At 40.9% G+C, this 117,728-nt stretch overlaps 2 protein-coding genes across 6 annotated transcripts; both read left to right on the forward strand.

The window, feature by feature from the left end:
* Positions 1-5,454: 5,454 nt before the first annotated feature.
* On the forward strand, positions 5,455-36,123 carry LOC117433034 (casein kinase I). Of its 2 annotated transcripts, none has more exons than XM_059016124.1 (11): positions 5,455-5,688; positions 11,296-11,380; positions 18,121-18,231; positions 18,879-19,027; positions 21,244-21,472; positions 23,599-23,769; positions 24,227-24,375; positions 28,466-28,658; positions 30,470-30,609; positions 32,022-32,087; positions 32,486-36,123. In XM_059016124.1, the coding sequence occupies exons 2-10, from the start codon at positions 11,305-11,307 to the stop codon at positions 32,052-32,054; spliced, it is 1,251 nt and encodes a 416-aa protein (XP_058872107.1). In that variant the 5' UTR covers positions 5,455-5,688; positions 11,296-11,304; the 3' UTR covers positions 32,055-32,087; positions 32,486-36,123. The 2 variants fall into 2 exon arrangements, with proteins under 2 accessions (XP_058872107.1, XP_058872108.1); XM_059016125.1 differs by lacking the exon at positions 5,455-5,688 and adding an exon at positions 6,023-6,166.
* A 6,932-nt stretch (positions 36,124-43,055) lies between these two features.
* On the forward strand, positions 43,056-108,312 carry LOC117968496 (transmembrane protein 184B-like). 4 transcript variants are annotated; one of them, XM_059016126.1, is made up of 11 exons: positions 43,056-43,457; positions 78,692-78,919; positions 84,427-84,456; positions 84,701-84,866; positions 90,162-90,252; positions 91,871-91,946; positions 94,893-94,984; positions 95,334-95,503; positions 96,648-96,842; positions 101,289-101,315; positions 102,333-108,312. In XM_059016126.1, the coding sequence occupies exons 2-11, from the start codon at positions 78,692-78,694 to the stop codon at positions 102,572-102,574; spliced, it is 1,317 nt and encodes a 438-aa protein (XP_058872109.1). In that variant the 5' UTR covers positions 43,056-43,457; the 3' UTR covers positions 102,575-108,312. The 4 variants fall into 4 exon arrangements, with proteins under 4 accessions (XP_058872109.1, XP_058872110.1, XP_058872111.1 ...); XM_059016127.1 differs by lacking the exon at positions 101,289-101,315 and having other exon boundaries at positions 43,057-43,457; XM_059016128.1 differs by lacking the exon at positions 84,427-84,456 and having other exon boundaries at positions 43,057-43,457.
* Positions 108,313-117,728: the final 9,416 nt, after the last annotated feature.

Genomic DNA, 117,728 nt, shown 5'->3' on the forward strand with positions numbered 1-117,728 from the left:
GGTGTGTGTGTTTCTCTGTTTGGTTGTTTGTCTTTTCAGGGTGTGTGTGTTTCTCTGTTTGGTTGTTTGTCTTTTCAGGGTGTGTGTGTTTCTCTGTGTGGTTGTTTGTCTTTTCAGGGTGTGTGTGTTTCTCTGTGTGGTTGTTTGTCTTTTCAGGGTGAGTGTGTTTCTCTGTTTGGTTATTTGTCTTTTCAGGGTGTGTGTGTTTCTCTGTGTGATAGTTTGTCTTTTCAGGGTGTGTGTGTTTCTCTGTTTGGTTGTTTGTCTTTTCAGGGTGTGTGTGTTTCTCTGTTTCGTTGTTTGTCTTTTCAGGGTGTGTGTGTTTCTCTGGTTGTTTGTCTTTTCAGGGTGTGTGTGTTTCTCTGTTTGGTTGTTTGTCTTTTCAGGGTGTGTGTGTTTCTCTGTTTGGTTGTTTGTCTTTTCAGGGTGTGTGTGTTTCTCTGTTTGGTTGTTTGTCTTTTCAGGGTGTGTGTGTTTCTCTGTTTCGTTGTTTGTCTTTTCAGGGTGTGTGTGTTCCTCTGTTTCGTTGTTTGTCTTTTCAGGGTGTGTGTGTTTCTCTGTGTGGTTGTTTGTCTTTTCAGGGTGTGTGTGTTTCTCTGGTTGTTTGTCTTTTCAGGGTGTGTGTGTTCCTCTGTTTCGTTGTTTGTCTTTTCAGGGTGTGTGTGTTCCTCTGTTTCGTTGTTTGTCTTTTCAGGGTGTGTGTGTTTCTCTGTGTGGTTGTTTGTCTTTTCAGGGTGTGTGTTTCTCTGTTTCGTTGTTTGTCTTTTCAGGGTGTGTGTGTTCCTCTGTTTGGTTGTTTGTCTTTTCAGGGTGTGTGTGTTCCTCTGTTTGGTTGTTTGTCTTTTCAGGGTGTGTGTTTCTCTGTTTGGTTGTTTGTCTTTTCAGGGTGTGTGTGTTCCTCTGTTTGGTTGTTTGTCTTTTCAGGGTGTGTGTTTCTCTGTTTGGTTGTTTGTCTTTTCAGGGTGTGTGTGTTTCTCTGTTTCGTTGTTTGTCTTTTCAGGGTGTGTGTGTTCCTCTGTTTCGTTGTTTGTCTTTTCAGGGTGAGTGTGTTTCTCTGGTTGTTTGTCTTTTCAGGGTGTGTGTGTTCCTCTGTGTGGTAGTTTGTCTTTTCAGGGTGTGGGTGTTTCTCTGTTTGGTTGTTTGTCTTTTCAGGGTGTGTGTGTTCCTCTGTTTCATTGTTTGTCAGTGTGCGTGGAGGTGCTTTGTCTTTTCACAGTGTGCTCTTCAGTTCCAGTTCAGAGACACATGTAATGTAGGCCAGATCAGAGTCTTTATATTAGTAAGTACTTAAAAAAATTACATGTTGGAAAAAAGGGGGTTAACCCTTACCATAATAGATGTGTGGAATTTCACTGCTCAAATCGACCTCAACTTGTGTGGAGAAATGGTGCTAAATAAACATGATGTATGGTGCCGTGGTCACTGGCATGTTTGCTTATCCTGAATGAGCTTGTAAAGCATGGTGAGGCTGACAGATAGGGCAATACTGTATGAGCAGTACTGTAGTGCACTGCAGTCTCTACTGCAGTAAATATTTATTTACTATAGCATACAACACTATATATACATTCATTTGTTTATTCATTTTCCAAAGTGAAGATACATGTATACTGCTTTACATTCAATTACAATGTGTATCATATTAAATAGGTTTGCTTCCACCTGAAACAATCACTATTGTGTGCATTGAATGTTATTCCAACTGCAATTCCTTCTTTTACCACTGGGTGGCATTTTAAAGGTGTTTTAATACAGGGGTTAAACCATTGAAATGCTCTTTTTTAGGTATTTAGGTTAGATTGTCGACACAACTCTACTAGAATTCTTTTTCTGAAAAATACTTCACGTTGAAACGTTTGTCAGATAATTTATTAGGCCTGTTTCAGTGTTCATAAATTCAGCACAATTAAGTATTTAACACATTTTTCTGACACACAACGAAGCCCTATAAGGTACTTTGGAATGGTGATTTTCCAGTCAGACGCTGTTACGTCAAAAGCTTTTTGGTTTCAAGGGACATCTATCAGATTCTGTCATGAAGATCACAGTGCTGTGTTAACAGGATAATGCTAACCAATGCCTTGAACCAATATTTTTACCCCTTATCAATCTTTATTAACATTGCATTCATCTTCATTTCTGATATGCACATTTTTGGGATATGCATGCATTTTAAATACAACACTCGATAAATTGCTGCATCCTGTAGCTGTAGGTCACACAATCTGATTGAAGCCTGACCGTTGGAGTAAATTTGACCTACAAAGCAGCTTTTCATCTCTATGTGCAGATTCCAAATTGAAATACATACCAGGCACCAAAGGATCTTCCACAGAGGAAAAGGGGCACCGGGGTAATATTGCTAGTGTTTATAAGAGCATCTCTAACTATAGATCCCTCTCCACATTCAGCCACCGGAAGAAACATTAGTTAAACGCCTCATATAAAACAGTATTACAACGTAGACACTATACTGGAGTTTACTGTGGTGTCTGCAGTACTTTTGTAGTATATTCTAGGAGACATGTGTTTTTGGACAGTACTTTTGTAGTATATTCTAGGAGACGTGTGTTTTTGGACAGTACCTTTGTAGTATATTCTAGGAGACGTGTGTTTTTGGACAGTACTTTTGTAGTATATTCTAGGAGACGTGTTTTTTTGGACAGTACCTTTGTAGTATATTCTAGGAGACGTGTGTTTTTGGACAGTACCTTTGTAGTATATTCTAGGAGACGTGTGTTTTTGGACAGTACCTTTGTAGTTTAAAACCTCCTGTGTTTAATAACCTTGGCAGTTGCTTCCATATCAGAGACTCCAAATAACTAATAATTATTAACTGATAGTAATGTTTCACTAGGAAGTGAGGATTCTGGGTCAATATAGGGAACTGACAACATTGTTCTATGCATTGTGTTAATACTCCTTCTGAAACAAATAAGAATTTGTAAAATGGTCAATTGATTTGAATATGGTTCAAGCAGCAAACAGCATAAAAAGCCAGGCCTGGTCAGTACTGTGTGCATTGTCATCAGATCAGCTCTGTGAATCTAAACACAGCAGGCTGGTCAGTACTGTGTGCATTGTCATCAGATCAGCTCTGAATCTATACACAGCAGGCTGGTCAGTACTGTGTGCATTGTCATCAGATCAGCTCTGAATCTAAACACAGCAGGCTGGTCAGTACTGTGTGCATTGTCATCAGATCAGCTCTGAATCTAAACACAGCAGGCTGGTCAGTACTGTGTGCATTGTCATCAGATCAGCTCTGTGAATCTAAACACAGCAGGCTGGTCAGTACTGTGTGCACTGTCATCAGATCAGCTCTGTGAATCTAAACACAGCAGGCTGGTCAGTACTGTGTGCATTGTCATCAGATCAGCTCTGAATCTAAACACAGCAGGCTGGTCAGTACTGTGTGCATTGTCATCAGATCAGCTCTGTGAATCTAAACACAGCAGGCTGGTCAGTACTGTGTGCATTGTCATCAGATCAGCTCTGTGAATCTAAACACAGCAGGCTGGTCAGTACTGTGCGCATTGTCATCAGATCAGCTCTGAATCTAAACACAGCAGGCTGGTCAGTACTGTGTGCACTGTCATCAGATCTGCTCTGTGAATCTAAACACAGCAGGCTGGTCAGTACTGTGTGCATTGTCATCAGATCAGCTCTGTGAATCTAAACACAGCAGGCTGGTCAGTACTGTGTGCATTGTCATCAGATCAGCTCTGTGAATCTAAACACAGCAGGCTGGTCAGTACTGTGCGCATTGTCATCAGATCAGCTCTGAATCTAAACACAGCAGGCTGGTCAGTACTGTGTGCACTGTCATCAGATCTGCTCTGTGAATCTAAACACAGCAGGCTGGTCAGTACTGTGTGCATTGTCATCAGATCAGCTCTGTGAATCTAAACACAGCAGGCTGGTCAGTACTGTGTGCATTGTCATCAGATCAGCTCTGTGAATCTAAACACAGCAGGCTGGTCAGTACTGTGTGCACTGTCATCAGATCAGCTCTGTGAATCTAAACACAGCAGACTGGTCAGTACTGTGTGCATTGTCATCAGATCAGCTCTGTGAATCTAAACACAGCAGGCTGGTCAGTACTGTGTGCATTGTCATCAGATCAGCTCTGTGAATCTAAACACAGCAGGCTGGTCAGTACTGTGTGCACTGTCATCAGATCTGCTCTGAATCTAAACACAGCAGGCTAGTCAGTACTTCTTGGATTCCATCTGTGTCTCCATCCATTTGCGCTTCCTTCCATATGATGATGTAGATACCCTTCTGTCTGGTGTTAATGGCTGAAGTGTAATGCTGGCTCCAGGGATCAGCTTATTTTGCCTCCCTAGCACATCAGCACACACAACGGCTGCGATGCTGGCTCCAGGGATCAACCACAGTGCGGTCTCCCCAGCGCATCAGCATGACAACTGTCTGGATTGAGCTAAGTAGGGTACATCTCTGGGGTCTTCAAGTGGGCACCTTCCATCCTCTGTGTTTCGTCGACTAGCCAATGACACCTCAACAGGGCTCGACGGTGATTCTGGCGTCCCAGCATCACCCCCCTCCGTCCCCCACTCAACTCAGTCCAGCTTACTTACCCGTACATCAGCGTTTCTTTCTATTGTGCTTGAGATCCCCAACCAGAATCTTTCCATCTCAACCACAGCCAGTTACTGCTCCTCTCTGCTGCTTCAGATAAGTTCTTCACTGTGCGATGCAACTCATGGCCACTGAATCCGACGTCTCTGAGAAACCGGGTTGTAGAGTATGCCACAAATCCTCGACAACCCATCTCCATTGGGTAAACCCGGACTCTCCATCCTCGCTGTTCCGCTTCAGCAGCTAGTTGAGCATACCGCTCAACTAGCCGCTGGTCCATTTACATTCTTCAGTTTAATCTCAATCTCTACAAGTCTTCCGAGTTTTCTCATGTTTTCATGTACTTCGTTTACAACGAGAACAAGAACAAGATTGTTTCCACTTTTTGTCTGCCTCTCTCTCCTAATCTATCCATGAATATGTGCTGTTAGTGTTTGAATGGCGCTGAAGCCCCTGGGATAGCTGTGGCAGTACCCTGGATTTCCCTTACAGTCCTGGTAGTTTCCTTCCATCATTGCTTCTCACTTGGCTGGAGTGACTACCAAGACTAACTTCCTGTTGAAATTCTGCATGGTTTCCAAAGATGTAATAGTAAAATAACTCTACATTAATGGTGCTGTACATTTACTATATATATATATATATATATATATATATATATATATATATATATATATATAGAGAGAGAGAGAGAGAGAGAGAGAGAGAAAATGTATAGCACCATTAATGTAGAGTTATTTTACTATTACAGTAAAACATAAACAGATTATATGTCAAAACTAAAATCGTCCTGTATTTGGACTATACACCGAGTCTCTTGAAGTGTTACTGCAGCTTTAAGACAATCCGGGATGTTTGCTGCCGAAGTCTGACATCATCGCTGCTCCTCTCAATGGAAGCTCTGCGAGTGTCGAGAGCGAGAGAGACGCTATCATCACTCAGGGACTGAACGGACAGAGCCGGAGAGCTGGGGTATGAGAGCCGACATAATCTGGAGCCATCCGTCCCTCCCGAGTACCCGATCGGCTTGACAACCACCGGATCACAAAGTGCGGAGACTCAGCTTTAAAATAACCCAAATATCGGGTAGGTGGCGGACCGGGAAGTGCTTCAAATGTGAGGGGAAAGAGGCTGTCCTCTCTGTGTTGGGGGAGGGGGGACGGGACAGGGTCTGGTACAGCTGGCTATGGTGATACACTGTAAACCCAGCGTCTGGGCTGGGTAGGGGTGCGGCTTTTGTTGTGTATGTGCCACGGCTGTGGGATCAGTGTCTGGTATTTAAAAAGATACATTCATGTATTTTAAAAACAAAACGCTGCTTTAAAAAATGCAATCACTCTTGCAATGGAAATCACCGAGTAGTACTAATCTACGACAACTTCTAGAGAGATTAGAGCTCCTTTTGTTCCTAACGTGTAATAGCACATTTTAAAATTACGTTTTTTTTGTTTTAAACTCTTCACATTGTATGGTGGAAGTCTGTGATTTCTAACACGTAGCTCCCCCGATGCGTTCACTTTTCCTGGCTGTGTATCGTGTGTTTTTGCGTAACAGATCAACGCTAGTAAGTATCCGTTTATAATTTTCAGTTTACCTTTGTAATTTAAAAACAGCGCTTGCAGTGTGTACTCGTAACACAGGTAACGACTTGATAATTATTGTAATACAACAAACCAACGTATTTGCATGTTTGTCTCAAACCATTTAATCGTAACACATATGCAAACCTCTTTTTAAAGAGTCATTTTCAATCTTTCTCTGATTTCCACCTATCGATTTTTATTTTTTTAAACCTAATTGTTTTATTCAATGGCTTTTACTAGGTTTTGCTAATAAATTTACATGAACATTAGGTTTTTCCCGAATAGTTGGCTGATCACGCCTCGGTGGGTCACAGTCAGTGTACTACAAATTAGCAAATGACTGGGAAACAACGCGTAAAATAATGAAGTTTGAATTGTGTTGGATTATCATAACGCATTCTAAATTGCATTTTGTGTTTGGTCATTGTGTTTATCGTAAAACCATCCGATTAATTCAAATTAAACGATAGTAGACGCAGGTTTGAAAATAAGGGCATGTTCTGCACTGCTTCTAAATATGTACATTTGTGTGAAGTGGGTGGTCGTTTGATAACGGCGCAGGATTTAGGCCTCGTTTATTTTCATTTTATATTTAAAGGTAGAACGGTAGCGTAGTCGTTCTGTGTTTTGTCATTAGTAAAGCGGTTGTATTAAACCGTCTGTTTTGTACAGAAGCGTGACTTTTAGAAACCCGGGTTTTTAACTGGAAGCGTCTTTAATTCGCGGTGAAGGAGTGACAGCCGGACGTCACATTCCTTTGTGTTGATTTTGTGCGGCGCCTCAATGGTTAATGATAAGCTGTGTTTGAGTCTGAAGCAGCCGAAGAGCGGCCAGATAGCAGGGTGAGGTGAACATGAGCGACTTGCTATTAAATCCGGGGCTGTGGTCAACCTAAGCCACGTACATCAATTAACCGAATAAAGCCAATTCGTAAGCGTTTGATAACATTGCTGAATTACAGTTGTTGACGTTCGTTTCTGACGTGCTATGTGCATTTGGTCACAAGTATTGCGTACAGTGTTTTGAAAACTTTATACGGTTGTAATGCATATGTCGTGGGGACTATTTCACAAAAGCGATTCGCAATCGCAAGCACCTCGCAAAAAAAAAAAAAATAATAATAATTGGGTTGATAACTTTCTCAGGGCTGCGACATCGCCGATTTTCACCAGAAACCAGCCGCAAGTAGCAATTTTACTCAGATTCCCCCCTCCAAGTATACATATGGATATACCGGTATATACAAAAGGTTTAAATAATCACAGAGTTTATGTAATGACATGTAACCCAAAGTTATGTGAGTGAAAAACAGTAACAGAGGCAAGGTCAAGTTTTAAAAAGTTTATTAAATACAATCATATACCAAATGTACTGATGTATGATAATAACAGGGCACATTGCCTTGCTTTCAGCTGGTGACAATGCCGTGCAGCAATTATGAATTACAACAATGCAAAATTAAATGTGTACAATAAATAAGTTCAATAACACACAAACGTGATACACTAAATAAAATGGACCAAACTCAAGTGACAAAAATAGTGACAAGCGCCTCCTTCACAAGATAAAAACTATCTAAAAAATCCTGCCACTTTCCTCAGTTCATCTCAGCTACAGTTCACCACAGCAATAACAAAGCTTTGTGCAGCAGCCACCTGCATGTTCTTTCTTGCCCCACACATTTAAATAACTAGGCTAAACACAGCTTGATTATCAGTATGCTCCCTAATAAAGACTAATACAAGTGTCAAGGTAGCAGGTGTGCTCAGCTGGCTACATGTGTTTTGGACAATAGCCCCTTTTCAGCTGTGTAGAAAGAAAAGTCAACACAGATCAGTACACCTTTTCTATACGTTTGCTGCACAGCGTTGAGTTTTTTTTAACCCAGCTGAAGAAGGGCCTTCCTTATATATGTATATATGTATGTATGTATATGTATAGAACTTCTAAGTACAGCCTGTCGCTTCTACGTAGCTCCAGATCTCTGTCGACAGTGAGGTATTTTGGCTTTCCTCAATCATTTAAAGGTTTTTCATCTTCCTCCTTTTAATTTTGTTCTGCTAGCTAGATCTATCCATTTCTTATTTCAGCTACTGTTCTTTGCTTCTCCCCAACAACCTTTACTGCATCAGTGATCATCTGCAATATTTGTTTTCTTCAGAACATCCTATTTTGGTTTCCCACAGGCCCAGTGTTCCAGCCATGTTGCCTGAACATCCTGTTTGGTTTCCCACAGGCCCAGTGTTTCAGCCATGTTGCTGAGTTTCCATTGCAATGCTGTAGACAGGCATCTGGTTTTTGTTCTTCGGATGGTGCACTGTAAAACATCAATTGAACATGTATCTCCTAGAAATTATTTGTAAAGCCAGCGGTGGGTAAAATAAATAAATAAATAAATAAATAAAGGCTTAATGCTTAAAAGCTGAAGTCTGTGAGGGACTAGGGTTTGCAAACACTTAGCATACTTGAATCCCAACAATACACAGTGGCACTGGTCCTTTCTAGCTTTAACTGTCAGTAACGTGATTACTGACAGTATTAATACAATTAACTATACTTCAGTACAATAAAGCAGGGCAGCAGAATGCTCCCAATCTTCAGGGCACAGTCACCAAACCACCTGCAAATTGCAAACCTTTGGGTCCAAATAATTGTTAATTTATAATTAACAAAAGACAGAAGGTAAAGGTTAAACTTGGTATTTGTTTCACTTCAAATCTGATAAGAGATTGGATTAGCTCAGCAGCAGCTGGTGGCAAGTGCTCCAGAATACTACAGCTAGAAAAAAATCGTGTCCTGATCAAATCCTCCAGTCCAGGGCAGGCTTGAGGCATGGAGACTGAACTGCTCCCTCACTCTTTCCCCCTGATGTCACTGAATTCCCTGAATTCAGTGACTGACATCATTCATTTGAAGTGGGAGCAGACGACATGCGCAGTTAGGAGCCAGACAGCTACTGTAGTGAATTACACGGTGAGACTGAACACCGGACTCGCTCGATAATCCCACTAGATAGCAGTTAAAATCGTCTCGACCCAATCCTAAATGGACAATTGCTCGCTTACGGTATAAAAAATAAAGCGCGTCCCAGCTGGCATGAATACTGGACACTCTGCAGGGAGGTTGCTGACAGAGGTGAAGGACTGCTGTTGAGGCTGAACGTTGATCTCACTGTCTCTGAGGAGGGCAGGGTCTGCTAGGCTAGTGAAGGAGTTGATCTCAAGTGTAGGCTCACTTTTAAAATGGGCCCAGGGACCCCGGAATCGTTTGTGTAGTTTTGTTTCCACCGCGTGTGCTTGGATTTGTTGAAAGCCTTTGTGAACGCTGCAAACAATCTGCACTTTGTTTTAAACAGGATCGGTTCATTAAAGTGTACGGGATCCAGCAGTTCAAGTGGCCTCAGTTGCTTTGAACTGATTGTCATGTGAATTAAGTAGAAGATGCAACAATGAATAGATTGTTGATCGGCACGACTAATTTACCAGGTTCAGTTTTCATTCATTGAGCCACTAATCGCCCAGGTGCCCTCTCTCCTCACAGATACAATATTACTACAACTGCATGTTTCAGGGATGGAAATGAGACTATCATTGCACAGCAGTTTGAACCATGGTTTTACTGGGAGTTTAATAACTCCTGAGCTTGTTCCCTATACGCACTGTGGCTAATCAAGCATGTATTAAAACCTGGAATGGGTGAAACTGCTGTGCAGTAGGAGTCTTATTTCCATCCCTGAATATGAATGTGTTTGAAGGCTTTTGGGAAGTTGACAGGTTTTTTTTTTTTTTGTAGTTTCTTGGTCTTTGATAATTGAGTTATTTCAGTACATGTGTCATATTACTGTGGTGAATATGCACGTGCATGTGTCATATTACTGTGGTGAATATGCACGTGCATGTGTCATATTACTGTGGTGAATATGCACGTGCATGTTGAAGGTTGTTGTGGAGTTGACACCATGTTGCCTCCTCTTTGCTCCTGGACAGTAATGGGTTCTCAGTGCAGTGATGCAGTGCATTTTTCTTCTAACCGGGTTCCTTTGGAACCATATATGAAAAGTGCATGAGTGGGGAATTACAGGGATGGAAATAATTGTGTAGTAGTTTGATCCAGTCCTGGTTTTACTGTTAGTTTTAATAAGACACAACTGAACTTGTTTGTTACCTTTTAGGGCTGTCAGTTAAGCCTCCAAATAGCAATCGATTAATTGGACACACGAAATACAATTGTTCAATAAAATATTGATAATTCTACTCTGTGTCGCCCACAGAAATGTTCGCACCCTCCCCTCCCCCGGAGTCGTGATTATTTTATTATCATTGCTGTTCAGTAAAAGCTTGAACAGTGGAATGCAGGGGGAGATTTAGCTGTAATATAGCTTTGTGTGTTGTAGGAATACTGGCATTTTATGAGAAATGCATCGTACAAAACAAAAAAAGAAACGCAAAAAAAGTATTATTCCCAGGTTTAACACTTCATTTTTAAACTCCAGAGAAGCACAGACTGTATACAGTCAGTTTTGTTCAATGCACACACTTTCCATGTTTGCCAGGAATACAAGCCTGTCCACCTGCTCTGCATCCAAGGCGGTGGGCAGCGCGCTTTGTTTAGATTGCTTTGTGCTCTCTGTGTGTATTTGACATTCTCAAAACTGATTCACTGATAGTCAGGATGGGACCAGCAAATCAGATGACAGTTAACACTTGAGAAGGGGAAAAGAACACGGCCACTGGTTGTTTGGCAGAAATACTGTAAATAGGAAGGAGAGCGTTTCGGTGCAGCTTTGTTGATAAACTTAAATAATGTTCTGAACTGTACATTATAAAAATGTCATTGAATTGATTATCCTGTATTTCTGTCGATCGTAGCAGCCCTATTACCTGTACACAGTGAGGCTAATCATGCTTGTAGTGAAACTGCTATGCAGTAAGACCTGTCTTTCCATTCCAGAAATAATTAAGTGGCGGTTTTTGCACTAAACAGTTTGCACAGCTGTACATCTTATTTTCCACTGTAAAAATGAACCGAGTTGTGAAATGTGTATTAACTTTTTAGCTGACTTTCCTGTATTTTCCTTCAATTCATTTTTTTCCTCTTTTCTTTTTTTCAGTAACAGAAGATGGAGCTCCGAGTGGGGAACAAGTATCGGTTGGGAAGGAAAATCGGCAGCGGGTCTTTCGGGGACATTTACCTGGGTATGAGGAGACACCTGAGCTGCACGGAACGATGAATCCATATTCACATTGAGCCCTCCTCAGAAACCAGGGCCTGACCAGGTTTGGGTCATTGGGGTTGATTGGGCTAATTCACCATTCCACGTGAAGAAACAGCTGCTTGGGCTTGTGGTGACTGATGTTTTTAAGACTGTAGGACAGCGATCCACACAAACCCAAGCAGCTGTTTCTTCACTTGTTTCACTCTGAATGGAAATCAGCCCAATCGACACCAATGAACCATACCTGTGGAGAGCTCCATCCAAATAATCAAATAACCGGATTGTGCAGCTCCACATGATACATGGCGTGGTACTCTTGTTATTTTGATACCCACCTTGGTGTAATCTGATCCAATCTCAGGAGTTAAACAGGGTCAGGCCTGGTCAGCACTTCTTGGTTTGTGATCTGAGTAGAGCTTGTCAATAATGTAGGTCAGGGGTGTCAAACATACAGCCCCCAGACGATGTCATCCGACCCACAGAATATGATAGTATCATCTTTTTTATTCAGTAGAACGCAGGTAAAAAAAAATGTTACAAAGAAAATAACAAAATATAAATAGTGACTGCTACTGCTGCTTCAGATATCTGGCACCTCTTTGCTTGAACCAGCCCATCAACATCTGGAGCAAATGACTGGGCTGAGGATATCTGGAGTATCGAGTTAATTGCGAACTCCCCAGAAAATCGTCACTGAAATTCCTTTCTCAGGTCAGCAAATTTACCCACAAATCCTTTTGTGGCTTCATTACGTTGAGTCAAAACGGTGTCGCATAGTAATTTAAGGTGCGGAAATGTGCCAAGTTCTCCCACAGCTGAAGCTTGATCTCAAAAGCACGAAAGCTGTCATAGTATTCTGTTCCTGTTTGATTGCACCCCTGCATTGTGTTGAGCGAGTTCAGTTCTGTTCCTGTTTGATTGCACCCCTGCATTTTTTTTTTTTTTTTTTATTTTTATAAATGTAGTCGTTGCCAGTTATTTTTATTATTTTCTCCCAGTTTGGAATGGCCAATTATTTTATTTTGCTCAGCTCACCGCTACCACCCCTGCGCTGACTCGGGAGGGTGAAGACGAACACACACTGCCCTCCGAAGCGTGTGCCATCAGCCGACCGCTTTTTTTAACACTGCGGACTCGCCATGCAGCCATCCAAGAACTACAGCGTCGGAGGACAACACAGCTCTCGGGCAGCTTGCAGGCAAGCCCGCAGGTGCCCGGCCAGACTACAGGGGTCGCTGGTGCACGGTGAGCCGAGGACACCCTGGCCGACCTAACCCTCCCTCCCCCCAGGTGGCGCTCGGCCAATTGAGCACCACCCCCTGCAAGCTCCTGTCCTCGGTCGGCAAAGGAATAGCCTGGGCTCGTACTCGCGACGTCCAGGCTATAGAGCGCATCCTCCACGTGGAGCGCCTTCACTGGATGCGCCACTCGGGAGCCCCCACACCCCTGCATTCTTGTCTTGAGCGAGTTCTGTAACATCCACCAAGAAAGCAAGGTTGTGAAGCTGCCCATTGTCCTGTAATTCAGGCACATTTTTTCCCTTTCTGATCCATAAACATTGAATCTCAAGCGCAATTTAAAAAAAAAAAAAAAGTTTCAAAACAGCTCCCTGACTCTGCAACCGAACTTCAGTATAAACTGACTTCTTGCTTGAATAATATGTACAGTTTTAATAACCACATCCATCACACGATGTCCTTCAGTTTTGTCACAGCTCCAGCTTTCTTGCCCACCATTGAGGGTGCCCTGTCTGTAGCCACACTCACGGCTCTTATCCAGTCCACATCCAGTTTGTCCAGAGCTCACACCAAGTTGTTGGAAGATGTCGATTGCAGTTGATGTGTCTTTCATCGACACCAATTCTACAAGCTCTTCTGTTCTCATCAACTCCACGAATGAACGCTGCTAGTTGAGACACGTCACTCCGATCTGTGCTTTCATCAATTGCAATTGAAAAAGCACCAAAGGACTTTGCTGTGTCTTGGAGTTGAGTGCTAAATCATTGATTCTTTTGTTTTGCGAGGCTGATATTTGCAAAAGCTTGCCGCTTCTCCGGACACTTTCAGCATTTCTTCAAAAACTCAGAAAATTGTTTAGAAGAGTTATTTTTTGGGCAGTCACATAGCTTGCCTTAACAGCAGCATCACTTCTGCTACAACGATTGCTGCTTTTTCAATGACTGTGCAAATTCAGGATTTGTTTTCATGTAACTTTCCTGTATATTTATCATATTGCTTGCCATGGTTTGCTTCATAGTGTCTTTTTAATGTTGTTTTCTTTCACAACAGACACATGTTGCTTACAAGTTAAGCACATTTGGCTTTCCATTCAAGTCATCAAAGAAATACAAAACACCCCATTTCTCTGAAATACACCACTCTTGGTCCACCTTTTCTCTTCACAGATAGACATGACACTTATTACTACAGAACTTACAAATCCGAGCTAAAACCTTTTTTCTGTATCGCTGGTGTTGTAACTCGAGCCAGCTGTCGTCTCGCCCACGTGGTCATCGATTGACAGCAATCACAGCAACGTTACAGTTTGTGTTACTCATGCAAAGGAACTCGCTGGAGGCATGTTTGCACACGTAAGAGGGAGTGAAATGATCAGTATTTCATTCATTCATTCTCTTCATGCCAGGTGGCACAGAAGGCTCGCACGGTTTCCTGCCACCCTCTTCTCCGCTGCTCTGCATTCTTTAGGGAAATCAGTATTTAGGGAAATGTAAATATGCAATGTGTATATACTTTATGTGATAATTGAGGTTCTGGGTTCGTCTTTGTATTTTTAGAACTGTCACTTGGTCCGCGTCAGGGTATCGGATCAGGCCCGTCATACGAAATGAGTTTGACACCCCTGCTCTGGTGTTTTGATCTGATTTTGTGATCTTGGTGCTGGACGAACATGGGTTTCTCATATTGAAATATTCTTTCAAAACTGAAAGGAATACTTGAATATTCTTTTATTTTCAATTTTACAGTAGAAACCTAGTGTCACCCCTATTAAAGAACGGGGAGTTGAGCGCTCCTCTCTGCAGTAGAATGGATGCTATTAAAGAACGGAGAGTTGAGCACTCCTCTGTGCAGTAGAATGGATGCTATTAAAGAACGGAGAGTTGAGCACTCCTCTCTGCAGTAGAATGGATGCTATTAAAGAACGGAGAGTTGAGCACTCCTCTGTGCAGTAGAATGGATGCTATTAAAGAACGGAGAGTTGAGCACTCCTCTGTGCAGTAGAATGGATGTTATTAAAGAACGGAGAGTTGAGCACTCCTCTGTGCAGTAGAATGGATGCTATTAAAGAACGGAGAGTTGAGCACTCCTCTGTGCAGTAGAATGGATGCTATTAAAGAACGGAGAGTTGAGCACTCCTCTGTGCAGTAGAATGGATGCTATTAAAGAACGGAGAGTTGAGCACTCCTCTGTGCAGTAGAATGGATGCTATTAAAGAACGGAGAGTTGAGCGCTCCTCTGTGCAGTAGAATGTGTTCTTGATTCCAGACCTCATTCATGCTGTGGGTTCTTTTGCATCTTTTTGACTCAATCATTTATAAATTCATATGTTATATGAGAAGTTGCGCTAGCTTTTCTGTTCATGCATTCCTGAAATGCTCATGCCCAAAATTTTGCGTCCCATCCATCAAATATACATTTTAACACAAAGGCTAATAAACTCCAGGGATGTGCATTTTGGTACATTTTTATGAATGTTTAAACTCTCTTGCATGTAATAATTTAAATAGAATTCTGTGTATAGATATACATATAAACCAGTGTATTTTTTAGTTAACTAACGATAGCGAAAATGTCTTAACTAACATAAATCATATCCTTTAATAGTAACTATCACTAAATAATTATGTAAAACGACAACGAAATAGTAACTTAAAAAAACAAACATTTTGTTAGTTAGGCTTTCTACCTTTCGATTGGAATCGGTAAAGCTTGTTAAACATCGAATTCCCAAAAAATGAGTTCGACAAATTTATATAGGATACACGTGTGTAAAACCACTCGCTATTTTATATTCTTACCAAAAATAATCATTTAGAAATCATCTCTAGTTTTGTTTAGTTTTTATACTTGAGGTCTGTCCCGTCTCTGTTCCGCTCTGAATGGCTAGATTTCTTTCAGTCAACTCAGTGGTCCATTAATTGTTTACTGTAGTTTCGCTGTCAGTCATTTCACCCTGTTATGTAGAAATTAGCTGGTTAAGGTAGGTACGCTTTTGCTATAGGTATATGGTGCAAGAGGAAAACAGAGGCGTAGCGTACATTGAGGCACCAGGTACGTTAAAAAAAAAAAAAAAGTACAAAAATATCAAGAGATTATATATATATATATATATATTATATATATATATATATAATATATATATATATATATATATATATATATAAATAATGTGCCCACTTACATTTTTAAGACTGGCATATAATCGACATGTTTTCATATTAGTATTTATTTGCCATTTCTTCGTAACATTATTGTGATATTAGGCTGTATATAAATATGACAGCTGGGGTATTTTAAACTTTGTGCCAAACAGACATGTTCACTCTCGTTCTCATTGGTCAGTTTCCCTAGTTACGACGCGTGTAGCTCCAGAATTGGATCCAACATCTGTTTATGATCCGACTCCAGTCCCATTTTTTGTTCTCGTTGGTGCAACCAGACCCTGGAGCAGCGGGTAGTCCCGTATAGGGATGGGACTGTGTAAAATTTACACGGTATGATAACCGTTAAAAAAACACTGTGGTAACCTTAATATCACAGTATACAGTACATCATGCAAGTTATACAATGAAGGCTTAAAAAATGGAGAGACTAATGCAAATCACTTAAATTACTGTAATGCACAAAAATAAAACCAACAAATCACACTTCCTATCATGGAATGATTTAAACATTTGGTATTTAGTATTTTACTATGCCAAATAACGTGGTACGTTTCTTTTTTATAAAGAATCAGAAAAAAAAAATGGTACGCTCTTAATGTTATACTACAACAGTATTAAGATCTATTTTCTCAAAATGACGTGGTGCTCTATTTTGTTAAATCATTTTAACGTATACAATGAAATAAATAAATAAATACTTTGTTTAGCTGATGGTAAATAGAATTGGAAATGATCGGTCTTATTGCTTAAAACACAAACGTACCACAGGTTATTTAAGAGCAGAGATTAGATGTTTTTTATTTCAACTGGATAAATAAAATATGTATAGCAAAAAAGAATGTATTTTAATACTAAAACGTGTTATTGGATTTATAGCTACACGTCACGACATTGCACAAGTAAGCTTCAATGATTATTACACGGAGTTTGTAAAAAAAAAAAAAAAAAAAAAATTGGAATACTGTTATAACTTGTTTAAACAAAACTACATTGATAGTGAGTATGCTGTCCTGCTGCAGTCGCGGGTCTGTGCTCATTTTAATAGAGACATTGGTTGTGTGCTTAGATTTCCGCAGTTCTTTACAGTGCTGCACAGAATCGCGGAGATGCGCTGTAGACGTCACTCAACACAGATTCTGCATAGCGCAGCGCAGCTTTGAAATGTTACTGCGGGAGGCTGGAGAGATCATGAGTGACCTGTTCACCGTAATGCAAATAACCACTAAAACTACTGCTGCCACCTTGTTGGCAGAGGCGAACGACATTTTATCATTATACAGTGAAGCCGTGAACAGACTTGGCTAGTAAATGGTAATCTCTGATCAATACATGTTTGTGGTTGGCTATCCTAAGGAGTGTACTGTGAAGAGGTGTAGAGCCTGGCATTACACAAGTTATTTTTACCTCGAGAGATTAAGGTCATCACCACTCTGCTAACTGTAATAACTATAACTAAAATTAAACTAATAGCTATAATTAACTACAATACAAAACCATAACTGTAACTAAAAAAAACACATAACTAAACAGTGGTTTCAGTGTGAGTGTGAGTGCTGAGTGGATCACTGCAAACCGCTTGACATGAAAGACGTTGGGCTCAATTCTCAAAACTGTTTACTCCACTGCATTGGCACTTCTTTTTTTATTTATTTATTTTTTAATTAAAGGAGAACTGCACCCAATAGTTACCAAACTAGAAATAAACAACTAAGACTTTGTTCTTAAATTAAAACTTAATTTTAAAGTGATCATTTATTTTATTTGATTTGGATGTTAAGTGGGTTTTTTTTTGTAACCATTCAAAAAGAAATTGTGCCAAGAACACATTTGGAGTTAGTAGCTTTGAGAATCTCGTCTGTTGAGACTTCAGTGAAAATAACAGTATAGATTTAAAAATGCTTTATTTGATAATTGAGAGAGAGAGAGGAAAAAAACTTCTCTCTAGCCAAGGAGAATCAGGATACTGATCAGGATCATCACTAGAAAAACTTAATGAAGAACAAAATGAATAGATAAACTCTCTTTTAATAATAAATATTTATCATGCTATCTGAAGAAGGCGGAAATTGAAACACTGTAGCTCATTATTAAAATAGTACGTTTTTTAATAAAGTAGAATATAATTAAGGACATAGTCCTGGGCCATGTCCCTGGAAAATGTCCTACAGCCCCTTGTATTGAGTGGATTTGCTCCCCAGGCTCCTCCTGAGGGGAGTCTGTGCAAAGTCTTTAGAAACAGAAGACAGCTTCACTGTCAGAGTTGCCATGCGAGGTGTTCTGCTGTGAAGTTCACGGACACTGTTTTTTTTTTTCCCTAGGTGCCAATATTGCCACGGGAGAGGAGGTTGCCATAAAGCTGGAATGTGTGAAAACCAAACACCCCCAGCTACACATAGAGAGCAAGTTCTACAAGATGATGCAGGGCGGAGGTGAGAGTCTGCAGCGGCACAGCCAGGAGATCCTGCGCTACGTTCTTTACAGTTCACTTTAAAATGAGGAATGCAATGCACTGCTCTATTGTAATGGAATAGTTCTTTATTTTATTGAATGTTTCAACTGTTACTGCGATTGATATAATCTGGCTTCAAAACTGGGTAAGTCTTCTTGAGGAAATCTCGAGCTAAAAACACATTTTGTTTATATTCAACTTGGCACTGTAGACCTGCATACAGGTCTAGGAAAGACAACTGCACTCCAAACTGCAGACCAGTATTACATACGTACATAGCGCTGCCTCTATTTCACCATTCGATAATACACTAATCTGTTTCATTCGCTGTTAGGCCATGTTGTCGTCAAATTGAACTTATTCACTGTTTTAAATAAATAAATAAATAAATAAATAAATAAATAAACATATTTAAACAATTTTTTTTTTGAGAAATGTATACGAATGTCCTTAAGTAGTTTGACATAAAACTAACCTATGCTAAGGTAGTGTTCCTGCAGACTCACTTAATGCTACAAGCTCAACATCCCTTAACTGCACAAGACATGATAGAAATACATGAAGTGAATAAACTTCAGTCTAGCGTGTGCGCTTTCACATTGCCCTGACACACTCTCTCTGTTTCAGTGGGAATCCCCTCTATTAAGTGGTGTGGTGCGGAGGGGGATTACAATGTGATGGTAATGGAGCTGCTGGGTCCCAGTCTAGAGGACCTCTTCAACTTCTGCTCTCGCAAGTTCAGCCTGAAGACTGTCCTGCTCCTCGCTGACCAGATGGTAAAGCCTTTGCATACAATTATTCACAAAGAACAAGCAATGCACAAAGAACACCACAATTTAGGCAGGGGCTTGCCTCAGTGAAAAAATAATTCTGGGTCAAATATTTGAATATTCAAACGTTGAAACATTTCCAGGATGGAAATAAGACTTGTATTGCATGGCAGTTCCAGGTTTTATTAAGGCTACTATCTTTTCCTGCAGGGATTGGTGGAACCGGGCAGGGCAGTGAATGCCTGTTTTACAGCAGTGACGAGTTCCTTTACTTTTCCAAACGTTTTTCCAAACTATCGTGACTAGGTTGAGCAGCCGTGTCATATGCAAGTTGCATGCACTGATTCAGAAAGACTTCGCTCCCAGGGTTTAGTCATATATGCAGCATTGTCCATTCCAAAAGGAGTTCCATACTTCTGAACTGATTCCACCACTGCTTGACTCGCAGTTTTAAAGTTTATGTGCTCTAAACAAAAAGTCTATTAAGAGACTGAAGTTCCAAACTCCCCTCCCTGTGTCGGCTTGAACTTGAAGTGTCTCGGCATGATGTGAAGGTCAAGAAGGGCAAGGCAATGTTGCCTTCGTTGGGCGTGGAAATTCAGGGGCACCAAGGCAGTTATAGGGGCAGAAAGGCAAAACCTAAATCTAACACAAGAGAACGACACTGACAGTGAACACGTGTGATTGAAAAATTCCTGGAGGCACGGTCATATTGAGCTCGGTATAACAGCGTCCCTCCCTCTGTTTGCCCGTCATTAACCAATGATACAGTGCATCTTTCTCGGGGCTTAGTGCTGGGAGGTGCGCAGTAAAAGGAATGTCAACAATAATACATTTATTATGATGATGAGCAATTCTCGCAGGATGAGATTAGACTGAATTCAATTGAATTGTGACAGAACGGGCCAGTTGACGCTGAGCAAGTTTGTGAGTGGGTGTTAGATGGGATGTGCTGGTGCTGAGGGACACCGGCGGCAATGACAGGCAGGCATACAGGCAACTTTTGCCGTTTGTGTTTTTTTTTTTTTTTTTTTTCTTTTTAAGTTGGGAGGCATTGCAGCAAGCAGCTTGGGCACTGCGGTAATTGACGTGGGTTATTTCGCGCCCTGGTGTCTGCAAAAGAATCGCATGGTAGTCATTACATAGCGGCCTTCAGCATCTGTTTCATCTGCTACAAGACTAGTCCCAGACACTCATTTAATCGATCCTTCAGGTCATTTACATGACTTTGAAAAAGCTTTTGTAATTACATGTTTCTCAGTTGATCTGAACAAGGTATGACCGCAGTGTTTTTCGGAGAGCTTCCCAGATGGCTGTTTATCCCAGGACGTGAAGTGGAATATTAGCGGTGCAGAAAGCCTTCAAGTCTGTAGCTTCTTCTGTTCTCTGATGCATTTGTTCTTCTGTCTTTACAGAAAACAGCTCCCTCACCAGTTTTCATACTTATCGCTGTCTTTCCTTCTGCCGATTCAACGGCTTGTAGCTTCCGTTTATGCAAAGCGCTTTCAGCATGTAATCCACAGGAACATGTGTACAAAACATCCTGCCACCACTTTAATGAAATGTCCCCTTTGGATATTTTTCACTTTGCTCGCACTTTCTGTCACCATTTTTTTCACCTCATTTTCACTCCAAAAACGTCCTCTCCACTCATTTACACACTTGCTTGCTTTCTCAGCTGCAAATCTTATTGACTGACCTGCATAGCTGCACATAAATGTGAGATACCCGCAGATTTGTATTTTCAGTGCATGACACTGCGTTTTTGAAAGTAAATAAAGGAAGTGCCTAATCAAATGTATGTTTACATCCATTTCCAAAATGTCATAGACTTTATCCAAATTCACAATTTCCATGACAATCGTAGCATTATTTATGAGCTTGAGGAGCCCCAGTGTCTATAGGTAACAAACAAATGGCTGCGTTCATGGAACAGGATTTCTTAATGACTGGATCACAAAGATGCAAAGGAAACCAATGCATGAATGAGAAATAAACAAAGCACATTCTACTGTACAGAAGAGGATTGAACTCTTTTAAAATGTAATTTGATGGTGTGTCACTGGGTTTATTTTAACTGTAACTGATGGTATGTCAATGGGTTTATTTCAACTGTAAAAATGGCTTGTGCTAGCTAATTCAAATTGAAAGAATTTTGAGATATAGTTTTGACAGAATGAATGTCAGCTCCGTGTTCGTTTCTTGTGATTCTCTGTCTCCAGATCAGCCGGATCGAGTACATCCATTCCAAGAACTTCATTCACAGGGACGTGAAGCCGGACAACTTCCTGATGGGGCTGGGGAAGAAGGGCAACCTGGTTTACATCATCGACTTCGGCCTGGCCAAGAAATACCGGGACGCCCGGACACACCAGCACATCCCCTACCGCGAGAACAAGAACCTCACCGGCACCGCCAGATACGCCTCCATCAACACACACCTGGGCATCGGTAAGAGCTGCACACGAGCACGCACTGTACTGAAACAACACCGCTTCACATCCTGATGGGCTTTCGAGCTCAACTCTCTCAAACACACACACCTGGGCATCGGTAAGAGCTGCACACGAGCACGCACTGTACTGAAACAGCACCGCTTCACGTCCTGATGGGCTTTCGAGCTCAACTCTCTCAAACACACACACCTGGGCCTCGGTAAGAGCTGCACACGAGCACGCACTGTACTGAAACAACACCGCTTCACATCCTGATGGGCTTTCGAGCTCAACTCTCTCAAACACACACACCTGGGCATCGGTAAGAGCTGCACACGAGCACGCACTGTACTGAAACAGCGCCGCTTCACGTCCTGATGGGCTTCCGAGCTCAACTCTAACACACACACACCTGAGCCAGGTCTCAGCAAGGCAAGTGTACATTAGTGGTCACCAGTTACACACACGATGGATTTGATCAGTCTGTATCCTGCATTTTATCCAGATTGTATTGCCCCCTTTATTATGAGTGGTAATCCAGGGATGGAAATAAGATTCCTATAGCATAGCAGTTTCACCCATTCCAGATTAATACAGGCTTGATTAGCCAATGTACAGGTGTGTCTTCGTAAACTCATCGTAAAAACAGGCATGTGTCAAACAGCTATGCAACAGGAGTCTTATTTCCACCCCTGTAATCCCTGATGTGTGTAAACTCAAGACAGCGCTTTCCCTTGCTTTGTTAAAAAAAAAAAAAAAAAATCTGTTAACCGGTGTCAGAATCTGGGGCTATGTGGAGGTAGGTGCCTGTTTGTGCGTCCCTGTCTGTCACTGTAGATACAGTATGTGGAGGTGCCTGTCTGTGCGTCCCTGTCTCTCACTGTAGATACAGTATGTGGAGGTGCCTGTCTGTGCGTCCCTGTCTCTCACTGTAGATACAGTATGTGGAGGTGCCTGTCTGTGCGTCCCTGTCTCTCACTGTATAGTTGTACATGTACATATTGTGCTTGTGGTTGTCTAATCTTCCATAGTAGACACTAGAGCTGCACAGACAGAATATCCTGATCAAGCTCTCCACAGGTGAGTCATTGGGGTTGATTGAGCTAATTCACCATTTTGAGTTAAACAAGTGATAAAGGCTTGTGTGGATCGCTGTTCACCACAGAGTCTAATAACAGCAGTGATCCTCACAAACCCAAGCAGCTATTTCTTCACTCGTTTCACTTGGAATGGTGAATCCGCCCGATCAGCGCCTCCTATTGCATGTGTATTTGCGTGGCAGGAGAGGTTTGTTACTGGTTAGGTTGAGCAGGTTGATTTTTAGCTTTGTATAGCTTTTTAACCACCTTGTCTCCTATTCCAGTTGTGTTTGTTACTTCACTTAGGTTGTCTGTGTGTGTGCTGGGGTGGCAATAAGACTGCTTGGGGCTTCACCCATTCCAGGTTTGCTACCAGATTGATTAGCTACAATTTATAGGTAACAAGCTCAGGGGTGTCTTTCATGAAACTCTTCGCAAAACCAGTAATGGATCAAACTGCAATGCAACGGAAGTCTAATTTCCATCCCCTGTGTGTGTGTCTATCTTATATTAAGTGGTGACAGATATGGGACAAAGGCAAGGAAACACTTCACACAGTAGTGCGAGGATGGAATGGGCTGCCTCGTCATGTTGAATCACTGGAATCCTTTAGATGTGCCGAATGGCCTCCTCTCGTTTGTGCATTAATTCCTGTTGTATTGTGTAAAGCCAGCTCCTTGCTCTCTGTCTGTGTTGCAGAGCAGTGCATTCATTCATGTTGTGTGTAAAGCCAGCCCCTTGCTCTCTGTCTGTGTTGCAGAGCAGTGCATTCATTCATGTTGTGTGTAAAGCCAGCCCCTTGCTCTCTGTCTGTGTTGCAGAGCAGTGCATTCATTCATGTTGTGTGTAAAGCCAGCCCCTTGCTCTCTGTCTGTGTTGCAGAGCAGTGCATGCATTCATGTTGTGTGTAAAGCCAGCCCCTTGCTCTCTGTCTGTGTTGCAGAGCAGTGCATTCATTCATGTTGTGTGTAAAGCCAGCCCCTTGCTCTCTGTCTGTGTTGCAGAGCAGTGCATTCATTCATGTTGTGTGTAAAGCCAGCCCCTTGCTCTCTGTCTGTTGCAGAGCAGTCCAGGCGTGATGATCTGGAGTCCCTGGGATACGTCCTCATGTATTTCAACCTGGGCTCCCTGCCCTGGCAGGGCCTGAAGGCAGCTACCAAGAGACAGAAGTACGAGCGCATCAGTGAGAAGAAAATGTCCACCCCCATCGAGGTGCTCTGCAAGGGCTACTCCTGTGAGTACACGGTGCCCCCTACTGGGCGGGAGGGGCTGCGGGGGGATTAAACTTCATTACAATAAGAATGAGCTTCATGAATGTGAAAACAGATGGTCTGTCAGATAATGATACATTTATATCATTCCAGGGTAAAACCTGAACGACAATGCATTTTTTTGTATACAAGTCTTGTTTCCCATGTTTTAGACCGGGACTGTTCATTATGGCTCCTATTTAAGAGTTGAAATGGGTTTGAAAACACTGCAGGGACAGTCGGTAGTTGTACTGTAGGTAGAAAACACTGCTGAAACTCCTGGATCATTTTCAATATACTAATTTGGGGGTAGTTCTGAATCCCAGGGCAGGGTGCAGTACAAGTTTTTTGTTTTGTTTGTTTGTTTAAATAGTGAAATAAACTTTAGATGTCTCCTTGTGGGTGAAAGTTCCCTGAATGTTTTGCATGGTGTCTCTGCAGCGGAGTTCTCCACCTATCTGAATTTCTGCCGCTCGCTGCGCTTCGATGACAAGCCTGACTACTCGTACCTGCGCCAGCTCTTCAGGAATCTCTTTCACCGGCAGGGCTTCTCCTACGATTACGTGTTCGACTGGAACATGCTCAAATTCGTGAGTGTCTCCTCCCTCCACACATAAGAGCATAGTTTACAAACGAGAGGAGGCCATTCAGGCATCTTGCTCGTTTGGTCATTAGTAGCTTATTGTTCCCAGAATCTCATCAAGCAGCTTCTTGAAGGATCCCAGGGTGTCAGCTTCAACAACATTACTGGGGAGTTGGTTCCAGACCCTCACAATTCTCTGTGTAAAAAAGTGCCTCCTATTTTCTGTTTTCAATGCCCCTTTATCTAATCTCCATTTGTGACCCCTGGTCCTTGTTTCTTTTTTCAGGTTGAAAAAGTCCTCTGGGCCGACATTGTCAATACCTTTTAGAATTTTGAATGCTTGAATCAGATCACCGCGTAGTTGTCTTTGTTCAAGACTGAACAGATTCAATTCTTTTAGCCTGTCTGCATACGACATGCCTTTTAAACCCGGCATAATTCAGCACGAGATTCGCACACAGGGTTGGCAACAAGACTTGCATTGTCAGGGCTCTACGTTTTGATTTAACTACTGGCCTCTTGGGGGCCACTGAGCTAGTGTTTTTACTGGCCCGGACGCAATTTTATCTGGCCCAATCTATTAAAATATTTTTTCATGATGGTTTTTATTTTCAGTATGTTTCTAACTGTGTATGATAACCAATGAGAGCCCACGTCTCAAAAGAAAGTGGCTAAACAAAGCCTTTCAATATGTTGCTTCAGCCATTTAACATGCACACGTTTGTGGGGTTGTCAGAAAATACTGTATTCAAGATTTGAAAATGTATGTGTACAAATGATACTTTATTTTTTCACAAGCAAACCCACAACCAGGCTGTTACCATATGGACACAGCACTGCTAAAACTGAATTATAATAATCCTAATTAGGGATGGGTCAGTGTAGTCAAATACACGATTACACGAAAATAAAACAAGAAATATTTGAATAGCATATTACATTTGAGTACACAAAAAAAAAGTATACATTAGCTACTAAAAACCAAACGCGTCTTATTTTTTTAATGCTGATGCTTAACACGTGTTATGTCAGTCTTAAACCCATTGTTATTTGCATATTAAACGTAAGGACCCTAATTAATTATGCAATGCTTGTAATAGCAACATTCTACAGTAATCGTATTCTCTTTGAAAATGTTGCCAATTTTATTGCCTTGCTTTTAGCTAATGTTAACAGATCCCTGTTTTGAGTTCCTCTGTAATGGCTGTACACAGCAGCTTCTGCAGCTGTTACTAGCTAGTCGTGAAACAGCTTCTGGGAGCATGGCACCGGTGAACTTTGACTGTGTGAACTGAAATAAAATAATGTGTATAGCAAGTGCTAATAATCCAAACTTGGATAACATATAAATTTGAAAGGTAATTTAACATTATGATGAATATAAATACACACTAAATGTTAAGCAGAACAACGCAGAGTAAAAAAAGGCTAACAAGATGCTCGGATATATTGTGAGAAGTGTTGAATTTAAATCAAGGGAAGTAATGTTAAAACTCTACAATGCATTAGTAAGACCTCACCTAGAATATTGTTCAGTTCTGGTCACCTCGTTACAAAAAGGATATTGCTGCTCTAGAAAGAGTGCAAAGAAGAGCAACCAGAATTATTCCGGGTTTAAATGGCATGTCGTATGCAGACAGGCTAAAAGAATTGAATCTATTCAGTCTTGAACAAAGAAGACTACGTGGTGATCTGATTCAAACATTCAAAATTCTAAAAGGTATAGACAATGTCAACCCGGGGGACTTCTTTGACTTGAAAAAAGAAAAAAGGACCAGGGGTCATAAATGGAGATTAGATAAAGGGGCATTCAGAACAGAAAATAGGAGGCACTTTTTTACACAGAGAATTGAGGGTCTGGAACCAACTCCCCAGTAATGTTGTTGAAGCTGACACACCTGGATCCTTCAAGAAGCTACTTGATGAGATTCTGGGATCAATAAGCTACTAACAACCAAACGAGCAAGATGGGCTGAATGGCCTCCTCCTCGTTTGTAAACTTTCTTATGTTCTTAGTACAACCAGGTATCCTTGTTTTGAATTATTTACAGGTTATTGAATAAACAAAGTAACTTAGATTCATCTGATGTCAGTACTTGATGGCTAGTTGTAATTAGTGATGTTAAACTATTGTAATGTTGGAATGTATTTTCTATTGTTTGGCCAGGTTACAACATTTTCACTCTTAAGATTGTTATAAATATTATTTAATTAAACAGATGCAGAATATTTAGGTTGCTATATGATATGTTATTTTATTCTGAATACACTACAGCAATAATAATTTGGTGGTTTGTGCAATATTGTGCTACTGTTGCTTTAATTGAAGAGATATGCACTGCGACGTTGCTGCTCATAGAGTTCTGTATTTTAATTCAGTAAACAAAAGGAAAAACTTAAGGGAATAGGGTATTGAACGAAGAAATCTCGTCTTGGACATTGTTTGTACACTTTGTGAACCCGGCTAAACTTTACCGGCTTACACTGTTATGCTGTCTGTTTGTACACACGCATTTGCCTTTTATTCTTGGGAGTGTAAGGGACCAGAGCTCGGGTAATCGAATACACAGAAATGTTGCAGCCTGTGTATTCAAATAGGAAACTGTTCGAAATGTCCATCCCTAATCCTAATAATAAATGCTATTAAAACAATATTCATAATACAAAATAACAATCCTTCTCAGAGCGTCGTTGCTTGTGTAGCCTCTCCCAAGTCAGTGCCAATCTTGCTAAGTGATACCAATGAGTCCTGGAAAGATTGAGAATGGCATTTTTGATCTGAACACATGGGGTCCCAAATCAAAAAGTTAGACAATTCGATCACGTATCTGGGTATCCATCGGGACATCTTACTGTGAGACTGGATATGATGTCAATGAAATGTTGAATTCACAACAAATGAAGCTCCTGTTTTATCAAATTAGTTGTAGAAAAAGATTTGCCATGTCGCGGGAACGAGTACCAACCAACACAGCACTTCGGTACACCGTCTCCGATTCTGACTGTACAACAAATCTGATGTGCGGCGGGAAAGTTAGGATTAGTTTGTAGTTATGTTTTTAAAAAATGGTTTGTAAATTCGTTTTCAGCTTTTTGGCACACTGGCCCATTTTCCTGGATTCATGAAACGGAAGCCGTGTGCACTAGGTATGTTATACTAGTTAAATGTGACGGGCCAGTCGAGCCTGTGGGGCTTCATAACTACCAACCAAACTGCGATCTCTACCAGCCCCGGGCCGCCGGGCCATGGTTAATGTCGAACCCTGATTGTATTCACCTATTTCAAGTTTTACTTCCCGCTTGATTAGTGAAGAAAACAGGAATGGATCACAGTGCTGTGCAGTGTGGTCTTAATTCTATCCCTGTACACACAATGTATTATAGTGCAAGAGGTGTCATGAAATCTCCTAATAAGTGATGCTGATACAAACAGGTTTTTCATGTGCAAACATTTCAGAATTTCAATTATAATTTGTACCATACAGGGTGATAAATACCCTTGAAATGAAGGGCCTGATCCCTCTACCATCCCTATTGAATTGAATGGCATGATCCCCTCAACAATCCAGAACCTCTCTATTCTGGAATCCAGCATGATTTGTAAGCCTCGTCTGTTTAAAATCAATGGAAATGTGACACTGCAGTCCGGCACTAAATCATGAGATTTCTTTTCCGAGTTTATAATCAAGTCTGTTGTGTAAATATGCACGGGTCCCGTGGGTACGGCACAGTACAATCATTGTTTACTTCATGGAGAAAGAAATGTAAGTGAATGCAATCCTTGAATTACATGGTACTTTTACGCTTTGTACTGTGGGAGATTTTAAAGTGTTCAAATAGTTTGTCATTGATACTTTTTATTTCATGTTGGTACAGTATTCCATTTTACAGTACTTCTGTAAACCAGCGTTAATGTGGTGCTTCAGTGCACTGCTGTGTATCTCTTGGTGGTGTTTAATGTGGTGCTGCAGTGCACTGCTGTGTATCTCTTGGTGGTGTTTAATGTGGTGCTTCAGTGCACTGCTGTGTATCTCTTGATGGTGTTTTAATGTGGTGCTGCAGTAGCTCTTTGTCTAATTGTGTGTTTGTGTCTGTAGGGTGCTGGCCGCACTCCGGAGGAGGGGGACAGGGAGAGGAGAGAGCACGAAAGAGAGGAGCGCATTGTTCAGACACGGAGCTCTGCAGCCCGAGCGCTGCCCCCCGGCCCAGTCCCCGGGGCCGCAGGAAACCGGGTCCGCACCGGACCAGAACCAGTCATGTCGACACCGGCCTCCAGGATACAGCAGTCCGGTGAGTACAGTGCATGTGTCTGATGTTGTAGTCAGTGGAGTGCAGGGGTCTCTTAGTGTCTCCGCTTTTAAAGGCACAGCACTGTAGTGTGCAGGGGAGTGCAGGGGTCCCAGAGGGTCTCCCCTGGTAAAGGCACGTCGTATGGTGTGAGTCAGGGGAGTGTAGGAGTACAATACAATTCTTGGTTAAGTTATCAAGAGAATCCAAATCTCGGGGAATGTATAGTGGAAGGTAGTTCCTTCAGTCCGTCTGTCATGGTTATTAGGGCTGCAACGAAGGGTACATTTTGACCTTCGAAGGTTCGGAAAACACATTACCGAAGGAGGGTTCGAACCTTCAGTGGTACGAATTTTCATAATTTACTGGTGACGTCACCATAGCTACTTGTTTATGTTTGATTGAAAATCCTATTTTACATGCAAGGTTCCTGCAGAGTTTTTTTTTATAGATATATATAGATATATATATAGATATATAGATAATATACACACACATATATGTGTAATATATATGTGTGTGTGTATATCTATATATCTATATCTCTATATATATATATATATATATATATATATATATATATATATATATATATATAATATATATGTGTGTGTGTATATATATGTATATATATGTATGTGTGTGTGTGTGTGTGTGTATATATATATATATGTGTATATATATATATATATATATATATATATATATATATATATATAGTGTGTGTGTGTGTGTATATATATATATATATATATATATATATATATATATATATATATATAATGTATGTATTTGTTCCTTTTTAATTATTAATATGAGTTTGCGTTTGTGTGTTTTGGATCGGCAGGGAGAGGGTTAGAGAATGTGGCTGGAGACTTAATTGAGTAATTGTTAATTATTGATTTATTTGGGCTCCAGCCACAAACTATAAGTCAGGAGAGATCCTTTGTCAGGAGAGAGAGTTAAGAGTAGCAAGGTGAAACAATACTGGGAGTACAAGAAAGATGATTGCTACCAACTGTGAGACCTTGCTTTTATTTGCTTCATAATCTTTCAAACTGGTTAATAGACGAGCAAGCACTGGCAAAATCAGCTCAGGTTTATATGGTGCCGATCTAATTTATTTGAAGGTTTTTGTTTTGTTCCTGGACTTTACAATACCTGCACGATGCTAGCACTAATAGTCGTATCTACAACATATCGACAATAACAGACTTTCACAAGTCTGACACAAACCATTTTGGCTGTTACTTTAAACATAAATGTTTAACATAAAACAAAAAAATAGAGTCCTACTACAGTAGCAGGTGCAGTTTACAGTGCCTCTGGGTTTCTGATCGCATCATCAATTCCACATTTTTTTAAATCCATTGATGGAAATGTCCAGTCTACTTTTTTAGTGTTTCAAGCAAATCGACTTCATCACTTTGACATCTGACACATTATTTCCCTTGTCCAGCGCTTCTTTAACATGTTCTGTGTACTAGTCTGACAGAGGACGGGATCGCTCCTGACAAACCTTCGAAGGTTTAAAACTACCTTTGCATTCCTGGCTAGCGAAGGAATCTTCGAACACAGCCCTAATGTTTATCGAGCTCTAATTTCGGGAAAAGTGGAACTTACTGTGGACTCTCGTAGAAATTGCCTTTGTGAACAGTCCAATGACATTGAATGAACATGAAAACATATTTGAGGATCCTCTGTATGTGACTGCTTTGAATTTGTAGCTGTGTCTTGGGGTGAATGCTAGTAACCTGCTCTTGGAACCCACTCCATGTGCTTGCTGTGAAAGTCTCCTGTCTCGTCTCTCTCAGGTAACACCTCTCCCCGTGCTGTATCCCGTGCCGAGCGGGAGAGGAAGGTCAGCATGCGCTTGCACCGCGGCGCTCCGGCCAACGTCTCCTCTTCTGACCTGACGGCAAGACAAGAAGTGTCCCGGATCGCAGCCTCGCAGGTAACGTAACTGGGCCTCTGCTCTCACTGGTACAGTAGTGGGGTTTTTACTGCTGCTGGTTAAATAAAGGAGTTTATCTTGCCTCTTATTAGCACAAGCAATATTATCACGGCAGTGTGGTGTGCAGGAGGAGTCATACAGTCAGGGGAGCACAGTGTCTCCCCTGGTAAAGGCATGGCTGCGTGGTGTGTTGATCTTTTTGCTATTTTTGAGATATCTGCATATTCCAAATTTGAAGTATAAAAGCACAAGCAAAGACTACTCTTTCTGCTGCTGCGTCCTGGCACCTGATCACTGTGCTCTGGTTCACACGCTCCTCCTCCTCGTCCCTTCGCTGTGCTCTGGTTCACACGCTCCTCCTCGTCCCTTCGCTGTGCTCTGGTTCACACGCTCCTCCTCGTCCCTTCGCTGTGCTCTGGTTCACACGCTCCTCCTCGTCCCTTCGCTGTGCTCTGGTTCACACGCTCCTCCTCGTCCCTTCGCTCTGCTCTGGTTCACACGCTCCTCCTCGTCCCTTCGCTCTGCTCTGGTTCACACTCACTCTTGTTGCAATCAGACCCTATGAATCTACAGCAAAGGTACCAGGATGCAGTAGTTCATAAATCTCCTGCATTCACATGAAGAAAACCAAACTCAAAATCCCAAAGCTATCAAATAAAGTTTACTAGAAAAGTACTGATCATTTGTGTGTCCTTTTTTAAATGTGGTGATCTTACTAAAATCACCACTTCTAGAAGACTTGGCAGCACTTTCTATTACGTGAAAGACCCTCATCAACTTAATCCAGCACTGGAGATGGACTATAGACCATGTGGGCAACAGTGTGGAGTAGTGGTTAGGGATTTGGACTCTTGACCGGAGGGTTGTGGGTTAAATCCCAGGTGGAGGACACTGCTGCTGTACCCTTGAGCAAGGTACTTTACCTAGATTGCTCCAGTAAAAACCCAACTGTATAAATGGGTAATTTGTATGTAAAAATGATGCGATATCTTGTACCAATTGTAAGTCGCCCTGGATAAGGGTGTCTGCTAAGAAATAAATAAGACAGTATCGTGTCAATATTGCTAGGATTCCAGTGACAACCCATTTGATGAATGATCTGAATACAATTCAAATCACACTTAAGGGTCTCCTTCAAAATGTGGACTTCTGCACTGATCGTCTGTCACACTCTACACAGTGTAATAAATGCATCTCATCCTGTTGTGTTGAATGGAATGGCAAGGTGAACATTACTTACCTTGAATTTCCATGAATATTTTCCCACCTTTTGTAAACATTTGGGCATATTCCAATAAACCTGGATTTTCATACAATTTTTGTAATATTTAAACTACAGATTTATGTAGTCCAAGGTAATGGAGTGTTTGCGTGCACTGGTTCATTCATTCATTCTTTCTTTCTCTCCTCAGGCCAGTATGCCATTTGAGCACCTGGGAAAGTGAGGGAGGCACTGTGGCACCAGGGAAGGCGTTTAGGTGAGGAATCTTTTATGTATAAAAAAATATACATATAAAAAAAAATTTGCTTTATTCACTGTGCAGAAGTCCTGCACTCAGTCTTCTGTTTCCGAACTACCATCAATCAAGCATATTGAAATGATTCAGTAGGAACACATTGTAGCTGCATGAATAACAGTCAACCTCCCGACTCGCAGGGCAGACGGATTCAAGTGTGATCCGCTCAGAGCAGGTGTAGCAGGGGCCTGATTTGTTCAAACTCCTGCACCTGTTGACTTCAATAAACCTGCCAAGTCCATGTGGATCACAGCAGGAAATTAAAACTTATTTAAACTGTAGGTAAATTCGGCCTTTAAATTTGCACAAGGGTCCACAGTCATTTTTTTTTTCTCTCTCTCACTGTCTCTCTCTTGCAGCGTTGCGGCCATGATTAGTTTTTTGCCAGTTTTTTATTTTGCAAGTGGATAAACGACGAGGTCAAGTGTTTTTAATCCCAATAGAGGAGCAGCTTACTCACCTGAGCAGAGAACAAGATCCGGAAAGAAGAATGGAGAGCCCTCCTCCACAGTCGCGAGTGACACCACACGCAGTGGGAGGGGAGGGGGACAGCAGAGAAGCAGCTTATTTCACTTGTGCACATTTTTGAACTGAAGGAAGAGAACTTAGACGTGTTAGTTCAGTAGTTTAGGGGAGTACAGTAGGTGTTCTTGGAGGACAGTTATCACTCACTGCTACAAGAAGCCTGGGTGAATAGGAGAAGGGTTCTTTTTTTTGTTTTTTTTTAAATGGACATAAGTTTTTCTCTTGTGCGAGTGAGTAAGGAAAGCTTTTTGTGCAAGGTTTTATTTCCGTCAGTGCATGTCTTGTTTTTTTTTTTTTTTTCATTTTTATACAGTACAAGCATCAAAAAACGAATGTCGTGACTTATGACCAGTATTGGCCTACATCAACTGTTTAAAATTGTATGAAACGATGGGATTTCAAACAACTTCCATTGATGAATTCTGCAGTATTTAAACAAGACACATGTTTGGTCTGCAGTCACAACACACATGAAGATCCTGAGTGGTTGTGTGAATTCAGATTGACACACAGTCAATGTATCACCCAGAACTAGAAGGTGCTCCGTGGTAGAGTGTGTGTATATAGAGACTATACAGTTCTGGTAAATACTTTCACTCAAGTGAAAGACTTCAGTCCAAATTGCTGTAAAAAATGTTGTATCCAACAGCCATGTTTTTGAGCTCCCCGATGCATGAGTGCTTTCGTTGGTGTGCCTGTGTCTGTGTGGCTACCTGGCTCGTGATTGTTACATGCAAATTAAATGATGGAGGGTGGAAGGCAAATGGTTAAAGTAAGTCCCCATCCAGAAGTCCCGGCGCTGTGTGTTGTCGTGACCGTGCAGCACCCCTCCATGGGGAAGCAGCTGCAGTGTAGCATGAGCACAGCAGCATGGTATATCCTCACATTAACCATGCTGTCACCAGATTTGTAAGAGACACCACTCTCCAATAAACACTGCATTCAACAAGAAGCAAATAAGCAGGACGCATTGACCATAGTGGACATTGAAGGTCTTTGCTCTCCAACCGCAGTACTTCCAATACACGCTGCCCTTGAATAAACACTGCAGCTGTTTTAGGCAATTTAAAATACACAGCGGTGTTAATGTGAAGATATACGATACTAAAAAAAAGAAAATCAGATTCGTGTGACCTACAGTACAGGAACAATAGGACACATGACCTGAATGCATCTAGACCATTACAGGAAGCATCAGCAATGTTTTCATCTATGGTTTCAGGCTTGGTTAGTGATCCTTAATGGGCTGTGAAGTGCAAACTTAATTGTGTATGATTCAGATGATTGTCACTCACCAGAGCCCTGTAACAAAACCATTTGAACACCCCCTGAACCCGCATTTGAGAAGCTCTCCATTCTCACACAGCATTAACACAGCATTTGATGGCAAAAAAAGTCCCGCCCCTCCAAATTTTGCTGCTTTTAATGAAAATAAAGTATTTATATGGTTGTGGGTCCCATGCTCTTTGTGTTGCCCTTTTAAAGACATTTGCTGCATTATAGGAGGGCAAAATTCATGGTATTTAGACTACGACATTTTAACTAATATATTGGAAACTGTAAGTCAAGCTCTTTCAAATCCACTATTGTATATGCATATGCAGAAGTGTCATTCGTGTTTCTTGATTCACCTTGCACTGCATATCGTTTTATTTAAACTCAGGCTGCAATAATTGACACACTTTGAAATGACACCAGTAAGAAACAAACACAAAAAACTGACCTTTTTTGTTTGAATCATTTTAACCCTTTTTTTTTATTATTTGAATATTGTATTTTTTTTTTTTTAAATGTTGGTGCTAAACCCAAAGGAAATTTGGAGCTCAAACTTGGTCAAATGTGACACCCCAGTGTTGCACTTTTCAACGCCAAGAACCCATTTGTAAATGCAGCTGCACCTTCACCTTCTGTGCAATCCCATACTGATGCACGTGACATAACACCTGTGTGAATCAGCTGGTAGTTTAGTGGCTTGTATTTCAATGTAGCAAACGTCTTTGTTTTAAAGGCCTGAATCTCAGTGCAACAGGATTGTCAGTGATTGAGGGAGAGGGGGCAAAAAAACAAGAGACTGTTTTTAAATGGAAAACAGTGACCTTGAAATTTGCTGCACTGACTTTTTTTCTATTTAACCCACGGATTCTTATTTATTTACCCCGTCATGTTGTTGTTTATAATTCACTTTATAATTTGAATACTTTTTTGTGGGGGGGTTAAGGGTGAATTTTTTTACTTCAGTGTAAATACAAGCTTTTTTTTTTTCCTCTGTGTAGCCAAACGTGATGTTTTAAGATGTTACGGGGGGGTTAAAAAAAAGAGAAACATGAGAGAGTTTATTTGGGAAACGGGATGCTGTCATACTGTTGCTGGTATTGTTATTTTGAACTGCCTTGTTTTTTTCATGATTTAAGTGACCAGAAGAATGAGTAATACAACCACTCCAATTTGTATTTTACATATTTATAGATGTATAGGTATCTATCAAATTACTTCTGTTAAAACAGGTTTTTATTTAAATCATCAGTCTGCTGGTTTTATTTATCTGGGTATCTTCACAAGGTTTGGTGGGTATGAAGCATTATTTTATGTTACAGTACATGACTTGTTACAGAAATGATTTGATGCAGTGCAGTACTGCTGTGGTGTTCTGCGCTATGACTAGGCTATAGGGCTTCAACACATATCATATAGACTCTGATTGGCAGGTGTGACATTATGAACTCGGCACAATGGATATCCAACCCTGTTCCCATTTCATACACACCCAGGCAATTCAAACCGAGGACACACCAAAACGCACTTTTTTTTTTTTTTTTTTTTTTTTTGCTTTTTGCATTTATTTTATCAATCTTTAGATAAATTGAACACCACTGAAAATGAGTGGTTGTTTAGAAGTTGGTGCCTGGTTTCGCCGTCCTTGATTTACCATTGGAATACCTGCTGTTAAAGTTGGCTAAGATTAGTGCTGATCTGGAACAGTGAAACCTGCAGTAAATGAAAGAACCAACATTTAACAGCATTAACACTGGTTGAAATTTTGCAGGTGTTTTGGCACACTTGTTGACCCCATTTATTGTTAAATTGAAGAAAATTCAGCTCCACAATGATGAGGCGAGTAGCAAACATCAGAACTAAATGGACTCGTGCATTGCCTGCTGTATACAGGAAACGCGCCAAACCCTCTAGCCTGCAGAAAACAAAGAGATGAGTGGGGGTGGAGTATATTTATTCAATGTAGTCCATATTTTATAGGCAAAGTCAAATTCTGCAGGATTTACATTGTATTTGAACCTGAACAGGTTACTTTTAGCATCGTGTTTTTAATTATTTTTGTTTAATGATCCCGTTTGACTGAGTGACAACGTGTATTGCGTGGTGAATCTTGTACAGTTCTTTGTTTAACACTGTTTAACTTTATTTACAACAGTATTTGTGTATATTTTATGAAGTAATAAAAAAATATAAAAAACCACACCAATTCTGATTTTTGCTTTGAAACTCTGATTTGTTTTTTCTGTGTGTGTGTGTTTGTGTATATAGATTAGGGGTGTAAGAATTTGTTGTATATCGATGAATACTTTATTTACAAAGGTATAAGAACATAAGAAGAACATAAAGTTTACAACCGAGAGGAGGCCATTCAGCCCATCTTGCTTGTTTGGTTGTTAGTAGCTTATTGATCCCAGAATCTCATCAAGCAGCTTCTTGAAGGATCCCAGGGTGTCATCTTCAACATCATTACTGGGGAGTTGGTTCCAGACCCTCACGATTCTCTGTGTAAAAAAAAAAAAAAAAAAAAGTGCTTCCTATTTTCTGTTCTGAATGCCCCTTTATCTAATCTCCATTTGTGACCCACCCCTGGTCCTTGTTTCTTTTTTCAGGTTGAAAAAGTTCCCTGGGTCGACATTGTCAATACCTTTTAGAATTTTGAATGCTTGAATCAGATCACCGCGTAGTCTTCTTTATTCAAGACTGAACAGATTCAGTATTCTAGATGAGGTCTTACTAATGCATTGTAAAGTTTTAACATTGCTTCCCTTGATTTAAATTCAACACTTTTCACAATATATACAAGCATCTTGTTGGCCTTTTTTTTATAGCTTCCCCACATTGTCTAGATGAAGACATTTCTGAGTCAACATAAACTCCTAGGTCTTTTTCATAAATTCCTCCTTCAATTTCACTATCTCCCATATGATATTTATAATGCACATTTTTATTGCCTGCATGCAATACACTTTTCTCTATTAAATGCAATTTGCCATGTCTGCCTAGTTCTGAATGCTGTCTAGATCATTTTGAATGACCTTTGCTGCTGCAACAGTGTTTATTTTTGTGTCATCTGCAAATTTAACGAGTTTGCTTACTATACCAGAATCTAAATCATTAATGTAGATTAGGAATAGCAGAGGACCTAATACTGATCCCTGTGGTACACCACTGGTTACCTCGCTCCATTTTGAGGTTTCTCCTCTAATCAGTGCTTTCTGTTTTCTACATGTTAACCACTCCCTAATCCATGCGCATGCATTTCCTTGAATCCCTACTGCGTTCAGTATTTTGGATCTTATTATAGTTTCCATAAGTTTACATATAATAGAAGTCAGGCTTATTGGTCTATAGTTACCTGGTTCGGTTTTGTTTCCCTTTTTGTGGATCGGTATTACGTTTGCAATTCTCCAGTCTGTCAGTACAACCTCTGTGTCAAGAGACTGTTGCATGATCTTGGTTAGCGGTTTGTAAATAACTTCTTTCATTTCTTTGAGTACTATTGGGAGCATTTCATCCAGCCCAGGGGATTTGTTTATTTTAAGAGCTCCTAGTCCCTTTAACACTTCTGCCTCTGTTATGCTAAAGTTACTTAAAGTATGTATGATTTGTATCAAGATATAAGACTAAAAGCACAGTATGGTTCATTGTAGGTTCACCAAGTGGTTCTTGAATATGTGTGTTTTATGACTGGTCTGAATACATACTCTCCCTCACCCCTTTCATTTCTATCTTCCACAACTGTCCTTCATTAAATGGTCATCTGAACTTCTGTATCCATACAAGAAGCTCATCAGGGCCATCACATGTCTTGTGATGCGCAGCATATCACAGTGTTAGTGTATCCCTACACTGCTAATCCTACATGAATTAAATCGTTGCACTGCTAATCTACATGAATGCAATCCAAATTCAATACCGTCTTGTCAGGAATTGGCAAACTAGTCAAGGAAAACATTTCAATAAGTGGTCCACAACTATTTAAAATATAAGTTAAAAAACAGGTTAACAGTAATGTGTTTTTTTATTTATTTATTTTTATTTTTTTAAATTGGTCGTTGCCAATTATTTTTATTTTCTCCCAATTTGGAATGGCCAATTATTTATTACGGTCGGCTCACCGCTACCACCCCTGCGCTGACTCGGGAGGGCGAAGATGAACACACGCTGTTCTCCGAAGCGTGTGCCGTCAAGCCGACCGCTTTTTTTTTCACACTGCAGACTCACCATGCAGCCACTCAAGAGCTACAGCGTCGGAGGACAACGCAGCTCTCGGGCAGCAACAGGCAAGCCCGCAGGCGCCCGGCCAGACTACAGGGGTCGCTGGTGCGCGGTGAGCCGCGGACACCCTGACCGACCTAACCCTCCCTCCCCCCGGGCGACGCTCGGCCAATTGTGCGCCGCCCCTTGGGAGCTCCCGTCCTCGATCGGCAAAGGAACAGCCTGGATTCGAACTCGCGACTTGCAGGCTATAGAGCGCATCCTGCACTCACGTGGAGCGCCTTTACTGGATGCGCCACTCGGGAGCCCCTCAACAGTAATGTCTTTTAAATAGATAAGACTATTGTACATCGCATTCTCAAAGGAATGATTATGTATATTGTGATTTGCATTATTTCCAGTAAGTCGTGTACGTTGTGATTGCATTGTGTCAAGTATGTCTACCTGCTTTAGTATCTGGAAATACGAGAGAAACTTTAATTCAGTGACACATGTTTCAATTAGAAGTGTTTTACAGTGTCAAAATATTTTTCATTGAAGTACTTCACATCTCTGAACTCAGTCGTGTTTAGTAGTTCCGGATTATTTATGCGCCTCTTAAGTAAACTGGTCTCCGTCCTACCCTGAACACTGTCTAGCATTAAGTCTGAGCCTCGTGAGTGGTTTTGTAATCAGTTAAAACAAAGGGTTCAAAAGGGACACTCCGCAGGAAAAGAAGCATGTCCATTTCATTTCTATCAGCCCTTTATGTGAAGTGACGTAGACAAACGTTTCAGTCCCAATTACATAACCAGGAAACCCTTAAACTCAAGCTCCCTGTGTGTTGTACAGCAAATTGTTTTATAATAGTTATTCCAGTTTCCTGACTTTAAAGAGCTTTGTGTCTCGGTTAATCACCTGTTCAAAGGGGAATGACATTCAATGAATCTTCTGTGTCACCAACTCTATTACCGAATAAAAGTGTTGCATGACCAAAAATAAACCAATGGTCAAAGCACTGTGGCCCTCTGACATAATAAGATATTCAACATATGGAGGAAAACTGTTCTTCTGGGGTTGGGAATAAGAACTTCTGTGAGCAATAAAGACTGCCATTCACTTTCTTTTCCACTGCAGGGATGGAAATAAGATTATTTTTGCTTAGCAGGTTCACTCTATCCAGGTTTTAATATCAGCTTGATTAGTTCCACTGTGTTGTGTATAGGTACAAGCTCAGAGTTTCTCATTAAACTTATAGTAAAACCAGGAATTGATCAAACTGTTATGCGGTCTTATTTCCATCCCTGCACTATAAGCCTCAACATCCTCTAGTTGTAGACTGCCCATCTTATCTGACCAGGTCACCTGATGTTTGTCCCATAGAGCAATAAAACCTGATCAGACAGCAACAGCAGAGAACAATGTGGTTAGCATTACAGGATTGCCAATTCACAGGTTAGCCAATTCACCAGGGTCTTTATAACAGCTGCATTGCACTGCCAATTTTCCACAGCTGCAGATCCTTCACCATGCTCTGATTCTAGTCACACAACAAAGAGTCATCATTATTGAATATGGTACGTGTACACAGTGTTGTAGAACACTAAACCAATACAAAGACGTCCTGTGCTGTAGGTCACAGGGTCTGATTGCAGGGAGACCCTTTGAGTGAAAAAGGTACTGTACTTGTATCCTAAATAAAAAAAAAACATGCACAGAAACCAGAGATCTTTGCCGGACTCTCTCCTGTAATAATGTTGCTAGTGCTAATATAGTGCCTTGCATAAGTATTCACCCCCCTTGGACTTTTCCACATTTTGTAGTGATACAACCTGGAATTAAAATGGATTTAATTAGGATTTTTTGTCAATGATCTACACAAAATAGTCCATAATGTCGAAGTGGGGAAAAAAAATCTACATATTTTTCAAAATTATTTACAAATACAAAACTGAAAAGTCTTGATTGCATAAGTATTCACCCCCTTTGCTGTGACACCCCTAAATAAGCTCTGGTGCAACCAATTGCCTTCAGAAGTCACATAATTAGTTGAATGGAGTCTACATGTGTGCAATTAAAGTGTCACATGATATCAGATTAAATACACCTGTTTCTGGAAGGCCCCAGAGTTTGTTAGAGAGCATATCTAAACAAACATCATGTTATGGGGATGCTTTTTATCGGCAGGGACTGGGAAACTGGTCAGGATTGAGGGCAAGATGGATGGAGTCAAATACAGGGAAATTCTAGAGGAAAACCTGTTTCAGTCTGCAAGAGACCTGGGACTAGGGCGGAGGTTCACCTCCCAGCATGACAATGACCCTAAACACACAGCCAGAGCTACACTGGAGTCTTTTAAAAACAAGAACCTGAATGTCTTAGAATGGCCCAGTCAAAGCCCAGACCTCAATCCGATTGAGAATCTGTGGCAAGACTTGAAAATTGCTGTTCACCAACGGTCCCCATCCAACTTGACAGAGCTTGAGCAATTTTGCCAAGAAGAATGGGCAAAAATTGCAGATCCAGATGTGCAAAGCTGGTAGAGACTTACCCAAAAAGACTCACAGCTGTAATTGCTGCCAAAGGTACTTCTACCAAGTATTGACTCAGGGGGCTGAATACTTATGCAATCAACAAATGTCTTTTTTTGTGTTTAATTAACTTTTGTGTCACAATAAAAAATATTTTGCACCTTCAAAGTGTTAAGTATGTTGTGTAAATCAAATGGTAAAAATCCCAATTAAATCCATTTTAATTCCAGGTTGTAACACTACAAAAAGAGGAAAAGTCCAAGGGGGGTGAATACTTATGCAAGGCACTGTAAGAGGTAAGACATGGATATTTAAAAACCGTGTTTATGAAGGCATTAAAAAATCTTTGCATTAGCACACACTAGCAAACTCAGGGTCTTTAAACAGCGCCCTCTGTTTAAATTACTCTGCAGAAAAATACAGCAGGTTGCTATAAATGTGTCACCTTGCTAAACCCACACTCAAGTACTGGTTTTAAAGTTATTCATATGAGATAGATCAATGGGTACTCTCCTGGTTAAATAATAAACAAATACAATACTACTACTACTACTACTACTACAAATAATAATAATAATAATAATAATAATAATAATAATAATAATAATAATAATAATAATAATGGGTAAAATAACTTTTGCATGTACATTATGTTTATGTATGCATTTATGTAATTTAAATAAAGCTAAGAAGGAATCTATGAAAAAGACCTAGGAGTTTATGTTGACTCAGAAACGTCTTCATCTGGACAATGTGGGGAAGCTATAAAAAAAAGGCCAACAAGATGCTCGGATATATTGTGAAGTGTTGAATTTAAATCAAGGGAAGTAATGTTAAAACTTTACAATGCATAAGTAAGACCTCATGTAGAATATTGTGTTCAGTTTTGGTCACCTCGTTACAAAAAGGATATTGCTGCTCTAGAAAGAGTGCAAAGAAGAGTGACCAGAATTATCCTGGGTTTAAAAGGCATGTCGTATGCAGACAGGATCAAAGAATTGAATCTGTTCAGTCTTGAATAAAGAAGACTAATCTGATTCAAGCATTCAAAATTCTAAAAGGTATTGACAATGTCGACCCAGGGGACTTTTTCAACCTGAAAAAAGAAACAAGGACCAGGGGTGGGTCACAAATGGAGATTAGATAAAGGGGCATTCAGAACAAAAAATTGGAGGCACTTTTTTACACAGAGAATTGTGAGAGTCTTGAACCAACTCCCCAGTAATGTTGTTGAAGCTGACACCCTGGGATCCTTCAAGAAGCTGCTTGATGAGATTCCGGGATCAATAAGCTACTAACAACCAAACGAGCAAGATGGGCTGAATGGCCTCCTCTCGTTTGTAAACTTTCTTATGTTCTTAAAGCTAATTTCATATTGGTTGATATTGGTTCTCTGTCACTCTGTGAAGTGAATGTTATGATTTTAGACCCACATCTTGTTCTGTTTTGAGCCTCGCTGTGCTGCTCACTCACCCTCCCTGAGAATGCTTTACTGCCCGCCCTCGCAGTGGCAATGGAAACGTATAGTAACCAAGACTTAAAAACATTTCACCCCAGAATGCAACCGAAATCCACTTCTTGTAAAGGGATGGAAGAATATATCTGTAATTGTACAGATAAATGGAAGGCAAACATTCTGTTTTCAAACAAATTATACAAATGTTAACATAGATGTATTGAAGAAAATAATGATATGGTCATTATATCATCTGAGTAGCCTTCACTCAGGCTGCCCGGCCCTCCGGCTGCACACTGATAAGTCACACAGCTCCCACTCAATTACCACACCGTGCATTGCTTATTGCATTACTTCAGTATTATTTTCAGCATGACAAAGTAATCTAGGTGAAACAAGTCCGTTATATTGAGAGGAGTAGAGGGAGCAATGTGGGTGTGCAGGTCCGTCGAGCTTCATTCTGGGTAAACAGAGCTGCTTGTGCACTGAGCAGGGAAAACTGACTGGAAATGTGTTTCTTTAGGAGCAGCTGACAATGCTGTAATAAATCAACGGTATTCAAAGCCATTTAAAGTACCTCTGAGTAGAGGCCATGTTTTAGTCTGTGCAATGTCAGGCTGCTTTGTATATAATTAATTTTATATTTTCATATAAACCAATGTGTGTGTGTGTGTTTTACAGTAGTCGCATGAAACAAAATCGTAGTCTGGAAAACAATACGATGCAATATTGTCGGGTGGGTTGAATTCATACAAAAGATATGGAAATCTGTAGCAAATAGTAAACCTGTTACAAAACTTGAAAGACGCAGTTTAAAGAGTTTACAGTTAATCGTTTTAAATAATATTTAGAAATAAATAAAGTGCCAACTATGCGTTTAAATAAAAACAAATTTTCAGACTTCACTTAGGTCGAAACGTGGCATGCTGTCTCTTTAAAAACAAAAGCCTGTTACATCACCCGTTTGGAGAAAGGGAGTTGAAATTGCGCATGCGCATTGCTTTTCTTGTCTGAAATCGCAGCAGTTTGATACGAGGAGAACGCAGCCGTATATAGTTGCTGAGGGCCGAAACAAAAAGGGGGACAAAATCGTTAAAATTCGTGTTTCCAGGCTGCTGTACATACCTTCATTCTTCAACCGAGCGTCTAAACTGGGGAAATGGCGTCTAAAACCCGGCTTCTGAGTTGATTTGAGTGAGGTTTCGAGCCGTTGTTTTTAGGGAGGGTGATAGCAGTATTGAACGAGAGTATTTATCACCAGAAATAAGAGAGAGTTCTATCGCGCTGGCTTCTGTCTGGATCAAGTGAATGATTTGTAAGCGAGCAAAAGGTGTTCTGTAATTTGCCAAGGTAAGCTACTCGCTGTTTTTTTGTTGTTGTTTTTTTTTTTTCTAATGAAAGCTGACCTGAACAAACAGCAATGATTACACAGCAGGTACAGTGTGTGGTATTAGTTATACTGCGGGCGGGGTATCGCTGTTGTGGTTTGCACAGCGCGGATGGAGATCAGAGCTGTACATAAAATACTAGTTGCTGTTTTTAAATATATAAATCCAGTCAATCGTTGACATGTAAACACACTGTGATCGGCTTAGCAACGCTGCAGTTTTTGAAAATCCGAGTTTTAAAATAATACAAATCATGCAAGCGGTTTTAACAAAGCATCATTCTTACACAGACACCAGTAATTCCGCATGCCTGTTTATTTGAATGATATATTTACACCCACTGACCCTGTAGAACGGGCATTCACTCACACCCTGTAACGATAACAACAGCAATGTGCAATCTGGTGCAAATTCTTGATGTGATCATATGTTACCCGTAACGTTTGTTTTGAGACAAAGCTGCGCAGTGTGTAAGTATTGTTTTCTGTGAGTATTAGCGTCCAGCTATTTTTGAAGTTACTTTTTTTATTTTTTTTACCGTGTGTTTGAAAGTGGTGAGACCAGGCCCAGAGCTGTTGGTTTGTACAGCTGCATTTGAGCATTGCTTGTGTTTATTTCAATGAATCCGTGCACCTGTGTCCTGCAGTACTTGAGATGCGCAGACTGTACTCCTTTGAGAGCAGACCCACTTTTCTTGAATTCAGTGTTTTGCTTTCAGATATCAGTCATCCAGTTTGACTATTTACACGGACAATGTAAAAGGTAAAGGTTTGGTCTCCATCTACTATTTATTCTTTCATTTATTCATTATATGGCTCCCTGTGCATTTTAGAACTGATTTATAAAATGTTGCTTTTAACTTGGAAAGCCCTAAATGGATTGGCCCCCCGAGTTATTTCCAGGAGTTGCAGAGCCCTGACAATCCAAGTCGTACTCCAAGATAACAGGATGTGGGGCTGTTGATTTCCTGAGAGTGAATAAAGATGTGCGGGAGGGAGGGCCTTCTCTTCAAAGCCCCAACGTTGTGGAATGCTCCACCATCTTCAGTCAAAATAGCAGGGAATCTATGGAGTGAGATTACTGTCAAATACGAGAGCGCAGAATCACAATGTGTAACTGTGAAATGGAAAAAATACAACCTCTCAAAAAAATCGCTTTTGGTTTTATTTTACCCTTATGGTTCTGTTCCGCTTACAGATCTTTTCTCTGCTTGCTCTCAGATTTTGACAGTAGTTTGTCGCTCCAAAAAATCTGCAGATGTGTAGCTCAGGCAGCCTAGATGATTGTCGGCACGATCGATGAGCACTTCAACTCAAACATGGCAGAAAACCAAGTACCTGCTGCTTCACAGCCTGAGGTACAATTGGATTCGATCATTTTATATGGTTTATGTGTTCCGTAAGTGTGCATAACGGCATTCAGTTTTAGTTTTGACACTTGTACGTCCCTAGGTGCAAAAAGTATTGTTAAGTAATTACTGGTCAATTACCTGCATGCAGAAAGTGTGGTAAGGTCTGTGCTAGTGGTAGTTGGCTCCAAAAAAATTCTGGTATTTCAATGTAGTCGTAAACATTTTACTGAACCACATTTTTTAACATTGTCGGAAAGTCGAAGTGATACACAAACATAATCACCTGAAATAACAAAAATCGGGAGCACACATTCCCCCTTAAATCCTGGTACAATCAATCAATTCAGGATTCCATCAGTGAAAATAAAATGTCTAATAGACAGGGAGTAACAGGTAGGTGTGTTCCTCCCAGGAAACAAGATACAATATCAAGATACAATACAAAAACAATTACAATATCAACACAAGTGATGAACTATGATGTAACTGTTTCAAAAGAGTGCTTGTGACTGGTATAGTCCTTGTTTTTACTGAAAATAAGCTATTTTTTAGCATGTCAGGCTCTGGGGTAACATTTATTTAAAAAGTGAAGTTGTATCTTTGTATTCTAACCATTAATCTTGTATAAATATATTTCTAAAATATGCTATCATTCCCGCCATTCTCTGTTATTCATTGCACACCTTTCCCCCCATCCCCACTAGTGCAATGAATCACAAAATCTGTAAGTCAGTCGAGGAAGAGTTGTTATAGGTATGCTATAGACCGCCAAATTCAGGCACCAAATAAAATAATCTGTTATACAGTGACCTTAGAAATGCGTGTAGCAAAAGAGAAGCCATATTAATGGGGGATTTCAACTTCCCCCATATAAAATGGGAAAACCCGGTGGGGAGCACGACAGACAAAATTGAAATGGTGGAAAAGACAAATGACTGCTTCCTAACGCAATTTGTCAAGGCACCGACTAGAGGGGAGGCATACCTTGATTTATTCTTTTCAAATAACAAAGACAGAATAACTAAAACAGAGGTCAGGTTTACAATTTTATTAAGGCAAACTATGAAGGGATGAAACAGACTAACAGAAGTAGATTGGAGTAAAATAGAGAAAACATCAATGGGAAAAAGGGTGACTGTTTTTTAAAAATGTAGTACTAGAGGCACATCCCAAAAATAGACAAATCTAAATCTAAAACAAAATGGCCAAAATGGTTAAATAGATCGATATTGAGAGAAAAAAGGCACTTTACAGAGTGAGGCTGTGTGGTCCGGTGGTTAAAGACAAGGGTTTGTAACCAGGAGGTCCCCTGGTTACAAATGCTAACTTTTTTTAGGCACATAAAATTTAGGGGCACTCAAAAATATACAATTTTGCTCAAATGTGTTATTGAAGATTCCTTCCTTTCTTACATAGCATTTGTGCAGTTCAATACTTGGCTGACGTTTCTAGATGTATGCCTCTCTGGACATTGCGTACCATGTTGAAGCACTATGTTTAATATATTTTCATGTTTGAACTTCTGGCTCCCTGTTAAGAATATAGCCTTGCCTGCCATCAGTTCCCCTGCATTCTGACAAAATGTGCAAAACATGGATTTTTTTTAGGATTGTCAAACTTAAGCCAGGGACAATCTTTTCGCCACTGTTGGTTGAACTTGTATGTTCTTTTGCTACTTACAACTGTGAACACGCTGTAACTAACATAGCCCTTCTCCAAGTTCCCTGTTGGCTTTCATCTTCTGACATACCTTCATTGCTCGTTTCTTTTAAAGGTGTCGACATATCTGAATTTTGTTCATCGCGGTTTTCTTTTGAAACCTCTCCAATCACATGAAATTAATTTGTTACTTTCCTCATCTTGGTTTCACAAGTTTTCAAACTGTCTGGAAACGAGTAGCCGTCGCACTGATAAATCAATGAAATTGGCAGGTATGGGATTTGTAGTTTTTAATGGTGATTAACAGTGGGCAGTGGACACCAATGAACACAATTCCCAGAGTACATTACTATTGAGCTATGAGCTTAGATCCGACTGGTCATTTTTTTTTGTTTGTTTTATACTTTCAGCTGAAAAAAAATCACGTTTACTTTTTATAGTCAACCTTTAGGAGTTTCTAGTCGCACACGTGCGCCTAAATTAAAACATTTTTTTAGTTTCATATGCAGAAACTGTTGGGATATTTTCAGCTGTGCTACTTGACAATGCAGAAGGCTCTCTTGTTCTGATTTGTCCCGAGATCGCAATCCACGTATTGGCCACCACTGATCTAGGCAATAAAAATGTTCATTATAAATATCATATGGGAGATAGTGAAAATGAAGAAGGGAACTATGAAAAAGACCTAGGAGTTTATGTTGACTCAGAAATGTCTTCATCTAGACAATGTGGGGAAGCTACAAAAAAGGCCAACAAGATGCTTGGATATATCGTGAAAAGTGTTTAAAATTAAAAATTAAGGGAAGTAATGTTAAAACTTCACAATGCATTAGTAAGACCTCATGTAGAATATTGTGTTCAATTCTGGTCACCTCGTTACAAAAAGGATATTGCTGCTGTAGAAAGAGTGCAAAAAAGAGCAACCAGAATTATCCCGGGTTTAAAAGGCATGTCGTATGCAGGCAGGCTTAAATAATTTAATCTGTTCAGTCTTGAACAAAGAAGACTACGCGGTTCAAGCATTCAAAATTTTAAAAGGTATTGACAATGTCAGCCCAAGGGACTTTTTCAAACTGAAAAAAGAAACAAGGACCAGGGGGTCACAAATGGCCGCCTTTAATTTGTAAACGTTCTTATGTTGTTTAGTTTCAGGTGTTGTTTATCTTGGGTGTAATAAGAGGCATGCATGTTGATGCACTGTATTGTTTAAAAAAAAAAAAATTATATATATATATATATATATTGTAATGACCCGTGCAGCAGACAGAGACGTTGCCAGGTGCATTGAATAACCAATTACAATCGCTACAGATAGATAGATATATAGATATATATCTAAAATAAAATACGACTGTAATCCTGCACACTGGTAGGATAATGAATTTGCCAGATGTATGGAAGGTTTTGTGGCACGACTGCCATTGCCCTCTGTTGGTTATTCTGCATCTCCCACCCTAGCCCATTGCCCCCCTGTTTCAAATATGTCAGACCCCAACCCCCTCTTCCTCAGTGATGGCAGTCTCTCATTCCTCCTCTTCCTCAGTGATATCAGCTCCCCATCACCCAAAGCGGAGCAAACATTCAGCTGCTGGGAAAAATGTATGGATGACTATGTAACCTATTAATTGCAGGTTGGTGTATTATATGAAATGTGTACAGTATATTGTTATTATTAATTTATTTGGCTGATGCTTTTATCCAAAGCATTTTTTTTTTTTTTGCAGTTCTGCTCCAGTAGCTAAACAGATGAGTGTTTCATGCATATTACGTGTTAGAGGTCAATACAATTACTGTTCAAATACAACTGTGGATTGCATTGGGTTTATGTCACACATATAGTACATGTCTTACATACATATTACATGTCGTGGCACGTTACTATCCAATAACATACATAATGTGGCTCTATACTTCTCTCTATCTTGTCAGCATTTACAATTACATGTACCGTAAAAAACATTGTATAAGTCGATTTTCAAGGCATTTCTGCAGGGCCCTTTAAAGGGGGAGCGACTAATACACCGGTGCGACATGTGCGGAGTGTCTAACATTAAACCACTGTACTGTACCAGTGCCACAATGGGATTACTACACACAGCCACGGTTATGGCTCCCACAAACTTAACTGCCAACAGCCAGATTATTTATTTATTTATTTATTTATTTATTTATTTATTTATTAAGAAAGTTTACAAACGAGAGGAGGCCATTTAGCCCATCTTGCTCGTTTGGTTGTTAGTAGCTTATTGATCCCAGAATCTCATCAAGCAGCTTCTTGAAGGATCCCAGGGTGTCAGCTTCAACAACATTACTGGGGAGTTGGTTCCAGACTCTCCAGTAATTAAAACTCTTAATTAGAACCACTGTTCTAATTAAAAGTTTTAATTTGTTTCTCTCAGTATCCTAAGTCACTTTGAATGTTAAACGTAAGCGTTCAGACTCTTTTTAGACTCAAATTGTCACACCTCTCTATACTGCGTGTCTGTTAACACAAGTTGTCTCTCTTTATGAATTTCCTAATTCCCACCCTCCCAAGTCACTGATTTGTCAACATTCAGACTAAACCTACCCATGGGATCTGTACCAAACAGCTATTGGTTAGAAAGCAGAGTAATATTAAGTTTGAGCTTGTTGTAACTGCAATGCTATTTGAGACTGATGTTGCAGAATAGGGGGAGAAGTCAGCGAAGCACCTGGCTCCAATTTGTTTTAATGGGGTCCTGCAGAAAGGCTGGGGAAACCCCATAGTGAGGACTGCTGTGGTGAAAGCAGCGTACAGCTGTGAGGAGACCTGTCTGGTTGGAATCAGCCAGAAACACAATCCAGGCATAGTTTTTGCAGATTGGTGTAGACTGTAGATGGAACCGCATGCAGCCCCAGTTTGGTACTGGGAACGAGATGAGATTTAGTTTTACACACTGGTTTCTTGGTGCAGATGTGAATTTGGCAACATGTCTAAAGAATCTAGGGACCAACTTTGGCAATGTCAGTAAAACTAACATTGAGAATTACCAGAACAGTGCACATTAAATAAGCTATACAGAATGGAGCTACTGTTAAAAATATCTGCGAAATTCACTGTTAAATTGTATCAACAAACCTATTAAATAGCCTTCTAAAGGAATTCAGTGGCTGGTAAGTCCGGGTTTAGTTCAAACGTGTTTTGGGCCCTGTCCACACGACATAACTGAGAACCGTAAGCTCTTCTAATTATTCCAGCGCAAAGCAGCCACACTGAAGTACCTCATGTTTAGTCAGTAATGTGTACAAAGGTCCTGTCTACACTATGCCTTTAAACCGTATTAGTTGCCTTTAACCGGCTTAAAAGTGGCAAATATGGTTTACATCCACACTACACAGAGTTTAATACCGTACTCAAGACCACCTCGGGCTAGTCTCGAGTCTGGTTCCAATTGGATCACATCAGGTAGTGCGGTTTATCAGAAGTGTGGACGCTGTATAATACTGAACTACATTTTTTGTGTATCCTGTAATATCCCAAAATGTTTTCTGATATGTTTGGTGAAATACTCATAGCAGGCGCCTGAAGGACTTGCTATCACTGTACACTCCACAATCGGTATTCATTTTTATGCTTTTAAAAAAAAAAAAAAAAAAAAAAAAAAAAAAGTCAGGACATCTCTTGTTAAACTAGTGCGGAAAATAACAAAAGCACATCGTTAAATTAGGCGACTGCAAAAATGAAATGCAAGTTAAAAATAGGATCGGGGATGAACGTAATTTGTCAGCTCTGCTTGAAATAAAATGAAGGGGACCAGAATTAGGCTCATGCAAGAAATGAAGATTGTTTTGTAACTAACAGCCTTTTTCTGAGTTTAATTATGAAAACCGAATCAGATCAGTTTGTTTAAAGGGACATCACCTGATTAAAAATAAAACCTGAAAACTTCAAGCCCGACTCGTGTGTTCGTATTTACATTTTCTAAAATACTTGTTTAATTTCTTTTTAGCGATATGGACCTCTATTAATATGAAGCTGTAACCAAACTATTTGAATGTTTGTACGCATTAAGCCTGACTAAACATGAAACGGTACTCTAGTGTGGACGCTTTGACCTGGAGTAATTAAGATGTTTTTGGATGTGGTTCTCGAGATCAGTTATGTAGTGTGGACAGGGCCTAACACTATTAAAATAGTTCGGTTACAGTTCCTAGCAGCGCAATGGACTGTGGAAATGAATACGATAGTATCCCACCATGCACTGTATTTTGTTTTAAAATAATGTGTTATGCTTCATATTAATTGAGGTGCAAATTTAGTATTTGCTGTCCAATAGAACCAAGCTTTCACAGCAAATCAAAATGAAAAATGGTCCTTGCATGGAGCGCACGTGCTAAGAGCGCAGATTGCTGGCACAGTCCTATTGAAATTGATATTCCAGTACCAGGGTTCTCCCTCAGCTCCACCTCAGGAAAGCCTAGCTATCGATAGCAGGTGTGGCTGAAAGTACAGTAATTGTGCTCATTCACCAGAGTCTCATTAGCTTACATTAGCCCCACCTGTATGGAGCTGTTGGAAGAAAACAAGAGGAGTGCATTCACAGAATGAAATCAGAAAACAAGAGGAGTGCATTCACAGAATGAAATCAGAAAACAAGAGGAGTGCATTCACAGAATGAAATCAGAAAACAAGAGGAGTGCATTCACAGAATGAAATCAGAAAACAAGAGGAGTGCATTCACAGAATGAAATCAGAAAACGAGGAGTGCATTCACAGAATGAAATCGGAAAACAAGAGTCCGGTTATCTGAACGTGTATCAACCGATTTACCATTAAAACAGACTCATTTTTGTACTGGATTTTTTTGTCTGTTTTTACTTTATTTATTTATTTACAGTATGACTGCAATGAATTATGGACTGAAGCCTAAACTTGAATCAAAGCACTATACAATCAATCAGTCAATAAATCATCAATCAAAACCTTTATTTATCCAGATGAGTCAATTCAGAGCAAATTCTGAAATATAAATCAATCATTCCTTTTAAGGACATAAGAAAGTTTACAAATGAGAGGAGGCCATTCAGCCCATCTTGTTCGTTTGGTTGTTAGTAGCTTATTGATCCCAGAATCTCATCAAGCAGCTTGAAGGATCCCAGGGTGTCAGCTTCAACAAGATTACTGGGGAGTTGGTTCCAGACTCTCACAATTCTCTGTGTAAAAAAGTGCCTCCTATTTTCTGTTCTGAATGCCGCTTTATCTAATCTCCATTTGTGACCCCTGGTCCTTGTTTCTTTTTTCAGGTCGAAAAAGTCCCCTGGGTTGACATTGTCTATACCTTTTAGAATTTTGAATGCTTGAATCAGATCACTGCGTAGTCTTCTTTGTTCAAGACTGAATATATTCCATTCTTTTAGCCTGTCTGCATACGACATGCCTTTTAAACCCAGGATAATTCTGGTTGCTCTTCTTTGTACTCTTTCTAGAGCAGCAATATTCTTTTTGTAGTGAGGTGACCAGAACTGAACACAATATTCTGGATGGGGTCTTACTAATGCATTGTAAAGTTTTAACATTACTTCTCTTGATTTAAATTCAACACTTCTCACAATATATCCGAGCATCTTTTTGGCCTTTTTTATAGCTCCTCTAATCAGTACTTTCTGTTTTCTAGATGTTAACCACTCCCTAATCCATGTGCATGCATTTCCTTGAACCCCTACTGCATTCAGTTTGAGAATTAATCTTTTATGCAGGACTTTGTCAAAAGCTTTCTGGAAATCTAAATAAACCATGTCGTATGCTTTGCAATTAGCCATTGTTGATGTTGCATCCTCCAAAAAATCAAGCAGGTTAGTTAGACACGATCTCCCTTTCCTAAAACCATGCTGACTGTCTCCCAGGATATTGTTACCATATAGGTAAATTTCCATTTTGGATCTTATTATAGTTTCCATTAGTTTACATATAATAGAAGTCAGGCTTATTGGTCTGTAGTTACCTGGTTCAGTTTTGTCTCCCTTTTTGTGGATTGGTATTACGTTTGCTATTTTCCAGTCTGTCGGTACAACCCCTATGTCAAGAGACTGTTGCATGATCTTGGTTAGCGGTTTAGCTTCTTTCATTTCTGAATACTATTGGGAGGATCTCATCCGGCCCAGGGGATTGGTTTGTTTTAAGAGCTCCTAGTCCCTAGACACTTCTGCCTCGTTATGCTAAAGTTATTTAAATATTTTTTTTAATTGATCTATTAAACCATTTTGACCATTTTGTTTTAGATTTAGATTTGTCTACTTTTGGGATGTAATTGTTTTGTGCCTCTAGTACTACATTTTTAAAAAAACAGCCATCCTTTTTCTGTGGATGTTTTCTCTATTTTCTCCAATCTACTTCTGTTTAGTCTCTGTTTCATACCTTCATAATTTGCTTTTCTAAAATTGTAAATCTTAGCTTTAGTCATTACTTTTGGGGTTTTAAAAATCACTTCAAATGAGACCATGTTGTGGTTTGAGTTTGCCAATGGTTCTCTGACCTCTGTTTTAGTTATTCTGACTTTGTTATTTGAAAAGACTGAATCAAGGAATGCCTTCCCTCTAGTCAGTGCCTTGACAAATTGCGTTAGGAAGCAGTCATTTGTCATTTCCACCATTTCAGCTTCATCTGTTGTGCTCCATACTGGGTTTTCCCATTTTATATGGGGGAAGTTGAAATCCCCCATTAGTATGGCTTCTCCTTTTCTACACACATTTCTAATGTCATTGTATAACAGATTATTTTGCTCAGCATCTTAATTTGGCAGTCTATAGCATGCGCCTATTATTATGCCCTTTGAATTTGTGTCCATTATTCTGATCCATATTGATTCTGCGTTGTTTTCTTTGTCCTGATTTAACACCTGGGCTTCAAGACTATTTCTTATGTATAGCGCTACCCCTCCGCCTCTTCTGTCCTGCCTGTCTTTCCTATATAGTGTGTACCCACTAATATTATATTCGTCTCCATCACTCTCAGACAACCAAGTTTCTGTAACACCTATCACATCGTAGTTACTTGTTAGTGCAGTAGCTTCAAGTTCTAACATTTTGTTTCTGAGACTTCTAGCATTAAGATAAATACATTTAATAGTTGTCTTACCTGAGTTGCTGCCCTTGTTTTGATGTGGTCTCCCTTCTGTTTTTTTGTTTTCTCCCCCCTTCCTTTCTAGTTTAAATGCTTCTGGACCTCCTGAAGGATCCTTTCTCCGAGTAGATTGGTTCCCTTTCTGTTTAAGTGCAGTCCGTCCCACCTATATAGATAGTCCTTGTTGTAGAATGTGCTCCAATGTTCAAGAAAGATGAAGCCTTCCTGTGTGCACCACGATTTCAGCCATGCATTTTGATTTTGTATTTCCAGCTGTCCATATGGTCCTTTGCAAGGTGCCGGCAGTATTTTACTTAGCAGATGCCTTTATCCAAGGCGACTTACAGAAACTAGGATGTGTGAACTATGCATCAGCTGCAAAGTCACTTACAATTACGTCTCACCCGAAAGACGGAGCACAAGGAGGTCAAGTGACTTGCTCAGGGTCACGCAGTGATTCAGTGGCTGAGGTGGGATTTGAACCGGGGACCTCCTGGTTACAAGCCCTTTTCTTTAACCACTGGACAACACAACCTCCCTATCCAGTATCCCAGTATATCAGAAAATCCCAGAAAATACCACAGTTTTGGTCTTGTCTTTTAATTTCCTTCCTAGCTCTCTGAATTTGTTTTGCAGGGATCTTGGCCTGTCTCTTCCAATGTGGATGACTACTACCAGGTCGTCTCCTGTTCGTTCTAGGAGCCTGTCCACATTCTCAGTGATGTGCTTGACAGAGGCTCCTGGAAGGCAGCACACTGTTGTAGTAAGGGGGTCCAAACTGCGAACTGAACTTGCTGTGTTTCTCAATATGGAGTCCCCAACAATCATGAACTCCCTTCTTTTTGCTGCCTGGCCAGCACTGTTTATAGGGTCCTGGATGTTGTTTCTTTCATTCTCTTGATGTTGGATTTGGTCATCTAAATGTTGAAGTGGCTCAAATTTGTTGGATGTCTGGATTTCTGGCGGTTGTGTTTGACGAAGTTTCTTTTTTTCCCTGCTTCTGCCTATCTGAACCCAGCTGTTTCGACTCTCTTCCATCACCGTGGTGGCTTTCGGTCTGCTAGGGGTGCAGACTTCCATGAATTGTGGGTGTGTCAGCTCCTCAAGCTCCTGTTGCTGTCTCATTTCCTCCAGCTCCTTTTCTAGCAGGCTTAATCGCTGAAGCAAGTCCTGGATCGTGCAGCACTTTACACAAACTTGGTTGAGCTCTGTTGGGTTTTCTCGGATTTCCCACATCATGCAGGTGTCACAGATTACTGGCTTGAAGACCATTTTTTTTTGTTTTTTGTTTTTTGGAAGTTTAGTTTAGTTTCTGCAGCTGTCAACCTGCTTCTAACTGCGTTGTACTTGTCCACTCGTACTTCTCCCATGATGTCGCTTCCACGCGCTGTCGCTGGGAAGACTGCATCTGTATTATTTAGAAAACTTCTGTTTTGAAAAAGACTTCAAGTGGACACGTTTGTCATTGAATTCTAGATTCTTTTAGTACTTGTGTAATTTGTATACAAATTTGTATAACTCCTGGTTTGTTTTTTGCACACCTGTTCATATGACAAAGCAAGAACCAAACAGCCAGATAATATAATACAAAGACTCCTGAGCACCTTAGTGGTGTGTTTCTCAACCTTAACATGATATTTCTTCTGTTAATTAAAGAATAGAGTGATTGCTTTGAAAATCTGGCCCTGTCTTTTCATTCCTAATCATTAGTAGGGATTTCCTGGGATCAGTCCACATATGTATTATATGAACAATCTGATTGGTGTGTGTTCAATAAAGCAGCTGGTTTCACAGTATAATTGAGAGCGTACTGTACAGTACCAGTATGAATCTGGGTGATGTTGTCTGCAGTCATTCTGAGTGGTTCTGGGTTCTGTTCCTACAGTGTTGAGCTTTCTCTGAATCTGCCTTCACCTGCCTTTGGGCTTGCTTTGAACATGTCTGTAGACAATGGAGAGTGGGTGGGACTGACAGAGGTGAAAGTTAACTGTGTGGAGCGACAGGCTCAAAGCCTGGTAAAGACAGATTGAGAGGAATGCTACCTCAATATGATAAGAACATAAGAAAGTTTACAAACAAGAGGAGGCCAATTGGCCCATCTTGCTCATCTGGTTGTTAGTAGCTTATTGATCCCAGAATCTCATTAAACAGCTTCTTGAAGGATCTCAGGGTTTCGGCTTCAACAACATTACTGGGGAGTTGGTTCCAGACCCTCACAATTCTCTGTGTAAAAAAGTGCCTCCTATAATAAAGCCTGGTAAAGACAGATTAAGCGGAATGCTGCCTCAATATGATAAAGCCTGGTAAAGACAGATTGAGAGGAATGCTACAAGGCCCAGAACCACTCGCAAGGATTCAAACTTGACTGGTATCTTCGATACTGTAGCGCCAATCAAAACTGAGTGTCTTGTGTAAAAAAAAAAAAAAAAAAAAAAAAAAGCTCACCATGTTTTAATGGTACAACTCGTAGGATGAATTTCGAGGGTCGTAAACTAGAACGGGGGTGGCAGGAATCTAAACTGCACATTCATTATATCACATGGAAGGGCCACCTGGTTAAATATAGGAAGGCATTGGCTAGATCATCATATTAATCTAATTTTAATTGAAACAAATAAAAATAATCCTTGATTTCTTCTCACTACCCTAGATAAATTAATTAATCCTTCCCCTAATAGTCCTACCCTTGACATTGGCTCCTCTCACAGCTGCAATGACTAATTACATTTCTTTAAAAATAAAATACTAGACATCAGAAATGAGATTCCACAGACACCATCTATTAAGGACTGCAGCACAATTTTACCAACTACACCTATTAAGGCTACTATGGGGGCTTTTTCTTTGATTACCTTACAGGAACTGACAGAGCTAGTTCAACATATGAGAGCTACTACATGCTCTCTTGATCCTATTCCTACAGAACTATTAAAATATATTCTTGGTGTTATTAATACCCACATTTTAAAAATGATAAATGGTTCACTTTCCTCCGGTATAGTTCCCTCAGCACTTAAGGTAGCTGTGGTAAAGCTATGCTTAAGAAACACAATTTGGCCCCTAAAGTCCTCAATAACTATAGGCCATCTCCAACCTACCTTTCTTAGATAAGGTTCTAGAGAGAGTTGTTGCAATTCAATTTAAAAAATGTGGCTTAATGGTATATTCAAGAAGTTTCAGTCTGGTTTTCGTGCTGCACATAGCACCAAGGCGGCCCTTGTCAGAGTTGTGAATGATCTGCTGATAAGCTCTGACTCAGGCTTTCCATCAGTTTTAATTCTTCTAGATCAAAGTGCTGCCTTTGATACTGTAGACCATTCCATCTGAATTAAATGACTTGAAATTTAGATGAGTGGCGTCTGCGATCTCCCGACGTTCTTACGACATCCCAACAAATTTAACATGTCAGAAAATTTTAGTCCCCAACAAAGCAATTCGTGAAATGTGTGAGGGGTTACGGGCCGATTTCTTGACGAATACTGCCAGTAGCCAATAGGACAAGCTAGCAGCAATGGTGACGAAGAGAAATGTTGTGCCCCGCAAGGTGTGGAGCCTCAAAATTGAGGAAAGGATGGTGGAGATGTGGCAGGAACACCCGTGTGTCTTTGACAGAAGTGACATTTCCTATCATGATCACTCATTGGAGGAGCAAAGATGGAGGGAAATTCCTTTGGAACTTCAGGTACCTAAGTAAATAATTGTTATAACTTGTTTACGCCGAAGCAGATACTGTGTGTGGTAGTGTGTGCTCTCATTAGAATCAATTTCTAGTCACTCGTATTCCATAACCCTTTCAACCCCCTACTGTATGCTTGTATTGCTAATTTGATCAAATACGAGGAGGAGGGGTGCGCGTCTGTGTGTGTGAAATAGAGAATGTAGATTACGTTGTTGCATATTTAAACCTATAATAAACTTGTAGTATCTATTAAAGTTGTATTCTAGTCTGTTCAAAAGCGCAGCACTCGCTCGTAGTACAAAATATTTATGAAAGTCTTCAAATTATTCATTTGACGACCGCTTGACGGCCAATCTCCCACGCTAATCTTTTAATCTAATAAATATTTTGTACTAGGAGTGAGTGTTGCGCTTTTTGAACAGATTCGATTTTATTATTTTGGATGCACCTCGACTCGGTTCAGAGCACAGACATCAATGAAATAAATATTGACATTGCTATAGCTTACTTAATTTTATAACTGTTATAAACTTTTTTTTTATCGCAATATTGAACATTTCTGCAGTATATGTCCCTGAAGTATAAGTTCTCATGCTGGAATTTGCAGAGTATGAAATTAGGAATATCCACGGTCCTATTATACACACATAGTACTTACATATTCAAAATGCATTACTGTATGCTTTCAATTATATAGATCTGAATAAGGACACTGTAATATGTATTTATAATTATTTTTGGTCAGTGGTAGAAGTCCAAACACACGCAGAAAGCTGCTGAAACCTCGTCACAGTGGGAGTGGGACAATAGACCTCACTTCCAGGCAGAAATGGATTTTAAAGAATCTTGAATTCTTAGCCATTTCTTGTGCACCGTCATAATGAAACCAGTTTGGAAGCAAGTAAAATATTTTTTTTAATGAGAATATTTTTCTAGTGTTTAATGTTTTTCATATCAGAGAAAAATATTAATAGCAAAATCTACATAAGCCAATTGCACGTCCAAATGGATCTTCTCCGTGTTTTCTTCTTTTATCTGTGCAAAACAATGCACAGACAACAGCGATCGCCTCCTCGCTTGAGTCCATGATTCTCCCGAATGATGTCTACGATTCTGCAATGAAAATAGGCGCAGCCCGTGACAAGATATCTCGTATAGTGTGTCTAGCTTGCAATCCCCTGATCTACAGTGAGAAATCGTAGCTTAATCGGTACATGTGTGTGGCGCTGCGTCTCCCGATTGAAAACATAGTGTATTGTAAACCTGGATGGGAATTGGATCAGAGTGCCCATTGAATCGGTTCTTTTGATTCACCCTATGAACAAACTGCTTAGCGCACAGGAGTCGAGTTACCAGCCTATCGAGTAGCTGATTTATTCGTTGTAAGAGGAAACCGGGTTGTCTCTCAACTCGTTGAGTGTTATGAAACTGAAGACCGTATGTGCCACGTTGGATCCAAATTCCCGCTTACTTAGTGCATGATAAGAACTCTGTGAGCCAAAATGGCGTCAGTTACATCCTTCAGACCATAGCTATTTATCTCTCCAGACGGTGTGTACTTTTCACGCTGTCAGTTTCAGTTCTTCTTAGTTTACTATGTACGTAACCTTGTGTAAGTCTGCCAAACAAAAAAATAAATAAAATGAATCGCTACTAGTTGTAGCCTATGTGTGTTGATCAGCTGGAATGAACTGCTGCTCTATTGATTAAAGAAAGATTGAACAATAACCCTTGTCATCAACTGTTATCAATGCGTTGGTACTGTATGTATTGTACTAGCATCAAAATGTTTGATTCTTTCACAATTCTTTTACATACAGCTTGAATAAATAATTGTTAGATGGTATTTGAACTAGTCACAATTTTAGTATTTACGTTTGGTATACTTGATGTGAAAATGGGTCTTAAATTTTCTAAAGATTGGTCTTAAAAAGTCTTTAAAAGGTCTTAAATTTGCTCAGCTGAGAGCTGCAGGAACCATGTTAAACCACTGATCAAGCTGAGGGAAGTGAAACAGCTTCCAGTCATTGAGGAGCAGAGTGAGCTGAAGAGCTGAGTGGTCTTTGCACTTCTTTGACTTTCAAATGAAAGCAAATTGCTTGTGGAATATTCATTTCAATAGCTCCAGTGTGATGCCACTAGGAAGGCATGTTTCCTTGTAAACCACAGCTGCAGGAAAACAAATCAGCTTGATTTGGAATGAAGTGGTTCCAGATTGCGTCTAAATTCTTAAACATTAACGCCTGATTCCACAGACCCAGAGCTAATGTTGAACTACCTTACCTAAGAACATAAGAACATAAGAACATAAGAAAGTTTACAAACGAGAGGAGGCCATTCGGCCCATCTTGCTCGTTTGGTTGTTAGTAGCTTATTGATCCCAGAATCTCATCAAGCAGCTTCTTGAAGGATCCCAGGGTGTCAGCTTCAACAACATTACTGGGGAGTTGGTTCCAGACCCTCACAATTCTCTGTGTAAAAAAGTGCCTCCTATTTTCTGTTCTGAATGCCCCTTTATCTAATCTCCATTTATGACCCCTGGTCCTTTTTTCTTTTTTCAAGTCAAAGAAGTCCCCCGGGTTGACATTGTCTATACCTTTTAGGATTTTGAATGTTTGAATCAGATCGCCGCGTAGTCTTCTTTGTTCAAGACTGAATAGATTCAATTCTTTTAGCCTGTCTGCATACGACATGCCTTTTAAACCCGGGATAATTCTGGTTGCTCTTCTTTGCACTCTTTCTAGAGCAGCAATATCCTTTTTGTAACGAGGTGACCAGAACTGAACACAATATTCTAGGTGAGGTCTTACTAATGCATTGTAGAGTTTTAACATTACTTCCCTTGATTTAAATTCAACACTTCTCACAATATATCCAAGCATCTTGTTAGCCTTTTTTATAGCTTCCCCACATTGTCTAGACGAAGACATTTCTGAGTCAACATAAACTCCTAGGTCTTTTTCATAGTTCCCTTCTTCAATTTCACTATCTCCCATATGATATTTATAATGAACATTTTTATTGCCCGCATGCAATACTTTACACTTTTCTCTATTAAATTTCATTTGCCATGTGTCTGCCCAATTTTGAATGCGGTCTAGATCATTTTGAATGACCTTTGCTGCTTCAACAGTGTCTGCCACTCCTCCTATTTTTGTGTCATCTGCAAATTTAACGAGTTTGCTTACTATATCAGAGTCTAAATCATTAATGTAGATTAGGAATAGCAGAGGACCTAATACTGATCCCTGTGGTACACCACTGGTTACCTCACTCCATTTCGAGGTTTCTCCTCTAATCAGTACTTTCTGTTTTCTACATGTTAACCACTCCCTAATCCATGTGCATGCATTTCCTTGAATCCCTACTGCGTTCAGTTTGAGAATTAATCTTTTATGCGGGACTTTGTCAAAAGCTTTCTGGAAATCTAAATAGACCATGTCGTATGCTTTGCAGTTGTCCATTTTCAATGTTGCATCCTCAAAAAAGTCAAGTAGGTTAGTTAGACATGATCTCCCTTTCCTAAAACCATGCTGGCTGTCTCCCAGGATATTGTTACCATATAGGTAATTTTCCATTTTGGATCTTATTATAGTTTCCATAAGTTTACATATAATAGAAGTCAGGCTTATTGGTCTGTAGTTACCTGGTTCAGTTTTGTCTCCCTTTTTGTGGATCGGTATTACGTTTGCTATTTTCCAGTCTGTCGGTACAACCCCTGTGTCAAGAGACTGTTGCATGATCTTGGTTAGCGGCTTGTAAATAACTTCTTTAATTTCTTTGAGTACTATTGGGAGGATCTCATCCGGCCCAGGGGATTTGTTTATTTTAAGAGCTCCTAGTCCCTTTAACACTTCTGCCTCTGTTATGCTAAAGTTATTTAAAACTGGATAGGAACAGGTCGACATGTGGGGCACGGTTACCTGCAGTAACCGTGGTGTAATTATTCACTCTGTATCCAGGAATCTAAATTAGGGCTGGTAATTAATATCAGTTAACTTCTGTGATTTAACGCAGTTATTTCTTTGGAGATACGTTTTTTAACGCACGTTAATCACACTTCTCTGTCTTGACTCTCTTAGCTTCCCGTAACTAATCCTCTGCGTTGCCATTTTAATATCCTGGTGCGCATGCAATGCAATGAGTGCAGTCTGCGTTTGCATTGAAAGGTAGTCACAGAACTGCATTGTGGAGCAAAGTGCTAAAAGTGAAGGACTTGTCGTGAATGGGAAGTTTTTATTAAAAAAAAACCAAATACTTTCAGTATCACAAACGTAGGCTAATCTAATCTGAAGCACCACCTGCGTGCTAAACATGCTTTCACTTCTCAAAATACACTGTCTAGCAACAACACAACAACAAATGAAACCCTTCCGTTTCGACAGTGTACACCTTTTAGAAATTCAGGAATCAAGTATGATAATATAATCTATATAATATATATATATATATATATATATATATATATATATATATATATATATATATATATATATATATATATATATATATATACAGACGTGCTCAAATTTGTTGGTACCCCTCCACAAAAATCGAAGAATGCACAATTTTCTCTGAAATAACTTGAAACTGACAAAAGTAATTGGCATCCACCATTGTTTATTCCATATTTAATAAAAATCAGACTTTGCTTTTGATTTTTTATTCAACATAATATTGTAAATAAGAAAACAAATGAAAATGGCATGGACAAAAATGATGGGACCCTTAACCTAATATTTTGTTGCACAACCTTTAGAGGCAATCACTGCAATCAAACGTTTTCTGTAGCTCTCAGGTAGTTTGGCCCACTCTTCCTGAGCAAACTGCTCCAGCTGTCTCAGGTTTGATGGGTGCCTTCTCCAGACTGCAAGTTTCAGCTCTTTCCATAGATGTTCGATAGGATTCAGATCAGGACTCATTGAAGGCCACTTCAGAATAGTCCAATGTTTTGTTCTTATCCATTCTTGGGTGCTTTTAGCTGTGTGTTTTGGGTCATTATCCTGTTGGAGGACCCATGACCTGCGACTGAGACAGAGCTTTCTGACACTGGGCAGTACATTTCGCTCCAGAATGCCTTGATAGTCTTGAGATTTCATTGTGCCCTGCACAGATTCAAGGCACCCTGTGCCAGGCGCAGCAAAGCAGCCCCAAAACATAACCGAGCCTCCTCCATGTTTCACTGTAGGTATGGTGTTCTTTTCTTTGAAAGCTTCATTTTTTCGTCTGTGAACATAGAGCTGATGTGACTTGCCAAAAAGCTCCAGTTTTGACTCATCTGTCAAAGGACATTCTCCCAGAAGGATTGTGGCTTGTCAATATGCATTTTAGCAAATTCCAGTCTGGCTTTTTTATGTTTTTCTTTCAAAAGTGGAGTCCTCCTGGGTCTTCTTCCATGGAGCCCACTTTCGCTCAAAAAGCGACTGATGGTGCGATCAGAAACTGACGTACCTTCACCTTGGAGTTCAGCTTGTATCTCTTTGGCAGTTATCCTTGGTTCTTTTTCTACCATTCGCACTATCCTTCTGTTCAATCTGGGGTCGATTTTCCTCTTGCGGCCGCGCCCAGGGAGGTTGGCTACAGTTCCATGGACCTTAAACTTCTTAATAATATTTGCAACTGTTGTCACAGGAACATCAAGCTGCTTGGAGATGGTCTTGTAGCCTTTACCTTTACCATGCTTGTCTATTATTTTCTTTCTGATCTCCTCAGACAACTCTCTCCTTTGCTTTCTCTGGTCCATGTTCAGTGTGGTGCACACAATGATACCAAACAGCACAGTGACTACTTTTCTCCATTTAAATAGGCTGAATGACTGATTACAAGATTGGAGACATGTGTGATACTAATTAAAGAAACTAATTAGTTTGAAATATCACTATAATCCAATTATTTATTATCTTTTCTAAGGGGTACCAACAAATGTGTCCAGGCCATTTTAGAATATCTTTGTAGAATCAGCAATAATTCATCTCTTTTCATAGCTTCTTTGCTTTATTCTATGACATACCAAAGGCATGCAAGTATACATGATAAAATAGCTTTTAATTTCATCACTTTTCAGGAGGAATGAAGCATTATTTCAATGAGCTGTAAGGGTACCAACAAATTTGAGCACGTCTGTGTATATATATATATATATATATATAGCATTTACAATTCAGGGGAATATAACCATTAGTCAATGAATGCTTTGTTTTATTTAGACAATTTTAAGTTACAAGGAAGAGAATACTTTTTTTTTTTATTTAAAAAAACAGCAATGAAAAACATCAGTAAAAGATACCCTTTCAAAGGAAACTGATAAGAAAATATACAGTACAATTTGAAATGCATTTAAGGTGAGTAATAAACTGACTCCATTGTGATTAAGCAGTTGGTTCAAACAATTTAACAGCAAATGCTGGAGTTTTTGTGTGTGTCATTGATATCGCTGCTGCTGTCGGGTTAGCATTCTCTGCACTAGCTCTCCGAGGTGTGTGTCATTGATATCGCTGCTGCTGCTGTCGGGTTAGCATTCTCTGCACTAGCTCTCTGAGGTGTCTGTCTCTTGCACATTTTGTAAGCTGAACCCAAGGCTACCTAACCTAATAAAATGCAACTAAACAAATCATGTTGCAGTGAGTCATTGTGAGCTTTGAAAGGCTGGGCTGAATTCATTATAGAGGACAGTACTGGTGCTCTGAATCTTCCCTTTTGCTAAAAGACAAAGACCTGCATGTTTCAATTCGGGTCTTATCATGACATTTTGTGTATCGCGCTGCACCCCTAGTGCTGGGACAAATATTCAGACATTTAAGTAAACTTGAAATGTATTCAGGGGCAGATTGACTGACTACAGTATGTTCAAAAGCAGAATGTATAAAGGATTGTAGCAGAAGGATCTCATGAAAGGAAGTCCGCGCTGTGCCGGCTGTTCCTCTCCTTTAGTTTTAAAGGTAATGTGTGGTACAGGGCTCCCCTTTATAACGCTATAGTCAGAGCCATTGTTATAAGACCGTGCTATTGGGGTTCCACCTTGCACTGAGTTTGACGGAGCTCCTCTAATGGCATTGTGGGGCAAATGGGAACCAGGACAATAACTCCTTCTAACCAATTCCACCGTGTCAAGGGCTCTTCTGGAGGGGGAGCACTGTACTGTTTTCTTTATTCCACACAATTCCAAATGAAATATTTGCTGGAATTCTGAACATGGGGAGAATTCATGTTGCATCCAAGGTTTCAGGCAGTTGGTAGTTTACTGAATGTTGGTGTTACTGGCTAATTAAACAGGTTTCATACATTATTTGTAGTATAGTGGCCTTAATACTGAATACAGGTGCAACCTTTACAATGCTGTTAATAGGAGAAACTTGGGACTGAATGAAGTTTTACTATCCATTTCTTAAAATAAAATTCAAGCAAATCGAAAGTTTGTCATCACAATAAAGTTGCTCATGCTAATAAAAATTGAAACTGTCAATGTACAGCAAACATCCCTGACTGCAATTCAGTGATTATCTTGTTGAAACCAGGCATGTGCTTGATAAGCACCCCTCCTTCACTCTCATGCACACCAGTTATCGGAGCAGGAGAGAGCTGTTTTAATGTTCACTGCTCCTGACATTCATTTGTTTATGTTAGGCATTACCAGAAGCAGAATCTGATGCTGATGAGATTTCCAAATGGGAGATGAATCACTGCATTAGGTGCGTCAGGCTGTTTTTTATCCAGATTTGTTTTTTTCTTTTTTAGCTTTGCAGACCTGTTCTTGAAGTGTGAGCATCAATACTGTATATCTTTATTTATATAATTTTTATGTCACAGGCAACTGCAGTATAGTGAGACACACTGTGTTTGTATGTCAGACTTCCATTGCAGGTGTCCAGAGAATTGTGATTAAACTTGGTTACAAAACAAAAATGTTTTGGTTCGTCAGTTTCTAGGGCTCCATGATTAATATGCTGCCAGTTCAGCTGTAATAAGAGATGTATTGTACAAACTTACTTGTTTTGTGTTTATTAAAGTATTCCAGAATAGTCTGCAAAGTTTGCAAGACGCGCATCACGTCGCCTTTACTGTGTCCCGTGTTGTCCGTATCGCAGTGTCATATTTTTAAACATATCGCTGACTCTTTTGACATTTACATAAGTCAGCTGGACATTACATTTCTCAACATTTTTAATCATGAGAGTTCGCCAGGCAATCTTCTGAGGATCTCATTGCATCCAGACCACACTCCATCTGATCCCACAGTATGCCTCTCATTTCAATCCAGGCACCAGCTTCGCTGCAGGAGGGGCAGCAGTGTCATTGTCATGTACTGTTCTTTCCCTTATCAGTGGCTTCCCATCACAGAGCAGATAGCCTGGCGTGTGCTGGGAGGTCTTCCATTCTTTAGACACTCGTTTTGACCATTTGTTTCCGGGTTGCTGGTCATACAGGATGTTTCAGAGGATTTTCCTTTTAGTCAGAAGCAGGGCTTCTGTTTTTCGGGGTTTATGAATTGTATTTCTCTGTGCTTATTTTTAGCTATTTTCGAGTTTTATGTAAATTGTTTTTTTTCAGAGCTTTCATTTTTGATATACTGTATGAAATTTAGTGTTTTCGGTTACTTTCCAAAATGCTTGAGCGTTTTTTTTTTTTTTTTTTTTTTTTTTGTCAAAATATGTGTAGTAAGTTGGCAGTACTTGCACACTTAAGTTGTCCCTTCTTTCCTTTGCTGTCTTCCACAACGAAATCCCTCTGGTCACGACACATACCTCTGGGGTTTTTGTGTGTAGGCATTTTTGTACATTTCGCCACAATTCTGTTTTAAATCCTCTGTATTTTAACTGTAATACAGCTTGAAATCCCGCTAGCCTCCATCCTGATTGTAATCTTGTTATAAATCTCGCAAGCAGAGTCTCCAATAGAAATGTAGGTTGAGGTGGTTTAAAGTATTCAGAACGAATCAATGATAGATACAAGTCAGGAAGGCGGGACATTGCCCAGCAGCACAGTTTTATTTTCTATTGGGAAAAGGGTAAAGTCAACGTGAATAGATTAACCATTTCCACAGTTTTTCCGGTGTTTATTGGCTATCCACCGATTTCATTTTTTTTGTATCAGTGGTGTTTTATCGGTTAAAACTGAAAATCAGAAGCCCTAGTTATAAAGATCACCTGCTTTGATGTGGTCTTTATAGTTGGTACATTAGTTTCTGCATGCTGCGTGCCTCGCATCACAGGACACAGAATGCTACAACAACCCCAAACTGTGCATTTCTTCCTCTTCGTAATTTAAGATTTCTTTTTATTTCTGAGTTGTTCATGTATTACTGAAGTATGCAGGACATGTTTCAAGTAAACATTGGGGGTAATATTCTGAAATAGGGCTGGGTATTGGCAGAGTCTTCACGATACGTATCGCGATAGAGAGTCACGCTACGTATCGCCATACTAAATTAAGCATGAAACACACAATTGTCTCATTTGCTTGTGCGAGTGTTTGCAGTAACACTGGTAAAGCACTTCTGGTCATATAAGCTTCACGGCCTGTTTCGCTTTTGTTTCCTTTTTATTCTTTAAAATATATTTATTTAAAACAAAATTACAAATCAGGGCTGCAGACAAAGTTTTTGCTAGGAGCATGACGGCACCTCCAGTGTAAAGCTTCCATGCTCGGTTTCAGTGAAGTCCTGATCTCACAGCATCCAACACAGACAGCTCTTCTGATTACATGGTGCTGTTTATTTTTCAGTAAAACAAGTTTAAATTGTAGTAAGTTGGCTCTGCTATTTAGATATTAAATATTAAGTGTTTACACATCACTCGCACATGTTTGATCACTGTCGCACTGCTGCATGAAACTGGGGTCACCGTGTTCTTCTGGTGTTAATACAGCACCTGCCTGCGCTTACAAGCATTTGTATTCGATGAAATTGTTATTTTTATTATTAGTGTATTTATTTGTAGTGTTTCGCATTTCCGGTTTATTCTGAATTTTACTGGATTGTTTTTTAACTAGACATCGTTTTTTGTTTTTTTTTACTGATTTTATACCTGATTTTTGTCTCTTCAGTATTTTTCTGGTACTATTTTCTAGAAAATAACACTATTTTGATTAAAATGCTGTTTTATTTTGACTTCATATTGTAATAAGCAGCCCTACACTATATCCTAGGATACAGCAAATGTTTAGACATCAGAGGATCAAATAACGGTTTAAACGTGATTCCCCATCACTTCACAAACACATTATCACCTGATTTATGTTGGCCAATCAAAGTCTGATATTGTGGCAATTGCTGGGCGTAGTAGCAAAAACTAAATTGAAATACACAAATAGAATATTTTTAGTGGATGAGGAATGGGGAGAAAATGTAAATCATGTTTTGAAGTATGCAAAAGTAGCAGAAGTGGGTCAGATGAGGCAGAGGATGCAGAGCGCTGCAAATACTGCTGCATTGAGGTACGTGTTCGCAATGACAAAAGAAGATGCTGAAAAATAAGCGATGCATTAAACTAACAAGAAAGTAAACGGAGAGGCAAGCAATCCATTTATGCAGGTGTTACATGCGCTTTGTAAAAAAGGAGCGCAGAATGAGTGTGTGTGACAGGCTAGCTGCAGGGAGGACTTCAGACCAGAAAGAAACACACAGACAGACGGTACTGAGCTTGAAACTGAGACGCTATGGCTGCGCTTAGTGCGTTTAATAAACAAACAAAAGGTTTTAAACAGAAAACAGGATACGGCACTTGAGGCCAAATAAAACAGACAAACAAAACGGACTAATACTTAAACGGTGGACGGACAGACACACAAACACGGTGAGTAAAAAACAAACGGTGGACGGACAGACACACAAACACGGTGAGTAAAAAATAAAGAAGTATCGTGCCGGTCCTTCCAGCACGCGATAGCAATTGTTATTAATTTATTACTCCTTCTCTCTCTCCCGTTCTCCACTCACCGAACACACCACCCTGAGTGAGTGAAACGTGCATCTATACATACTGTTGTGCCGGGATTCAATTACCAATTAATTATTCACTTGAATCCCAGCACATGAATTAATTATGTGCAACCTCGTGCTCACATATTAAATACTTTAAATGCACGTGAAGTGATGTGCCATCCTCATGCCTAAATACAATTCTACATCTTAAATAACTCGTGCTGCACACACCCATTGATATCCCGTGCAGCCATCTCTATACACCAACATTAACACACGCAACATACAACATATAACACACAAATGCACACAGGGGCGGGGCACATTGCCACAGTGTGTTAATGAGTTTGTCAGAGTGCTGTGCTTTGCTGGACAGCCACTGTTTATTGCAGGGAGGTATGTATTGGTGACTTTGTGCAACAGTACTGTCTGTCCATCAGCTCAAACAGTGCCTATCGCCGACAATCTTAATCATAAATATTTGACAGAAAATGCCGATGCTTTAAGAACATAAGAAAGTTTACAAACGAGAGGAGGCCATTCAGCCCATCTTGCTCGTTTGGTTGTTAGTAGCTTATTGATCCCAGAATCTCATCAAGCAGCTTCTTGAAGGATGCCAGGGTGTCAGCTTCAACAACATTACTGGGGAGCTGGTTCCAGACCCTCACAATTCTGTGTAAAAAAGTGCCTCCTATTTCCTGTTCTGAATGCCCCTTAATCTAATCTCCATTTGTGACCCCTAGTCCTTGTTTCTTTTTCAGGTCGAAAAAGTCCCCTGGGTCGACATTGTCAGTACCTTTTAGAATTTTGTATGCTTTGTTCAAGACTGAACAGATTCAATTTTTTCAGCCTGTCTGCATACAACATGCCTTTTAAACCCGGGATAATTCTGGTTGCTCTTCTTTGCACTCTTTCTAGCGCAGCAATATCTTTTTTGTAACGAGGTGACTTGGAAAAGAACACAATATTCTAGATGAGGTCTTACTAATGCATTGTGGAGTTTTAACATTATTTCCCTTGATTTTAATTTCAACACTTTTGACAATATATCCAAGCATCTTGTTGGCCTTTTTTATAGCTTCCCCACATTGTCTAGATGAAGAAATTTCTGAGTCAACATAATCTCCTAGGTCTTTTTTCATGGTTCCCTTCTTGAATTTCAGTATCTCCCATATCTTATTTATAATGCCCTTTTTTTTTGCCTGCATGCAATACTTTACACTTTTCTCTCTTAAATGTCATTTGCCATGTGTCTGCCCAGTTCTGAATGCTGTCTAGATCATTTTGAATGACCTTGTGTTGTGGGCAACAGTGTTTGCCACTCCTCCTATTTTTGTGTCGTCTGCAGATTTAACAAGTTTGCTTACTATACCAGAATCTATGTCATGAATGTAGATTAGGAATAGCAGAGGACCTAATACTGATCCCTGTGGTACCCCACTGGTTACCTCGCTCCACTTTAGTAGTTAAACTTGGAACGCATTGATGGAAATGTCCAGTGTGATTTTTGACGCGTCTCCTGATGGCTTGCACCACCTAATTCTGTCAATTCTTTTCTTTTTATGATTTCATGGCAAATAAACTTGGCTTGTTTTGTGCTGATGTCATGTTCATACCTTCTGTATGAACTATGTACTATTTCCGTCAGCACAGCAATTGCCCAAACGTTCGCAAAGTACCAGCTAACTTGGGAAAATGTGGCTTCGACTTGCACAGATTGTGCTTTATCAGACATGCCAGGAACATTAAACTTAATCCGAAACCAGAACACATCATATTCAACATGTAAAGTGCATATACTGAGATCCCCCCCCATCCTGATTTTTACCGATGTTTCATTAAAAACATTTTTTTACTTTTATTTATTTATTTATTTATTTATTTTTAAGATAAAAACCGAAAATGCGGAACACTATGTATTTGTTACCGTCCTTCTTGCACTTCAGATTATTAGAACGTGATATGCGTTTTTCTTCCTTTTACAGACCGTCCTAGCGCATTCATAAATATTATTGATGCATGCTTTGAAAAGGAGAGGCAGCTTCTTCTTGTGCAGGTGCCAATGCCTAGACCCGAAAAACTGTCTACAACATTTTTTTTTTTTGTGCATTTGCAACCATTTTAGAGTCTGGAGCCGTGCAAATTCAAGCCTTCCACATCACAGCTCAAGAACACGAAGCGAGGCCACACTGGATTTTAAACCAGCCATCGCTTATCGAATTTCATCGTCATCCTGATGAGATTTTCAACATTAATACCCGCCTCCGCTCAGCTTTCATTTCACTCAGCTGCCGGCAGACTTGACAAACCCCCTTGAACACAGTGACTGGTAGGTGAGGCTGCTAGAGTGCATGCTAATAAATAATATACTCTAATTACCAACGTAGACACAAATTTAATGTATGCTGATGTTTGTTAGCAGTTCAAATTTTAAATTAAAAAATCGATGAATCGGCACACACCTAGTCTGAAACTAATATATATCATGACATATATGAACTAAACTGTGTGGTGTTGGTTCTCTGTTTTCATGGGGGCGTTGCTCACAACGTGCCTCTGTGTGAGCCAGCTCAGGGACCGATGCGTTCAGAGTACAGCAACAAACAAACCAAAGCCGACTCTGGAGCAGCCCACTCTTGTGACAGCTGGAACGATGACGTCTGTGTTTAAACTAAGCTAAGGTGCCTCAAAGCTATCTCATAGTGGATAGTGTAAACTGGGTACCTCCATGTCCCTTCAGTATTAACGCCATATTTTGCTGATCTCTTGACTGGTTGGAATAGGGTTTCACTGTCTAAGTAAAAACTGCCATGTCCAGGAGGTTCTGTGACTAGAACAACAGAGCACCAAAAACAAGCAGGCTGTTCCCTCTCCGCTGATGTGTCCCGTTAAGAGATTCATCTAACAAGCATGCTGTTCCCTCTACGCTGATGTGTCCTGTTAAGAGATGCATCTAACAAGCATGCTGTTCCCTCTACGCTGATGCGTCCCATTAAGAGATGCATCTAACAAGCAGGCTGTTCCCTCTCGCTGATGTGTCCCATTAAGAGATGCATCTAACAAGCATGCTGTTCCCTCTACGCTGATGTGTCCCATTAAGAGATGCATCTAACAAGCAGGCTGTTCCCTCTACGCTGATGCGTCCCATTAAGAGATGCATCTAACAAGCAGGCTGTTCCCTCTACGCTGATGTGTCCCGTTAAGAGATGCATCTAACAAGCAGGCTGTTCCCTCTACGCTGATGCGTCCCATTAAGAGATGCATCTAACAAGCAGGCTGTTCCCTCTCGCTGATGTGTCCCATTAAGAGATGCATCTAACAAGCAGGCTGTTCCCTCTACGCTGATGTGTCCCGTTAAGAGATGCATCTAACAAGCATGCTGTTCCCTCTACGCTGATGCGTCCCATTAAGAGATGCATCTAACAAGCAGGCTGTTCCCTCTCGCTGATGTGTCCCATTAAGAGATGCATCTAACAAGCAGGCTGTTTCCTCTCGCTGATGTGTCCCATTAAGAGATGCATCTAACAAGCATGCTGTTCCCTCTACGCTGATGCGTCCCATTAAGAGATGCATCTAACAAGCAGGCTGTTCCCTCTCGCTGATGTGTCCCATTAAGAGATGCATCTAACAAGCATGCTGTTCCCTCTACGCTGATGTGTCCCATTAAGAGATGCATCTAACAAGCAGGCTGTTCCCTCTACGCTGATGCGTCCCATTAAGAGATGCATCTAACAAGCAGGCTGTTCCCTCTCGCTGATGTGTCCCATTAAGAGATGCATCTAACAAGCAGGCTGTTCCCTCTCGCTGATGTGTCCCATTAAGAGATGCATCTAACAAGCATGCTGTTCCCTCTCGCTGATGTGTCCCATTAAGAGATGCATCTAACAAGCATGCTGTTCCCTCTCGCTGATGTGTCCCATTAAGAGATGCATCTAACAAGCATGCTGTTCCCTCTACGCTGATGTGTCCCATTAAGAGATGCATCTAACAAGCATGCTGTTCCCTCTACGCTGATGTGTCCCATTAAGAGATGCATCTAACAAGCAGGCTGTTCCCTCTCGCTGATGTGTCCCATTAAGAGATGCATCTAACAAGCATGCTGTTCCCTCTACGCTGATGTGTCCCATTAAGAGATGCATCTAACAAGCATGCTGTTCCCTCTACGCTGATGTGTCCCATTAAGAGATGCATCTAACAAGCAGGCTGTTCCCTCTCGCTGATGTGTCCCATTAAGAGATGCATCTAACAAGCATGCTGTTCCCTCTCGCTGATGTGTCCCATTAAGAGATGCATCTAACAAGCATGCTGTTCCCTCTCGCTGATGTGTCCCATTAAGAGATGCATCTAACAAGCATGCTGTTCCCTCTACGCTGATGCGTCCCATTAAGAGATGTATCTAACAAGCAGGCTGTTTCCTCTCGCTGATGTGTCCCATTAAGAGATGCATCTAACAAGCAGGCTGTTCCCTCTACGCTGATGCGTCCCATTAAGAGATGCATCTAACAAGCAGGCTGTTCCCTCTCGCTGATGTGTCCCATTAAGAGATGCATCTAACAAGCAGGCTGTTCCCTCTCGCTGATGTGTCCCATTAAGAGATGCATCTAACAAGCATGCTGTTCCCTCTACGCTGATGTGTCCCGTTAAGAGATGCATCTAACAAGCATGCTGTTCCCTCTACGCTGATGCGTCCCATTAAGAGATGCATCTAACAAGCATGCTGTTCCCTCTACGCTGATGCGTCCCATTAAGAGATGCATCTAACAAGCATGCTGTTCCCTCTCGCTGATGTGTCCCTGTGACAAGCTGGCTTTAGTGGTGACGTCAGACCAGAAAGGAGTACACAGACAGACAATAGTGGTAGGTGAAAAAAGTGCGTTTTATTGTAAAATAAAAAGGTTTAAAAAGAAAACGGCACACGGCACTTGAGGCCAAAATAAACAGACAAACAAAACGAATAGACACTAACAAACAGGGTGGATGAACGCTAAACACAAAACAAATACCGGGCTGGTTCTCCAGCACGTAGTAGCAGTTGTTGTTGTCATTATTTTCTTTAGTTTCTTTTAAATCGTTTTTACCTCCTCTCCACACCCGTTCTCCACTCACCAAACACACAACCCCGAGTGAGTGAAACGTGCATCTATATATACTGTTGTGCCGGGATTCAATTACTAATTAATTATTCACTTGAATCCCAGCACGTGAACTAATTTGTGCAACCCCGTGCTCACATACTATTAAATACTTTAAATGCACGTGAAGTGCAATCCCTGTGCCTAAATACAACTATATATTTTAAATCACTCGTGCTACAGAGACCCATTTATATCCCGTGCACCAATATCTATACACCAACATTAACACACCACACGAAACATATAACACACAAATTCACACAGGGGCGGGGCACATTGCCACAATCCCGTTAGAGGTGCATCTAACAAGCAGGCTGTTCCCTCTCTGCTGATGTATCCCATTTAGAGATGCATTACAGTGAGTTGCTCTGTATGTGGGTCACCTATTGCTGTCTGTGACCAGCATTCCTGTTTAAGTTTTCATTTCAAAGCAGGCTTGGCAGTTCCTCTTTGTTCTTGCACACAGAGAGCTTGCGTTCTACCCCGAGGTGGTTAACTAGGTGGCTGCTATGATAGCTTGTGCTAGAAGTGACCTGCTGCCGTTTTGAACTGTTCCTGTTCTTATTATGCATGTCTTTTTCAACAGGGTATTTGTATATGGAAATTAAAGAAGTAAAGGCTTATTTTGCAAGAGTTTCCTTTGCATTATTCCATGTTACTATTGATGTACTTATTCCCGGCCATCAGGGTTTTCCTCACGCTGATCCTGTAGCTCTGATTGGATGGATGTTACTGAAGGCTTCTTTTCTCTGGAAGTCGAGTCCTTCCTGAGCTGTAGGTTAATGGCTTATCAAGGAAATAGCTGACCTGCGATTGATCAGATGGACCTCTATTACAAGAGGCTATTAACCCTATTGTCAATGTAGATCACATCATAGGAGAACAGTGCTCAGGATCATTAACCCTATTGTCAATGTAGATCACATCATAGGAGAACAGTGCTCAGGATCACCAGTTGAATCCTTTCGCTACGGTGAACATTTTACCTGTTTGAGGTCTGAATGACATAACTTGACTTTCGGCTTGTGTATCGGGATAAATATTCACCAAAAGTATACCATAGTATACCTTTCTAAACAGCTGAGAGTCTGAAGATTATTAAGACCATAACATTTTCACTCAATGATGAAATATACCCTACGATTACCTGGCTCAAATGTAAAATAAGTTTTAAATTGTACTTAAATTCATTTCTCTTTAGAAATGTCCCTATGAGTGTAATTTTAGTGATCTCCTACCTAGAAATGAAAAGTATCAGTGGTAGACACAACTCTCAGGAATTCTAAATTTTATAATTGCTTTCATTTTACACCAAGTTGTTTGACAGGTGTGTAATGTGAAGAAGTTTGCCATCAGATAGATCTGTCAACTCATCAACATCTTCTGTAAAAAAAATAAAAAAAAAATACATATTTTCATATATATATACAGTACTGTGCAAAAGTTTTAGGCAGGTGTGAAAAAATCCTGTAAAGTAAGAATGCTTTCAAAAACAGACATGTTAATAGATTATATTTATCAATTAAGTAAATGCAAAGTGAGTGAGCAGAAGAAAAATCTAAATCAAATCCATATTTGGTGCGACCACCCTTTGCCTTCAAAACAGCATCAATTCTTCTAGGTACACTTGCACAAAGTCAGTGATTTTGTAGGCATATAGTCAGGTGTATGATTAAACAATTATACCAAACAGGTGCTAATGATCATCAATTCAATATGTAGGTTGAAACACAATCATTAACTGAAACGGAAACAGCTGTGTAGGAGGAATAAAACTGGGTGAGGAACAGCCAAACTCAGCTAACAAGGTGAGGTTGCTGAAGACAGTTTACTGTCAAAAGTCATACACCATGGCAAGACTGAGCACAGCAACAAAACACAAGGTAGTTATACTGCATCAGCAAGGTCTCTCCCAGGCAGAAATTTCAAGGCAGACAGGGGTTTCCAGATGTGCTGTCCAAGCTCTTTTGAAGAAGCACAAAGAAACGGGCAATGTTGAGGACTGTAGACGCAGTGGTCGGCCAAGGAAACTTACTGCAGCAGATGAAAGACACATCATGCTTACTTCCCTTCACAATCGGAAGGTGTCCAGCAGTGCCATCAGCTCAGAATTGTCAGAAAACAGTGGGACCCTGGTACACCCATCTACTGTCCGGAGAAGTCTGGTCATAAGTGGCCTTCATGGAAGACTTGCGGCCAAAAAGCCATACCTCCGACGTGGAAACAAGGCCAAGCGACTCAACTATGCATGAAAACACAGGAACTGGGGTGCAGAAAAATGGCAGCAGGTGCTCTGGACTGATGAGTCAAAATTTGAAATATTGGGCTGTAGCAGAAGGCAGTTTGTTCGCCGAAGGGCTGGAGAGCGGTACACGAATGAGTGTCTGCAGGCAACAGTGAAGCATGGTGGAGGTTCCTTGCAAGTTTGGGGCTGCATTTCTGCAAATGGAGTTGAGGATTTGGTCAGAATTAATGGTCTCCTCAATGCTGAGAAGTACAGGCAGATACTTATCCATCATGCAATACCATCAGGGAGGCATCTGATTGGCCCCAAATTTATTCTGCAGCATGACAACGACCCCAAACATACGGCGAAAGTCATTAAGAACTATCTTCAGCGTAAAGAACAGGGAGTCCTGGAAGTGATGGTATGGCCCCCACAGAGCCCTGATCTCAACATCATCGAGTCTGTCTGGGATTACATGAAGAGAGAGAAGCAACTGAGGCTGCCTAAATCCACAGAAGAACTGTGGTTAGTTCTCCAAGATGTTTGGGCCAACCTACCTGCCGAGTTCCTTCAAAAACTGTGTGCAAGTGTACCTAGAAGAATTGATGCTGTTTTGAAGGCAAAGGGTGGTCACACCAAATATTGATTTGATGTAGATCTTTCTTCTCTTCACTCACTTTGCATTTTGTTAATTGATAAATATAAACTATTAAATGTCTATTTTTTCACACCTGCCTAAAACTTTTGACAGTACTGTATATATATAAAATAAACAATGGGTTGGGTGCGCATTCTTGGTTATGTAAAGTAATGTAATGCTGCATTTTAAAATCATGGTATATACAGCAATCAAAACCGAAACTGAATGCTGCACCTCATAATAAAAGCTCTCTCTATTGGCCTGGGGCTTTAGTGAAAGTTATCCCTGAACTTTGTCCTGTGAATATTTCACTACAGTTAATGTTTACTTAATTTGTTTTTGGGTTTACTGTATAAACATTTTGGGTGATTCAGTATGATTTCTGGTAAGCTTGTACTTGATCGCCGAATCTCCCAACAGAAAAAAATAAAACAAAAACTCACTCGTCTGGCTTTCTGTCTGTCTAACTTTACTTTTAGTTTCTAACTTCAGTTTTGAAAGTATATGGTTGTTTAAAAAGGCTTAAAATGGGCGTCTAACGTCATCATTACATCATCATTCATGTGTGAACGATTTCTAGCGGCGCCGTAGCAAAAGGGTTAAAGGTGTTTGATATTCTCGTTCACGGGCTGAACGTTTTTATCCTGCGCATATCCCTGGCAAAGGGGGCAGAGTGTAGACAGTAGTACATGACATGCGTCTATGTGACAGTTTTCCATGTATCTAGAGAAGCACTTCTGAAACTTGGTAAGGACATTCTGCAGCACTATTGAGAGTATCAGAATCAGGGAGTTCTGCATGCAGGGTCTTGCTCAGGATTCTTGGAGGTATTGGAGGCTGTCTGTCTTGGGTCACCATGCATATGGTGGATGCAGGCATTGGTGAATTGTTTGCATATCAGGTTGAGAATGTCAAGCCCTGTTTGCTGTTAATGCAAGACTCTGCTCTGACCTCAATGGCTCCCGTCCATTCATCATTTTTTGTTGCATAGCCTTTGAGGTCTTTTGCCAGACCATGGGGATTGACCTTTTATAACAGGAAATGATATTGTACAGGGATGGAAAGAAGACTCCCATTGCATAGCAGTTTGATCCATTACACTTTAACTTGTTTCCTATGCTCACTGGGGCTAATCAAACTCGTAGTAAAACCTGGAATGGGTGAAACTGCCGTGCAATAGGAGTCCTGTTCCATCCTGTCCCATCCATGTGGAACCATGAGAATGGAAGTGTGGGCTTTCTTCTGCAACAGTGTACAAAATAAACTAAAGAAACAAAACTCTTTAGCACAGAGACAAGGGGACAGTTGATAATGTTCTAAGTAAGATGTATGAAAATTGATTTTGAAAAGAACTTGGTTAGCACTCCTTTTAAAGGGGACCAGTGATAATGTTGCTCATTGATAACAGGTATGGATTTTAAAGCCTTGGACACACCGTTTTAAATCTTTAAATTTGTGTCCTTTTTTCAGAACACTGGGGAACATTCTAAAGCACTTCAGAAACCAAAAAAAGTTCAGGTTTTTATTTTTTTTAGCACACTAATATATATATTTTTAAACGTTAAATATTTTTTTATTATGTTGTATTCTGCTTAGAGGTACATGTCTAAAAACGTGTTATTCTATGACCCGGGATAGGATTTTCTACTATGTTTTTAAAATGTAAGTGTTCCCTTCAGTTAACCTTGCTTGTGTTATTCACTTGTAAAGTGCCTGGTAATTGTTCCAGGGATTCCCCTGTGTGCTGCAGTCGGCTCACTTGCCCTCGGTCTGTCCTGTCAGTTCACCAGCATCACAGCGCTTGCTCAGTGTGGGCGGGGATTATGAAAGTAAACAATCTTCTCTGATCAGTGAAAAATGGTTCTGAGGGAATGAGCTGTATTAAATCATATAACAGAATGCCAGCACCTAGCACAGTAAATGAAAGCACATGTATTGGATTGATAGATGACTTTACCAAGTCGTAAACAATGAGAGCTGTGGAGCAAAAGTAAGGATAATCTGGAATGTAGCTACTCTCTGAAAAATTGGTAAAAATACATGTGCTTGTATTTAGTAGTGGTGGTGGGATTGTGAGGTGATTTTTATCCACAGCCGCTCATGCTAGGACAGGGCCTGCATCGTTCACATTGGAAACCCTGCTCCATACAGAAACAAGTAGCCTGAACTGACAGGAGATACTGACGTGATTCAACTCATGAAACACAGGTGAATCACTTTGACAATGTTAGGTGTTAATCAGAAGTACATGTGTAAAAGAAATGCATTAACTTTAAGACCTTAAAGGACAAAATAGCAGAACGGAGTGGCAGTCAAGGGGTTAACATGTTTGAAACATGTTGTAGCAACCAAATGAAGCCTCCATAGAAAAAGGGACAGGGAAACTGGAATGTAGTTTGAAACAACTTTAAAGGTAATAAGAGCTTAATCGTAAAGACATGAGAGAATCAAACTGCTTGTTGTGGTTGAAGCCTAACTCTCTCTCTCTCTCTCCTCTCTCTCTCAGATGAGCAGGCTCTGGAGGAGAGATGTTCCCCTGGTGGCCCCTGGCTCCTCTGTGGGGGAGGTTGCACCCGGCCCTCACTCCACGGCCACCCCGGCCAGCCCCAACATGTCATGGATCCCTGAGGAGCCCATCACCCCGCTGGGGGAGCCCTTCTTCCTCATGACCACCTCGGCACAGGCCATCTCCGGCTTCTTCGTGTGGACAGCACTGCTCCTCACCTGCCAGCAGGTACAGAGCACTGTCCTGCACACTGCAGGCTGGCATGTCGCACACATTCACATATACATATTGCTAAGGACCTTCTTTACTTTGCATAATGTCACTGGTAGTCCTCATTTGTACATCGGCAACATCACCATCATTCCCCTTTTAGAGGAGTGATAGCAAGACTTTCAATTCCATTAATTTTTTTAAATGTTTTATTTTTTACCTCTTATACAGACATGCTCAAATTTGTTGGTACCCCTCCACAAAAAACGAAGAATGCACAATTTTCTCTGAAATAACTTGAAAACTGCTCCAGCTGTCTCAGGTTTGATGGGTGCCTTCTCCAGACTGCAAGTTTCAGCTTTTTCCGTAGATGTTCGATAGGATTCAGATCAGGACTCATAGAAGGCCACTTCAGAATAGTCCAATGTTTTGTTCTTATCCATTCTTGGGTGCTTTTAGCTGTGTGTTTTGGGTCATTATCCTGTTGGAGGACCCATGACCTGCGACTGAGACTGAGCTTTCTGACACTGGGCAGTACGTTTCGCTCCAGAATGCCTTGATTCTTGAGATTTCATTGTGCCCTGCACAGATTCAAGGCACCCTGTGCCAGGCGCAGCAAAGCAGCCCCAAAACATAACCAAGCCTCCTCCATGTTTCACTGTAGGTATGGTGTTCTTTTCTTTGAAAGCTTCATTTTTTTGTCTGTGAACATAGAGCTGATGTGACTTGCCAAAAAGCTCCAGTTTTGACTCATCTGTCCAAAGGACATTCTCCCAGAAGGATTGTGGCTTGTCAATATGCATTTTAGCAAATTCCAGTCTGGCTTTTTTATGTTTTTCTTTCAAAAGTGGAGTCCTCCTGGGTCTTCTTCCATGGAGCCCACTTTTGCTCAAAAAGCAACGGATGGTGCGATCAGAAACTGACGTACCTTCACCTTGGAGTTCAGCTTGTATCTATTTGGCAGTTATCCTTGGTTCTTTTTCTACCATTCGCACTATCCTTCTGTTCACTCTGGGGTCGATTCCTCTTGCGGCCGCGCCCAGGGAGGTTGGCTACAGTTCCATGGACCTTAACCCTTTGCGGTCCATTTATTAATCGCGCGTCAGGCACGCCAGGAATAATTAATTTTCACACGCGCAGTTAATTTTATACGCGCTGTTTAAAAGTATTTTTTTTCACAGTCAAACGGGTTTAAATGGCCCTGCATATCAACAAAGCACACACTAGGCATCTCCAGCCCCTCCCCAGCCTTTTGTTTGCTATAGCGTTCAGCTGTGTAAGAAATAAATAATAATAATAATAAGTCGTACATACCGATCGATCATCTCCAGATCACTCGTTTTATCACCAAACTCCTCAATAATGCGATCAAAGTCATTATTTTATTACTATAACATCTGAAAAAAGCTCTGCAAATGTCCATGATAGTCTCAGTGCGCTGACGCACTTAGCCAGCTTGTTTATTATGGACGCCCATTATCTGATACCTGATACCATGTATGACTATTCATGAAATACGCCTTTTTTTTTTTTTTTTTTTTTTTTCCGACTTGTCTCGGCTCCTGTCGCTACCACTCGGCAATTGAATGGTTTTCTCGGCTTTTTCCGGAGAAAAAACGACTAAACACCCGTTTATTGCGTTGCTATAATGATGTCGGACCCAGTCCGACAAAGGACCTGTGAGGAATAATTGCAATGTCGGACCCAGTCCGACAATGGACCGCAAAGGGTTAAACTTCTTAATAATATTTGCAACTGTTGTCACAGGAACATCAGGCTGCTTGGAGATAGTCTTGTAGCCTTTACCTTTACCATGCTTGTCTATTATTTTCTTTCTGATCTCCTCAGACAACTCTCTCCTTTGCTTTCTCTGGTCCATGTTCAGTGTGGTGCACACAATGATACCAAACAGCACAGTGACTACTTTTCTCCATTTAAATAGGCTGAATGACTGATTACAAGATTGGAGACATGTGTGATACTAATTAAAGAAACTAATTAGTTTGAAATATCACTATAATCCAATTCTTTATTATCTTTTCTAAGGGGTACCAACAAATGTGTCCAGGCCATTTTAGAATATCTTTGTAGAATAAGCAATAATTCATCTCTTTTCACAGCTTCTTTGCTTTATTCTATGACATACCAAAGGCACGCAAGTATACATGATAAAATAGCTTTTAATTTCATCACTTTTCAGGAGGAATGAAGCATTATTTCAATGAGCTGTAAGGGTACCAACAAATTTGAGCACGTCTGTATGCTGGATATGCATATCCCCTGTGACAAGGATATAGTTGAAGTGTCTAGATATGTACATGATCTAGAGAACTTGTCAGATGGTGATGACGCTTGGTAAGGATATTGCATAGCGCGTTATTGTGATGTCTGCTTTATCACACTTACATTTTTGCATATACATTAGAGAAGCGTACCCAGTTGTGAAGCTGTGGATATATGGAAGCAGGCTTATTCACTTGTACTGAAACTTTATATGGGGGTATATGGAGTCCAATAATATACAGCGATGGAAGTAAGACTCCTATTGCACAGCAGCTTCACCCATTCCAGGTTTTAAATACGAGCTTGATTAGCCAGTGTATAGGAAACACGCTCTTATTCTTATTAAACTTCTAGTAAAACCAGGAATTGATCAAACTGCTGTGCAATGGAAGTCTTATGTCCGTTCCTGTGTTACTGGTGCTTTGGTAAGAACAAGGATGTGAAAGCCTTGGTTAACTGCTTAATACATTCCAGTGGAACTCTGCACAGGGATAATGAGCTGCACCTGTTTAGACGTCACATTTTGCTCAAAACAACAGAGCACAAAGCTGCCTGGAGGTGAATGGAGATGCGGGGGTTACCTAGTGCCGTTGCCTAGCAACATGTGCCACCTGCGCAAGCTGTGACATCAGAGGCTGGGTTGCTAAGCAGAGGCTTGTATTTCTCTCATATGGGCGTGGCTGCAGGCAGATGGAGATGTTAGTCAGATATTCACAGGCGCAAAAACAACTGGATGCTACAGTCACCGCAAATACTGTTACTGAAGTTGATGATGTTCATGACCCCAAGTTAGGAAAAGTGTCATTGTGCATGGATGAAAATAAGACTCCCAGTGCAATAAGACACACAAGCTTGTTACATATACACTGGGGCTAATCAGATTTTATAACCTGGAATGGGTGAAACTGCTATGCAATAAGAGTGATTTCATAATGTGATGCAATAAAATTCTAATGATTTTTATCATGCAGTTGTAACATCAAATGGACCCAGAACATGCACTGGTAATACTCCAATTTGCTAAGGATTTTTATAATTAGCTCTGGGCCTGCAAAAATTGAACCAGACTCAAAACCTGATCGCAGAATAAGGAATGTTCCCATGTTGCTTAAAACATGTAGGTACCACCTCCCAGCCCTACAGATAAGGTGCATTCAGCTGTGTGTGAGAAGCACTGATCCATCTGGCACAGAATACTGTGACTGACCTGGATTAATCCGAGGCAGTGCTGTGCTGTGGACTAAACCAGACTGGGGAGATCAGAGATGATTACTGCCGATATGAGTCAGCAGCACGCTGTTGATTAGGGGTCTTTGCGGAAGGTAATACTCTGGGTAGTTCTAGTTTTATATGGTTACACAGTACAGCCAGGCTCTGTTCAATATTAAATCACTATACCAAAAACAAAACAATAAAAAGAGATCTCCTTCTCCCTTCTTTTTTATTTTTCAAGTTTGGAATCCATCTCCCATGCCCCTGTTTGTTCTGAAGGCTTATGTGCTGTTTAGTTCACAAAATGACAGCTTCAATGAAAGAGGAAGCGTTTGTGCCCACCGCTGCCTTGAGTAGTGATGTAAACAAACTTGCAAACCAAAAACGTCTGGTTTCCGATGAAGCAGAGTGCTTGTGTAACGGCAGTGTTTTATGACGCACAGCTGTTCTGGATTCTGTGGATGAGATGAGGCTAAAAGTTCTAAAACCTTGCGGTGCGCGGGGTCCCGGCACGGCTCTCTTGCATAGTGGTTGAGATGCTCGCTTGCGGTGCGCGGGGTCCCGGCACGGCTCTCTTGCACAGTGGTTGAGATGCTCGCTTGTGGTGCGCATGGTCCCGGCACGGCTCTCTTGCACAGTGGTTGAGGCGCTCGCTTGCGATGCGCAGGGTCCCGGCACGGCTCTCTTGCACAGTGGTTGAGGCGCTCGCTTGTGGTGCGCAGGGTCCCGGCACGGCTCTCTTGCACAGTGGTTGAGATGCTCGCTTGCGGTGCGCGGGGTCCCGGCACGGCTCTCTTGCACAGTGGTTGAGATGCTCGCTTGTGGTGCGCGGGGTCCCGGCACGGCTCTCTTGCACAGTGGTTGAGGCGCTCGCTTGCGGTGCGCTGGGTCCCGGCACGGCTCTCTTGCACAGTGGTTGAGATGCTCGCTTGCGGTGCGCAGGGTCCCGGCACGGCTCTCTTGCATAGTGGTTGAGATGCTCGCTTGCGGTGCGCGGGGTCCCGGCACGGCTCTCTTGCACAGTGGTTGAGATGCTCGCTTGTGGTGCGCGGGGTCCCGGCACGGCTCTCTTGCACAGTGGTTGAGGCGCTCGCTTGCGGTGCGCAGGGTCCCGGCACGGCTCTCTTGCACAGTGGTTGAGGTGCTCGCTTGCGGTGCGCAGGGTCCCCGCCCGGCTCTCTTGCACAGTGGTTGAGGCGCTCGCTTGTGGTGCGCAGTGTCCCGGCACGGCTCTCTTGCACAGTGGTTGAGGCGCTCGCTTGCGGTGCGCAGGGTCCCGGCACGGCTCTCTTGCACAGTGGTTGAGATGCTCGCTTGCGGTGCGCAGGGTCCCCGCCCGGCTCTCTTGCACAGTGGTTGAGATGCTCGCTTGCGGCGCGCAGGGTCCCGGCACGGCTCTCTTGCACAGTGGTTGAGGCGCTCGATGGAGTGAGCGGTGTTGCCAGCCTCTGCACTATTTCACATAAAGAGAAGGCTAAACTGTGGAAGCATATTGCAAACGATCATTCAGGAATTACATTTTAGCTTTGAACATGATTAAGGGACATGGAAAGCAATGAAGTTTGAACGCAAGGCCTGTGTGTTTCTGTTTACATGAGTCGTGACGAAACATAGAAATGGATTTCTACTTGCGCATCAAATGCAGTGCTCTGATCTACTAGCAATCACAATGTCATTTATTTAAACAAATCCCATTGCATAGCGGTTTGATCCATTCCTGGTTTCACTGAGTTTAATAAGACACACCTGAGCTTTCTTACCTACACACTGGGGCTAATCAGGCTCGTAGTAAAACATGGAGTGGGTGAAACTGTTATGCAGTAGGTAGTAACATGGTACAGTAGTAGCTTTATTATATGTTGTTGAGAATATCAATACTGGTGTGTTTGTCTGTGCCATTTACATTTTTCCATGTATCTGGAGAACATGTCAAATTTCTTATTTAACATTTAATTATTAATTTTCCTAAACTGTAATGCTGTTGATATGCATCATGGTTAACCTTTTTCATCTCTCCTTTTGTACCACAGTGGCAGGAATGTACTACAGTGGTTGGAGATGTAAGTTACTGACATACTTGTTTATAATACAGCAGGGGTACAAAATACAAGCTCTCAAGGTCCTCCAGGTTCTGCAGGTATAATGAAGCTGGTGTCCTCCAGGTTCTGCAGGTATAAAGCTGGTGTCCTCTAGGTCCTCCAGGTTCTGCAGGTATAATGAAGCCGGTGTCCTCGAGGTCCTCCAGCTTCTGCAGGTCTTATTCTGAAGCTGGTTATGAACTCGTCTCCCTGTGTGTCTCTGCAGATCTACATGCACCTGCGCTACTACAGCGCCCCGAACGAGCAGAGATACATTGTGAGGATCCTCTTCATCGTTCCCATCTACGCCTTTGACTCCTGGCTCAGTCTGCTCTTCTTCACCAATGACCAGTACTACGTCTACTTCGACACGGTCAGGGACTGCTACGAAGGTAAGGGCACGGTCAGGGACTGCTACGAAGGGAAGGGCACGGTCAGGGACTGCTACGAAGGGAGGAGCACGGTCAGGGACTGCTACGAAGGGAGGGGCACGGTGAATGAAATTGCATCACATTATGATTAAATGTTAAATACATAATTTTAACATACAAGTCAATATTTTTTTTATTCCTAAAAAAAATGAACCGCTGTTTTTCTACATCACACACCAACTTTCTTTGCAACAGAAACCACAGGAGACTCATACTCACTGCACAGTTACACGACCCTGAATTGCTCTGAAAAGCGATCTCCGTTCATCATTTGAAAATACTGTATTCCAATTAAATGAAGTGACGTCCCAATTAAAGACATAGATAGAACCATCTCCCAGAGTTGTGTCCCATTTATAAGCAGACATCCCGATTAGGCGGCACCGACTGTACCATATCCATAAAGCACATGGTTTTTAATTTAAGTGAATTCATTGGTTCTTTTTATAGTGGAATTCCCTCCGTTTTAAAAACGGCTGCAAACTTGAGCCTAGTTAAAGCCTGCCTATTTTCACAATGTACCTGAATAGCGCTGCTGATGTAACAGATCCATTGACATAGATTATGTTGTTGTTGTCTGTATGATGGGTTGACATAACATGTGTTTGTGTAGCTGCTGATGTGCCCCAGGATATAACTATAAATAAATAATCTGCATTATTTATATATATAGTAGACTCTGATATTGAAGTGGTACAGCCATCTGAAATGTCTTTAGAATATAGTAGACTCTGATATTGAAGTGGTACAGCCATCTGAAATGTCTTTAGAATATAGTAGACTCTGATATTGAAGTGGTACAACCATCTGAAATGTCTTTAGAATATAGTAGACCCTGACATTGAAGTGGTACAGCCATCTGAAATGTCTTTACTGTGTAGTAGACCCTCATAAGGATGTGATAGTCATCTGAAAAGTCTTTTTATCGATGGCCATGCTGTCGCATCACAGTTAGCTATGCAGTTCAGTTCGTATTGAACTCTATTTTATAATGTAGTCCAGGGTGCTGTGTATGAAGCTGATTTCCACCCAGTCCAGGTCTGAGCAGACAGTAACCTGCTCTGACCTTGTCGTGTAGAACAGCAGCTATACTGTGTACCATATCCATGTATTTAACAATGTGTAAGATAGCTGTCCTCTGCATTAACACTTTAATTGATATGAAGGTTACAAATCAATATACCCTTGGGAAACTGAAATAGTATTTTTTTTTTAACCACTTTGACCTTTAGCCTTGTATATAAGAGGTTTTTTTTAGGAATACAAGTTAAAATTCTTTTGAAAGCCTGTTAAACAGTATATGAAAATGAGATGTATATCTCAAGAGTTCTGGTTAGATAAATCAATTTGAAATATACACCTAACTCAAATTTGTAGAACTCTTTGCCATGTCTTCGATAAACATTCAGCTAGTTTTTAGCAAACTGACACTGCAGTAACATTTCTAGCTTTTGTCTTTTGTAGTCTGTATTAGACTTATACAACCCTATTCCCACCTCACCCTTTTATAAAGTGATTAAAAAGAGAACAGAACAGTTCTCGTGCAAGTTATTACCAGGTTTACAGCCTTCTCTCCCTCTATACCAGCGTCAACAGGAGGCAGATGGTGCTTTTATAAGGAGGCTCGTGGGCCATCTTTGTTTTGTTGTTTTTTTTTGTGGTGAGGCCTAATAAGATATCTGAGGTTGGGATGCTTGTTGCCTAGCAACAGCCAATGAGCCGTCTCCTAGGAAGGGGATTTTACAGCAGACAAATGAGTTTAGTTTAATGTTAACCTTCTATCACTGCTGCTCTCCTTAAATCCTGCTCTCCCAAATCACTGCATGATTTGGGAGAGCAGGATATAAGGAGGTGAAAATCTGCTCATGGATGTGTACTGTAAGCTGTAGCACACACTTTAGTGTGTAGAATTTGTTTGGCCTTTCAGATTAATCTGGGAACCCAAGATATATCAGGAGAACATGCCCCACACCAGGGCAAGGCCAAGTAAAGTGTGTACAGTAGACTCAATGGAACTGACTCCTGTTCAGATCCAACCCCCACTATACAATATATATATATATATATATATATATATATATCTATATCTATATCTATATATATATAATTATGTGCCCAGTCTAAAACAAAAATATGTTTGGCATATTAAATATGTAGACATACTAACTAAATAATTCTACAAATGTACATCTTTTTATTTAAGAACATAAAGTTTACAAACGAGAGGAGGCCATTCAGCCCACCTTGCTCGTTTGGTTTTTAGTAGCTTATTGATCCCAGAATCTCGTCAAGCAGCTTCTTGAAGGATCCCAGAGTGTCAGCTTCAACAACATTACTGGGGAGTTAGTTCCAGACCCTCACAATTCTCTGTGTAAAAAAGTGCCTCCTATTTTCTGTTCTGAATGCCCCTTTATCTAATCTCCATTTGTGATCCCTGGTCCTTGTTCCTTTTTTCAGGTCGATAAAGTCCCCTGGGTCGACATTGTCTATACCTTTTGAGAGCTAGACTGCGTAGTCTTCTTTGTTCAAGACTGAATAGATTCAATTATTTTAGTCTGTCTGCATACGACATGCCTACACACACACATTACTAATGCATTGTAAAGTTTTAACATTACTTCCCTTGATGTAAATTATAAGAACAATTTAATTAAGAAGGCCTACAGGTTTGTTAATGTAATTGTACATTTTGATATCGTAGTCTTCCTTCGCAGCATGTTTACGTCTGGTGACAGAAGCGTGCATTATGATTGGGTTGCATTACGTTGTTCCTGTGTGTTGCCAGCTTGTCAAATGCAGGCTTGTCTCTCATGTGGCCACCGCAAACTGCAAGGCAACACACAGGCAACAACACATGTGTTCCTCTTGTTGTTGCTGTCAACAAAAGTCGCCCGTGTGACCAGGCCTTTTACACCAAGCAGGTTCAGCTGCACATATTGCCTTCCATACAATGTAAGGAGTTCAAAGCCATGGACAGCCCTCTGTTTAACAAGAGGTTCTGTGCTATGACAATGGGGGGGCACTCCTCAGTGTCAGAGGAAGGGGAGAAGAGAAGAGAGAGGCCATCTGCCTTCCCTACGTCTGGCTGTGCAAATAGCTGAGCAGACTGGGGCTGACAGACTCCTGTGTAGAGAACAATGCAGGCTCTCCAGCGCGCGCACACACAGACATGCACAGAGTGGTAGGGCAGCTGTGCACACGCACACGCGCACACACACACACACAGACATGCACAGAGTGGCAGGGCCGCTGCAGCTGTGCACACGCACACACACTCACGCACACACACACACAGACATGCACAGTGGCAGGGCCACTGCAGCTGTGCACACACATGCACAGAGTGGCAGGGCCACTGCAGCTGTGCACACACACACACACACACACACAGCAACAGAATCCACGATGAGGGATTCTCAGGAGGTCAAATAAAAATAATTGGGCAATTCTCATATGCAGACTAAGAATGTATTTGCATTGAGATTAATCATAACAAGTTGAATAACTGCGTTAAACATTGACCTAGGTGAGCAGCAGGGAATCGGCAAACAGTAGCCGGTGTGTCATTCCTGAATGCTTTTATCTGTGGGGGGGGGGGGGGGGAATGGTTTTGCCATTTTGTACATAATCCAAACACTGTGTGCAGACGAAGGCAGCACCAATAACAGAGTATGCACCCTTTCAAAGGTATACTGCCAATAAAGCGCCATCCCTAGTTTTGCATTTCCATTAGCTACAGAGGGTTACAATGTGCTTATAGCAAACATGTATTCCAACCACAATTGGCCATATTTTCAGAGCATTTACTCAAGTCTTAAATTCAATCCAATTGTTTCAATCTGGTGAAAAAAACAACTTAATTTTACAAAACCAGAACCAACAACTAAGTGATGTATTTCAGGTCCTCATAAGCACAGTCAGCGTGTTTTGTTTTTCATTTGTAACATTAATAAACTAATTTCTCCCCTCCCAAATAGGATTTAATTAAAGAATGGAGGAAACGTTTATGAAATATGTCCCAGTGTGTGGTATTGCATTGGGTCATAGAAAGTTCTCAGTTTCCATGCAGCGCTCACAGCAAATCTGTTACACTTGCACTTCCTAGGTCAGTCATTTCACCGGAGTGTCTTCTGTGCCATGTTACTGGCTGAAAGCATGTCAGTCAGTACAGGGAATAGCTGATTGGTTAATGACAGGAAAAACCATTGAAGGAAGTGCAACACTATCCAAAAGCATAGTTTGGAAAAAGAGATTTATTTAACCTGGCACCTAAACATGTTTCTTTAGAAACTGCACATTTGAGACCTGTGTAACAAACGCACATTAGCTGAATTGTGGGCTCTTGTCATTGCTTCACCTCCTGCCAGGTCCCAGTTGAAAGGAGTCTGTGGTCTCAGCCTTGCCTCCCGAGGGTAGAGATCGGTGTAATCCACAGCAGAGCAGAGATTGTGCAGTGCCTTGCCACACTGCACTGCAGTGGGTTCTTTACAGGATTTAGATCTGTTCAATTCACAGGACCTTTCTCTGTCTCCGTAGTTAACTGCATTGTGCAAGGCACTTAGGAAGCAGGAATTCCCTGGTTTAAAATAGGTCCTCCTTCATGAACTTGTGCTAATGCGGGTTTGGCACTGCTGACCGAGCTCAGCATTTGGCTCATGGATGAGATTGTTACGTCGTGTGTTGGGTGAATTCACAAAGGCATTTACTCCATGTCATTGAAGAAAAACACAGGCTGAAGTTACACAACTTTAATAAAAGGGTTCTTAGGTATTCTTAAATGTATGGTTAAAATCAACTTTTTAACAACTTCTTTTCCAGTGTACATATTGCACTACTATAAATCATTGCTTATTAAAATCCGTGTATTTAAAGAGGATACCGTTCTCTATTCAGGGATACCAAGATATTCAGTAAGTAAAGGGTCTGCATGGGGATTTCTTACTGTTAAAGTAAATGTTATATTTCATTTTGAGAGCTATATTGAGGATGTGATGACCTGAAACAGAAACTGATACAAAGTGAACCTAAACAAGAATAATTGGTAATGCTACTATAAGAGATCAGTGGAGGGGAAGCGTGCCTACCTGCAGCTAAAACTGCCTTAGATAATGTGCACAAACTGGAGAACCAGCCAGGTCTGTTTTAATAATGATAAACTGGAGTTCACCCAGGAATCTCATTGTAGCCTCAAATTGAACAGGATTGTGGGCCAAAAAATAACTCTCTTGAACCTGTCTTCCCTCTGTCTTGCTGTAGCTTTTGTGATCTACAATTTCCTGAGCCTCTGCTATGAATTCCTCGGAGGGGAGAGCGCCATCATGTCAGAAATCAGAGGGAAGACGATTGAGTGAGTTTACTTGTTGTGGAAAACGTGAACTGGACTCCAATATACAAGCAATGCCCTTTTGTATGCAGGCAATTATTATGCAAGACACTGTATTGTAACTTGAATTATTTGAGGTTTATTTTAGACAAGTGCCCAAAATACCATAATAAATTGCTCACCTTTTTAAAGGAATGCATTTGTTTTGAAATGGTGCAGTGTACCTGTGTGAGTGGGAGGGGGTGCACAGTGGTGCAGTGTGCCTGCGTGCGTGGGAGGGGGTGCACAGTGGTGCAGTGTGCCTGCGTGCGTGGGAGGGGGTGCACAGTGGTGCAGTGTGCCTGCGTGCGTGGGAGGGGGTGCACAGTGGTGCAGTGTGCCTGCATGAGTGGGAGGGGGTTCACAGTGGTACAGTGTGCCTGTGTGATGTGGGGAGGGGGTGCACAGTGGTGCAGTGTGCCTGTATGAGTGGAAGAGAGTGCACAGTGGTGCAGTGTGCTGGTGGGAGGGGGTGCACAGTGGTGCAGTGTTCCTGTGTGAGTGGGAGAGGGTGCACAGTGGTGCAGTGTGCTGGTGGGAGGGGGTGCACAGTGGTGCAGTGTGCCTGCGTGCGTGGGAGGGGGTGCACAGTGGTGCAGTGTGCCTGCATGAGTGGGAGGGGGTGCACAGTGGTGCAGTGTGCCTGTATGAGTGGGAGGGGGTGCACAGTGGTGCAGTGTGCCTGCGTGCGTGGGAGGGGGTGCACAGTGGTGCAGTGTGCCTGCGTGAATGGGAGGGGGTACACAGTGGTGCAGTGTGACTGCGTGAGTGGGAGGGGGTTCACAGTGGTACAGTGTGCCTGTGTGATGTGGGGAGTGGGTGCACAGTGGTGCAGTGTGCCTGTATGAGTGGAAGAGAGTGCACAGTGGTGCAGTGTGCTGGTGGGAGGGGGTGCACAGTGGTGCAGTGTTCCTGTGTGAGTGGGAGAGGGTGCACAGTGGTGCAGTGTGCTGGTGGGAGGGGGTGCACAGTGGTGCAGTGTTCCTGTGTGAGTGGGAGAGGGTGCACAGTGGTGCAGTGTTCCTGTGTGAGTGGGAGGGGGTGCACAGTGGTGCAGTGTGCACATAAGCTGGCTGTCAATCCTACCCACCTAATACTCTTCATGACCTACATTGGGAGCCTATGTCTTATAAGGTGGGTCGTAAGATAAGATTGATATCCAACTTGCGTGCCTCAGCAACCCCCCACCCACTTACTCGGACTGTGTTCACTAGGGCTGTAATGATGCGATCCGATATCACAATACAGGGCATGGTCCTGATGGGCTGCTTGTATGATGCATTGTAAGATCAAAGGATCATTTAATGATGGACTATTTTGTTAAAGACAAACATTAAATGAGGTAGGGTAGTATGTATTCACAACAACTATAAAACACTTGTGTTGTCATTCAAGAAGCATGCTGATTTTTTTTAGTGGTTTATTTCAATTTACAGTATATATACAATGTTACATTAAGCAATAGTCAATGTCTAGTTTATCATTGATACTCGTTTGTTGTCCCATAAAAGACATGCAATTGATAATTACGAAAATAGGTGAAAAGCTTTTTCAGTGTAGGACTCTTTGCAGCAGCAATGTAACCCTGTCTGTCTGTCTGTAGGTCCAGCTGTATGTACGGAACCTGCTGCCTTTGGGGAAAGACCTACTCTATTGGCTTCCTGCGTTTCTGCAAACAGGTCAGTCGAGTTGCTCCTTCCTCTTATTAAACCAACCACACTGCTGTGTGGTGCACAGGGTGAGTCATACAGCGCAGGTTCATGTCTTCGCTGTGTGAAGTCACCCGTCTTTGCTGGGGACTCCGAAGGGAGCGTCGCTTTGGCTCTGGTGCTCCCGTGGTTTAGGGAGGCAAAACTGACACGGACTGTTTCACCCCATCGCGCTACAGTGGTGACCCTGCTGGCTAGTGTTGGGACAGTTATCTAAAATGTTGTAATATTGCGATGGTAATGTTCATTTTTATAAATCAGGTTGATCTGTTATCATGGTTACCATCCATATCGCCATTATCGAGGATCGTAGTCAGAATTCACAGGATAACATTCCACACAAACAAACTTAGTTCAGTAGTCTGTTGCCACAGAGTGAGTAGTTTGCTTCTGTGTAAATGGGGCTATTTTGTTACCCTACTTGTTTGTAAACAGTCTGACACGATGCAGCTGTGCCTGTGACGCACATTGCCATAGCAACAAAGCAACTTGGGACCCGTTTCATACAAGCAATTTGTGCCGAATCACAGTCGCAGGCACTTTGCAGATTAAAATTTGGGTTTCATAAAACTTTTTCACAGGGCTGTGACATTGCCGATTTTGACTGTAACTTGCGACAGCCAGACAGCAACCACAAGTAGCAATTCTCATCACAGATCCTGTTTCAGGACACACCGTGCCACGCATACAACTAGCTGGGCGTCGATATGGCGGAGAAATCGGAAGGGAATGAGTATTTAGGGACCGGTCCAATCCTCTTGATGCAGTGTACACAGACAGAATTCATATCAGGGTACCGATTGACAGGAAGGGAGGTAACTAATCTTAGGGTGCTCAAATGTATTTTTAGATTTAAACAGAAAAAAAAATCTAAATGGATTTTATTAATCAGTTTTAACCTAACTTAATCGTTAGTGGTCCATTTATTCAGCGCGTCTCATTTATTCAGCCCGTCACTGGATTGCCCAAATAATTGGCATAGGAAAAACTAGATTGGCCCAGCATCGATGTTGAAGCTTTGGACGAAACTAGAATCGCCTGGGCTAGTTCTGAAATTCAGTGAAAACTGTTGAAAAACGGGTTTCGCCCAGTTGTCTTTTTCAAGTTCTGGGCCAATCTAGATTTGCAGGCGAGTGCCGAAAAAAAGTGGTAACTTCGGGATTTGCCCAGAAGTCCTTGGCGAAACTAGATTGCCTCAGGTTTTGCCCTTAACGTCTGTGTGTGTGTGTGTGTGTGTGTGTGTGTGTGTGTGTATATGTGTGTCATATATATATATATATATATATATATATATATATATATATATATATATATATATATATATATATATATATATATATATATATATATATATATATATATATATATATATATATATATATATATAAATATATAAATATAAAGTATTCAAAATAAAGCATTGCCGCTGGAATTTTAAAGTTTCAAGACACCAAAATGGATTATCGTGATAAAAGCAGTTATCATGATAATTTTTTAGATGATCGTGATACAAAAATTCCATTGTTGTCCCAACACTGCTGCTGGCCAGGTGCCCAGTGAGCTCAGAGCGGACACCTGCAGGGGTGGCCTTTGTCCTCCAGAGGGCGGTAGCTCACTGACATCCACTCTCGAGTTACTGGGTCAAAAAGGAAGCTGGCTTGGTTGTGGGATCAGAGGACACCCACTGAACCTTCGGGTCTCCTGAGCCATGTGGGGAATTGCTGCAGTGAGGAGAAAAGTGATTGGGCATTCCAAACTGAGAGAGAATCAGGGGTAAAATAATAATTGACACACAAAATAAAAACATCTAAAAAGAAACTGGTTTCCTTGCTGTTCACAGGTATTTAGAGATTGTAGCGGACATAATAATCCCATACATTTCCCTGCTAGCAAAGTCCATTCATTATATTATTCTCAAATGTGCAGTTTTGAAAGAAAGTTTTAGCAGATGTGTTTTTTCATTTTAAAATATGACATCTGATAGCTGTGTTGAAATGACCCAGGAAGTAAAGCAGTAAAAGACTTCCTGAAGGCAAGACAAGCAAACTGAGAACTTTTTTACCTCGTGTAGCAAGTACCAGATGTTTTAAAATGAAAATACGTTTGTTGAACTTACGGAACTGCACATTTGAGAGACACACAGTGAATAGCAGGTAAGATTTCTGAAATGAATTTGCTACTTTTAACTACTTTTAATTTAAGTACAGTGAAAAGGTACGGTACAATAAAAAAGATAAGGAAAATCAAGGAAAAGATTAGACTAGCATTCAAGTACTCTCATGCTTTAAATATTTAAAGTAGTTGAATATGTGTGTGTTTTTTTTTGTTTTTTTTAAAACCCTTTTTTCCTCCCAATTTTGAAATGTCCAATTGTATTTTAGGCTCAGCTCACCACTACCACCCCTGCGCTGACTCGGGAGGGCGAAGACGATCACACGCTGTCCTCCGAAGCATGTGCCGTTAGCCGACCGCTTCTTTTTACTCTGCAGGGCTGCCATGCAGCCAACCCAGAGCTACAGCGTCGGAGGACAACGCAGCTCTGGGCAGTTTTTGCAGGCAACCCCGCAGGCGCCTGGCCAGTCTACAGCGGTCGCTGGTGTGCGGCTAGCCAAGGACACCCTGGCCGACCTAACCCTCCCTCCCCTCTGTGGGCAGCGCTCGGCCAATTGTGCACCGCCCCCTGGGAGCTTCGGTCGGCAGTGGAATAGCCTGGATTCAAACCGGTGAACTCCAGGCTATAGGGCGCATCCTACACTCCACGCGGAGCACCTTTACCGGATGCGCCACTCAGGAGCCCTGTAGTTGAATATGTTTTAATGGAAATTCCCACCCTAAGCGCACACATAGTGGTTGTAGGTTGATGGCAGTGAGGTTGCCGGTACGAAGGGACTGAGACTCCTGTCTGTTTCTTTCCAGGCGACTCTGCAGTTCTGCGTAGTCAAGCCCTTGATGGCCATGATTACTGTGATACTGCAAGCTTTTGGGAAATACAAGGATGGAGACTTCAAGTAAGTAACGTCAATCCTGCCTGACTTTTAAAGACAAATCCACACTCAGTGACTCTCACACAATGTTAGGGTTGTTGGTTTTCACAAAGCCCACTTCTTTTTTTTAAAGGTGCTGTTATTTAGATATGACACTATTTAGATCAATTGAACAGACCCCAGTGAAGTTGTGTGATTAGTCGACTGTCACTTTACTGTTTGCCTATTCGATGGTACCCCTAGTCTATCATGCACAAGACGACGTGATTGGATTTGGTGAAAGTGGCTTCATGATTAATAATACAGAAGACGGCTCAAGCTGGGTTATGCTCTAGCTTGTGACGCCCTGTCTCTCTGTCTCGCTCTCTCCCAGCGTGGCAAGCGGATACCTCTACGTGACGATCGTCTACAACATCTCGGTGAGCCTGGCTCTGTACGCGCTCTTCCTCTTCTACTTCGCCACTCGGGAGCTGCTCAGCCCCTACAGCCCTGTGCTCAAGTTCTTCATGGTCAAGTCTGTCATCTTCCTGTCCTTCTGGCAAGGTGAGCATCCCTGACACTCTCCGCAGTGCAGTGCCTGCTGACGGCAGATGTGGAAACTGCATCCTTCATGTTACACATTGCAATAAGTACTCTGAAGAAGTCACTACATCCAAACAGGGTCCAGTCCCAACTGGAGTAGATTAGGAAGTGTCTGCAGTACACTCACAAAAACATAAAGAAACATTTCAAACTACCACAAGACTGTACTGTGACTAAGTTGTGACAGAAGTTATGTGCTACTGAACATGTGCTACTGGCGCATAGAGGTGGAAGCGTTCACCAATGAATCAAAAATTGAAAACAAAGCTCTTTTAGGAACACTTTTTAAAAATATTACACAGCGTATTGAAACGCATAATGGGATTTATTTTATTGATCTATATTGTAGTGAATCTAATTATTGGCAGCGGTTAAATGTTTCTATTAAGTGCATTTTTGTCTTTTAAAATGAAGTAAAATGGTTTGGTCCTAATGTAATATGTAAACAGTTTCCGTTAGAGCTGCATGAACAGATTATTGGGACCAAACTCTCTACGGCTGCGGACAATGATGAGGGTCATTGGTGTCGATCGGGCTTATTTACCATTCAGTGTGTAATGAGTGAACAAGCAGCTGTTTCACACTTGTTTCACTTTGAATAGTAAATTAGCCCGATCAACATTAATGACCCTCTCCTGATTTCTGTGGAGAGCTCGATCCCAATCATATAATCAGTTAGTGCAGCACCAATGGCCGTGTGTGACCCACTGCGGTTCAGATTCATTCAATACACCCTGATTTTATAAAGATGTGTGGATAATTGCACAGTACATTTAGACAAACTGGGAGCTGGTGGTCTACAGGAACAGGGTAATAGTAGTATCTGAACTGTGTGTATGTGTGTGTCTGTATCTGTGTGTGTGTGTGTGTGTGTGTGTGTGTGTGTGTCTCTGTCTCTGTGTGTGTGTGTGTGTGTGTGTGCGTGCGTTCGTGCGTGTGTGTGTGTGTCTCTGTCTCTATGTGTCTGTCTCTGTGTGTGTGTCTCTGTCTCTGTGTGCGTGCGTGCGTTCGTGTGTGTGTGTGTGTGTGTGTCTCCTGTCTCTGTCTCTGTGTGTGTGTCTCTGTCTCTGTGTGCGTGCGTGCGTTCGTGCGTGTGTGTGTGCAGGCTTGCTGCTGGCTGTCCTGGAGAAGTGCGGGGCGATCCCGAAGATCAGTTCGGCGGAGGTGTCGGTGGGAGAGGGCACGGTGGCCGCCGGCTATCAGAACTTCATCATCTGCGTGGAGATGTTCTTCGCTGCCATCGCCCTGCGCTACGCGTTCACCTACAAGGTCTATGTGGACAAGCAGCTCGTCACACAGGGTAGGACAATATAGCCCTGCTGGGCAGCATGCGTTCATACCAGCTACAAATACAAAGGGCTTGTTTGTCATCACTTCATCCTGCCCATGAAATACTGTGGATAATTGTTTCTCATGACGTCTTGTTTATTCCAGAAATGGGGAGCATGTATTTATTGCTATTGTTGTTTATATTAGGTGCCTGCCCAGAGAATTCATATTCATATTATTAGTCAGTGCGGTTAGGTGAGACATTTTCTGATATTACCTCTATTGGGACCCAAATCAAATTTGTATTGGGATTCATAGCAAATTGAGTTAACTAAACCCACAGTTTCTTGTTGCATACAACACAACACAGAGATGAGACTTTTTTTTTTTTTTATCCTGGAAGGTAGGAAGGCAGTACTGTGAAGAGACTTTATTAATATAAAACCACTGTGATCTATGATGTAAGAAACTCCTCTCCTCAGTTTAAGTGATACACGAACAAAGGATTTCACTAGATGTTTAAACACAGATGTCCTGTTTGTAAAATTATGCTGCATTGATTTCTACTAATCAGAAAGTTCTTCGGCATAGAATAGTACTGGTAATATCTAAGATCCTGTCCACACTATGCATTTAACCATATTTTCCATAACCCCTTTTCCACCTGCACACCCGAGTCTCCAGCCTCGCAACATATCTGAATGTGGCTCGGGGCCGAAGCAGGCTGTGGGCGGGGTTACTGCATTTCATCATCACGCTCAAGCGTCATTACAAGAGAAAGTGGCAACGCCCAGGACCACAACCGCTAAATGTTTTCCTAACTCCTTACCTTTACACTGCGGGACACATAACAACACACATCGGACTGAAATACTAAATAAAATAACTCTCTATAATGCACGTAAGTGAAGCAAAAATGTAACTTTTCCATCAAGCATCATGTAATCAACGCTATATTTATTACAAAAAAAAGGTAACATTCCCACTCGTGGATCATTTTAATTTAGCAGTTTTTAAACTATAAATAGCCTGGCTAAACGGCGGTCAGGAGCTCAGTTTGAAGCAGGAGTGGGGAAGGCCGAATGGGGAGCGGGACTGAAGCATCTCGTCTCCCGGAGAAAGCCACAGCACCTCTCAAAGCAAAAAAGTAAATACATTAGGAAAGAGAACCATGTAATAGGCTTAATATTTGTTTAGTTATAAAACGAATGCTGAATAAGATGTCTGTGTTATAAAGTGCCAGCGCAGCGTTTCTTCAGTTCAGATACTGTATCAAAAGGGAGAGACAGAAACGGAAGTTAGACTGAGAAGTTGTTTACAGTTTTAACAACACCGGTACTGTACTTACTGTTGAAATATTGCATGAATCACTAGTATAGGGAATTGGGGGACATGCTGTAGGAGCGTTTTATCCGAGGTGCGTTATAAGCGAGAGCCTTATAGCGAGGGGATAGATGTATAGATATCAGGGCTGGGACTATTGATCGATGCATCGAAAAAATGAGAAACATTAAACCACATGTCGTTTCATGAATCAATTTTATAAGGACATAATTCAATTATGTATACCTGTAATACGGTCCCCCGTCTTTGCTTCCTTTGTTTTAGTATGTATTTCAGCAAACCCCCCCCCACACACACACACGCATTTTCAGTATTTTTCTGCAATAACAAAAAAAATCCATGATAAAACATATTTTATAAACTAATGCTTAGTTCTGTTTTTGCAGTCTGTGACGTTTTAATGGACTCAGCACGTTCATTACGCGTTCTTGTAGTGTAAAAGCAGCTCGAGCTACCCGAGCCGTACCAGGCTGGCTCAACTCGGCTCGGGTGTGCAGGTAGAAAAGGGGTATTGGTTGCTCTTAAACCGGCTTAAAAGTGCTCAATACGGTTAGCATGTACACTGCAGAGTGTTTAATACGGGACTCGAGCACTTCAGAGGCAGTCTCAAGTCCAGTTCTCAATGAGATCACAACAGGTGGTGCGCTTTGTAGAAGTGTCGATAGTTTAATACCCAACAATGTTTTTTGTGAATCCTCCAAAAATGTTTGCAGCGGGGATATTGTAAATACTCAGCAGGCACCTGAATGAGGAGAACGACTATCATTACAACTTCACTGCATACAATTTTTGAGGCTTATGTTGTAAAAGGTGGATCGTGGAGAGATGTGGTCAGATGCCGAATTCAAGGCACTATTGATATCTGGAGCAATAGAAGAAAAAAAACGAAATGCACAAAGCCATAATGTTCATGCTAAGAAACGCTATGTCTTCCGTGGGCATGGGTTCCATATTTGCGGGTTGAAACGCTATGTCTTCCGTGGGCATGGGTTCCATATTTGCAGGGTTGTCGTATTAAGTCCACTGTCCGTTGCGCTGTAACCAAACTATTTTAATAGTGTTTGCCCGACACTAAGCCTGACTAAACATGAAACGGTGCTTCAATGTGGGCGCTATGAGCTGGATTAACACTTTCAATATTTCGGGCCCCGCCTTTTCACAGCGCTGCTTGTTTTGTATCCATTGCATCATTTAAAATGGTGCTGAAATGTGATCTGTGTACTGATAGACTTAAAACAGTCGCATGGACTGAAGGGTAGGCTCAATGAACTTTGAACCCAGATGAGATTGTAGTTGAGAGCTGATTTTGTAAAATGGAATTCGGCAAGCGATCTCACAAAGCAGTTCTTTGGAGAATGGGAGTAATTGTGATTTACTCCAGTGGGGGCGAGGATCCTGATTTGGAGGATGAAGAGCTTTTGGATCTTATTTTTGCTGTAGACATGGAAGGTGATTTCATTATTTGATTTTGTATCCGTTCTTTTATTTATGTTCTTGCTCACACATCCCTTACTAATATGCCATGACATATTACATTAGTAATATATTTAGGACACGTTATTGTGTTTGCCAGTTTCCTTGCAAGTTGGTTTATTTACTGTTTTTATATATAGATTACCTGTCAGATTGATTACTTCTCGATAGTTATTTAGCTCGATGATTTACTTTAGAAAGCAATGTTCTAGTCAGTCTTTTTTTTCTGTTGTCATTCATTTGATGTCTGCGTGGGTTTGTGTTTTTATTGTAATTTACCCTCTGAAGGTACATTTCTAACCTAACTTTAGTAATCCTTGTATAACAGACGTCTCAGGTACACAGCTGCTGTTTATAGTCAAGTTCTAATGCTTGAGCAATATATTTTATTTGCAGCTTATTTTTACAACGTTGTCATTTTATTTTACTAAGAAGCAAATACCCTTACAAAGTTGATCACGAAGTTGCTGATAGATTCTCACAGTAATGTTGCAGTTATTCATCCTTCTCCCATGCTTATACTACACACTTCCTGTGCTTTATTTGTCGTTCATGAGTCTGGCGTTACCATACTTTGTGATTTGCCGTGCCCTAGTGCAGGTGACCAGGGAGGCAGGCTGATTTTTTTTTATATTTTATGTATTTAAGTATTTTATGTATTTATTTATTTGTTTACTATTCGATTTATTTATTTTGTTATTTACTTATTGACCTCAAGAGGTCAAAGCTCATTCCATTTATGGTCTTTATTGGAAGAAACTCTTTTTACTTCTCCTCACATTCTGACTTTTACATTAACACCACCCCTTGGTGGCTTTACATTGTGGTTGAGAGAGGTCAATAGTTACTTATTCATAGATAGATATACACTTCATGATGAAGTGTATGCATAAATAGTTATTGAAAAATTATTGCAATTTTACTTTGTAATTTCTGTGCCATTTTTATATTCCAGCATGCTCTGAATTATGTAAGTAATTACTGGAAAAAAGGGTCTTCATATGGAGACAGAATACTCCTGTATCTCCTGTGGGACATTCCTGTGTCTGCAGTGCCATCATTGGGACCTGAGACACTGAAATGGGAGAGTAGGAGGATACATTTGTTATGTGGAAACTTTTTTTTAAAACTTATTTTCTGCAAATTTTGTACCTTTTTACATTTTACGATTTTTTCTGAATTCTGTAACAGTTTGAAAATAACGTTCAGGTTTGAAGCATTCCAGCATGCAGTCTAAACCCGGTTTTGAAAGGGTTCATTGAGTTCGGTTACGCAGTGTGGACAGGGCCTGAGTTATTCATAAAAAGTGTTTAACCAGACTACACACAGCATTTGTGTGCTCATGTTTCATGTTTTTACGCACACACACACAATATTAATCTTTTGACAAATACTACAGATTGTTCAACCTCTAAATGTAAAAAGACACACTGGTTGTTCTGCCCTATGAAATTCCTTTCCAGGGTAAAAGGTGCGCTAGCGAGGCCAATGGGCTGGTCGGCCTCTTCTCACTCCAACATTTTCATCTGTACCTAACCCACACCTCTGAATCTCAAATGAATATTTCTCATGAATGTGTCTCGAGTCTCTAACCATGTTGTTCTGACTTGTTTGTTTGCTCTTCTCTCTCTCTCTCTTTCTCTCTGCGCTCTGTATAAAGGAATACTTCCTACTTATGGGCCCTATGGTAGGTCTTCAGTTTCTTTTGTGTTTTGGGATGAATTTTAACCTTAAACACCAAGACCATAGTCCTTAGTTAAGAGGTACAGAACTAATTGGTGTACCTCTCCAGTGTAACTAAATGTTTTACACGAAGCAATTTGCAAGTCTTCCCCTTTCTGCATTCATAGGTCTCAAAGGTGCGTTTTTTGTTGAAATACTTGTTATAGCACACATGTACAGTGCCGAGAAAAGGTTTGTGAACCCCAATGATAATTATGGAAATTCCATAGTTTTACAATGATAGCCTTCTTGAATCAAAACTTAAATATCCAATAGGGTTGCCACCAGTTACTGAATCTAAAGGTTCACATACTTTTTCACACATGGATATTGAATGTTGAATCATTTGTGGATAAATAAATGTTGAAAAAGTATCAGATTTTTGTGTCATTTGTTTAATCAGGTTATCTTTATATATTATTAGGACTTGGAATAAGATCGACTAACATTTTAGGTTTGAAATATGTGAAAATCCTAAGGGGTTTACAAGCTTTTTCTCGGCACTGTATTTTCATTTTAAACAGACGTCTGGTTCTACATTTAGTTCTCAGCTTGCTTGCCTTGCCTTTCAGGAACTTTGTTTCTGCTTTACCTCCTTGGGCATTTCACCCAGCAGTGTTTTCTGGGTAGAAGCATGTCAGTCTATGGAAGCAGCTGATTGGTTATTGACAAGAAAGAAGCCAGGGAAGGGGGGGGGGGGGGACCCAGGAAGTGTAAGACCAACTAAAAGCAAGGTTTGCAAACCTGGTGTTGTACCAGATGTTTTAGAAAATACTTGTTTGTAAAACATGTGTTTTGTTCCAAACTGTACATTGAGACCTGTGTAATGAATGGATGTGCAAGGCAGAGAACATGTATTGAACTGCTTTGGTAGCTACAATTACTTTAACCCTGGTACACAAAACAAAGGCCCTACTAATTATCTAAACCAGATTTGATTCCTCTGTAACTAAAACACTCTCTCAACAACCTCTTCTCTCAGGTCGATGCGCCCCGATGAAAAGCATCTCCAGCAGTCTGAAGGAGACCATGAACCCCGGAGACATTGTCCAGGATGCCATCCACAACTTCTCCCCTGCTTACCAGCAGTACACCCAGCAATCCACGCTGGAGCCAGGCCCGGGCTGGCAGCGCAACGGACACGCCGTCTCACGCACACACAGCGTGGCGAGCATGAGGGACAACGAGAAGACACTGCTGCTGAGCTCCGACGACGAGTTCTGAGAGAGCACAGCACAGACACACACACACACAAACACACACACATACACACACACACACACACCTAAATAAAACTGGCATGGGGGAAGGGTCGTTTGGAACCATTATCAAAAGTCACGCGCCGGACAACTAGCGCCATCTGCTGTTGGAGAGTAGGAACTAATGCATTCAATCCAGCATTTTATTGTTCACAAACCTTTTTGAAATAAACACACAACATAACCCCTTTTAAATACACTATCCCACAATTAGTTCAGAAAGCAGCCTAAAGAGGAGGTTTTACCCTACACAGTTTTAGGCTATATTCTACAGTTCCCTTTTATGTGTGAAGCAGTTATGTTTTTATGGCTTGTCTGTTTTTACAGCATTTCCGCATTTTGACGGAAACTTATACAAATTCTGCATTGCCACAATTGCAACCACACTCAATTCACATGTAAACGCAGACCTCCACACAAACTAGCTATGTTTTTAGGATTACAAGTTACAAGTGTCCTGAAACTGCCAATTGTCGAAACTATTATTCCAAAGGGCTTGCCAGTCTGCTGCTGTTGAGCGAAACCCCAATGGTTCATTCCAGCACTGCTTTTCCACATTGCTTGTAAACCTTTTGAAAAATGAGTGCAAACATTTTACAGAGTGCTAACCAGAACTTCCTGTTCTTGCAGCATCTTTGCAGTAACATTGTTGCTTATCAGGCAAAAACATTTATTTTTAAACCTTCCCATGGTGTGTTCTCATTACTGGATATGAGAGAGACTGTTCTCAATATTGTAAGGGCAGCACTTGATGTGTAATAGGTTGTACCCAGCAGGTTGTGGACTAAGAATTGGAATACCTGCCAGCTATGCGCACCTTGTGGCATCTCTGACTGCATTTTTTCTTTACTGTTGTTTTTGCCCTTTTCTGTTTTTTCATGAAACTGCAAATGATACATTTTAGATATAGGACAAACAGAAGACCATTGTGCAAAGAGCAGCCGATCAGCTGAAAGGAGCAAAAGTAAATCGCATGAAACGGGAAATCAGAGGGGTTTGGAATAAGTGAAACTGCATCGCCCTGTTGGCAAGTCCGTTCAGTCATGGTGAGCAAGACTGGGTAGGTGCTTGGTTGCTGGTGCTTCCATATTGAAGCCTAATGATAGGCTGCACATCCTGTTGAGTGCACAGCCTTTTATATATACAGAGCATCAAAATAAACATATTACTATTAAAACACATTTATTTTGTGGGGAAAAAATAAGGTATATAAATGATGGACATTGACGAAATGTTTTTGGTTTCTTTTTAATCACTTGATCATTCATCCTTGACCATGTCATGCTTGAGTGACTATGACTGAAGCATATGCACTTAATCACCTAATTAGTGAGACAGTTGATTAGACACTGGATATGGAGTGATTTCAGCTATTGAATTGCAAGCTCCAATAAAGCAATAAAGAAAATCACAGAAAAAAAAAACAATATGCCACGTCTGTCAAGAGAGCAATGTCTTCGTGCAATCAGCATGTTGGAGGCTAGATTAGAGCAGCGTACTGTGGCTCGTCGCCTTGGGTGCTCACAGCCAGCAATTTCAAACCTGGCGAGACAGTATAACCAGACACACTCGGTCAATGACAGGCCACGAACTGGGAGACCAAGAGTCACAACACCTGCCCAAGATCGACAGATCATTTTGCAGCATCTTCGTGATGTCATTTTTTAATCAGCACAATAAAAAGTCACTGCACCTGCTCTTAAACAGAGTTTGCAATTTTTCGATCCATCTAGTGAATTTTATCCAAATATAAGTGATGTTTCTTTTGATGCTCAGTATACATTAAAGAAGTATTGTGTTGATGGGACACAAGGCTACAGCAGCATGGTGACATGACAGTTAAGGCCTGGAACAAAAACTGGAAAATACTTTCTGGGGCCAGATTTAATATATTTGCTTTAATTTATTATTTTCTATTCAGTTAATTTGACTGGGAAACTAAAGGCCTGAATTAGATAACTTGTACCATGGACACAGATATTTAGCATAGTGCCAACAAACGTCTATAGACACTGATAGCAGTGCTAGAATTTAGATTTAATCCAGTCTAAGTGTTTGCTCAGTTTTAAGTTATTGCCAGATGGAATAAGGTCTAAAATATATTCTTCAGACCACATCACTTTTTTTTTTTTTTTTTTTTTAACAAGAGAAATGATTCGTTTTGATTTCGATTTGACTTTTTTTTTTTTTTTTTAAGGATATACCGTAGCAATTAAAAAAAAAAAAAAATACATTCTGGCATACATAAAGGGCACCCAAATTTGGGGTCCTTATATATGGCTACAGTTATTGCATTAATATGTCGATATGTTGTTCTATTGTACAGTTGTACTATTTAAATGTCAAACAAGAAACGTGTATCGTAACTTAAGAAAAGCATTTACTGCCCTGTGGCAAGTTCACACAAGTGTGCAGAAAGCTGGTTTTACCATCAGCTAGTGATCTCAGCTAGTGGTCTTTTGAAACTTGCCCATCGTCTTTTAATGATACTAAGCAGCATCTTGTCAATCTTATCAATTGGCCTTTCACCGGAGGTTCAAGTCCGAGTTTGGGGGCCTCAACTTGGCTCCCCATTTGTGACATCTGAGGCTTTTTGAAGTTTAATTAAACACGCCTTTCGGACCATGTTGTCAAAGCTTTCCTCCATTCTTTAATTGACTCCTGTTTTTTAAAAGGAGAAAAGTGTTAAAAAAAATGAGAAAAAAAAACACCTTGATGCTGCTTAAGAGAACTCTGATTGTATTATTTGTTTGTTTATAGTTTTGTAAAATTAACAGGCATTTTACCTTTTTAAAAAATAAGAGTTCACTAAAGACTGGAGTAAACCCTTTGAAAACATGACTCCTCAATTCCTGGTCCTAGATTAAATACTCCTGAATCGCAACCAATGGAGATCACCTATACTCTTTACTGGTGACCAATCCCCGTACTAGCTGTGGATTATAATGATATGCCCAACCTTTCCAACCTCTCCCTCCAACTTCAGGGCAAGTCAGTCTTCTCTGCAATCAAAGACTTGTAGCTTAGAAGGACTCCCAGTGGACATCCTTGAATTCAGCATTATAAATCTCACCTAAATTCACATAAAATAGTGATGTTTTTAAATGACCAAGTAGTTTCCCATGTATAAAATTGGTTGAACCACTGGGCAATTGACAGTCGAAGCTCAGCTAAATGTAGGATAATTCTATCATACTCCCAGAAATGGGAGCCTGCATATCCCCACACCCTTCCATTCCAGTGTGGGTGGTCAGCTTATAAAACTCTACCATCATCCTGAGATTTACAGTTTATATTTTAATATATTATTTTTAGCTGTTTTTTCTACTCCCCAGGTTACAACGGGGGTGAAGAATCAGCTTTCAGTCTTTTTTGTTGTTCCTTTTTTTATACATCTCAAGTGAAGTGTGTTTTTTTTTTTTGTCTTTTTATTTGATGTTTGTCATTTTAATAATACGTCGGACACCTCTCTTGCCAACTGTCCCTTACTGTTAATGATATCATTCTTCACTCATTTGGGTCCATTGTTGTGAGATTTCACTTTAACGAAACATATCAATTCCTGGTCATAGATTAAATGATACCAAATCAATAGATATTGCCTTAAAGTCTACACTGGTGACCAATCTCCCGACTAGCTATGGATTACAAGAACGTGTCCAAAATGTTTATCCTGTCCCTCCAAAGTAAGGGCAGTCAGTCTTCTCCATATGAAAGGATTGAAGCCTAGCGATCCAATACAAAGATATAAAGCAACAAGCCTACCAGTATGTTCAGATATCACTGTGTTGTTAACACGCTAATGGATTATCAATGCAGTGCCCCATGCAATATCATATTCAATCTGGATCATTCTTTTGATATGTTATATAACCAAGGAAAAAAAATCAAATTACACATGAAATGTAATAATTTGCATTTTTGTTCTCCAGCACTTCTGATTTGTATTATAATTTTTATTTCTCCAGTTGTTTACTGTTAAGGAACAGCATTATCACATAAATTGAACACATTTTGGGGTGAAAATCTGACTTTCTTACCACTTCCCCGCTATGAAAATGGTGTGCATGGTATAAATATTTGTGAAAAACTGTTCTGAATTTGTGCAATGTGTATCGAAATGTAACTGCAACAGGCAGACACTAAACCCCCTTACCCCTGCGGGCTGCTATGACACACTTTGAAATGTCTGGACACTGCAAAGTTTGTTTTAAACCACATTTAAGAGCGAGCTGGGATTTAAAGGGGTAGCATTTATCATTGTTTTAAATTGACTGAACAATTTGGTTTTGTAACATCCCCAATCAGCTACATTTTCAGCTGCAATCTTGAGATAAGGCTTTTAAGCCATGTTCTTACCTCTCATTGGCTGAATCTCAACAGGCAGTGTTGTGCCAATGCTTTTCAAATGTCATTTGTATTTAGTTTGCCCACGATGACATGTTGTGCACTTTTGTGTGGACATTTGGGAACGTCTTCACATTTCCCATTCTGCTAAATTAGCATTAAAAATGAAATAAATGCATAGTAAACTTATTCAGAACTAGATACAAGGTGCATGGAGGAGCTCTGAAATGAACTGCCTGAGTAATTTAATTGAACATCAAAGTGTTGTGTTTTTTTTTGGTTTTTTTTTTAGAATAATTTTTGTGAATCTAAACCAGTACAGTATATTATGGTGGGCTAGAGAATCAGGCAGGGTGTCAGCCCCAGTTAACACCCTGGCATACTGCAAAAATAACATCAAGCAATTCCGTTGTGGTAGGGATTGGTAGAAATACAAGATGTATTGACCTTTTAGAGGCGCAAAACAGCCCTGGGTAGTAACTTGCTGTGAAATGCAAACCTCAGCTTTCAATGATAGATCTAGGGTTTCTCTAAAACATTTCCATTGTATTCTTCTAAGATTCTCCATAAGTTAGTGTTCCTGTTTATCGTTGTAGTTTGCTCTTGCTGATATACCTCTAGTGGGGATTCAGAGCAAAGTGTGTCAGATTACTAAACGCACAGGCTCGTTTTCATTATAGCTCTGCGTGAACAACACATAAACACGACAGTGCAATATTAACACTTTGTATTATCTGGGAAGATAGTGCTGTGAACAGACTTTATTTGAAGCTTTGGCAATTCTGAAGCAGGAAAAAGAAATCCCAAGCTGTCATTAAAAGACTGAAGGTTGGGGGAAGAAACAAAGAGTTTGTGATCTTAAACCCTAATGACAATGTTTTTCCAATTACAGAGGCTGTTACTGCAGAAAATGTAGTATAACTGGCTGTCCACTAAGTGCAGATTGAGTTTAAAACGAAACTCGGATGATCAGATTGATTGCACAAAGGAAGTCACCAGAAATAATAAATGTGTTATTGAATTATTACCACTGACCTTTCCTTCCCTAAGCTGCTTCAAACAGTTCAATTCAGAGTGGCTTGTTGCTGTCAGCCCCGCACTCCCTGTAACACTAGTGTCATTTTTATTGCAGAAAAGTGGCTTACAGTACTGTATACAAATATTGGAATATTGAATAGGAATAATATTGTATGATATCTCAGAGATACAGACACCTAGTTTTGTACCGTCAGTGTTTTTCTTATTTCTTCTTGTTTTTCTTGATCTGGTATATTGACATAAAGCTGCAGAGATTCCGCTTCTATTTTTGCCTTTGTGATGTTAACAAAAAAATAAATAAAAATTATATAGATTGTCCTTTACGTTGTGGTTTTGTATTATTTCATTGATTTATTAGCTTCTGCAGCTGGAATGGAGTGTTTTCAGTGTTATGGAAACTCCTCACGCTGCATCTAACAGCACTTTGACCTGTGACCCAAGAAGATATTTTGGGTCATGTGGCTTTTCTTGGTTTCTGATGGAAAAGACTTAATGCTTCCAAATATACCGCTTCACGTTCGATCGTGGAAATTGTACAGAAAGAACAGCCTTTCCGAGTAAGATTCCTTATTCAGTGGAAATTAACCATTTCACTGAAATAGCAACAATGCAGGTCTTTCACATCCATTTTACAAACCACTCGATCTGATGTCAAGCCTGCCAAAGATAAGGAACAATGTAGCTCATATAGACCACCTGACGTAGATTTTAAGATCCTATCTAAGCTACTTTGTTGAGGCTTGAATCTCTTGCAGCCACAGTTACATATGAAGACCAAACGGCTTCTTACAGCACAGACTGGGAGCTGATAATCTTCATAGATTATTTTACATTACACATCAATCACAACCCTCAAAAGACCCAAGGCTTGTTATTTCAATGGATGCAGAAAAAGCATTCGACCGAAAGAGTGGGAATTTTTATTCCAGGTCCTGAACATATGAATTTTGGCCAAACTTTTATTCATTATATTAAAACGCTGTACATAAATGCCACAAAGCCCAAATTTTGACGGACAGTGTTATTTCAAAACCTTTTTTTTAGGCCGGGGCACAAGGCAGGGATTGTTACAACTGATAACATAATAAAATACCGATAACGTAATAACTCTACAATAACGTAATAATTTGCGGTTTATAACGTAATAATACTGATAATGTAATAAATTTCCCGATAACGTAATAAAATTTCCCTACTGATAATATAACTTTTTTGCCAATAACGTAATAACTTATTACATTATTGGGATTTATTATGTTATCCACATGATTTAAATTTTTTGTTTGGATAATGTAATAATTATACTGATAATGTAAAAACACTCAAAACTGAGCACCAACTGCCACCCATTTACAATTTTTTGACATGGGAAAAGAGATGAATACAGTATGAAAGAGGTGTTTGGTCATTATTTCAAATATAATTTTGCGTTACCTGAAGTAATGCTTTGGCAATTATTATTCTTTGCCTTTAATGAAAACTCAGCCCACAACTGCCACCCACTGACATATTAGTTATTTATTATTTATTATTTCTTAGCAGACCTAGTTGGTAATATTAACACACTGTGGGTCAGTGTAGTGCATTTAATGTAATTGTAGCAGAGCTTTAAGATAGCAGTAAAAGCTTGCTCCCATAGACGTCATAAGAACACTACGATTTCCTGCCTCAATGCCCTTGGGGTAGCAGTTAGAGTGCTCGGTTGGTGCACATGGAGTTGTATGTTGAGGCCCCCGCGGGGGCAGACCGGTTACATAATCATGGGCTCAATCTTTGATTATAACTGTCAGTCTGATGCAAAGAAATGCTATTTCGTTTCTCCTTTGCATCTACTTAAACTATATTTGCGTTTTTATTTAATATATTTACGAATCATTAATGTATTTATAGATTTTTTTTTTCATTTCCACATGTCAACATTTCCAAATTTAATATAAATGATGAATGAGGTTTTGGTGAGATTCGGGTGCACTAAACATTGAGTCACAAAAAGGCATGCTGTTTTGCCTGGGGTCATTGTACAGAGGAATTTGAAACTGTCCAAATACAAGGTCCAGAACAAGGTCCAGTTTAGACCTCCGGGGAGCCCAGATTTGACCCAAAAGTAGTTTTCGGTCAATGACATCACTAGTGTGACCAGACATGAAGAGCAGAGGCGACAGAAATCAAACTAAAACAGACGATTGTACCTGATTCTATACACTCATGAAGATCGCCTGGAATCATTTATTTCCTCTGATTTAGTAATACAGCTAGATCCTCTGCCGTCACGAGAGCCAGAGGGGGTGGAGCTGCCGTCCCAAGAGCAGGAGGGGGTGGAGCTGCCGTCCCAAGAGCAGGAGGGGGTGGAGCTGCCGTCCCGAGAGCCAGAGGGGGTGGAGCTGCCGTCCTGAGAGCCAGAGGAGGTGGAGCTGTGGCTGTCTCAGGAGCCACTGGCTGAAAACAAGGGGGAGAAGGTGAAGATGATACCACCACCACCACAGCCCCGACCACCACCCCTGAAAACCAGGCCGGTGCTGCCAGGTACGGTCCCTTGCCCCTTGCTCCTGGACACCCTGCCGGTCTGCCCAGACCTCCCGGCGCTAGACCTGGAACCCAGGAGCCTGCACCATCAGCCACAGCGCTACACCTGGTTCCCTACTCCGCTCTCCCCAAACACCCAGACGTCGCTGGTGCTCCCCCTGTTCGCTGCTTCGCTCCCCCTGGGTGATCGACATCGCTACGCCGGTCCCCAGGTGAAGACCTCTGCCCGCTGCTGCAGTCTCCGGTTTCCCAGCCGTCGCTGCAGTCGGCCCTGTCATCCCAGTGGGGTCCCATGTCGCCGGGTCGCGGTCCCTCCCTGGCAGCGCCGAAGGGACCGACCCACCCTCAAGCCCGCCCGTGGAAGAGGTCAAAGATTCAAAAAATCGGACTTGAGGGTGGGTGGTCTTTTAAGGGTGGGTGGAGGGGGGTGGCCTTGGAATGGCCGGTCAGTGTTGCACACTTGGGGGGGAGGATGTGTAACACAGCAGGGAGGGGGTTAAAATCCTCCTTGCATAAAACATGTATGCCTGCACATTTTGTTAATTGTTTTGTTAATTGTTATTGTTTTATTAGTTAATTGACCTGCACCTGGCTGTTATTGTAAATGAGCGCCAGGTGCAGGATATAACAGAAAAGCAGCCAGTCTGTTCGGGGCTGCTGTGTGAAGAGCCCCCTTGCGAGTGCGTGCAGGCGTACAAAGAAAAAGGTAGTGTAAACCTGTTTAGTTTTGTTTTGAATGGTGCTTGTGTTACAGGTAAACAGCTTAGCTGTCCTGTGTATAGGTAGGTTCCAGTGTGGTGTAGTTAGTGCTCAAAAAAGAGCTAGGTGTTTTGTTTTTGTATTTGTTTATTAAAAATTAGCACGTAGGCGCTTGAAAAACCGCAATTTCCTGTGTCCTGGGTCTGTTTTAAAGGGGCAACAAACCCGAGTGGGTACGGTGCTGTTACAGTATATATAACTTTTTTTTTGGGGGGGGAGGGGGGGGGTTGTGTAAGTACAAGCAATGCTTGCATTCAATATATGCATCCTTTTGGATTCTACAAAAAATTTTCCCGCAGTCTTTTGAGTTGTGTTTTTAATATATTTCTTCTTTTGATAGAAACAATAAACGTGTTGTGTTAACTACGCAATATTTGATTTTAGTGCTTATTGCTTTAGTCACTCTGTCAAGAATTCAGTGCATTCATTTGAAAATGTATATTGGACAAGGAAAAATTACTTTGCTATTTAGGCCTAAATAACATTACACCTAGTATCAATCAACAATGTTATGTCATCATGTACATTATGTACAATTATGTACAATTGTTTTTCCTGCCAAGAAAGTAAATTAGTTATGTAGGACTCCTTTCTGAGCATTGAACCCTTAGAGCAAAACGACCATATTATCTGTTACAATTAATCACTAAATTTTAACCTTTTTTTATTGCATCTTGTATCACCTTATGATACCAATGTATAGGCAAATCAAGGTGATACAGACAAGCACACAGTCATGGGAGGCACAAGGTGTCTGTTTTGTTTGCAGAAGCTAAACTAAACTTAAAAAAATGGTCTTCAAGCCAGTAATCTGTGACAACTGCATGATGTGGGAAATCCGAGAAAACCCAACAGAGCTCAACCAAGTTTGTGTAAAGTGCCGCACCATCCAGGACTTGCTTCAGCGATTAAGCCTGCTAGAAAAGGAGCTGGAGGAAATGAGACAGCAACAGGAGCTTGAGGAGCTGACACACCCACAATTCATGGAAGTCTGCACCCCTAGCAGACTGAAAGCCACCACGGAGATGGAAGAGAGTCGAAACAGCTGGGTTCAGATAGGCAGAAGCAGGGAAAAAAAGAAACTTCGTCAAACACAACCACCAGAAATCCAGACATCCAACAAATTTGAGCCACTTCAACATTTAGAGGACCAAAACCAACATCAAGAGAATGAAAGAAACAACACCCAGGACCCTATAAACAGTGCTGACCAGCCAGCAAAAAGAAGGGAGGTCATGATTGTTGGGGACTCCATATTGAGAAACACAGCAAGTTCAGTTCGCAGTTTGGACCCCCTTACTACAACAGTGTGCTGCCTTCCAGGAGCCTCTGTCAAGCACATCACTGAGAATGTGGACAGGCTCCTAGAACGAACAAGAGATGACCCGGTAGTAGTTGTCCACATCGGTACAAACAACATTGGAAGAGACGGGCCAAGATCCCTGCAAAACAAATTCAGAGAGCTAGGAAGGAAATTAAAAGACAAGATCAAAACTGTGGTATTTTCTGGGATACTGCCGGCGCCTTGCAAAGGACCATATGGACAGCTGGAAATACAAAATCAAAATGCATGGCTGAAATCGTGGTGCACACAGGAAGGCTTCACCTTTCTTGAACATTGGAGCACATTCTACAACAAGGACTATCTATACAGGTGGGACGGACTGCACTGCAAACAGAAAGGGAACCAATCTACTCGGAGAAAGGATCCTTCAGGAGGTCCAGAAGCATTTAAACTAGAAAGGAAGGGGAAGAAAACAAAAAAAACAGAAGGGAGACCACATCAAAACAAGGGCAACAACTCAGGTAAGACCACTATTAAATGTATTTATCTTAATGCTAGAAATCACAGAAACAAAATGTTAGAACTTGAAGCTACTGCACTAACAAGTAACTACGATGTGATAGGTGTTACAGAAACCTGGTTGTCTGAGAGTGATGGAGACGAATAATAATATTAGTGGGTACACACTATATAGGAAAGACAGGCAGGACAGAAGAGGCGGAGGGGTAGCGCTATACATAAGAAATAGTCTTGAAGCCCAGGTGTTAAATCAGGACATAGAAAACAATGCAGAATCAATATGGGTCAGAATAATGGACACAAATTCAAAGGGCATAATAATAGGAGCATGCTATAGACCACCAAATTCAGACGCTGAGCAAAATAATCTGTTGTACAATGACATTCGAAATGCGTGTAGAAAAGGAGAAGCCATACTAATGGGGGATTTCAACTTCCCCTGTATAAAATGGGGGGCACGACGGACGAAATTGAAATGGTGGAAATGACAAATGACTGCTTCCTAATGCAATTTGTCAAGGCACCGACTAGAGGGGAGGCATGCCTTGACTTAGTCTTTTCAAATAATGAAGACAGAATAACTAAAACAGAGGTCAGAGAGCCATTGGCAAACTCAGACCACAACATGGTCTCATTTGAAGTATTTTTTAAAACCCCAAAAGTAATGACTAAAGCTAAGGTTTACAATTTTAGAAAAGCAAACTATGAAGGTATGAAACAGAGACTAACAGAAGTAGCTTGGCGTAAAATAGAGAAAACATCTATAGAAAAAGGATGGCTGTTTCTTAAAAATGTAGTACTAGAGGCTCAAAACAATTCCATCCCAAAAGTAGACAAATATAAATCTAAAAAAAAAACTGGCCAAAATGGTTTAATAGATCAATTTTAAAAAAATTCAGCGAAAAAAGGCACTTTACAGAGCATTTAAAAGGGACCAAAAACAAAGTACACAGAAAGAGTACTTGGAACTGCAAACACAAGTCAAAAAGGAAGTTAGAAAGGCCAAGAGAGAGATAGAAATCAATATTAATTCTCAAACTGAACGCAGTAGGGATTCAAGGAAATGCATGCACATGGATTAGGGATTGGTTAACATGTAGAAAACAGAAAGTACTGATTAGAGGAGAAACCTCAAAATGGAGCGAGGTAACCAGTGGTGTACCACAGGGATCAGTATTAGGTCCTCTGCTATTCCTAATCTACATTAATGATTTAGATTCTGGTATAGTAAGCCAACTCGTTAAATTTGCAGACGACACAAAAATAGGAGGAGTGGCAGACACTGTTGCAGCAGCAAAGGTCATTCAAAATGATCTAGACAGCATTCAGAACTGGGCAGACACATGGCAAATGAAATTTAATAGAGAAAGGTTAAAAGTATTGCATGCAGACAATAAAAATATCCTGGGCTTAAAAGGCATGTCGTATGCAGACAGGCTAAAAGAATTGAATCTATTCAATCTTGAACAAAGAATACTGCGCGGCGATCTGATTCAAACATTCAAAATCCTAAATGGTATACACAGTGTCGACCCAGGGGACTTCTTTGACCTGAAAAAAGAAACAAGGACCAGGGGTCACAAATGGAGATTAGATAAAGAGGCATTCAGAACAGAAAATAGGAGGCACTTTTTCACACAGAGAATTGTGAGGGTCTGGAACCAACTCCCCAGTAATGTTGTTGAAGCTGACACCCTGGGATCCTTCAAGAAGCTGCTTGATGAGATTCTGGGATCAATAAGCTACTAACAACCAAACAAGCAAGATGGGCTGAATGGCCTCCTGTCGTTTGTAAACTTTCTTATGTTCTTATGTTCTTATGACCCGAATCGACTCGAGGGCTCTTCCTATCAACAGGCTCAGTCTAGACACAGAGGTCCTACCTTAACGTCTTGAGAAGGAAAAAGAGGGAGATCTTCCAGTGAGTGACGGTTCTATACCCTCAGTAGGCGGTACCGAGTGCGTCATCACAGGAAGGGGCCTTCGGCAGCTCTGATATAGAGAGCTCAGTATTCCCTACCTTAAGGGCAGGGAATATCCCATACAAAATGTTGGTGGTCGTCTTCGACTTGAAAGGGAACAAGCTGCAGACAACGGAGAATCGGGAACGTTCCGCCTTCTATAACACAATCACTTCAATGCGTTCTGTAGACGCACTGGGAAACAAAGTTACAGTTTTAAAAGCTAGTATGAAAGCAGTGCACTACTGTTTGGAGAGGCATTTGGTAGCAACGGTTACTTAATATAGGGTTAGTAGATTGTGACATTTATTTATGTTCGCTACCTGTCTTTAAAACTGTAATTAGCATTGTTAAACCATGGTCTGGATTATATCGAGCTCAGATATGTTGTAGCTCTGCATTCCTTAATGAAAGCTGGTGGCTTTCCTCTCACTATAAGGAAGATGTAGTCACTACACACGGCTGATTTCGTAGATACAGATATTCTGTTTGGATACATACACGTATTGGCTTTTTGTGGGTTGCTTGCATGCACAGAAAGCATAGCACATGATCGTATTCCTTCACATACCAAGACCACCTTTCTAACCAAGCTCATTCACAGCATCGAGTGAACTTTTCATTTCCAAAGCAGCGAGTAGGGCATCTGTAGTCCTTTGGTTAAAATGCCTCATTCACGTTTTTTGTAATTGCTCTTACTTGAAATCATTCTTTCCATTTATCGCAGTTAATATGTGCTCTTAATGGAATTTACTCTTATCAGCAAATATTTTTATCTACTGAATAGTTGTAGTTGTAGTTATAGTAGTAGTAGTAACAGTAACAGCAGCCTACCAGTCGAGGTAGTAGGATCTAGAACCCTGGGAACATATTTAAAAAAAAAAGATTCAGTGCTTTTAAATTGGATTGCCCCAGTAGGGGAGAATGCTGTAATAAGGAGGGGCGAGGCTTGATGGATTGAATGGCCTTTCTCGTTCCCAACGTGTCTACTGTTCTTCTGGCCACTTCATTGTCGGGCCCTTCCAGAATCAGACTGGGTCTCCAGGAGCTGTATCTTCCTGTTAGGAATATGGGAAATAGTTCAATTGCATTGCTGATACTGGAAACCCTTTTCTACAAACACAAATAGGGGGCTGTGTGGTCCAGTGGTTAAAGAAAAGGGCTTGTAACCAGGAGGTCCCCGGTTTAAATCCCACCTCAGCCACTGACTCATTATGTGACCCTGGAGCAAGTCACTTAACCTCCCTGAGCTCCGTCTTTCGGGTGAGACGTGATTGTAAGTGACTCTGCAGCTGATGCATAGTTCACACACCCTAGTCTCTTTAAGTCGCCTTGGATAAAGACGTCTGCTAAATAAACAAATAATAATAACAATAGAACAAGAACACTTTATTATACATTTATAGTATATAAACTGAATCACTGTCAGAAAATTCTGATTCACTAGAATCAGACACTAGTATTTCTGCCAACAATGATTCATCTAATTCTTGCCCTCTTGAAATGAACTTCTGCGTGGAAACGTTTATATATTATTGTATGCATAACAGTTTCTGTAAGTAAACAGTAAACATATACACAGAATATTCTATTATTAAAAGCAGTATTTTACAAACAGCAAAAACAGAATAAATAGTGCCAACTACAAAACATTAACTATAAGCAAACATAGTAAAATTGCAATGTCATAATAAGCATTTATTCTCAGGATCTTTATAAGCCATGAAGTACACAGCATGATTATTTTCTCAAAATAAATATTTATAAATAAAATAGTTCTTTATTCCATTAATGAAAAAACATAACCGATATAAATTATGTTAATGAACCATTATCTGCTTATATCCACTCATTTCTTTATATTTATAAATGTTGTAAAATCATATACTGTATATTAAAACACATGAGAAAGAATAAATGTTGTAATTTAATAAGTCAAATACATCGAATGTTCAGTGTTTCTCCGTTTCTTTCTGATCTCTAAACAAGTTCCTCTGATGTTTTCATTCGGCGTGTTTTGGAAAACTTTCTCCGCCCTTTAAAGTGTTCATGCGTCACTCGGCAGAGGAGAGGAAGTACAGAGTGAGGGGGAGGTGTGGGGGAGGATAGGAAATACAGAGTGAAGTGTGGAGGAGGAGAGGAAGTACAGTGAGGTGTGGGGGAGGAGAGGAAGTACAGAGTGAGGTGGGAGGTGTGGGGGAGGATAGGAAATACAGAGTGAAGTGTGGGGGAGGAGAGGAAGTACAGTGAGGTGTGGGGGAGGAGAGGAAGTACAGAGTGAGGTGGGAGGTGTGGGGGAGGATAGGAAATACAGAGTGAAGTGTGGGGGAGGAGAGGAAGTACAGTGAGGTGGGAGGTGTGGGGGAGGAGAGGAAGTACAGTGAGGTGTGGGGGAGGAGAGGAAGAACAGTGAGGTGAGGTGTGGGGGAGGAGAGGAAGTACAGTGAGGTGTGGGGGAGGAGAGGAAGTAAAGTGAGGTGTGGGGGAGGAGAGGAAGTAAAGTGAGGTGGGAGGTGTGGGGGAGGAGAGGAAGTACAGTGAGGGGAGGTGTGGGGGAGGATAGGAAATACAGAGTGAAGTGTGGGGGAGGAGAGGAAGAACAGTGAGGTGAGGTGTGGGGGAGGAGAGGAAGTACAGTGAGGTTTGGGAGAGGATAGGAAGAACAGTGAGGTGTGGGGGAGGAGAGG

The sequence above is a fragment of the Acipenser ruthenus genome, chromosome 52 (assembly GCF_902713425.1).
Source record: "Acipenser ruthenus chromosome 52, fAciRut3.2 maternal haplotype, whole genome shotgun sequence".
Taxonomy (NCBI): Eukaryota; Metazoa; Chordata; class Actinopteri; order Acipenseriformes; family Acipenseridae; genus Acipenser; species Acipenser ruthenus.

Bases quoted from the DNA above. Each gene is read 5' to 3' on its own strand.
- LOC117433034 (XM_059016124.1), top strand. From the start codon at position 11,305: ATGGAGCTCCGAGTGGGGAACAAGTATCGGTTGGGAAGGAAAATCGGC. The intron at 21,473-23,598 runs GTAAGAGCTGCA...TGTCTGTTGCAG, and splicing joins CAACACACACCTGGGCATCG to AGCAGTCCAGGCGTGATGAT. The intron at 24,376-28,465 runs GTGAGTGTCTCC...TTGTGTCTGTAG, and splicing joins ACTGGAACATGCTCAAATTC to GGTGCTGGCCGCACTCCGGA.
- LOC117968496 (XM_059016126.1), top strand. From the start codon at position 78,692: ATGAGCAGGCTCTGGAGGAGAGATGTTCCCCTGGTGGCCCCTGGCTCC. The intron at 84,457-84,700 runs GTAAGTTACTGA...GTGTCTCTGCAG, and splicing joins GTACTACAGTGGTTGGAGAT to ATCTACATGCACCTGCGCTA. The intron at 95,504-96,647 runs GTGAGCATCCCT...GTGTGTGTGCAG, and splicing joins CTTCCTGTCCTTCTGGCAAG to GCTTGCTGCTGGCTGTCCTG.